General features: G+C 30.4%; 15 protein-coding genes and 1 long non-coding RNA gene across 33 annotated transcripts; 8 read left to right on the top strand and 8 right to left on the bottom strand.

The window, feature by feature from the left end:
* Window positions 1–1,078: 1,078 nt before the first annotated feature.
* On the bottom strand, window positions 1,079–4,188 carry LOC114408547. The gene is made up of 4 exons (XM_028371639.1): window positions 3,874–4,188; window positions 2,724–2,826; window positions 1,809–1,970; window positions 1,079–1,420 (listed from the first exon to the last, which is right to left on the bottom strand). Exons 1-4 carry the CDS (start codon window positions 4,137–4,139, stop codon window positions 1,250–1,252), a joined length of 702 nt encoding a protein of 233 aa, XP_028227440.1. The 5' UTR covers window positions 4,140–4,188; the 3' UTR covers window positions 1,079–1,249.
* Window positions 4,189–10,878: 6,690 nt separating this feature from the next.
* LOC114408546 (E3 ubiquitin-protein ligase ATL23-like) lies at window positions 10,879–12,246 on the top strand. The gene has a single exon (XM_028371638.1). It carries the CDS (start codon window positions 11,218–11,220, stop codon window positions 11,611–11,613), a length of 396 nt encoding a protein of 131 aa, XP_028227439.1. The 5' UTR covers window positions 10,879–11,217; the 3' UTR covers window positions 11,614–12,246.
* An 11,864-nt stretch (window positions 12,247–24,110) lies between these two features.
* Window positions 24,111–30,618, top strand: LOC114408545 (probable nucleoredoxin 2). 3 transcript variants are annotated; one of them, XM_028371636.1, is made up of 3 exons: window positions 24,111–24,464; window positions 28,437–28,937; window positions 29,673–30,618. In XM_028371636.1, exons 1-3 carry the CDS (start codon window positions 24,339–24,341, stop codon window positions 30,363–30,365), a joined length of 1,320 nt encoding a protein of 439 aa, XP_028227437.1. In that variant the 5' UTR covers window positions 24,111–24,338; the 3' UTR covers window positions 30,366–30,618. The 3 variants fall into 3 exon arrangements, with proteins under 3 accessions (XP_028227437.1, XP_028227435.1, XP_028227438.1); XM_028371634.1 differs by having other exon boundaries at window positions 29,652–30,618; XM_028371637.1 differs by having other exon boundaries at window positions 24,113–24,464; window positions 29,721–30,618.
* Window positions 30,619–32,503: 1,885 nt separating this feature from the next.
* On the top strand, window positions 32,504–41,507 carry LOC114408542 (RNA pseudouridine synthase 2, chloroplastic-like). Of its 6 annotated transcripts, XR_003665904.1 has the most exons (9): window positions 32,508–32,909; window positions 34,648–34,791; window positions 34,892–35,155; window positions 35,284–35,486; window positions 35,970–36,048; window positions 36,922–37,097; window positions 37,178–37,341; window positions 40,177–40,306; window positions 40,395–41,507. XR_003665904.1 is itself a non-coding variant. In XM_028371628.1 (8 exons), exons 1-7 carry the CDS (start codon window positions 32,556–32,558, stop codon window positions 37,308–37,310), a joined length of 1,353 nt encoding a protein of 450 aa, XP_028227429.1. In that variant the 5' UTR covers window positions 32,507–32,555; the 3' UTR covers window positions 37,311–37,333; window positions 40,177–41,507. The 6 variants fall into 6 exon arrangements, 3 of the variants coding, with proteins under 3 accessions (XP_028227430.1, XP_028227429.1, XP_028227428.1); XR_003665906.1 differs by having other exon boundaries at window positions 32,504–32,909; window positions 37,185–37,333; window positions 40,177–41,507; XR_003665905.1 differs by having other exon boundaries at window positions 32,504–32,909; window positions 37,185–37,341; window positions 40,177–41,507.
* A 910-nt stretch (window positions 41,508–42,417) lies between these two features.
* Window positions 42,418–46,896, bottom strand: LOC114408543 (probable prolyl 4-hydroxylase 3). 5 transcript variants are annotated; one of them, XM_028371633.1, is made up of 9 exons: window positions 46,534–46,896; window positions 46,360–46,444; window positions 45,576–45,673; window positions 45,356–45,453; window positions 44,161–44,290; window positions 43,869–44,056; window positions 43,416–43,483; window positions 42,850–42,866; window positions 42,418–42,754 (listed from the first exon to the last, which is right to left on the bottom strand). In XM_028371633.1, the coding sequence occupies exons 1-8, from the start codon at window positions 46,728–46,730 to the stop codon at window positions 42,861–42,863; spliced, it is 870 nt and encodes a 289-aa protein (XP_028227434.1). In that variant the 5' UTR covers window positions 46,731–46,896; the 3' UTR covers window positions 42,418–42,754; window positions 42,850–42,860. The 5 variants fall into 5 exon arrangements, 4 of the variants coding, with proteins under 4 accessions (XP_028227434.1, XP_028227433.1, XP_028227432.1 ...); XM_028371632.1 differs by having other exon boundaries at window positions 43,394–43,483; window positions 46,534–46,895; XR_003665907.1 differs by having other exon boundaries at window positions 42,418–42,866; window positions 43,394–43,483; window positions 45,360–45,453.
* A 5,526-nt stretch (window positions 46,897–52,422) lies between these two features.
* On the top strand, window positions 52,423–54,105 carry LOC114408541 (uncharacterized protein At1g76070-like). Its single transcript, XM_028371626.1, has one exon. It carries the CDS (start codon window positions 52,591–52,593, stop codon window positions 53,362–53,364), a length of 774 nt encoding a protein of 257 aa, XP_028227427.1. The 5' UTR covers window positions 52,423–52,590; the 3' UTR covers window positions 53,365–54,105.
* A 2,648-nt stretch (window positions 54,106–56,753) lies between these two features.
* LOC114408540 (24-methylenesterol C-methyltransferase 2-like) lies at window positions 56,754–58,239 on the bottom strand. The gene has a single exon (XM_028371625.1). It carries the CDS (start codon window positions 58,085–58,087, stop codon window positions 57,002–57,004), a length of 1,086 nt encoding a protein of 361 aa, XP_028227426.1. The 5' UTR covers window positions 58,088–58,239; the 3' UTR covers window positions 56,754–57,001.
* Window positions 58,240–61,914: 3,675 nt separating this feature from the next.
* Window positions 61,915–70,948, top strand: LOC114408539 (tetracycline resistance protein, class H-like). The gene is made up of 14 exons (XM_028371624.1): window positions 61,915–62,230; window positions 64,608–64,719; window positions 65,299–65,411; window positions 66,641–66,763; window positions 66,872–67,077; window positions 67,171–67,246; window positions 67,707–67,793; window positions 67,914–67,994; window positions 68,073–68,105; window positions 68,307–68,360; window positions 68,493–68,534; window positions 69,776–69,854; window positions 69,940–70,010; window positions 70,573–70,948. Exons 1-14 carry the CDS (start codon window positions 62,066–62,068, stop codon window positions 70,627–70,629), a joined length of 1,299 nt encoding a protein of 432 aa, XP_028227425.1. The 5' UTR covers window positions 61,915–62,065; the 3' UTR covers window positions 70,630–70,948.
* Window positions 70,949–73,196: 2,248 nt separating this feature from the next.
* Window positions 73,197–80,509, top strand: LOC114408538 (phospholipase D delta-like). The gene is made up of 10 exons (XM_028371622.1): window positions 73,197–74,502; window positions 75,327–75,443; window positions 76,024–76,218; window positions 76,728–77,009; window positions 77,109–77,177; window positions 77,286–77,433; window positions 78,285–78,433; window positions 78,557–78,724; window positions 79,424–79,624; window positions 79,814–80,509. The coding sequence occupies exons 1-10, from the start codon at window positions 73,582–73,584 to the stop codon at window positions 80,105–80,107; spliced, it is 2,544 nt and encodes an 847-aa protein (XP_028227423.1). The 5' UTR covers window positions 73,197–73,581; the 3' UTR covers window positions 80,108–80,509.
* A 1,682-nt stretch (window positions 80,510–82,191) lies between these two features.
* On the bottom strand, window positions 82,192–82,989 carry LOC114408537 (plastocyanin). Its single transcript, XM_028371621.1, has one exon. It carries the CDS (start codon window positions 82,902–82,904, stop codon window positions 82,407–82,409), a length of 498 nt encoding a protein of 165 aa, XP_028227422.1. The 5' UTR covers window positions 82,905–82,989; the 3' UTR covers window positions 82,192–82,406.
* A 2,497-nt stretch (window positions 82,990–85,486) lies between these two features.
* LOC114408536 (ornithine decarboxylase-like) lies at window positions 85,487–87,347 on the bottom strand. The gene has a single exon (XM_028371620.1). The coding sequence runs from the start codon at window positions 87,124–87,126 to the stop codon at window positions 85,723–85,725; it is 1,404 nt and encodes a 467-aa protein (XP_028227421.1). The 5' UTR covers window positions 87,127–87,347; the 3' UTR covers window positions 85,487–85,722.
* Window positions 87,348–94,188: 6,841 nt separating this feature from the next.
* On the bottom strand, window positions 94,189–103,692 carry LOC114408534 (serine/threonine-protein kinase STY46-like). Of its 7 annotated transcripts, XR_003665901.1 has the most exons (17): window positions 103,223–103,691; window positions 102,807–102,927; window positions 100,832–100,929; window positions 100,560–100,676; window positions 100,013–100,067; window positions 99,030–99,140; window positions 98,696–98,746; window positions 97,983–98,116; window positions 97,801–97,908; window positions 97,170–97,243; window positions 96,899–97,074; window positions 96,100–96,195; window positions 95,963–96,030; window positions 95,535–95,868; window positions 94,932–94,985; window positions 94,620–94,754; window positions 94,189–94,513 (listed from the first exon to the last, which is right to left on the bottom strand). XR_003665901.1 is itself a non-coding variant. In XM_028371618.1 (16 exons), the coding sequence occupies exons 1-15, from the start codon at window positions 103,411–103,413 to the stop codon at window positions 94,623–94,625; spliced, it is 1,599 nt and encodes a 532-aa protein (XP_028227419.1). In that variant the 5' UTR covers window positions 103,414–103,690; the 3' UTR covers window positions 94,189–94,513; window positions 94,620–94,622. The 7 variants fall into 7 exon arrangements, 3 of the variants coding, with proteins under 3 accessions (XP_028227419.1, XP_028227418.1, XP_028227420.1); XR_003665900.1 differs by having other exon boundaries at window positions 95,535–96,030; XM_028371618.1 differs by lacking the exon at window positions 95,963–96,030 and having other exon boundaries at window positions 95,535–95,615; window positions 103,223–103,690.
* A 7,459-nt stretch (window positions 103,693–111,151) lies between these two features.
* On the bottom strand, window positions 111,152–113,617 carry LOC114408533 (high mobility group B protein 9). Its single transcript, XM_028371616.1, has 7 exons — window positions 113,509–113,617; window positions 113,184–113,356; window positions 112,955–113,033; window positions 112,684–112,849; window positions 112,424–112,522; window positions 111,587–111,957; window positions 111,152–111,483 (listed from the first exon to the last, which is right to left on the bottom strand). The coding sequence occupies exons 2-7, from the start codon at window positions 113,327–113,329 to the stop codon at window positions 111,376–111,378; spliced, it is 969 nt and encodes a 322-aa protein (XP_028227417.1). The 5' UTR covers window positions 113,330–113,356; window positions 113,509–113,617; the 3' UTR covers window positions 111,152–111,375.
* Window positions 113,618–116,628: 3,011 nt separating this feature from the next.
* On the bottom strand, window positions 116,629–118,262 carry LOC114408532 (F-box protein SKIP23-like). The gene has a single exon (XM_028371615.1). The coding sequence runs from the start codon at window positions 118,167–118,169 to the stop codon at window positions 116,988–116,990; it is 1,182 nt and encodes a 393-aa protein (XP_028227416.1). The 5' UTR covers window positions 118,170–118,262; the 3' UTR covers window positions 116,629–116,987.
* A 7,956-nt stretch (window positions 118,263–126,218) lies between these two features.
* On the top strand, window positions 126,219–127,510 carry LOC114408052. The gene is made up of 2 exons (XR_003665799.1): window positions 126,219–126,857; window positions 127,076–127,510. It is a non-coding gene; the product is annotated as an uncharacterized LOC114408052 (long non-coding RNA).
* An 8,561-nt stretch (window positions 127,511–136,071) lies between these two features.
* On the top strand, window positions 136,072–142,166 carry LOC114408531 (prolyl endopeptidase-like). Its single transcript, XM_028371614.1, has 12 exons — window positions 136,072–136,326; window positions 136,456–136,675; window positions 136,774–136,974; window positions 137,200–137,270; window positions 137,626–137,788; window positions 138,690–139,283; window positions 139,469–139,849; window positions 139,939–140,014; window positions 140,088–140,151; window positions 141,210–141,345; window positions 141,596–141,709; window positions 141,797–142,166. The coding sequence occupies exons 1-12, from the start codon at window positions 136,229–136,231 to the stop codon at window positions 141,860–141,862; spliced, it is 2,184 nt and encodes a 727-aa protein (XP_028227415.1). The 5' UTR covers window positions 136,072–136,228; the 3' UTR covers window positions 141,863–142,166.
* The last annotated feature ends 2,013 nt before the right edge of the window (window positions 142,167–144,179 follow it).

The following is a 144,179-nucleotide window of genomic DNA, read 5'->3' as shown; positions in this document are numbered from 1 at the left end:
AATTAAACTTTATATTTTCATTTTTAAGGACACATTTATCAACGAATTTCATGTTGAGAACAAAAGCAAATATTTATCATAACTTTTAACATTATTCAATAAGGCGTCATGTAGTTTTGTCAAGTGTAAAATCTAAATCTAAATTTTCTTATATACTACTATTAAGACTTGTTAAATTTGAAACGTTCGAGTTTGGACGACTAAATTGTTGACGTGGGATTATAATATTACAATTTTAATTATTAATTTGATTAATAAAATATTTAATTTAATGAGAATTTAATTAAAATTTATTATTAAAAAACTTGACTTAACGATTTAACGGTCAACTCCTTCAAAATTGGCGGTTGAATAAAAAAAATTTAAAAAAACAAAAGAAAAACAAATATTTATATTTTTTATAAGGTAACCAAAGTAAAATAGGAAACTAAAATTATATTTTTTAATAACTAATAAGTATTTCCTGAAATATTGTTATTGTGAACCAAGCAAATATATCCAGAAATACACTTCTCCGAGATGATCTTAATTAATATATTCAAACAACTAAATAAAGATTTTATTTTATGAGATGAGATCAAATTATACTAGTATAACCTTAACAATTGTTACACAATTTTATAATTTAATATAAAATATGATTTTTATTAATTCAACCGTTGAATTATATTTATATATTATCAAGATCGTCTATATCAAATTTTATCAAAATTGAATAATAATAAGAAGATAATCAGATGATTCGTATTTTAGTATATCTTTAAATGTTTATATTATAATCATTTTAACTTATATGAATGAGGTACAAATGATTTGAGATTAATATGAAATTTTACACATATAATATATATAAATGAAACTTTCAATCCAACTGTTAATTTTAAAAAAATATCATTCAATTAAGAATTATAGATTGATAAAATAATTGTCAAAGTTACACGGATCTAATTTGATTCCTCCTCTTATTTTATTATGTTCCATTATATTTGATTCTATTTTAATATATCCCAATTCATTCTATCATTTTTTCAAAAATCCAAAGCCTAAGGAACGTAGCATCATCACCCCGTGGATCATATATACGAATTTCCAACCCATGCCACATATGTATATGCAAGGACTAAGGAATGTTTTATAACAGTTGATTCCATTATTGCATTCTCGACACTAGCAGCTACGAGACACTCTTTATTTGGATTCCTTCAATGATAAAGTGCTAATGCAACTGGGCTTTACATTCCCACAATTTTTACAAGAAGAAACGAAGGGACTCTTCATTCTGGATACTCTTCTTCACACCAACCAATGGATCAATGACCTTCCTCCAAGTCTTGTAGTCAGCGGTAGCTCCAGTATCAGGCAACAAGAATCCATTGACATAGAAAGAAGGCGTTCCATACACCCCTCTCGAAGCAGCGTACTGCATTTTTTAAGAACTTAAAATTAAACTAACATGAAAAATGAATTTGATTGAAAGGCCGGCTATATTTAAACTAACATAATTTGAATAATCCAGTCTTAATTCAAAGAATACATAATTTTAAAGTGGAAGGTGAACTAAACTAACATCAAATGCATTTGATTGAAAGGTGAGCTATATTTAGGCGTCTTATCAAGCCTTAAATCAAGTAATTAATAAGATATGAAAATACTAGTTTTGAATACAAAAATTGAAATCCAAATATCTTCTAATATGTGGAATTAGTCTGAACACATTCTTGATAGATTTACCGGTAGATGAATCGGATGATGATGGATGAATAGATTGTTTTGTCACTTCTACTCAAAGATAAAAGAGTTTGTCTTACCTTGAAAGAAACTCTGGTCTGATAATCAGTTTTTGTGTCATTGAAGCCATGCTTTATGGCGTTATAATAAGAGCTCCCAGCTGCTTCTGTTGCAGACTTCACTATCTCATCTACAATAGAAGCCCTAGATAAGTTCCGTGTTTGGGCCCCGTAAAATTTCTCCTGATAAAGGGTATGCACTAGATCTGGTGAGTAAGAAACTTGAATAACTTAAGTAGAAAGATTGTCTCCTAGATGCAAATGTATATATGTCTTAGGCATAATACAGAAGATACGCACAAATATTTTGTTGCTCTCCTAGATGCAAATGTATACAATTTTAAGCCAGAGAAATGTGGTTTTACAATGTTGCTCTTCGTTATAGTTATGAGTTATGCCAGGTATGTCTTATATTAATACATGTTACTGATTCAGCAACGCAACTTTCATTGTGCGAACCCACACACCGAAATCTCCCCACGAATCAGATGCAGCACTCAACCATCAAGTGATCAATATGTAAGGCTATTTTTGAAAATTGAAACAGAACAAGCAGGAAGAAAACAATTTTCCATCTCATTTCTTGGATATAATAAAAACAGGGGAGTAAATGAATGTGTCTGTGTGTGTGCCCATTAACATGATATATCTATGGCATTAATTGCGCAGTCCGTGTGTGTGCCCATAAAAGACATAAAATGTGTCAAAGCAAGAATTGGTAAACCAAGAGGCCAACACCATAGCGAAAGAGTACAACCAACAATAAGGAGTGGAAAAAAACAGTGAAAAGTTGAAACTTTACTTGAAAGGCTTGTGGAGATTTAAAGCACTATGAAAACGGAGAACTCCTTTCTCAATCAATTTAAACAAACAAATCTGGTATTCAACCGATACATACATCAAATACAAATTGATTTTGAAACTGTGAATACAAACCTGATGCTTGAAGAACCATTCCAGCAAGGGGAACGTTGCAGATGCGTTCAATGTGTTCACAATGTGCAAAGCACGGGTCGCGACGAAAGCATTGTCATGGTAACTGCAATTTCCATAGACAAAATTTATACTCCGCGTAGGTAGAATGACAATTGAAGTCAGCGCACAAACAATATTAAATGCAATCTAGCACATTATTTTTATATTTGCTGAATTTCAGGATTCAACATGATTCATAATAGGTTAAATTAGTCGGTTGTTAGCTGAAATATTTGAAAATTTTCAAATGGGTCCAATTCTTTTTTAATTGAGTTTTTTGTTAAATATTTTTTTTATCGAGTTCTTGAGTTTTTAAAATCAGTATTTTTATTTTTTTTTACAATTTCAAGTCACCAAAAACTAATATCAGAAATATAATTAAAAAAATAATCTATGAATCTATTTAAAAATTCTTAAATCGTTCAGGAACAACTAAATAATTTGACCTTTATAATAACATTAAGAGACAAGGAAGTTACTAGGCAACAATATGAGTGGCAAAAATATCCATTAATCCACGACTCATCCAGTACATTCATGTAAAATCCAATAGATACTCTCTCTGACTCAATTTATAAGACCTGAATTAGAAGACTCATCCGGTCCATTCATGTAAAATCCAATAGATCCTCCCTCCGATTCAATTTATAAGATCCGAATAAGATCGAAGTGGTGTTTAATTCTTTTTGTTAGAGTCAATTCATAATCTTTCTTATAATAGTTCTTTTCAGACTAAAATATCCTAATTAAAAGAAATTTTTTAATGACATACAAATAGCAAAGAGAATTAGAGAAAAAAGTGATAAATGATAGTTTTGAAAAAATAAAATAAATAGTTTTTAATTAAATTAATTATTTTATTTGATATTAATAATTATTGATTAAATTTTATTTATGGATAAATAAGAAAAAAGTGTTTTTAAATAATTCTTTAATAGACCATAAATGAATTAACAAACGATTTTTAATCAATTAATTATAATCTAAATAAATAAATAACTATCTAATCTAATCTGTCTGAGATAGCTGCACAGCAAAAATAATTAAAAGTCATCAAAGGGAAGAAAAGAGAAGGAAGGGGAGAGTGAGAAAATATGCAGGTATGACTAACGGTAAAGGGAGGAGATGAAGGAGGAACGAAACCCGAGAAGAATAGTGATGAAGAGCTTGTTTGAGTGGAGGCCATGAATCCCTGCTGTATGGGCACACCGGATCATAAAACGCTTCTATCAAAACAGTATCCAAATCTAAGTACCCATTTTGGTAGACGAACCCATCCAACCTTGAAGGCGGTATGTAATCAGCACCACCACTCAAAAAAATAACAAAAACCTGCAACGCAGCCAATTGCACTATTGCCACCTGCAACATTTTCATTCTCACTCACTTAGTTGCGGAAGAACCCACTCACCAGAAAAACTTTCCCTTTTATTTCATGTGCTGATTAATTATTGTTTAGTGAGATTGCGCCTTTTTTTTTTTTTTAATAAATCCAGGCAGAAAATAAATGATTTTTGTAAGATGCTCGGACTCATTTAAGACATTATTTTTTTTCTAATATATATTTTATATCTCTAATAAATTTTTTTTTAATAAAAATATTATTTTATATTAAATTTCAAATAAATTAATAATTTTATTTTTTAACTTTGATATTTTTTAATCTCCCATAAATTAAAAATTTTTATTTTAGTTTTGACTAATCATAAATGATTTTTTTATTAAAAAAATACAAAATTCATAAATTTTCAGAAATTAAAAATATTAAGATAAAAATAAATTTATTATTTTATTAAAAATTTAACATAAAATTTAAATTTATTAAAAAAATATAAAAATTAAATATTTATTAAAAACAAAAATATATTTAAATCTTATTTTTTTTTTCATATGTATACTGATTGTTCGGGTTTCTTTTTTTTTTTTAAGGAAAAGCTGTCAGATGCTCGTAAACAATATACTGAACATAGGAAATACTAATGTTTATTTGGACGACAATCACCTCAATCGGTAGACTTTTTCACGGATAAATCTTCTGATCTCCATCTTCACAGTAGAGATGAACTAGGCTCGACAAGAATTTATGCATTAAATAAATCACGTTAAACACTTTTATTAAAGCCTTTTGGTTAAAAATGTCAAATCATATACTATTCATAAAACATTTTAGACCTATTAAGTTGTCCTATTTAAAAAAATATTTATATTATTCTTATTATTAAATTCGTTATATTACATTTAGTTTTATATATTTTTAAATGTTAAAGACGTTGATATACATTAAAAAAAATAAGTTAAAGTTTAGAATTAACTTTTTCAAAAGATAAATTTATATCTTATTACAACATATATTTTTAAATAAGTTATAGTAAATATTATATTAAAATTTTAAAATATTTAATTATCATATAAGTTAAGTTTAATTTTCGTAAAGTCTAACATACATTTTTATTATCATTTACTAATATTTTAAAGAATTTTAATTAATATCATTTTTATTATCATAAAGTTAAGTTAAGAATGTTAATTAATATCATTTACTGATATTTTACTGATGACTTTTAAAAAAATGCAACTAATTGGAGAGTATTCTTAGACGGTATTATTAAATAAGGTAAAAAAAATAGTTAAAATTTGCTTATATTTATTTAATTCACCAATTTTTTTTTCTTATAATTGAATTTGAAAGAAATATATATAAATTGATACGATGAATTGGTAAGCTTTCAAACAATTAATATTGTGATTAATTTTCTTTTTTCTGAATTTAAAAAATTATGTCACTACAAAAATATTGTGTGTAAAAATTAATTTTCTAACATTAGTTATCTTTACAAAAATTATGTTACTACAAGCTCACTTTTAATTAATTTTAATTCTATAGAACAGCGTTATTTCAAAATAATTTTTTCATGCATATTTCCAAACACATACTAGGTGACTTTTATAATTTGTAGAAAGATTTGAATCATGTGTTGCAGAGCTAGTGAAAATGGTTAAGGATGTGTTTGGTTTTTTTTTTGTTGTAACCACGTCAAAACGGAGTTTTACTATTTTCCAAGATAGAAACGTAAAAAAGAAAACATGGATTGACATACAATTACGTTAAAACTAAAAAAAATCACGCACTAAAGCATCATTGTCTAATAGTTGATGAAAGTTGACAGAAAATTAGCGAGTTGAAGACAATTTTACGGCATGGAGAAAAATATGCCAAAAACTTACTGGGAACACAAACCCCGTGTTTCACGTGTGATTCAAGAAACACTATTTGAAATTAAGGAACACAAATTGCTTTATTAATTCCGAAATACAGTGTGTCAAGCATGGGCTTGATCGAAGTTGCAAGTGAGGCATTGCTATCATGAGTCATCATTGATGCAGGATGCGTCCAATAACGAAAAGGCTATGGTACAAGCATGTTATCATCATCATTATTCTTTTTAATAATTATTTTCCTTGATCGTAATATTATTTATTTTAATTTTAATAAAATATTTTATTTAAATAAAAAATAATATTACTATGACTTCAAAATTATTATTAAACATAAATTTATAATCACCTCAAAATATAGTTTTGTCTGCGTAATAAAAATTAAAAAATCATATTCTTTTATACTTTTCCATTAATTTAACAGATAATTTTATTAATTTAAAAATTTTCAAAAAATTAAAACTTTTAATTGACCTATTAGATATTTTTGTCTTGCATTTATGGTTCATTATGCCGATGACTAATTTTTATGTATTTGTAAATCTCATTTGTACTGAACCAATTCATTCAAATTATGAATTCACATCTCACTTTCGATCCTCTTCTATCGGAATATTTTTCTCTAGTTTGATAACAATAAAAAAGTGTGAATAAATAGATCTATGCAGAATTATTTCTTATCTTGTTTATAGTTTTCTTTAAAAAAAAAACATTGTTTATAGTTGCTCCTCTCATTAATTATAAACTACGTAGGTCAAGCTACCTGATTACAACTCTCTAATTTAGATTAAGAAAAAGTTATGAACAGATTTAATTTATCCATCATACTAATAGCTTGTTGGAGTATGCGAATTTAGATGTTATTAAACGAATGCAATCTCTATAATTTAATAAACAAAAGATTCAACGGTCCCAATTAATGAATTTGAGTATCCATTGTTGGCATGCTTGGGCACATGTGTGCAATTTCGTTAGATGAGAAGTACGTAGCATAAAAAGTCTTATTTGATATATTTTCTTTAGGCCACAAAGTGTGTAGCCGCCATGAAGGTGTCATATCATATATCGTTCTGGTTGCAAACAAGTACATATGTACATTTGCTGGATTTATCATACGTTTCTTGTTGACAACGGAGTACATTAGTTGGATTTTCTTTATTCTGTCACGCCTCCTCCCGATTTTTTACGACTATACACCACCTCCCTTTTCCCATTTATGCCTATGGTTTGTTACTTTGTTAGATGGAAAAGGAAAAAAAAAAGGAGAAATAGAAAATTAAGTGTGTTTAATTTGAATGAAAAAAAAAAGGAAAGAACAAAATAGAAAAATAGAATAAAATAATCAGTTTTTAACAAATGTATATTTATCTTTAAACGATCGATTGTCACAGTTGAAATAAGAAAAACAATAGATTTTTATTACTAAATAATTGATTTTTTTAGAAACAATTTAGTGTTTGTTTTTGTTTTTTTATATGATTTATTTCATATTCAATTATCAATCAGGATTTGAATTTTGGACTATTTGCTTAACAGACACAAATCCTTATTATTTGTATCAATTGTTGTTGGTTTTTAAATTTAAAATTTATTTTTATACTAATTTGATTTAGTGAAAGAATACATAACAAATTGATTTTGATTTATATAAATAAATGATTACATATAAAAATATTTACTCCGTGTATTTAGTCATTTACAAGAGTTAAAAAATTAGTTTGCTAATAATTCATTTACAAGAAAAATATAATTAAGAATGTTTTTTTAGGAAAATAAATTGAGAGAAAATAATTTAATATCTTTATAATTTATATGTATATATAGTCATAATTCATTCATTAATTTATAAATTAAAAGATTATTAATATATTTTATTTTTGTAATGTACTTCGCATTTTAAAAGACAAATTTATTCAAACAATGTTTTTGCAAAATTAAAAATAATATATAAAAATTGTATATTATGAACTTATTACTTATATAAACTACTACCTGTCAATTGACATCATTTAGATTTTAATATTTAATTATTCTACAGTGAAAAGTGTATTTAAAAAATAAACACGTTTTTAATTAACTATTGATTAAAAATTAACTATTAAATATAATAATAAGCCATGTGCATATATAATAAATTCTAAAATTAACTACAAATTTGTATTAATAATTAATTATTAATATACTATATTATCTAAATTACACTCCTCACACTTTAAGTTTGTACTCAAAAAAATAAAGTTAAAGAATCCAAGTCTTAAAACAAGACATTTTTATTTTTTTATACGGGTATCTTCCTTTAGACTTTCAAACATTCTTTGTTCAAAACACAATAGAACGTTAAATGGAAACACGACTTTGACAAGCATTCAAAATTTGATTAGTCACCTTATAAGTAATTAGCTCATTTTACCACACTCAGCCTCATTAATATTTATTTAACAATTTTATAACTTAGAAACAATTGTAAAGAGTTTACAATATTTTTAGTTTCAATTTTTTTTTAAGATTTCTGTTTTTAATCCTTGATTTTTTTTTAGTCTCGTAACTTTTTTTTATCTTTATTTATAAAAGAACTAAAAGTATATAAAAAATAATAAAGAAATAAAAATAAGGACAAAAAATTTAAAATATATTGACAAAAAAATCAAAAATTAAAAAAAAAATAGTAAACCCTACTAACAAAAATGGGAGCGCGAAGTAAAAAAAATGAGACACTTGGCTGACTCATACCGCATATCTTAAGGTTCAGTTCAGACTCATTCTCCCTAAAGTCTTGACTCAATTCAGTCAATTGTGCTGCCCTTTACCGGCCCTCTGTTTCAACAAAAGTCATTCAATTTTCAATTAAACAATGCCGCTGTTAGAGTTCCTTGTCTTCATCCGCCTTTTGCTTTAGCCCATGCATTAAGCATGTTTTTAAGGAACCGCTGCTATACATTCTCCAAATTTTATTTTTAAAAATCTTATAAAAGATATTTAAATCTAAACTCCAAAAACAAAGCATTTTTTTTTGTGTATTAAAATAAATTATTATTTTTTCACCTCAAACCCTTAGTATCGTTAGGATTATCTCTTTGGAGATATTGTTTGTTTTAGTTATTGGTTCGTTACAATTTTATTCTTAAAAATCATCTAGTGGTTAAGGGTGAAGATTATTTATAAATTCTTATTGATGTTTACTACTAAATTATATAAGATTTTTTTGCATATTAGAACATTTTTTCAACACTCATTTTTTGCTCACACAATAAGAAATCAAACCCTAAACAACAACTCAATAAATTTTAGAAAAGTGTATTTAATATTTTCTTTGTCTAATTATAATTATTGTCCTATGATATTTTACATATATCAAGAAAAATTAATAAACGAAACAGAATATTAATTTTATAAAATTAACCTTTATCATCGTTAATTTATTTTAGTTTTTGTTATTTGTAATTAATATTATAAGAAATATAAGTTAAAAAATAAGTAATATTGCATTAAAAAAATAAAATAATAATTATTTTAAGATTTTTTTTGTTTACACAAGATTATTACGACAGGGAGGGAGGATTATTAACCTTAATTGTAATCGAAAGTCGAAACAAGGAAACTGAAGGGGCCTATATGTTATCTATTGGGTTTTATTGGCGGATGGCTTGAGGCACATTAAGCCATGCTATCTCGAAATTGGGTCCGTAGCATCGATTGATTGCGGTGGCTTCCTTATCAAGAGGGACCAAACTGTTCCTTTGGTAACCCCACTTAGAAGCTTGTCTCCTCGTTCCAATTTCAGTCATAGCAAATATCAGATGCATATCCTTTGTGTTCCTTTGGTCTTCACAAATCCATCGTCGCCCACAGCTACCCACCTATGTCGCTTTCTTCTTACGTTATTTATCGCTTTATCCCGACTCATCATTGCCAAGCACCTCGAATACTGGATTTTTTTTTATACACAAGCAATAGAATTTGTTTTTACACTATCAATTCACTAGAAATTATCTAATAGTACGATATTTTTTCCATCCCAAAATAATTAATATTTAAGATTTTTTCACATAATATAAGAGAATTAATATTTATTAGAAAATAATTTTATCAAAATATTCCCACCCTTTCTTTTGAAAATATGACATTTTTCTCATTAAAACTTATATTACATATTTCTTTAAGTTTATTTTGTAACAATGAACTTTTTGTTAATTTTTAAAATATTATAATTTAAAATATCATGCCATAATTGAAAGTATTATAAATTTTTAGCTTTCAATTAATATTTATTGCATCTATTATTTTATCATTTAAAATAAAATAAAAATAATAACATATTGAATGTTCAAGAGGTAACAAAAAGTATATTAGTAAATGTTGAAGATAATATTTTATACCTATCTCATCAGTAAATATTTCACTCAACGACAGCTGTGCAGTGCGCATCCGTTTAAAAAATAAAATCTTTTTGTGATAAATGAGTCTTGGCTATCATAATAATTTGATATTATCAAAATCTAAAATCGTGATACGTGGAGATTGATGCAGTCAATCTAGGACTTCAGATCTTAGATATCGGTTTTTAGGGTATCTTTCATCCGAGGAGAATCGGCAAAACAAAAAAAAAAAATTGACGCTCAATTAAAAATATAGGCTAGGAGAACATAACAAATAAAAATATAATTATTCTAACCTTTATAGATAATTTTCATAGATAATAGATAGAAGATTATAGAGAATGTTAAAAATAAATATTTATTTATAAATAAAAGGGAGGACATAATCGTAACGATAATGTGCACCTTTATAAATAATTAATCATACACTAATAGATAAATAAATATTTAAATACATTTTAAATATTGATAGGATAGAGATGTGCCACCTCTATGTCGTGCGTCCTGTATATATATTCACATTCACTATAAAAACCCAAGAGCGTTAAGAACAGAACGAAGCCACGCATGATAATAACAATACCCTTCTTCGTTTCTTCCCTCTCCACTCGGCACTCACAATTCTCAACCCAACCACCCCCTATTAACCCTCACCGCAATCTCTGATTCGATCTTCTTCAATTTCGGGGTTTCCCATATACCACAAGGCATAGGCCTGTGTGAATTTGCGATATGCTGGGTAATTGTCGCCAAGACCCAATCTCTTGGGTACTCCTTTACCAACCCCCACCGCCGCATTAATTGTTTTTCTATTGGAATCGGACAAAGGTTCCACTGCGACTGAAACTTTCAAAGGCCAAAAAATGCTCGATTCGGTCCTTCTGGCGCTTTTCTTGCCGTGCCTTGGCATGAGCGGGGTTTTTATCGTCTACATGTGCCTTCTTTGGTACGCCACCACCCGGCACCACCAGCAACCCCCCATCGACGGGCAACCGGTGAAGCCCGTCGCTGACAAGGGTCTATCCGCTCTGGAGTTGGAGAAGCTTCCAAGAGTCACCGGCAAAGAACTCGTCTTGGGCAACGAATGCGCCGTCTGCCTCGACGAGATCGAGAGCGAGCAACCGGCTAGACTGGTCCCCGGTTGCAACCATGGTTTTCATGTCCATTGCGCTGACACCTGGCTCTCCAAGCACCCTCTTTGCCCCGTTTGCAGGACCAAGCTGGACCCTCAAATCTTCACTTCCCAAAGCCCTTGCTGAACAATGAAACATTCGTTATTCAAGGAATGAATGAGGGAGGCCAAATTCTTAATTATCTTTATTGTTTTCTTTCTTAGCGTTCTTTCTAGTTTTCTAGAACTCCCGTTACTTATTTTTAATTTATTATTATTATATTTATATTTATGTGTCGTGTATTGTGGTTAAGTGGTTGTTGTGTGTTATGGCCTAGATGAATTTAGCTTTAGTACACGAAAAATCAGAAGCCATGGTTTAATTTATATATTATGTGGTTTGGACTTTGGAGATGTAATTGTGAAGCTTATTTGAATTTTTCGCTTTGTTTCGTAAAGTATTGCTTGTTGCACGTAAAGAAGGTACGAATGGAGGAGAAGACAAAGGAGTGGGGAATTGACGCTATCACGTAAATCCCAGACACGTAGGTGAGGGATGGTTGAAGCAAGTGCGGGTCGTGAACTGAACGTTGGTTACGTTTGCTTTTTCCATGGGGAGTCACAGAGTGCGCATGGTGATTTTGATTTTGATCTTATCACCCCAAAACACTATACAGCTACACGCCAGCTTGGAATGTTTGATTTTTATAGGTTCATTAATTTGAAATTGCAGCTTTATATTAATATTAATGCAATATATCAAAATGAAAGTCTAACTAAAGAGTGGCACTGAAGCACTTAAAAAATTACATTTAAATTTTATCTATTTTTATCATCTCCCTTGACGTGGTTAAAAATTAGAGTGTGTAAGGAAAAACAACATTCCAAATTAAAGCAAGAGTATAATTATTGCGGGGTCATGGAGTACATCTGCCAAGACTTTTCCAGTTAGTAAGTTCCTTTAAGCAAAAAAAATATGTTTACAAAAGTTTCTGATTTTAGTAACGTGCAGAGTTTTAAAGAAACGTGTAACTCTGATATTTGTTTTTTTTTTCTGGATATTTATATTACAATTCTTATTTATTTTATTTTTAAAATCTCTCTCTCTCATTTTCTTCATATTTGTCACTCTCTATCCAGTTACCTCATCTTTTGTCGCTGCAAAATTAACACTAGTTTATTATTTAATGCAAAATTAAATTGATATTTTACTATTATCCTAAATTTTTAAGCTAATAAATGATTTCAAATATATTAAAATTAAAATTTATACTGATTAATAAAAAATATATGATTAATTAAGCATCAAATTTTAAGTTTTAGGAGCAATTGAGTAATTATATCTCCTTTTGTATAAAAAAAATCATATATATTTATTAAATTAAATTAACCGATAATTTATCTTCTTTATTCATTACTTTGCATTATTTGCATGGTATGCCCCGACAGAATTAATGAGTGTCTCACATTTGAATGGGTCCCTCCATAATAAGTTGCATGGGTGACTACTGGTTTGTACATGAACCTTTTGACTTTGAGGTTGGAAATGAAAGAAAGGCAATAGCTGTCATATATTAAGATTTGTAGATATCAAAACTAAGGAGCCCCGCGGAGTAGTGAAGAAGGTGTTTTGCAACTGAACTTGCACCAACAATACGCCAAAGACAATAAACTCAACGAGTAGTAATATTCCATTTCACAGTTCACACCTTTATCAACATCGTAGTCATAAATGTTTTTAAGATCTTCCAGCTTTCCAGTCAAAAATATCTTCTAATTTCCAATGGAAAATGCGCAAGTTTATTTTTTCCACTTATTTTTAAACAATAACTGTATGGGACGAATACGATCCTTTCCTTTGGCGTGTTTATTAGTAATTTCTCCGTTCCATTATAATTATCCCGTATGAAAAATAAAATTTATCAATTATCATTTTAGTTTTATAATATAATATTAATTATTTTTTCCACTTATATGACTTAAAAAACAAAAAATGAACTAATAATGATAACGTTATTTTTGTAATACTTTTATTTTCTTTTATCATGTTTATTGATTTGTATAAAACAACCTAGGACCACAGGATTTTTTTTTAATTGTAACGGAAAAGGTGAAATAGTTTGTTTTTATCATTTTTTATAAATATTTAAAATAAAGTGATATTTTCACAAATATTAATAAAAATAAAACAACGAAAATTTAAATAAAACTATCTCTCTGATTTGTATGGAATTTAGATTTTATGATGTTTATAGAAGATTTTTATTTCAATCTTTAAATTTTTTATGATAAAAAGTTTTGCCATCCAACTCAAATATGATTTTCTTTCTAAAAGGACATACATGGTAGTATTTATCGTAAATGTTTCTAAATTCTTTATGAAAAAAATACTATATATTATTACAATTGTGAACATGTATGTATGTATTAATTATTATTATTATTTCAATAAATAAAATATAATTTTTAATACTTTAACTTCATTAAAAGAAGTTAATTTTATAAAAAAAATAGTATTTTAATTACTTTTATTTTAATACTTTTTACTATTATTTATTTTCTTTCTCCAAGAAAAAGTATAAAAACCAATTAACACAACAACTCAGTGAAAAGTAGTAGTAGTTATTTAAAGTGCATTTTTATACAAAACCACATGTATCTACATGAATCAAAGATGCTTAAATAAATTATGATTATTATAGTTCATAAAATTCTTATTCTAAATATTTAATACTCAATCTCAAAATTATTAATTAAATTTAAACAACTTCACATCAATTTATCCACATCCTCGCTGCTTTATTTAAAGCGCATTTGAAAGAGCTAAATTCCATTTTGTTTAGGTTTATCTCATTATATGATTACATGTATATATAAATATTTAGGAGAACTTATAAAAATAAGTTATATTTATAAATTATTTTTAATTTATTTTAATAAGGTCATCAAGATAACTTATAAAATAACTTACAATATAAATATAAATGAAAATGATGATTTTATTTTATTTCCTCACCAATTATTTTAATAACTTATAATAAGTACTTAAAAGAAATTGAATAGTTGTCTACTTAAATGCACTGAGTCCAGTGTGATATTTTTGTCACTTTCATAAACACTTCATCTTTTTAAGCGTTCAAGTTTGAAGTGAATAGATTGCTGAAATATGTTGGTTTGGCTAATTAAAAAAAATGTTGAAAAGAGGGTTGACTTTAAAAAAAAAAATGCACATACATAATTAAAAATAAAAAACCTAATTAGTATGTTTCAAATTTCAAGAATATAAAGCTCAGCTAAAAATATCAATATTTGACATAATAATTATGATTATAAAATATATTAATCAGACTACAATTAATTATATTATTATTATTAGGAGATAATTATTCATTTCAACCTCTAAATATGTGTACATCCAAGTTAAGAAATTTGCCTGTTAGTTGAAAATCGTCTTTTTCCCCCTAAGTATTCGTGTTTCGATTTTTGCCATAAAAGTGTATTTTTAATGTGCTGTGAGATTGAAAAAAAAAAATTTGAAGAAAAAAACATTTACTGTGAAATTAGTTAACATTTCAAAAATAAAATATAAATATTTAATACATCATAATCAAATATGTACAGATTTGCATAAAGATATAATGTTAATTTAGTGGTAACCAAAAAATGAAAAGAAGGAGAGAAAAAGAGATCATAAATCTAAATTTTTTCCTTATAAAAAACTAACAATACTGATAATTAACCTTTGTTAATAAAAAAAATATAGACTTGCATTAGATAAAGCGATAAAAATATCCTACGCATTTAAGAATTATCGTAACTCATATTTTTTTTAGCTTCTCTTTAGGAACTTCTAAAAAAAAAAAGGATTTAGGAAGCATTTGAAAATATCTCGATCACATGATTTTTTAAGGTTGGTTTCTAATTTCCAATACTAAAATATGTTGCTTTCTGATATTTTATTTTCAGTCATTTTCATCACTATGTTTGGGACAAGTGGAAAGTATGAATAGGAAACAATTATCTTTTGGGGCACATATTCTTATTTAATTTTTAAAAACTACTCACAAACTAATTCATGAGAGCATGACCTCATGCAGTCGTGTATGGTTTGACAATATTCCGAAGAGTAGCGAATATAAAACGTTAACAAGTAATAAATAACTTTTTTCCGATGGGAGTTAAAAAATAAACAATTAAAAATAATTAAAGTATTTTAAACATTTGAAATTGAATTCTATTTTTTTAGTAAAGTCTCAAATTCAAATAAAAAATATGATTAAAAAAAATTCCATTAAAATAATTAGGTTTAAAGTTGATAAATACTTTAAACCAATAAAATGATTACAACAATATTAGTTTCTAAATTAAAAATATTTTTATACGAAGTATTATCAATAACTTTATTAGATATATATTTTTTTTTAAAAAAAATAAGTTTATAATTTTTTATCAATAAAATATCAACAAATATTTTTAATTAATATCCTTGTTGCGCAGTCAGCACGATCTTAAAATATTTTTTTTGATGTATCTCAATTGAGGGCAAGGTCGTCTTTTCAGAAATTCCATCAAAATGCATCCTATTATTTATTTATTTATCCTCATCGTCAATGATCGATGGTTCATGTTAAAATATATATATATTTTTCACAAATTTAATCAGTGACTCCCCACATCACAAAGTGAGGCAAATTAGTTTTCATTTTCAGCGCTGCCAAAAGATTAGTGGTTCATTACTTTATGAGGGTTAACATGATGACGTCCAGATATGCATAAAAGCTAACAGAAAATGACAAAATAAAAATATTCACTCGTTTGAAAATGTTCCTCCTTATGATTAAAAATAAATAAATGTTCTCACAAAAAACGGCAAAATGGAATTGACTTAATGTGTTAATTCACGTAATTCATTAATTTAATGTTTTAATAAATTCAATTACTCCTTCCGCTATCAAATTTAGGGGGTTTCATAAAAAAAATCAAATATAGGAATAGATATAAGGATCTGTCCGACACGTTTAACGTTTAACTCGTGAAACTCACATTTTATAAGATCAGATTACCTAATAACCTGTAGATCGATCCATGGGTACAAATTGTAATTTGAAATAAAAATTATAATAAAAAATGTATAAACTTGAAGGAAAAATTGTGAATTCATTTTTTAAGCTAAAAATTATCACACTAAAAATTATCACACTAAAATATGTAAACATTTTAAACATAAAAATTAACAACAACAATCAAAATTTTGACATAACAAATTAATAAAATTGTACATTAGACTTAGGTAAGTTAGACAGATAATCTACAAGGTTGAGGATAAGACTCAGTTAGGTCAGTAAACTTAACAAATCAAATTGAAAAACTTGATATAATTTGAGTTAAAAAAAGCTCATTATTAACCAAATTCACAGATTTGGGTTCGTATGTCCTAATCAAACATAAGAGAAAAAACTAGCTTATTCTTATGAAAAAGGCCAAGGTGGACCACTTAGGTGATCTATAATGAACCATTATTTTTAAACCATAAATTACTCACACCGGATCTGGTTCATCGCCAAATGTAGTTGGTATCTAATTTATATCTTACGCTAGTATCAATATAAGGTTGTTTAATTTTCTTGAATATTTGCATAATTGCTTCTAAGGTTTAATTTTCTTGAATATTTGCATAATTGCTTCTAAGGTTTAATTTACTTGCAATTTCGAATATATTTAAAATCTATAAATTCTTAATAATTGAGTATGACGCAGATCCTAAACTTCTCTGTGTTTCATTTTAAAATGTCAACCTTTAGAATTATGCAGTTTCTAACATCTCCCACAAAGGCAAAATACCGAGATTCAACTCCAATTTACCAACATTTCAACTAGAGAAGAAAATTTTAATTACGCCAACCCGTTTAAAATATTAAGTTCCAGAAATGGAAATTCCAGCATGTTATTGTTATACAAGGGGCAGGTTGACAAGTGACAACGATAGACTACATTGGCAAAGTGATAGATGCCTTGTTGGGCCTGTTGGCGGAGCCACTATTTTGTTTTTGGACTTGCTTAACAGCTGGAAGTATTAATCTTTATTTTTCATTACATTGTTCCATATGTTCCATCGTTTAACTGATCGAAATATATGTTCCATTATGATTTACACCTCATTTTCACTAATATACCTCTCGTTTATATATTTTTTTCAAAAAGAAATTTATGAAAGTATAAAATTTTAACACATTTTGAAAAAGAGATTCTGAAGTCAATTTTCAGAAAAAGAATGGGGCAATGAAGAGGGAGGATTCAAGGCCGTGAAAATGGTCAGCGGAGAGAATGCACTGCTTGCGAAGGGAAGGGTTTGAAAGGGCAATGTTGTCAATGATGTTAGAGATGCAAAGGTGGTCATTACAAGAACCTTGTGGGTTTGTCAAGGACTTGGAGATCGAGCGAAGCAATGCATAGAGAGGAAACCGAGGAAGCTAGCAAGTAGAAACGCTGAAAGAATCAAACTCCTTTCACAATGAAACAAAATCACGTTGTTGTTGCTGCCATTAAGCCAACTTTCACACTATCTTCTAAAAATTGTCTAATGAAACTGCTTTATGTAATGTGTTAGAAATTTAACACTTTTAGAAATTACTTTTCGGAATGTGGTAAGACTTTATCATTTTTTAAATTTTTTTTTGGATTTTTTTAAAAATACAAATAGGAGGTATATTAGTAAAACTGAGTGATATAAATAACAATGGTCTTGACATTTGTGTTGTTTATGTTCTCCGCCTCATACCTAGCCAAGTTTTCATGGCTATAAAGCGCAAAAGGAAAATGTGGAAATTATACAATATCATGTCTGTTTTTAAATATAAGATTTTTTTAAAGAAATTTATTTGTTCATTTTTTATAAGTTTCTTTTAATTTATCTTATGCATTATTCTTTTTATTCTTATTTATAAGATCCCTTTATTCCTATTTATAAGATTTCTTTATTCCTATTTATAAGATCCCAGTTAAAAATAATATTTGTTTTTTTTATAAAGATTCAATTTATAATATTTCTTGTATTAATTATTTTTAGACTATAAATATCTCTAATTATAAGAAAAAATATAAAATATTGACAAACAATTAGATTCTTAATAATGACAATAATAATTTTGAAAAAAATTATAGATTTAAAATAAATTTATTATTATCAATTAAATTCTTAATAAATTAGGTAATTAAATCTTATGAATATTAACCAACAGAATATTGAGTATTAACCATTGACAACACGTATTCATTATTATTTTTTAAACACTCTTAACTATTTTACAGTAAATCCTACAAATTAAAAATGTAAATGCATTATCTTTCTTATAACAATTGGAGAAGAAAATTAACATATATTAATTAATTAGATATAAAGTAATTGAGTCAAAAGAGAAATCATAAATCTCAATATTTTGAAGGATAATTTAAAAAAATAATTATTAAAAATCATTAACGTATATGAATTAGTTAAAAAAATCTTATATTCAGGGATGGAGATAATAATTAATAAATTTATTAATTATCATATAGATATTTTAAATTTGGTTTTGGTAATCGCAATCTTTAAGTAAAACTTAAAAGATTTAATTTTTGTACGTCCATTTCGGCCTATAGAGAGATTTTCCCATAAAAATAACACAGAAGCTACTGGTAACAGCTTTGGATAAATGTGGATCCAACGTATATGAACCCCAATTCAAACAGATATTTTTTTTTTCATTCTTTAATTTTGGACCATGTTTGTTTTATATTATGAAATATGATTACCATCACCTTATTATTATCATTAGCATGATTAATGTAATTAAGAGATATAAGATTATTTAATGACGGAGAAAAAATGAAAAAAAAAGATTAAGAATTTGAATCTTTTTGAATGACATTTATAATAAAATTAATCATCAAAATTTGTCAATAAAAAATGATTATTATCTCTAGTGTTATTATTGTTACACATAAACACTCTTAACCTATTTATAATAATAAAATATGAAACTTAAAAAAAAAATATTTTGAAGTTAAAAATTAGAAAAGGATAAAAATAAAATTTTAAAATAAAAAATTGATTTGTATATTTTCCCAATGCAGTTTTCCATTTAGGAGTGGTTGAAAGGAGAAGGCAGCAGAAGTAATATTGGAAGGCATGGAAGAGCATCCGTGGCTGACTTCAGAACAACTTCCAGAGGCCAACACGTGACACTTGTCCGGCTTCTTTTATACGTGTCATTGTCCGTACGCATTTCCCATCACTCTTCTCTTCTCTTGTTAATTTCCATTTTCCAGGCTTCACGGGTACTCCATGAGGGCATAACACACTCCATTTACAGATATACTCTCCTTATTTTTATAATTTATACTAGAGATTACTCTACACTAGTGATTTGGCTCCATCTTGTATAAGAATTAATTTAGAATATTTAATGTATTATTTTTCTTATAAAAATACTATATTAATGCCATAAGCTTTTTAGAGTCTATTTTATCTTTTATAAACAATATTTTTGAAATCTTACTTTAACTTACATACATAACTACGTCATCAGTTTTACATTATATTATGACATTTAAGAATTTTGATAAAAATATAATTAATTTATTATTATTATTTTTTAAAAAATAGATAACTTTTTAATATTTTTTTATCTTTTTAATTAATGAGTCATTTATTTTTAATGTGTGCTATTCCCATTGAGTAGTATTAATTAAGAACAGTCTTCAAATAATATTTTATATAACATTAATTTTATAAAATGACATTTATTTTGAAATAAATTATTTTATCTAAAACATCATATAATTTGAAACTGATGGAGTAATAAAAATTAAAATGATAATATATATACTAATGATAACAAAGGCTACAGAATTAATTAATATTAACATTTTAAAAAATACGTGACTAAATTTACATTATTATATTTTATACCAACTTACGTGGTTCAACTAATAACTTGGATGATTAGTGACTTGTTAATATAATATTGTTATTGAGTTATAGCATCGGGCTAGTTTTATAATATTGATCATGCGTGCTTTGAGCGGAAGAAGTCAATAGATTTATTGGGATTTTCAGTTTTTGTTAAATTATTATCAAATTAAAGAGAAATAACAGTGGCAGTGCATGGTTATTCAATGTTAATTTTTTTGGTACAATTATTGACTGTTAATCGAAATTGAATAAGTTTTTTTTAGATAGAAATTGAATAAGTTATCAATAATTGATTGTAAACATAAATTATAAAAGAAATGGGTAAAAATAATTGTTGACCCAACAATTAAATTACAACTATTCATTATTTTGAGTATCTGTGTTGGATCTTGATAAATTTTAGTATTAGTGATATTTTTTTTTATTGTTTCCCCATATTTGAAAGATACTTGCAACGTTATTTTTTACATATTCAATAAATTTCACATTATTAAATAAATAATGAATAAATTTAATTCTGAAATTTATATTTAGATCGAAGGTTCTTATCATATAAATTATAGATATAAAATTTATATTAATTCAAAATAATGTAATATTTTATTAATGTATTTCACAGTGCAATATATATTTTGAAATATATAAAACAATTATTTAATTATATTTTTATTGTTATTTATTTTTTTTATAACATTTGACATTTTTTTCAAATAGAAGAGTTGAACTTAGATATCATCAGATATAAAATAATAACTCAACAGTTAATTTAATAAAGAAAAATGTATTTTAAAGAATCGTGATCAATTCACATTATGCCTAAAAATTTAAACAAAACAATTGAATTTAATGATTATGGATTGACACAGTTTAAAAAAAATAATTTTATATAATCATTTAATTATATGATTTTTAACATAATTATAATAAAAGTCAACTCTTTATAAAATATTTTATATTGTAGTGCGTAGAAATTTTCCTCAAAACCATTTGATAACTCTTTATAAAATATAAAATGAATTGATTCAAAGGTTGATGAATCATTTGACATATTTTTTCGAATGTAACATCAAAATTCACATAAATTTAACATTTGTCGATATACTATCAAATAATATAATATATTACCTATTAAACTAAAATAAATTATTTACTTGTTAGCTTTTATAAGCTTTATCAAATTTATAAAGTTTGTTATTTAAGAGTTGAATTGATTAATTTTTTTTATCTCACACACATATATATAAAAGTAGAAAAGTTTGACACGCGAAATCATTCTTGCTCTATTTTATATATCGATGTAATCTCCATGTATGTTTCTTGTATAAAAAATAAACTAATTAAAAATCTTCATGTTCCAAAAGATCGGAGATTGGAGAATCCGTTCGCACCTGTTAGATCTTGGAACGTGAGTTTAATACTAACTTTGTAAGTTCCCACTAATGATTCAAGAGGTCTACTGCATTATTTTTTATTCGACATTCGACAGGTGTTGGACAACTAGAAAAATTCATGTCAAAATTTTAACAAAAGTTACTTAGATTTAAAAATAATTGCTGGATGAAATTAAAAAAAAAAACGTTTTACTTGCAAATGTTGACAGCGTAAATGTTTCTTTCGTCATGTTATAATTATGGTCGAAAATAATTAACACTAATTATTTTTTATTTATATCTTTTATAATATTAATAATAATAAAAATTATAAATTAATTAATGATGATATAATTTTTTTTTTACATTATAGAATATGATTGAATGAGTAAAAAAAAAATATACTGTTGCGTAATCATTTTTCTCTTTCCTTTTTGCATTGCTGGATTTATCTTTTCCAAAAACAAAAAGTTATTTTTTATCATTAGGCAGTGCCTATATTGCCGATAAAAGACTTTCAGAGCAATATTTTTTAGATTAAATTCATTTACAATAAAATTGAATGAATTTTATATAAGAAATTGAATAAATTTTTTTTGTTATAAACAAATTCTGGCGTTTGTTATTTTTTCTTTAGCAAGGACATAATATATATATATATATATTTCCACGCTTGTCCTTGAATTGACCATTTATAAATATAGATTCTTTTAAATAATTTATTTATGTTCATTTTTACTGCTATTTATTTGTTTATAATAATAATTATTATTAAAACAATATTCGCCATATATATATATACATATATGCATTAAAACAATGACATGAAGAGGCAGGTGCTACTTTCTTCTTCATTTTTTCCTTTTCAAAACATTTGTCTTTTCTTGTTTTTTTTTTCGTCATAAATAGAGGAACTGAATAAAAAAAAATAAAAGATAGCCTAAGAATAGTTACGACAAAAAAGAAGGATGAGGTCGACAATATTAACGACGGTGGAGGTCTAATGCTAGACTTAAAGTCTTCCCAGAAACTCGGAAGACCCATGTGTAGTTGCATGGGTGTCTTACTAAAGAAAAAAGACTTGTATTTTGTTAGTTCACCTCAGATTTGATAAATGTAATTTAAGTTTGACTTGATTGTATATTTTAGTTACATTTAGTTTGAATTTTGTATGAGTTTAGCATTTTAACTCTTTTTTAATATTTAACTAAACTCTCTATTATGTTTAAATGAAGTATTGTTTCATTGAATTTTTTAATGTAAAAGTCTCACATTCTTATTTTTCATTTCCATAAAATGAATAGTTTAGGATCGTCATCTAGTGTCTCGTGTTTGTACAAACTTTTCTACAGTGCGTGGAAGATTTTCAGTGTGAGGAATGGTACATTAAAATCGAGAAATAAATAATTCTCTTGTATTAATATATTTGCTTTACTATAATGTTTGAGTCTAAAAGGATTTAAGACTAGCTAGAACAATTATTAAGAATCCTACATATTTAATAATTTTAAAAGCTTTTAATTCAGTGAAAAAAAGTTTTTAATTAAAAATAGACACCAAAACTAAATTTATGTGATTTTTAAAAAAATAATTAATTAAAACCCCAAACAATTTATTTATTTTTATCTCAAAACAATATGTCCAAATTAAAATGACTAAAGCTCGTAAGATTTTGTATCACCATTTAACTAATTTCCTGTCACTATTTTCGTACACAAGTACAATTAATTAAGATATTAAACTTCAATTAAAATTAAAATGTAAAATAATTAAAATATCTTTAGATTATAGTGTAAAAGAGTAATTGTACAATATGCTCTTATATTTTTTTTTCTCTTAAAATTTCCGTTACTTTTTTAAGAAAATCTAAATATAAAAAGATTAATAAGAAAAAATATACACCTGAAAGATTGAAAATGATTGTAATGTAAAATGTAATATCTAACTTGTTTTACGCATCAGTGCACACTAATGCGCTACAGTAATACAGTATCCAGCAAGACTTGATAGAAAGAGGAGTGGTTATAGAAAAGTGAAAAGAAAAGAAAGAGGAAATTAAAGGAGCGAGCAACAGGTGTCGGAAGAAGAGTTTTGCCGTATTCGGCACCATCAATTTAATTCAAAAGTCTTTTATTATGACAACACGGAGCTTCCGTATCACCGTTGCCAGAAGATAGCAAACTAATACTAACACTCAATTCGGGGAATCACCACCATACACGTGGCCATTTTAGTTTGGCCTTGACTCACACTCTAAGTTAAAGTCAAGGCGCACATGGATGAGATCTCGCGGCAATCAATAAAGGCTGCAGCATCATTCGCTATGTGTGTGCGGTGTAGGTTGGTATTATCCTCCTGGGGCTTGGATGAATGCTACGTGTGAAGGTGTTGATGTTTGATTTGTGGATGCATAGGATGCAATAATTCTACTGCTTCTAAATGAATATAAGTGTCGGGTGTATAAGGGGCCTTCTACTCCCCTCGCGGTGCTTTCATCTCTAGATTAGTACTCACACCTTATAAAAGAGAAAGAAAAAGAAAAAGAGAGTGATGAAAGCGGAGATGAAGGATGGAGCTCCTCAAGTTGTGATGAATCATAATGGTAACCACGGCAAATTCTCACACCTACTTGCTTCCCAAGATCGTGACTATCTTCTCTCTCCAACTGGGGCTCAGGTTCTCTATCTCTCTCTCTCACAACTTTTCCCCATCTTTCTCTAGTTTTGTCAGAGTTATATAATTATTCAGAGAGTCTTCCGGGTAATAGCTGAAAATAAATAGTATGTATAAACAAAAAAAAAAAAAAGGTAAATAGTATCTACTACTGTATGTAGTATGCTTCTGCGGTTATACTTCTATCGTTTAGTTTGTCTGAGATGGTGGTCACTGGTCAGTTAACGTCCTATATATTATCTTGATCTTCGTATGATTTAATATTTATGTGCTTTGTATATTTTTGCCAGATTTGCTGATGATCCTCTAACAAAGTTGTGTACTCCGTCACAGATAATAATAAATTTTTTCTTAGTAATTTAATTTAATGATATTAATACTCAAGAGAATAATTTATACTTATATATGATATGTACATGGTAATTTGTTTAATTCTCCTTTAACTTTCTTTTATTTGAAGCTCTTTGCTGTGGCTTCTGGTGTAGTTTTGGTCGGGAGCTAGTCTTGCAAAATTTTAGAATTGTTTATTTTTATTTTTTAAAAAACTTGTTGGCTGGTGTGTTCCTGCTGCAGTAGCCGGTGGCGGGTGAGCCTATTATATATGTTCAACAGCGTTTTCTAGTAACTGCAACAAGAAAAAAGTGATTTTTAATTACTCTTACATCCGTAAAAAATTCTTCATATTCATGTATTTTAAGGCAGATGTTATATTAACCCAAGGTTGCTCTTAGTGAAGACCAAGAACTATGTCAGTTGTTTTCCCTGAGAGATTGTAATAGGTAATAAAAAGTTTATAGATATACGTTTTTATATATTAGAACTTAATTAGAAGCATTTGCAACCCCAAAATTATGAAGAGTATTGGACCACGCTGAAGGAGAGTCTATGTTCCACCTTAAAAGTTAAGTTCTAGGGTTTAAAAACCCAATTAACAGATTAATCTTATTTAAAGGAAGTAACTTCTCAATTTGAAACAGCTTTCTCTGGTTATGATATCTGTGGTTTGTTCAGCTGCAAACTTGCGTGCAGAATATGTTTATATTTTCTTTCTTTAAATATTAATCAGATGGGTAAAATTCATTTCCTTTGACCTTTATTAATTGAGAACCAATAACGGCAAGTAAGAACCCAAATAAACGGGGTAGCAAGCGAGGTAGGGTATACATAAGCTGTGAGAGAAACAAGTTTGTATTATGCTGTGCTGTCTAATGGAGCTTGTCCTCTATATGCTTTTGATTTAGTGGTATATTCCTTCACCCTTTAATTTTATGGAACCATCTCCAACAAACTAAGCTTACGATTCTCATGAGTTATAGCATCTTTACTAGCACTGACAGATTTAGGATCCGGGATGGTGGGTCAATTTATTTAGAATAAATAATCTAATAATATAAAAGAGTGAAAAAAAGTAGAAATAATGAGTTCAAACGCATAAAAATAAATAAGAAATATTAATATAAAATTTAAAACAAATACTTACAATTTTATTAAAATAAGAGATTTTATTAAAATAAGAGATACACTTAGTTATTCTCACATGAAAATAAGTCCAGCGTTTAAAAATATAAAATTTGAGAATACAAAATATAAAATTAAATATATTTAATTGTACATCCTCATATACATAATAGTCCGCCCCTGTTTACCCAGTAATCCTCTACGAAAGAGAGAGAGGGTTATATAGGAAAAAGAGAGGTGTTTATAAAAAAATGAGACTATCCCAACATATGTATAGATACAAATGTGAAGTGAAAAAAGAAGTCTGGAACCCTTCTTTAGTTTAGAGATAAAGATACTGTCAAATGGAGTATCGAAAAGAAAAGTGGGTCTAAACACTGATAATCTACTGTAACTAATAAATACCACATGTATATAACTAGTCCCAGTCAATTGGTTAAGACAGTTCTTTGATTTAAGGTTAGCTGTCTTAAAAGTTGCTCAACTAGTGAATCGTGAACCACCTCACATACCGAACATAATTGCATTTTTTTTAATGAAGAAAGGTGATTTATTTCCCAGCATCTGTTAAATGTATTTAGACACCTACATATTGTTATTAAAAGCGAAAAATGAAATTAAAGATGAATGGTGATGATATTCTTGTTGTTAGCTATGGAGTTGTTTGATTAGTTAGATCATAGATGCAAAAGCAATCAGGAGCTACACATGCCCAATATTTTGTAGTCCCTTTCAGTGTGTCATGGAGGACCAAGCATTGCAATCGAAGGACAAGTGTCACCTAAACGGTTCCCGTAGCCTAGTCCTAGCTATTACGCTTTGCGTTATACACGCGGCCCATTATCCCCTACAAAAACAAAAATAGTGGGCCATTTCGGTGGCCCGTCCTTTTCATAGTTTCGGATAGCACTGGATTCTTTTCTGTTCTTATGCACCCTTGCTTTGTCGGTGTTATTCAAGTTGTTCAGCCTCTTTTAAGTATGTCTGAATTCTGATAAGAGAGTAACGCATTTATTTGTTTATTCGTTGGTTTAACTTTTTTAGTATTGGATAAATTAAATGTGAATTTTACAGAATATAGTAGGAATATGATGTTTGCTTTAACCGAACCGAATTATGGACACCCAGTAACATCAATATTAGTAGTGTTTAGTGGAATTCACCTCTCCTAAATTCTATCAATAATAAAAGTTACGTGAAAGAATATTGTCTCAGGACTCAAGAGAAATGTGTTTTTTTAGAATGCTGTACGAATATTCACTTTTTATACACATTTAATCAATACTTATCATTTTTCTCTATCACATCATATAACCTATAAGGGTTATACTTTTTTTCTCTTTTTTCCCTCTCTCACTTGGTGTTATATAACGATGTCCATAAATTATTTTCCGTTTTATTATCAGCCAAGGAGAAATGTGGCATGTGTTGTTATCCTTGCCCTTTTGATTAAAAATGTTATATTTTGATAACAAAAATTTTCAAATACCTAACCGATATTTTTTTTATATTTTTCTTCTTATTAATTACATCATTAATCAAATTAATCACTTATTTATTTATTTTTATTTTTCTTTTAAGTTATAAGGAACTAAAAATTATTCAAGAAACATTTTTATTTGACTAACCCAGAATTTTGAACTTAGATGTTCATGTATCTTCGTGTCAATTGACACCTCAGACACATGGTCATAGCTGGAAGGCAGCCGTACGGTGTTGGGCACGGTCTTGGACTCTGGTCTGCCAGCGACACGTACGAACACCTATCCACGTGATGTCCTTTTTTTTTTATATAGATGTTTTTTTTTTCTTCCTTTTTAAGAGTTTTCGTGGAAGACTTATTATGGATATGGCCAGGTGCAGGTGTTAAACTGATGAAGTTCTTTAAATGTATATTTAGTTTTAGTCAAAAGAGGTTAGCTTTTGATTAACTTAAAAAGACTTTTAATGCTTTATATACTAACCTATTTAAATAATATGATATTATGCTATTATTCTGGTAAATTTTTATTATGGTATCTTAAAATTATATATGTATATATAATTATTTATCTATTCTCTCTCTCACACACATAACGCTATTTATTATAAATTCACACCATTATGTTGTGGCTTATCATAAAAAAATTCTCCAATACCGAATCATTCTAGTTAAAATATTACTTAATATATGTTATAAATATTTAATTTAATATATGTGTAAATACACGTTGCAGAATAATTAACGTAATAAATTGTATTTTTTTAATACTTTGAGTATGTTATGATTTTTTTATACTTTATATTATAAATTCTCTGACACTATCTTTTTTATAATATTAATGGAAGAATAATTTGCCTATAAAAAAGTAAACTTAAACAAATGTGATAAGAACAGAAACTCGTAAACTTTTGAATTCACGTTACATTAAAAATATATTGAAGTACCACATTTCCCCCCCTGAATTTTTGAAATACCACTTAATTACATTGGTAGTTGCTATTTGGTTAAGTTTAGGTTGTAAATGGTGGATGCAGGTGAAAGTTTCTGATCTTGAAGGGAAAGTAGTGGGTCTATTATTCGCTGCGAATTGGTACCCACCTTGCCGTGGATTCACCCAAGTCCTAGCTGGAATCTACGAGGAGCTAAAAAGCAGAGTCCCTCAATTTGAGATTGTGTATGTGTCCTCAGATGAGGACTTGAATGCCTTTAATAGCTTCTATGGAAGCATGCCCTGGATTGCAATTCCGTTCTCTGATTTGGAAACAAAGAAGTCTTTGACCAGAAAGTTTGACGTGGAAGCCGTTCCATGCTTAATTTTGTTGCAACCTGACGATCGTAAAGAGCACGCAACAGTTCGTGATGGGGTTGAACTTATTTACCGCTATGGAATCCAAGCTTATCCATTCAGTAAGGACAGGTTGGAGCAGCTGCAAAAGGAAGACAAAGTGAAGCGTGATAACCAGACTCTCACTAATTTACTAGCAAACCACCATAGAGACTACGTTTTGAGTCACACTCACACGGGACTCAAAAAGGTAAATGGCTTCAACACCTTTAATTGTCTCGCTTGCATGCATGCATGCTACTGTTTTCCACGTTTTGTTAATTAATTATCTAATTAATCCTTTTTAAAGATTAGAATATATATATATATATATATATATATATATATATATATATATATATATATATATATATATATATAATAGAAGTATTCATTATACACCTAAATTCATGTTATTTAAAAGTTTTCATCAAGCACAAGCACTAGACAACATTTTTTTTTCTTATGGGCATTGTATTTTGAGTGCTTATATTTAAAGATGCATAGATTACAAACACCTTATTAATATAGTGTTTTTTTTTATCACATCATATCACCTATTATATTTATATATATTTTTTCTTTTTTCTCTCTGTTTGTAGGTATAAGTTTTGGGTGTCAAATTTTTTTCCCTACGTATATTTCTGTCTTTCTCACTTAAGCTATCACATAGCAATTAGTGTTTATGTATATTTATTTTTATATTTCTTAAAGACTATACAGATATATTAAAATATATCAGAAAACTACAAATTTTAAGCATCAAATCAAATAATCTTCAAGTTATTATTATTGAGAAGTATTATTAAGACATTTTCAGTACATCTTTTCTAACTGTTTTTTTCTTCTTCTTCTTCTCTTGGTATTTCTAGAAAAAGTTGTAGAATATATCCATGAATAGAAATAGAATTTTGGGTGCACGCAGTTTTATTTGAACTGCATGCAGAGAATCATGGATCCTGTTCCGCGTGACGGGTGTTGCTCATGTACACAGGTACCTGTAGCTTCCCTAGTGGGTAAAACAATTGGACTCTACTTCTCAGCGGAATGGTGCGTCCCATGCGCCAAGTTCACTCCCAAGCTGATTTCCGTTTACGAGAAGATAAAGCACGAGCTAGCCGAAAAGGGAGAGGAGGACTTCGAAGTTGTGCTAATATCCAGCGACCGCGACCAAGCATCCTTTGACTCCTACTACAGCACCATGCCTTGGTTGGCCTTGCCTTTCGGTGACCCAGAGATCAAGAACCTCGTTAGACACTACAACGTGCAAGGAATTCCTTGGTTGGTGATTATAGGTCCTGATGGTAAAACAATAACCGTACACGGGAGGAGTTTGATAAACTTGTACCAAGAGAATGCGTACCCTTTCACCAAGGCCAAAGTGGAGGAGCTGGAGAAACAGCTGGAGGAAGAGGCCAAGGGTCTTCCAGCATTGGTGTATCACCAAGGGCATCGACATGATCTGAATTTGGTGTCTGATGGAAATGGTGGAGGGCCCTTTATCTGCTGCGTGTGTGATGAACAAGGGTCTAGCTGGGCCTACCAGTGTCTCCAATGTGGCTATGAAGTGCACCCAAAGTGCGTCAGAACTGTGGAACGCGATGACAATGTCTTGGTGGACACCACTGGTTGCTTCTAGGATTTAATTAACTAATTCAATTCCTTTGGCAATTAATTCTATGTCGTCCTAGAGGGCGATGACTTGAGTGCACAAGGGAAGGGACTGGAATGCCCTTAAATTAGTTAGATCACGTGTCTTTATGGGTGCTTTTCTACTTGTTCAGAATATGTGACTGACGGTGATAAAAAGAAAAGGAGATACTTGGGGAATCAACTATTTGATTCTCCATAGCTTTTTTTTTATAAAAAATAGTGCTGTTACTTGTTCGTTATATCAAGTGTCTTTGAATAACTAACAATAACAAAAGAATTTTTAGTACGTACTGCATTTGATATGTTTAAAGGTGAAGAAGTTGCATTGTTTGTTAATGTATATTGGTCAATATGGTCATGCATGCTGCATGTATCCTAATCATCATGGCAATTTCATTTCCGCCAAAACAAGCTGGGCACGTGCATGGTTTAATTTCTTCTATTGATCGAGGCAGAGGCTTTTGCTTTACTTGATGCAATTAAAATCGGTGAAATATTTGAATTTATCTCAAGTGATTTTTGAATAAGACTGCAAACAAACTGTGGATGCTCTTAACCGAAATTGTTTTCCAAACAATGAGCACGGAGCCATTTTGAAGAAGTCATGAAGCTTCCCAAATATATAATTTTTCTATAGAATTTGTTCGAGGCAAGTTAATTAAGTCGTTAACTTTTAACTTTTTAATTAGAGTATCTAGATTTTGTGTTAGCTCATGTTGTTGATTTCATTTCAAACTATATTAACTCACTTATCAAGAATGAAATTATACGAGTAATTTCATGAGGTTTTTTTTTTAAAAAAATATAAAAACTTTATTATTTATTATATTTAATAATTCTTTACTTTTAATTTCATCTCAAGTACATACATGAGGATAACAAAACGTACTTACACACATTCGTTCATCGCCAACTGTCACTACAGGCACTTTTGAAGTTTGATCTCAAGGTGTTAGACTTCTAAAGAACTTTAATCTAGAACATTATATTAACAAGAAAAATTCCCTGAAAAGTGTACTCTACTGTATCGATTATAAAAAATTGAATTCAGACTTATTAAAGAAATTAATTAATTTTATTAAATTATGTTAATTTTAATCAAAAATTATTTTTTTCTAAACTATCTTAAATTAGAACTTGATATGAAACATAAAAAAAATATTTAATCCTATTAAATAAAAAATTAATATTTCAAAAATAATCTCATTAAATAAGACAAACATAATTAAAATTTATTTATATTTAAGAAAAAAATAAAGATTTTTGTTATTTGTATTCGAGAGATTGAAGGGAATACCTTGTTGTTAAAATCATCAACAACGTTGAATAACTGAGATTAACAATCCATTGAACTACAAGCAATAAAAATAGCTAGAAAATTAGTAGGTCTACAGTAGTTCTAAAAACATACATTTTCTTACATAAGTTTTTTCTAAAGTTTGAGAGACCTAACTAGAGCATTCAAGTATGTGTAACTTCTCGTGTCTGTAGGTTAAGAGTTATTTTTATACTATTCTCTAATTTCAATTTATATATCCATGATTATCATTTTGATCGTATTTGTTAATATCCAAAAACAATAGAGAAGTTGTTATTATAGTTGAATATAGTATTTTTATCGATAGCTCATAGGACTTGATCGATTGGTTGTCGAGTCATGAACTATGGTAGGTGCTTGACCTAAAGACAATCAGATACATAGTATCTAGCATCGAATATTATGACATAAAAAGATTAAACATAAAATTTATTTTTTATGAGTAGTGAAATAAAATTGATTAAATGGAATATGGAATATGAAATGAATCATAATGGAATAAAATCTTCATTCCATTGTTTACATATGAGATAGTGGAAAGGAACATATTTTTTTATTCCATTGTTTCAATAATAAATGGAGCACATTAATTTTTTTTTATTCTTACATTATCCTTTTTTTTAAAATAAATAATAAACGAATTATAAGCATGATGAAAAAAATGAAAAAAAATCCTTTTTTGTGTATGAGTGAAGATTTTTTCAGTAACGCTTACTTTACTTGAGAGTGGGGCTCAATTCCTTTGCATAATCCCGTGCATCATAAGGCCCAACCCGTTAACACGTCGTCGTTTCAAACTTCCCGTCCCAATTTTTATCCCACCATTCAGCGAAAAAGTGAACGAGTAATCAAATAGAAATGCTATCGTTTCACTCATGTGGATGTTGCCGCGTTTCCGCTTCCCGAGCATTCCAATTTCAATTTCAAACCGCACCTTCTCCTTCACTCTTTCTCTCAGCTACGAGCTATAAATTTCGTTCTGCCACCGCGAGCGCCGCTTCTGGTTCCGCCGGCGACTCAGACTCCGATGGAGAGCCAAAATTGAACTTCTCGGGTGTGCGGTTGGAGGAGGCAGTCGATAGCAGAATCGGATCTGGAAAACTCAGACTCGACAACTGGATCTCTTCCCGCATCAATGGCATTAGCAGGGCACGAGTTCAATCAAGTATCAAATCAGGACTCGTTCATGTCAATGGCCGTGTCGTTGATAAGGTAAATCTCAGAGGCGCTTCATGCATTTGATTCTGAAGCTGTTTTTAATGAATATGAATGTTTCAGTCCTGGAAGATATATGCTGTTTATGTGTGATTTATTTATGAATATGAATGTGCTTTGTGTTTAGAATTTAGAAAATGTTTCCAGTATTTAGATGATGCTCACAAATTGGAGGAGTTTCCTTGCGGTAATGATATCCTAGTTGAAATTGAAACTAAATCTGTAATGATAATTTTCTTTGTTGCGATCAGAGACTTTAAGAGGCCACCATTACTTAGGACACTTACGTAGGTAGCACAATGAGTAGAGTTTAGGCCGGGTACTATACTCTAGTGTTGTTAAATAGCCGCTATAGCGGCACTATAAGTCTATCGCATAGCATAATTTCTTGAATCCGCGATTGAGACTTCATCCGCTATTGCGACCGGTATCATTGTTGTGGTTGTGGCATGCGTTCTGCAACCTCTTGTCATTTCTGGCGAGTCCCTAGCCAATTGAACCTTTGAGCTAATATTATGTCAATTTTTATGCATTTTATTTTTATTTGCATACAATTTTTTTTATACATATATAATTGATATATATCATATATTTCAACCGTTATGTGACTTCCGCTATATGCCTGCAACGCTATCCACTATATGATATGGTGGATTATTGGCTTTCCGCCATTTTCCGCAATCCACAATTGATAACACATCAGTATACTCCAATCTCGTGTTTAGAGAAAAAAAATCAGTGAATTCATATCCACACAAGTAGTAACTTTAGTGTTCATCCTTGTACCCTATGTTGACTTGTATACCAATGTTCATTTCACACTCATTACATGCCTTTTAGTTAAACAAAATATATTTTCCTTTTAATGTACCTTATTTTTGACAGACTAGTAAAATAAAAATACTATTTTAATACTAAAATTAAATGTGAATGATGTACAAAACTAATGTCATTAATTAAAAATGTTACAACATGTTGGATTAAAGAACGGTCGACTACTTCTGAAACTAGATGAAGATGAGGCCACAAAAACAGTAGACAATATAATTAGGACAATAAGACATACTGTTTTGAAATGACAAGTGCACAACCTCTAAGAACAATGGGATCTCTCATCAACTTATTTGTATTATATTTTTTAATTTTAGTTTAATATATTAAATAATAAATGTTGGTATGGGGCAAGGTGGGTATCAAAGTACTTTGAATATCCATTGCTATAAATTTTTTCAGGTAATTTCTCATTTCATACCCGGACCATTATCCATGAGTATTTTTTATGGGTGTTCTGACTCCCGAGTCTAAACCTTTTTACCATCGCTATTAAGCCATTGATCAATATCAAATATTCCGAGTCTAATGGAAGCTCCTTCAGAATCTGTAGACAAAAGGCTCTATTAAATGATTGACGTATTCCACATTACATATTCAAAAGGGAAAAATGATGTATTGATTCCAAAATAACTATCAAACATATGCCCTTGACTGTATTTTTTTACTCAGGTATTTTTTTGGTTATTTCAAAAATTGAAGTATCAACCAGAGAAATATGCTTTGGTGAATTGTGAGGATGGCAATTCTTGATTAAGTAATCATAATTTTTTCCCCCCATTTGAAATAAATTGGGTCCTTTGTTATCTCTTGGTAGCTTTTAACAGTGTTTGGTCTTCCTCTCTTAATTTGTGTTTTAGCTGCACGGATAAGTGACATCTTTTAATTGATGATGCTTGAGCAGGTTTCTTTCAATGTCAAATCTGGGGATGAGATCAAGTGCACAATCGCAGAATTGCAGAATTTGAGGGCCGTGCCACAAAATATACCTTTGGATATCGTTTATGAAGATGAGCATGTTCTAGTCATAAATAAACCTGCACACATGGTAATACCGAACCTGATTTGTAAGATTTATGAAGTTATCTATCTTTTTTAACTCCATTTTCTATTAGATTGTCAATTTCATTATTTGGTCTACTGCCTAGGTTGTGCATCCGGCACCTGGCAATACATCTGGAACGCTTGTCAATGGCATTCTTCACCATTGCAACCTTCCAAATGTTGAATTTTCTAAAGACGAAGCTCTTTCAGATACAGAAGATTCTGATGATGAGTTCAATAGTTATATCTCCCTGGCAAGTTCTTGTGAGGGGTTAAATTCTAGACTGTCTGTGGCATCAAATTCAATTCGCCCAGGGATTGTACACAGATTGGACAAAGGCACGAGTGGGTTACTTGTTGTTGCAAAGGTGTTTCTTGCATTTTCTTAAAACCTAGTCATTAGCACCCAACGTTAATAAAGAATGGAAATTCTTGTTCATATTTTGAAAGATTGACATTTGGTTTTGTACTTGCTATTTGTATGCTTTCATATCAGGATGAACATTCACACATGAAATTGTCAGAGCAATTCAAGCAACGAACCATTAAGAGGCTTTATGTCAGTCTTACTGCTGGGGTACCCACTCCAGTTGCTGGGCGTGTTGAGGTTCCAGTTGGCCGTGATACTAATAACCGGATTCGTATGACTGCTGTAACTGGACCAGTTAATTCTAAAAAGGCCCGTTATGCTGCTAGTAGGTGATTAATGGCCCTTTTACACTTATTTTATATTTACTAAGTAATACGGATTATTTTAGTTTCATCCGGTCATATTTGACTATTGTGAAATTTGGTAGATATCAATTAAAATATTTATATAAAAAACTATATAATTTTAAACATGTGTATGTACGCATAACATGAACTTCAAGTTTTTTATTATTCAATCCAAGCGATCTTGTCAATTAGATTTCTTGTGGAATTAGTTTAACTCAGGTGACTAACAATTGTCATCTAGAAGATATTTCATCCTTGGGCTTTTCCCTTGTAATCAAATGATCAAAACTAAAGGAAATAGTTGAATACCTCTCTTGGTATGATCCATTTAAGTGCTTCGTCATTATGTTAGTTTTGCTTTCTTCCATATGGCAGGATATCCATGAGATACATTTAAGGTTTCATTGCAAGTGCTACTCCAGGGGCATGTATTCATCTAAAAGTTTATTATTTACCATCTGTCAGGTACAAAGTAATTGAGATACTTGCTGGGGGGAGTTGTTCATTGGTTGAGTGGAAGTTGGAAACTGGACGCACTCATCAGGTACTTCATGACACATAACTTTGGAGAAATGTAACGATAAACAAATTCCTTGATGGCTTCAGTCCAATATGAAGGGAAAAGCTATTGTTCACATTATTTTGCATATTATATCAATTGAAGAATGTAACGATAAACAATGCATTTTTTATTTTTAAAAAAATTGTGGGTAAATTACATTTTATTTCCCTGATGATCTCATAAAATTCAACCTTAGTTTACCTAGTTCGAAACCCTATCTTCTCCCAAACATTTTTCAGTGAACCTGTAGTTAAACTGTCTGAAGATTTAGAGACACGACATGCAATCATCTAAAACACGAATCTTTAGCATGGGAATTTGTCTTTTAAACTGGAGAAAACAAAAAGGAGAGTCTGTTTTGTGAGTATATGGGATAATATATTGCTGGAAAAGGCTGAGGTAAATTGGAGAAGACAGAGAACTGGTTATGCGTGCGTTCTCAATACAGCATGAAATTATATTTATGATCTTATACTAGTTTATACTACTGTAATTGGAAATTTGGAATTAGGGTTTGTAATTTGGACTTATTAGTATGTTTCTTTTTGGATGGCCATATATCCCATTTGCATAGTTTCACATGGTCTTAGCGAAGGGTATGCAGAATTCCTTGTGAACTGGCAACTTGGGAGATCTGGGAGGTGTCACCACTGGGTCTTTCACGTTTGTTTGCAGATATTGTTTGTGTAATTTTTAGTAGAGCTTAATTTTCTTTTCTTTCTCCCTTGTACAAGAACTTAAACGTTACACCATTTTAAATGAATAATAGATATTAGATACCAATATTTTGAAGAAAAATCCCCTAGAATTTGCTTATAATTTCCCTTTAAAAACAATCCATATTTTTTTTTGTAGATTCGCGCACATGCTAAGTATTTGGGAGTTCCCCTACTGGGTGATGAGTTGTATGGAGGGACAAAAAGCATGGTCTTGTCACTGCTAAGGCCCCGAACTCCCATCAGTTTGCATAGCAAAATCGTAAAAATGGTTTCTAGGCTAGATAGGCCTTGCCTTCATGCTTGGACTCTCGGGTGAGAACTTTTTAAACCTTGTTTCTCATCTTTTTGCATAACAAACTTGATAAGGTGCGGTGTTGCCTATTGTTTTGTAGGTTTCAGCATCCCCATACAGGGGAGCAGGTGCATTTTTCATGCGAACCCCCTGCAGACTTCGCTGAGATTTTGAGCCAGCTTCGTAGAATTGGTAGTGAGACGGTTTCTTTCACAAAGCGTTCAAATTCATGACGGGGGCACTATTTTCATATTCAGTAAGCAGGTTTTGATTTTTTTTATCAAACTACTTCGCAATACCTTTTTTCATATCTATAGACTTGTTAAATAAAAGTCTATACATTTACAAAGTAGAAGTTCTTTCATCATTCTTCGCTCTTTTTTTTTAATTTGCATTTTTATTTTATCTTTCATTTTTAAAATTGTTCAAAAGTAATAAAATAAGAGAAACTAAAAGATAATAAAAATGATTTTTTATGTTAATTACAATTTTTATAAGATCAGATCTATATAATAAATTTAAAAAATGGGAAAAAATATTTTTAGAGTAGATGATAAAATAAAAGTATATAAAGAAAACTTTTTTTAGTTTGATTTGATTTTTTTAACATTATTTGAATTTTTATTTATTATCTTAAATATAATGTTAATATGTTGTGTTAAGATTCAATAAAATCGAAAAATTAAAATAAATATTTGAAAATAATTGTTTTTAGCAGTGATAACAAAGTATAGCGATAGTTCTATTCAATTTGATATTGTTAGCATGATTTAAAATTTGCATATTAAAAAATAAATTTTTGAATGATGAAATTATGACATCAATCATCTCCGTTTATTGTTTTTTGTAGACCACAAAAATATGAAAAAGGATCATTTTTGGTGCTGAAAAGCTTTAGTGAGCAACAGAAAGACACACTATTTATATTAAATCAATATAAAGGCTGAAAATAAAATAAAACGTAATGTAAGGTTCTAAAAGACAATTTTTTTGAACTAAACATTTATTTATTTTATAAAAAATTATAATTATAATTTTTATGTTAATATTTTATTTTTAATAATATATATTATGCAATTATTATATGACAAATCGTTTTAAAAATTTATTTTTGTGTAAAGTATAAACAAAATGAAAAATTTATGATCAAATTTTAGATAATATCCCTACGTATACACGAGTAATGATGCTAATTTTAAAACAATGCCAAACATAAGACATGATATTTTAGGCAGATTATTTTTCCCCTTATGAAAATTGACACCATATAGTGATTTGTGGAAAACAGAATTGTCCAACATTCTGACTTCTTATTGGCTTTGCTTTAGACTATTTCTTTTCAAATAAATTGTATACATTCCTATTTACTTTCTTAATCTTTATTTTAATTTTTAGTTAAGATTATAAATTATAAGTAAAAAAATAAAAAAAATATATTATAATTACAAAGTTTATAATGAAATATTGTTATACAGTGAAAGGATAAACAATATTGAAATATTGTTACAACTGTAATATTAATTTTCTTTTATTTTAAAAATATATTTGTTTGATAAAATAATATTTTATTATATGAGTTTAACTTGATTGGTTGAGTAGGACATAGTTGGTGTAAACTTCTTAGTTCATTCTAATGAATAAAAAAAATAATCATAATGATATTTTAGATTAAGTAAAATTATGACTTAATGAATAATCTCTTTTATAGTAGTATAAATAAATTGAAGCCTAAAAAACGTGTCATTGGGATACTTAAAAGAATAGTGAATAAATGGATTTAAAAAAGAAAAAGAAAAGTTTAGCATTAGCAATTAATTTTTCATGAAATTCAAAACTTGCCTTCTAAATGACCGTATGTTCGTTTAGCCGAAAGGAACTGTAGTTTTTCAATACTGTATGATTCCTCTATTTAGGCTTCTAAAAAAAAAGAACTTTTCCTAATTAGTTTGTATGACAGTTCTATTTTTGAGTCTTTATTCTTTGAAATATTTTTTTCTATTTTTAACGGTTATTTTTTAAAATTATGTTCGGCTTAAGATTCGTGTAAATTGAAAACAATACCATTAGAACTTGCCTGCTGCTTGATCATTTATGAGGAAATTAGTTGCCATTTATTGAATGATACTGAACCAGAAAATATTATATATATATATATATATATAAAATTAAGGTCTACATAATTTTTTTGTCTCAAAAAATGTTTTTTTATTTGTTTTTTTAAAGGCAAAACTTTTGTTCAATATCAGACAAGAATAAGGTATGTTTTGGGGTACCGGAATAAAAAAGAATATAATAATTTTTATCGATCATGATTTCTAGTATATTATAACAATGCTAAAATATATACTCTTATTCTATAAAAAAAAATATGTATTCTAATTAATTTATTCTTCGTTACTAACAATATGTATCCTTTTTTTCATAATTAATTATACATTTATACTTATTATAAGTAATCTCATCAATATAATAAACACTATTGAGGTGAAAATAAATTTATCTTAGAAGAGAAAACTTGTTATCAAGTCAAGAGTTTAGTTTTAGAGTGCCCACTTAAATTACTTAAATAGGGAATTTGTTTATCCATTACTCACTCAATTACTAATCTGTAATGTACGTGCAAAGAGATTTGTGATGTTAATTGTTAACGCTTGATCCCTTGCATGGGCATCTTATTGTTTTAGGACATTGGTATCAGCATGGCCTGGTTAGTATGCCTGAAGTTGGACATGTTATTGAAATACTGTACATCGTATACAATTAAACATTCTTGTTAACAAGACCAGGTTAAAAGAAGATATATGATAGAAATTAAACTATAATGTGTAGATGCTTTTGGGTTTAATATTAATGAAAACTACACTAAGGTACTGGGATGTTCGGTGTAATTTCAATAAGGATGATTTGAAAATTTTACCTGGATAGATTCTTGAATCATTGTGTTTTCCTTTTGTGTGACCTTGAATCTTTTAGTTAGTTCTTCCTTATTTGATTTTTTTTTTTTGTACCAATGGTGATTTAGATACTTATTACTGTAATGTGATTTTTACCTTTAACAAAAAGACCTAATGTGAATTATTTTTTCTCTATTTTTTCCAGCAAAAAAGTTTTATTTGCAGAGGTGGTTTTTATTGAATGAAGCCAATGTCTCTAAACTTAATGAAAATTCCTTTTTCTCCATCAAGGGTGTTTATAATTCAGCTTTGGAATTGGCCAAATTCAGCTAGAAGTGAGTTTAAGATGAACCGTGGTAGGAAAGACTTGCTCACTTCTATCCCCGTTGACTTTTAATTTTGTTGTTTGGTTTGACATTTCAGTTACGTGACCACGAATGAACTGAGACCAATCAAATTTCTTGTTTGTCGGCGCTAGATTCTCCTTAGTTGGCTTCTAATGTTAGATTGTGAGTAATCTTAACTACTTTCATGAATTGCCTAACATCACTTGTTTTGGGCTTGGATGGCTTAACATTTTCAGCCATTGTCAGTTATCAAGTTGAATGGTTGAACTATGTTGATTGATTTGAAATCATTAGGTTTCAATTGATTGCAATGGACTAGACTTGACATTTGTGATGCATAAAAAGTCCCTAATCATTACAGAGACCAGTACAAAAGCTGACAAGCCTCTCTTTGAGGTTTGGGAACGATCTAATAGACTGTCGTTTAACTTTATGAAACCAACATTAGTTGAAAATGTTGGTCATTCATGCCCACAACAGATTATGTTAAGCAACTCATGGGAATGTTTAAGGAGTACTCATAATTTGACATTATTGCTAAGTTGATTATGGGGAATCTAACAAGTGAGCCGACGAACAAGAAACTTGACTTGCTTAGCCCATTCAAGATCATGTAGTTGAAATATCAAATTTGACAACAAAGTTGAAGTTAATGAATATGGAAGTGAGTCTTTTCTTGTACTATTCATCTTAAATTCTTTTCTTGCTGAATTTGATCAGTTTTAGGTGAATTATAACACCCTTAAAAAAGATTGGAACTTAAAGGAAATTAAGTCAATGTTAATGCAAGAAGGAAGATTAAAAAAGTGAAAGACAACTCTATTTATCTCATGAGGAATTCAATAAGAGCAAGTTAGGTAAGGAAGCACATGGGCAAATGCTTAATGAAGGTCAACAAGGTAGAAGTCTGTAAAAGTTATTTTTCATTTTATTCTTGTATTTATTGCTCGAAAAGTCTTATTCAATGGACATCTTCAATAACGAGGCAGAAAGGTAGTTTAGAGAGAAAAGTGAAAGTTGTGAGGTCTTATATGGGTGGTTAATATTACGGAAGATTTAACGAGAATGTACATATGTATACAATATAGTATGCCTTTGTACATCACAACAAAATAATGTATCTGAAAAGTAGAATTGCACTCTATTATATATGGTTAAGTTGATGTTGAATTATAGTAATGTACCCTTTATCACTGGTGTATATTTCTTTTACAACGTTCCAAGTAATGTATATAGTAATGTACCCTTAATCACTGGTGTATATTTCTTTTACAACGTTCCAAGAAATGTAGTTCCTAATAAGGTTGCTTAACAAGGTTCCTAAGTTAGTTCTTAAAACTTTTTATGAACTATGGACAAGAAGGAAACTCAATTTAAGACAGCTTCATATTTAAGGTTGCTTGATGTAAAAGAACCCTAAGTTGTTTTTTGGTTGGCTATCCTAACAAAAGTAAAACTGTATAATTTTACATGAAAAAAAATAAAGCTTAACGTAAAAGAACCCTTAGTGCTTTTCTCATAGGGTATCGTTAAAAAGTCTAAATGTTACATTCTTAAGCATGGCCAATTCAGTAGGAGTGAGAAATCACAAAAAAATGGATATTGTGGAGATTCGTGAATCTTCTCCTAATGTTTGTCTTCAAGATGTTGTTCCTTTTGCTATATTAGAATCACACAATACTTGGAGACAATAAAATAATATTCAAAATCCCCATGATGAACATACAATTATTGAATCGACAATGAAAAGTCAAATAAACAAGGAATGAAGAAACACAAGAAACATAATACTAGAGACATTCTCTTTTCAACACTCTCTGTCATTGACTGAAATTAGTTAAAAATTATTAATTTTGGTGGATGTCACTTATCAAATCTAGTAGTATTGGGCGATTGGTTGCCAATAACAAAATAAATTTGTACAATGTCTTCAGAAAATTGGAAATTTGATTTTAATGATTGTTAATGCAAAACTATCATTATACCACACATTATAGTCATATCATCAAATGAGATTGACTATAATAGCGACATCAAGACAGAATTTTTAAACTAAGAAACAACACATGAATGAATGATAAAAATAATTACACGAACACTGGAGGGAAAAAAAACCTCTTTATAAACTAAAAATTGTTTCTTCTCCAAATGTGTTTTTCTTACTTCTGTGGATATATCACATTCTCAAAAACTTATCTATGACCAATATACCATCCTTTCACTATGCTAAACTACAAATTTATCTCCACGTATTCAACACATCAGTCCCCGGTGAGCCTCTTACCTAAAGACATATTCACTTGAAAACTCTACAAGACTAAAACTCGGATCATTAACTGTAAATACTCTTTTTTCCCTTGGCAACGCCAAATTATCTATCCATGAGAAAGAGAAACCAAATGGTTTATTCTACATGTGAAGAAAATGCTGGCGCACCTGAGCAAAGGGAAAGATCACTAGGTAGAATAAAAGGTGAACATGAATGCATTGAACTTGTGTTTCTCCAATCCAAAATGCGATGAAATACTCACCCTGTACCACGTTAATCCTGAAAATATAAAACCATCAGGTGCTCAATGATATCTGACATAAATATGTTAACCGAGGAGGTTCAATGATCCACCAATAACAGTAAGGTGCTCCAGTGTGTAGTGCGTGACATTTCATATATGATATGAGAGACGTGTACAAAACAAGGCTAAAAAATGTTTTTGGGCACACAGCTGATATATCATATATTAATTTTAAATAATTGGGAAGTACAGTTTGGAAAAAGCCGGGGCAGGGGATGGCAAATCTAACATCAGTAAACATAATTGTAGCAACAAAGACCAAATTAAATGGCCGCTTTGAAATAGTATTTTCAAACTAGAAGTTTAAAACTCATTTGATATTTGGATACAAAAAGAAATGCCATTATTAATAATAAAAAAACAAAAATGGAAAGAACTTATTATGAAGTCAAGTTTGCATGACAATGGAAATTTTAGGGATGAAATTCTCCTTGAATTTTTTCATCTGAAGTACATCTATTTTCAAAAGCACAATAGGCTCATACTTAGTCTGTAGAAATACCTATGCAGTTGATGGGTCAAACCTTGTACTCATGAAGATGCAGCCACTTTGTTGAAGACCATTTATTTCCTTTAATTACTGGGCAACCGCCTGGAAGCAAAGATAAATTTTTAAGTAACTTTACCAATCATGTTCTTCCTGGAACCAAAAGAAACTGTGAGTATAAAACAAAGTGCCAGGTGGCTTTTAATTTCCATTGGTAAGAAAAAAGTATGGAATGACATGGCAATAGTATTCTCAACATAAGGTCCATATTTCATATTTATTATAATTTCCCCAGAGCGGTTAAATAGAGCAAGCATGCAGAAGATTAAAAAGCAGCAGTAAATACATGGATCAATCTGAACCTAAATGTAGAAAGACGGCTCATAATTAAATGTGGTAAAAAAATGCATAAATGTGCACTTCACATGCTATAGGAACAAAATCTGTATCTACACAGCTAATCTGGTGACAATTTTCAACAGTTTCTAACCATGTAAACTAGATGGATCTAGAGTGGCATCAGGCCTCATGCTCCAAAATAGCAGAGCATCACCCATTTTTGGTTTCACTGAGAGACCCTTTCTTGCACATTGGGATAAATCATTCCACCAAGGCACAGAACTAAAATTTGCATTGGCAGCAGGAAATACAGTCTCACCGCCTTCTTCAACATCTGAACTGCATAAGCAGGAAAAAATGAAAGGGAACCATCAAGTTTCCATCCAAAATCCAACAAAAAACACAATGCAAGACCATAATTTGGAAAGAGAATGACAGCTTACAGGTACATAAGAACTGTAGCAATACGTTGGCCTCCATTCTTAGTGTTGAACTCATCAAGGAAGTAATCATAGTGAGGCTCATATTTTTGTCCTGCTTCATAGTGAAGGATTTGAAGTCCTTCTCCATTCTCTGAATATGTTTAAGTTAACCGTCAGTAAATATTTTGACAAATACATAGATTTTAGAGCTACTTGGGGATTGATGCATAATGTATCGATACACGTCCAGCAACATTAGGCATGGGGTTTGGGGGAGTCGTGTGTCAAAACCCCAAAAAGACCTCCTGTGTTTTGCTTCCCTCCATGGACCTCCCTTGTAATTAATCTCTAATTATAACAAAAAATAAATGTACTGATACCAGCCAGGAATTAGTTTCTCATAGTAATTCCATTAATTTAAATCATCAACTTAATTATGACATTTTAAAATACTCTGGTTCTCTCTATCCCCTATACACAGATCAATTTCCTTTTGGTACAACATTATCCTGCTTTTCCACAACAAACATCCAAGACATTAAATAAATTCTTCAAAAGAGAAAAACCTAGTTTCATTCTTTGAAATTTTATTTTTATTGGGATAATAATTTAGGGAGCTTAAAGCAGTTAAAATTGTTACAGACCTAGACGTAGAATATGAGAATTTAGAGAGAGAGATGCAAAGACAAAAGAAAGAAAGAGAAACAATGCTTTATTATTGAATATTGAATGACAACAAACAAAAGGAGAGAACTCTTCTTCAACCAAGGTTTTCCCCTTTCTACAACAAATCTCAGTTCCCAAATGCTAGCATATTTGAATACATTTCCTTCTATCACTCTTACTATTTAAGCAAAGCCCTTGCTCTTCCACTATAACAAACACCCAATTAATTCTATAACTACTTTCTAAATAACTCTATAACTTCCCAGCTTCATGAATACATATCAGAATCCTTCACCCCAATCTTAACCCCATTCTGAACAGGGAAAAGTAGCCATTAGATCCACTGGCCAACAAGCTAAAATGCTAGATAACATGTAAACTCATCTTAAGGTAAGTTTGATTTTTAGGTATGATGTAATATGCAAATTGTAGAGCTTTTATAAAAAAATATACTTCTGCTTGATGTGAAATGCAAGCAAATCATATACTTTTTGTGGGGCTATTGAACATATCAAGCTAATAAATTATAATTGATAAATAAAACTCATACCTACAGGTATGAAGGTAAAGTCAGCAATTCTTTTCTCTATATTCTGGATGATTTTGTCCCTTCCTCTCTTCAAGAACATTCCTGAACTGGTTCGAACCCTACAGACAGAGGATATCCAGAATAATGCATTGCCACTAGTCTCTGAAAACAGTGTATGGAAAAGAAAAAAAAAATCCACAATTATTGGATCCATTACAAAAACACACACAAAAAGTCAAACCTGCTTTCTGTACTCTTCCCAGTCTTGCTATCAACAACACTTGATTTTACCATATGAGGTTTGGCAAGTTCAATCAAGTACTCACATTCTTCTTTAGACTGTTGCAAATCACAAGCATAATTAAAATTAGCATACAATATAAATTTCAACAGTTTGCTACTGAAAGAATTTACAGCAGTAAAATAAGATCTCTCGCTCAAACTCTGTCTTTCAGCAAGTTCAAGTTGACCAAAAATCTGAACATCCCAGACACGAATACCAGAATTTTCTTTCACCACGAAAGATACAAAAGAACCTCGTTCATAACAAAATTCAGTCCCTGAGCCTAATCTATGCTTACAGAATTTCAATTTGAACTCCACAATTTTCCCTGATATGGATGCAGGCACACAGCATTATAGATTTACCACTCTGTTCCGAATTTGAACAATTTAATCATCCAGAAAAACACTCGAGGAACAAAATATATAATTCAGTCCCTGAGCCAAACCTATGCTTACAGAAATTTCAATTTGAACTCCACAATTTTCCTTGATACAACGCAGTATTATAGATTTACCACTCTATTCTACACTTGAACAATTTTATCATCCAGAAAACACCGAAGGAACAAAATATTCCTAATCTCAACGGTTCGACAAAAATTTCACGACCTATAAACACCGTTTTGCATCAAACAAAAGCTTACAATACTCAGACGCATAAATTCTAGCTATCTCCAATAATAATTAAAAAAAAAAAAAACAAGAAGAGGCAGATCCATAAGAAGATTACGAAAACTGACCAGAAAATTGTGATAGATGAACGCTCTTGGCTCCCAGGAGAGAATCTCGGTCCACTGCTCCGAGTTTTCCACCAAACTCTCGCCACTTCGTGAAACAACAATTAGGAAAAGATTAAATACATTTTAAACTAAATCGAAACCAAACAGAGCAGAATGAATTTATATAATAGCAACCTTTGAGAGGTCTTGCGCCTGAAGGCGCTGAGCTCCGTGGTTGGAAAATCGTCGTCGGTGGTTGGAAGATAAACAATGCCGAGAGCAAGGAGCACGACGAGGATGAGTGTGAGGAAGAAAAGCGCCCACAGAACCAGCGAGAACGTTGACCACTTCTTCCCTTGTGCGCGGGTATGCGAATGCTTTCCTTTCGCCATGTGCTTGGATTGAATTGAATCTGCTCCAAAACCCTAAGCAATGCAAATGGACGTACGATATACTCAATCGTACTTATACAAACAAGTCCTTGGAATGGTGTCGTCACGGTTTCGTTGACTCCAGTCGCTATTCTTTCTTTACTTACCAAAATATTTCCCGGGGTCCAGTGTGGTGTGAGTGTGACTGGTGTCTACTAAACACCGCATCTTCCCCGTTTTTTGTTTCGTAAATAAAATTTAAAATAAAAACTCTGCGGAAACGTTTGATTTATTTTCTCTTTAGTAACCTGTGCAATAAAAGTTTATGTTTTAAAAAGAATTTAATGGTTAAGAGTTTTATATTCACATTTAAATTATTTTAAAATTAGCAACTTAAAGATGAATTATAATTAAATAATTGTGTAAATTTTTTACACTACTATTATTTATATAACTCTTTTTCTTTTAAAATTTTAAAAGTTAAAAAAAATTAAAGGTGAAAAACAAAATTATGTTTCAGTTAAAAAAGTACAAGTATACATCATAAATTAATAAACATTAATATATTTCTATATTATAATTAAAATCTTATAATACTCCTTGATGAGGATAAATGTTTCATATCAATAAAAAAATTATATTCAGAATATAAAATGATGATAAAGTTTTCAATTGATTTATTTTCTCAATTAAATATTTTTAGTATTTTTCTCATCTTTTCTCTATATATACTTTTCATACATTATATCTATAAATAACAAAAACCTTTCTCTCACTCATCTAAAATGGTGTCTATTTTATTATTTTTATTTGTATGTTTTATCTTTTTAATCATTTATTCTTTTTTATTTATATTTTTAATTGAATTTTAATTTTTTTTTTATAATAAGTTATCAATAAAAAAAACTTCATGTTATAATTTAAATTGTTCACCTTCTTCTTATTTACATTTAACTAATTAATTAACTAAACTTTTTTAATGCATGTTTGAATTAAAGTTTTTAAATTTAAGTTTTAGTTGAAAGTTTATAAACTAAGTTTATAAAAGTAATTCAAGTCTTACTTTTATAAAATTAAATTTTTAGATAAAATTTTAATAACTAAACATACTTTTAAAGAATAACTAAAAACATACTAAATTGAGTTTACTCTCGAAAAATACATTTTAAATGGTTAACCAAACATATCCATACTCAATAAATTTACCAGCCTTCGGTTGCTGCTTTATCTTATTTACTTTTTTATTTGGGTCTATAATCGATGCTTTTGCACACATTATCCTTAGAAAAGTTTCCATTTTATATCACATAAAACTAACAATTATATAGTAAATAAAATTGAAAGAGAATAATAGATTATTTCTTTTACTAATTAATATTCTAATATATTATAAAAGTAAATTAAAGACACAAAATTTAAAGTTAAGAAATAAATTATAAAATTAAAGAATTACTATAAATTCTTAATGTAAGAATTCTAAATGCAGTAAAAAAATATTTAATACAAGAATTCTAAAAATATTCTGAAGAGGCTTGGTGGTTCTGCTGACACCATTAGCTATAATTTCATTATTGAGAGTCATTGTAGGGATGAGAATCCTGAAGAGGCTGTGAAGGTTCTCAATTTGATGGTCACGAAAGGGGTTGCTCCTAATGCGTCCACTTTCAATTTTATTTTTGGGTGCATAGCTAAGTTACATGATGTGAATGGTGCGCATTGGATGTATGCTAGAATGAAGGAGCTGAAGTGCCTGCCCAATACATTGACTTATAATATTTTGATGAGGATGTTTGCTAAGTCGAGATCTACTGATATGGTTCTGAAAATGAAGAAGGAAATGGATGAGAATCAGGTTGAACCTAATGTGAATACTTACCGAATTTTGATTTCGATGTTTTGTGAAATGAAGCACTGGAACAATGCGTACAAGTTAATGAAGGAGATGGTTGAAGAAAAATGCCTAAGACCAAATCTATCAGTTTATGAATTGGTTCTGGAGCTGCTGAGAAAGGCTGGACATTTGAAAAAGCATGAAGAGTTGGTGGATAAAATGGTTGCGAGAGGATTTGTCACTCACCCTTGGTAGATGTTAGGAAGTTTCACATCGTCTGTCTCAATTCTTGGGATGTAGCTTATATATCTGTTGAACAATTTTACTTAGTGTCAATTAATTTTAAGATGAAATCTAACATGATAAAAGTTATTTCATCCTTCACCCCAAGGAGGTGAATAAGAAAACTTCTAAGATTGCTTGTTAATTGCTACAATTGGGACAAAACAAAGGTTTTTTATTACCACACCCCCAAATAAAAGTGTGCCTTGTTACTATTACTTTTTTAAATCTAGCCTCTAATTGCTATTTATGTCCGTGTGTAGTATGGTGGTTTAGCTGATTAAGATCATGGATGGAGTTCTTTTCCGTTTGATTGACTTTGAATCTTGATAGTTGATAGCCGTGATTTATAATTTGGTTTATGGCCGAAATTTTGGGTGTTCTTGAAGGAAATGGCACAACTGTTGTTTGAAGCATTTCATTGAACCTGTAATTGATAAATGCTGTTCTTGTCGCTGGGAAGGATACTCAATTGAGTACTTATTCTCTAGTTGCAAGTTTGCCACATTTTTTAAGGTGTGATGTCAATATGGGCATTTATAATTCATAACTGAGTCTGAGGTTTCAAATTTCTTCCGTACTCATTATTTATATCCTACTACGACTGCCATTTATTTTTTATGAACTGCTAAATTTTGCTTTATAAGCCATGAACTGGTTCGGCTGAATGAAATGCTATATGCTTGATTCCACTTTCAATTAGGCATGTTCAAAAGAGATTGAGATGCTCTTGCAAGTGTGAAGTGAACCGGCCCAACAATCCTTGCGCAAATATGGTGCTGCTGGTCATGTGTCTGAGACAGAATTGGAAATGAACCTGTGTGTGAAATGAATCAGCCCCACAGGCAAGAAGATCCATGAACACTTGACATCTATCTATCTTGAGACTTGCATCAACGTGAATAGGAAAAAGATCCATGAATACTTCTCTTGGTGTCTATCCAGACAAGAAGAGATGAGAGGTGTTGATATAATTAGTAATGTGATGTAATGAAGAGAAAAATAGGGGGGAATGAAGCGTGTCAATTATTATATATTTGGATTCTTTAGGTGTTCATAAATCAGCAATCCAAAGAATTCTGCGTGTTAAATGCTTTGTGCATTGTCTGATCTTTTTTTTTTCAGATGTTATAACTTGTGCCATTCAATACAAGGGAAAATATTAGTGGTTAGTTTGTTAATTTTTATTGGTGTTATCTTTTTTTTATATGGATAAATGTTAGTCGTTGGTTTGTTAATTTTGTTGTTAGTAAGAAGAATTTGAATTTATGATATTTTTTTTTCTCATTTTTATAAGTCAATCTTATAATTTTGAATAGGATGGAAATCTTGTTTTTTTTAGCGGTTCAGTGTATGCGGCTAAAAGAATCACATTTGACGAATTGACGTCAAAAAGAATCAACAGCGCAAAACTACTATGACTTGGAAGTCCATCATGCGGCAATAAAATAACTATTTACAGAGTTTTTTTTTTCTTTGAAAAATATTAATTTGCTAAACTACTTTTCTCTGACTATATTATCATATGGAGTATTTTAAAATTTATAAATAAAGATATTCAGTATTCACACTGTTACAGCGTAAAGTTCCACGAACGGCGAGGAAAACCAGTATTCACACGTTGATTTACAACGAAATGCACGTGCTCAATTAGCTGTAGCATTTACTATGTTGCGTAAATCCAATAATCACACGAAAAAGAATGAGTTCCAGAAGATATGATTATGTTTGATAGGATGTTTTATTTAATTTTTAATTTTTTTATTAGTTAAAAAATTTGTTTAATTATTTGACAAATAATTTTTTTAATAATTTTTAGTATTTTTTAAATATTATTTGAAATGATATTTTTTAAAACATCAGATTATATATATATATATATATATATATATATATATATTATTTTCAATATATTTATTTAATTTTTAATTTTTTTTAAAATAAATCAAATTTTATTATTTTTTATTTTATCTTTTTAATTACTTTAACAATTACTATTATTTAACACTTATATTTTAATAAATTAATTTTTAATTTTTATCTTTCAAACTATTAATTAATTTCAACTTTCAATTAAATTTTCAGTTTTTAATTAATTTTTTAACTAATTTTGTTAGTAATTTTTGGAATTTGGATATGGTTGTGGTTGGAGTGCGGCTTAGTGTAGTTCAGGATACAGCTACAGTGTAGTTCAAGTGACAAGAAATTCGATTTATAAATAAAGTTTTGGATTAACGTTAGTATTTTTTTTCTTTTTTTCTTTTTAAAGTTTTGTTTCTTTAAACAAGTTCAGCAAATCAACTTGAATTAATAGAGACTCAAAATATCAAATGTTTTAAAGGAAAAGAGAGAGATGACGGAGTTGAATGAACCATGACTTTACATACAAAGTAAGAATTTAAAATTTATTTTTAAAAATTTATGTTAACTGTTCGAGTTTTTTTCTTTATAGGGAAAACTGTTCAAGTTTAAATAACACTTAAATGAGTAATTATTCTCTAACCAAATGGTTATAAAACACCTAATGATTAATGAACAAACTAACTAATGTTGATTCTAAATGACGAAAAAAGTCAAGTGACTATGAAAATATCTTTGTATTTAACTCTGATTATTACTAGTAGTATTTTATTGTTTTATTATTTATATATTTATTTCATGAGTATGAGTATTTAAAAAAGTTTCACTGGAATAATAATATTTTTTCAACATTGGTTACTTTTTCTTAAATATGAATATAGATTTTAACGCGTTTCAAATGTCGACAACTGGTAATTTAAAATCCACGTTTATGCAGTGATCTAGTTGTCTTATTTTACTAAAACGTCGTCTTCTTCTTTAATTTTAAAAACCACCTGCCGCGTTCAATGTTAGATCAAAACTTAACGAGTCAGAAATAGACAAAATCAAGGACGCAAACGACAACACAAAAAACTATTCCGGAAATAGGAACAAATTTATGAGATTTAATTGTATTGTTATCTGTTTGGATCTACACTAAGTGAAATAAACTACCAGTACGTGTTAATGAAGTAAAAAAATGATTTAGCTCAATATAATTATATTTTTCGAAATTGAGTATTTAATAGTATTTTTTTTATCCTTGAACATAACCTTAATGAAAAATTATTTTAAAACATAAGATATATAAAGCCATGTTATCTTTACAAATTTTTGATATTTATTTGAAAATAAAACAATGATATTTTGACATTTATAAATAACAATACAACATTTTGTTAAACCGTAATGGCCATTTTCTTATTTCTAAAAAAAAAAGGCATATTTCTTAGACGAAGAAAACAATACCCTACTACTTCAACTGCAAGCTGTTTCAGTGTTTCTAATTCATGACCCCCCAAAAAATCCACAAGCCGCAGCACGTTTTTAATACTACTACTTGTGGTTATCTTGTAACTTAATAATAATAGTTGTAGTTATGTAACTTACGTTTATTGGCCGTAGCAAACAGCTACTGCATTATTTTTTTGACGAGTCACATGCATACTGGTTTTCTTTGACCAAACCCTTTCTCCGTTTGCCCAATTCCCACCTTTCTTGACAAAATCAATCGTTAATAAATAAGACTAGAACAACCTTTTCTTCTCAAAGTACTAGTTCCTTCCTTTTGCTTTCTTCAACAATCCAAGGTATATAAAGAGAGTCCACCCAATTATAACACACAGAATATCAAAGTATTAAATTCCAACTCTTACAAGCTTTTACCAATCTTTCACAACTCTTGTTCAAGGCGAAACAGCTTATAGGATGAAGAGCAAAATCTTGAAGGCACTACCAAAAGCAGTTGCAGCAGTCACCGTGACATTTCAAAACCATCCATTCAGCCCAGGCAGGGATCACAAATCAAAGCCTATCGTATCTATGATTCCCCATGAAGCTAGAAGAAAAACCCACGATAGAGGCAATAACGGCATTGATGAAATTTATTCCCAAGAACCCACTTCACCAAAAATCTCCTGCATGGGACAGATCAAGCACAAGAAGAAACAAATCAAAAAATCAAAGTCAAAGAGCAAGTCCATGACAAAAGAAGCGAGGAACGTTGCTAGCAAAAAAACATCCTCAGCTTCCAGAGACATAGAGGTAAAAAAGCACGTTTCCACGTTTCACAAGATGTTATTATTCCATGGGGCAAAGCCAAAATCTGAGGGAAGGAAATCCAACGCTTCTGCGCCTGGAGATATTAACAAGGATCTTGCTCTTGCGGACGCAGCACGCGCACCGCGCGTGAGTCAGATGAGAAGGTTTTCTAGTGGACGTGACGCTCTTGCTGAATTTGATTGGAAGGTGTCGCCAGATGAAGAGGAAATTGATTACTATTCGGATGAATACAGAGTGGATAGTGATGGCGAAGAAGAGGAAGAGATTATTATCCCTTTCTCTGCACCCCTTTTGGTTGGTGGTGGAGTTGGTCATACTCGTGGGGGTGTGCTTAATTTGAAGCCACGAAAAGAAATTAACCTGTGGAAGAGAAGAACCATGGCTCCACCCAGGCCTCTTCAATTGGACAGAGCAAACTGATTATTTGTTCATTACAAAAATGAAGATTAATTTGATTTTTCGATTTTTTTTAATGGCTATGTTTTGGTTCTGAAACATTTTCTGTGCAGAACTGCTGATAGATTTAATTAGGTACAGCAAAAAAATGGTGTTGGCAACATGTTGTGATAGGCAAGTATCATATTGTGAATGAATATATAGCATCAAAATTACGATCTGTATCCTAGTCTAATCAAAAGTTAAGATACAAATGCCATTCGTCAAAATTACTTCCATGAGCTTTAAGTATAAGGGACCGACTGACTATACTTTTATTTGGATTTTTAAGAGAGGTCATTCTCTGCATTGGCCAATGAATTTTATCCATGTTACCAAGTACCAACCTTGTTTGGAAGCGAAGAAAAGATTTCATATTCTCCAATTGTTGGCTGCCCAATTCAGCTCTGATAAGACAAAACGATTAATTCCTTCGGGGCATCACTGACATGCATCATATGGGGAAGACATGTCTAGGCTTTTTAATATGAAGGATAACTTAACCCTAATCTCTTGGTCCCCTCCCCTTTTGGATGGGTTAAACTGGATACAGAATAGGGCTTACTCTTCAACGGGATCAAGGGCTGCTTCTGGTGGAATATCATTAGATTATATAAATGTTTTGTATATTCTGCTTTAGGATCTTGTTCAGTTGTGCTGTTTGAATTTAGAAGAATATTGGTGGGAACAGATTCTCCTGTGGTGGCTCAATTGCTCACCCATTTACATTTTCACAGGCACCTAAATAGTCATTTGCCCAATTTCTTTTCATTTCAAATGCATTATTTTTTCATTACAAATAGAACATTCTTTTTAATTAACAGGGCATAAAAGCCCAAAAGCGAACACTTTTGCCAAACATGGTCTACCATGCATCATGGGATTCAAGTTTTTGATGTTTCCCGACTTTCTATCTTTGATGGCATAAAAGTACTTTCTTCTGTACTTATTATATATTGAATTAAATCATTCACACATTAACAAATTTAATTAATTTAGTTAAAAATATTAGAATAGTCTTAAATTACAATTTTTAAAGATTATTCCTATAAATAAAACTAACAAATATACATAGGTTATGTTTTTTTATTATTATTATGTCTTTCGAGAACTAATGTTAATGAAGGATATTTTTGTAAGAAATAATTAATACATGAAAAATTATAAATTAAGAGTCAGCTTGTTTAAATTTATTTATTGAAATAAGTGTTTATTTTAATAAAATAAGTAATTTTATATTTTTTAAATATGTTTGTCTAAATTATTTATGTTTTAAAAAATAATTTTTTATTTATTTGTTGAAATAAACATTTGTTTTAAAGTTTTTTTTTAGTTTAAACAAACTTAATCTTATAAAAAAAAATCCAAGTTAGCTTTGAAGTTTGACCATATAATAAGGATAAGAGGAAGGAAGTATAAAACTAATTTTGAAATTAAAAAAATTAAACATAGATGATTTTACTTAAATTAATTTCTTAAAATTAAATTCAGCACCTAAAACTAAAACCCAAGTTTTAAATCTTCGAAGGCGGATTACGATATTTTCGTCCATGGATGACTCATGACTATAGTATTCATCCCCGTGCCTCAACTTTCCACAAAGAAAAAGAGGAACCTCCATTTTTCCACAGATAAAAAGATCCTTTCCGCAGAAAAAGAGGAATCTCAATTTTTTCAGAGATCAAGATCGGAGATCCTTTCCACAGAGAGAAAAAGAGGCCAACCCTACTGTGTGGTCCGTCTAAATTCAATTAGGTGAGAAATTTTGGTGATAATGTGATATACTAGTAATTAAAATGGATGATTAAAAATAAATTAAATAAAAGCAATATTAGCATCATTTTTAGCATTCTCACATGGAGTACGTGCACAGATTGGCTTTCTAAGTCTCGAGATGGAATCACACTGCTCGATTCATGTTTTGCACCTAGTTTGCCTCTGGTTCTTGCTATTTGCTAATGCCACAGGCGTTGTTCGTTTTAGATAGTTTTTGTTCTTTCCTTTCTTTTATCTTTTAGTTTTCCTACTCATAATTTTTTTTTATAACAATATTCATCTTAAATAAAGTATAAAACAAACTCATGACATAAATTGTAGTAAACATTGATGATTTTACTTCAAATTAATTTCATAAAATATATTCACCACCTAGCTAATATATGCTACTCCTTTTCAAGCTGCGGACCGAGTAGGATTGAGATGTATGCCTTGTCCATCAGTCATGACCACAGTACTTATCCCCGTGCCTCAAATTTCCAAAGGAAAAAACGAACCTCGCCGGGTCCTCATCCTCAATTTATCAAAAAAGAAAAAAAAAATCCGACTAATTCAAAATTTGATAAAATAAATAAATAAAATTCCAAAAGATTATTTCTTTATTCCAAAAATTACCTTCAAATACTATTCAAATGATATTCAAGGTATAATTTCCCATCAATATTCAAAAATTATTTTCGAGTAGTATATATATATATATATTCAAAAGTATATTTGATTAAATTTTAAAATATTTTTAAAAATAAATTCATAAAAAAAATATATTAAAATTAAAAATATCTTAAAAATAACTTCGCATTTTTCATAATAATATCATTTTCACGAGAATTATATAAAACATCATATTCCCACTTTCTCAAATAAATTTTCAAAAACTAGATCAAACATAAGAATATTACACTCTCGAATTTACATTTTTGGAAATGAAGTTAGAATCAGTAAAACAAACTCTTGTATCAATTTTCTCTCTTAATCATGATTTATTATTATTATAAAAGGGCATTAGGAGTTGTAAAAATTGCATTAGTGATGGAGAGCAGAGCAATAATAAAAATCCGTGGGTTAGGCTTGGGTGGCGTCACGGGAGCAAGATACTATACGAATGAGTAAAACTGATTTGCCAGATCTAAAGCAAGTGCGGGCCAGATATCGCAGTACGTGTGGCCGTTGGGGCTTCGCAAGTAAAAATCCACGCGCTACGTGACAAAGAGTAAAACCAAAAAAGCAACTCAGCAGCACGCATCAATGCCAGATTCAGACACTGAAAGCTCGAACATAACCACGTTACGCTACAACCAGGCTTAACTTATCGTTAGTGCCAGTGGTCTCCACCTAATCACACGCTAATATAGCCAATCTCCCTCCACTTCCCACGACAAACAAACACCACCCATTCTTCTAATTAAATAAATAAATGCATTCATTAAAATATCCTCGAACCACCGTCATGTGAATCAGAGCATTTCAGATATTCGATCCGTGAGATTCGTGAATCAATTAATTCGCCGAAAATGAAGGAGCTACTTAATACTAGTACTACGCGGTTATACTTTCTTCCTCCGTTTTAATACGCGCATGACACATCAAAGCCCTCACTCTATTTCTAAATAATATCCCATTGAAACAAAAAAAAAATACACATCCTCCACTAAATGATCAACATAGCAAAATTAAAAATAAAATTGAAAAGATCAAAATCCAAATTACACCAAGTTCATAGTAATAATAATAACTAATAACAATAAGTTAAACCCAAGATAATAATAATTATGAAAAAAAAAAAAGAGAGTACCGGAAAGAAACAAGGTGGTGGTTGTTATAGTTTTGGAATTTCCCAATGAAACGCTCAGTTATGGTCGTCCTTGTCATGGGGCTTTCTGCAGAGGATCATGTGCATCGGCGAGAAAATGCCAGAGTCACCCCCTCTGGTCAAATAGTCAGCGGTCTTGAAGAGCATCTCATGAACATCGACGGTCCCCTTGGGCGCGATTCCCAAAGCGGCGAGAACAGTGACCACAATATGGTTCCGCCAGTAGGCGATCCTACCCATCTTCAATCGGCTCCACCATGGCTGAGCCGGCGGCTTAGCCAGATCCCGCTCCTTCACAACAGCAAACCCTACCTTACGCGCCGTCTCGGCTATGTCGGTGTAGTTTCTAAGGCCAGGCAACGCGTCCCCCCTCTCAATCCCCTGAATGACCTCCACGTGTTCAGGGTCATCGCCTCGGTACTTATCCGTCGTCACCCACTCGTAGGAAACATAGAGCGCCCCCGGTTTCAGAACACGGAAGATTTCGGCGTACACTTCCTCCAGCTTCGGCGCGTGACACGTGGCCTCGATGGAGTACGCGCCGTCGAAGCTGTTGTCGGGGAAGGGCATCTTGAGAAAATTCCCGCACACGACCTCGCAGAGGGACTCCAACCCTGCCTTCTTGTTGTGCATCCTTGCGCGGTTGACCTGGTACTCGTTGATGGTGATGCCGACTACGTTGGCCCGCGAGTGGGCCGCGATGGCCCGCATGGGACCGCCCACGCCACAGCCCACATCCAGGATTCTGTTGCCGGGCTTGGCCTCGATGAGATCGACGGCCATCTCCTCGTGGAGGCGCGTGGCGTCGCGGTGGGACTTGCCGGGGATGGAGGGGGAGAAGTGGAAGGACTGGCCCCACCCCCACTCGTAGATGTCTGTGACTAGATTGTAGAAGGTGTCGACGAAGTCGGGGACTTTGTCGGCGGTCTCGATCTCCTTTGGGCGGCGGAAGAAGGACCAGTACTGTTTGTAGTTGTCTTGGACTTTCTCGGCGGAGATGGAGCCGCCGGAAAGATCGGTGGCGCGTTTGCCCTTCTGCTCGGCGGGGCCCAGAACGCACACGAACCAGTAGAGGCCGCCGGCGAGGAGGGCTCCGGTGCAGAAGAGAGAGAGGGGGTCCATTGTGACTTTGTGAGAACAAGGGAAGTGAGGAAAGAAAAAGTAATAGAGTGTTTTGTTTGTGATTGTGGATTTACTTACTTTGGGGACTGGGCTAGTGAGTGTGTGGGCTGGGTTAAGTTGTTGTTATTAATAATTAAGTGGAAAAACCATTGGTCCCGACTCCTTGTTTTATTTGATTTTTTTTATCATATTATTAGCATAAAATTATTTTCATTGAAAATAATAATTAATTTTTGTCTAAATCGTGAGAATATATAAAATAAATATTTTTCACTTAATCTTATTTATTTTATACTCAAAAAACAAATTTAAAAACTACTTTATTAGACACGCACAAGTGTTCCACTTGTGTAAACTGTTGGTAGTTGGCATTGGTTTCTATGTTATGTGTTGCGGAATGTGGATCGATGGCTCCTGCTTCCAGATCACGTGCTTCGCGCGTGAATCCTGCTTCAGTTGTTTCTATTAAACACTGCAAATAAACACACAAGACAACAAAAGCCATCACAAAATAATATCAAAATGATTTAATGTATGTTGTAAGGTCATTTGATAATGAGTTACTATTTATTAAAGTTTACTGAAAATTTTAAAATATTTTTTTAATCTTAATATTAATACAAAATATTTACATGTTAAATGATTAATTTTTACCCAAAAATCTAACGAGTCATTTTTAATAAGTCTTTTTGAGCCCAAGTTCACTAGAATCAACAAACAATTTGTTTGTTATTTGAAAATAATATTAAATATTTGTTAATATTGTATATCTTTTAGGCATTTATTTAGCATCTGTTACAACTTAAATTAATTTCAAGGCAAAATTAATAATTTGAACTATTGTTTTATTTCATTTTTCAGTTTGGTCTTTGACTTTTTTCGGGGGTGGGGGGTCCTCTTTAATTCTTCATCTTTTAATAAATTGATTATTTCTTTCTGATAAAAAAAAATGATTATTTTCGTTAGTTCCATTCAATTCTGTTAAATAACATACTAACTTGTCTTTTTAATTGACTAAAAAGAAATGCTAGCAAAACATTTTATTAGCACATCAAAATTTATCAAAAATTATAAAATTTGGTGAATTTTAGTTCTCAATTTTAATATCAGTTCCGCCCCAAGCATAGGAAATAGGAGCTTTTAAAAAAACGTATCCTGAAGAGATTTTGATTCATGAAGAACTAGTCCACGAAAAAAAAATTAACTTTGCTAAAACATATTAGTTCTTGCTATAATTAGACAATCCGATACCATTACAATGTTGAAAGAATCAACCATCCTTTGAGTCACTTTAGATTTTTATAACAACTTCACAATACAAAAAACTCGATATATATATATTCTCTTCACGTGAGTTGTATTTGTCTAGTCATTTTTATTAATTTATAAATTATTTTATTAGCTTATAAAGTTTTATTAGATGAAGCTTTACATAAAAGATTTTTAAAATAAAAAAAATAGATTAGGCTTTACAAATTGCAAGGAGTGCTTTGCATTGCAAATCTAATACCCTAATTTAGCGAAGATAGTTTATTTAAAAGGTTAAAAAAACAATCAATGTTATTATTATACATATAAAATAAAGACATAAGTATCTTTACACACATACAAATCTTTTTATTTATTACTCGAGGAGATTTTACTTTCAGATATATAAATTTAGACATTTAATTATAGCTAAAAAAACAAATAAACATTTTCATATTATTTAAAGGGTGTCTATGTTCATTTTATAGTTAAATAAAAAATAAAATTTAAATAAAAATACTCAAATTTTTTGTTTATTTAGTGCATAGTCCGGGTAAAAAAAAACTAGTATATATATAAAGTAGATATGTTTAGGCATTTTTGACATTTTAAATTTCTCACATTTTTTGTCTCCTTTTTAGTTAATTTGCATATCATTTCTTATTGTATAAAAAAATAAAATTTATAGATATGTTTGGCAATTAATGAAAATCTTAATTGAAATATTAATTTCCAAAATTAAACCTTTCCTTTATTCTTTCAAGAAGACTATTGATATTCCCCACAATAAATTTTAATACAGGCAATGCAACAGTCCCAAACTGCAGATTGCTTTCCTCTTTCTTTATATAAACGAGCATGTCTTTCTCTTCAAACAGTTTCGCGATTCATCTTTTTTTGTTATGTCTTCCTCTTCCTCTAACCCTTCCTTAATTTATTCTTCCTTCTCCTTCGACCATGTCCTAATTTTTTCTGTTTAAGTTTGTTTTTTCTTTTGTAAGTGATTTCATCACAAGCCCCGAGCATGCATATATATAGTCGATCTTCTCATAATAATCTAATAGACACATCAGAGGACTGAGAAAGAGTTTGTAAAAGCTTTCAATTTTTTAGAATTTTGGAATGTTTATTTTCTTTCCTGCTATCTATGAAAGACATCCCCATCACCACGGTTGGATTTTATTGGATTTGGATAAACCCGGTTAACACATTTTTTTATAATTTTATTTTATTTATATATTTTAAAATATTATAATTTAATTTGTTTTTTATATTTTATCTCTCCAATAAAATGTTCTTGTAGTCTATCATCAATAAAATATTGTTTGATATTAAAACTTACATATTTTTTCCCTGATATATTATCATTTTATTTTATTTCTTTTATAATTTATTGAGTTTTTGTTTGTATTTCTTATGTTGTTAAACAAAATCAAATATTTTAGGTCTATTATCATAGATCCATTATGTGTGAAACATTAAACTAAGAAAATACTAACCAATAAGATAATATTTTTTAATCATGTTACATTTTAATTTGAACAATAAAAGAGGCATGAAATAAAACAATAATTTTAGTCTATTTGCAAAAATAAAATAGAAAAATATTATACAACCATGTAATTTTTAAAAAAATTGAACCCTTTTAACTTTGAGCCTTATGTCACTGCACCTTCATACAAGATCATCGACCCTGTCTATTTGGTATAAAAGAGATAAATAAGATAGATGAAAAGAAAAAATATATATTAAAAATAAAAAAAAAAAAAAAATTAAAAGTATTTAGTCAAAAGAGAAATAAAAAGAAATAAGAATAGATATTAAGAGGATAGTAAAAATAAGTAAAAAATAGTACAAAGTAGATCCTATAATATTTTAAAAAAAAATATTTTCATCACACACAATTAAGTGATTGAGTCTCTCTCACACACATATATATAGAGGTTATTGTAATTTTTTTTAAAATTTTTTATAGCCATCGACTCTTAATAAAAACTTAACGTCTCTGGAAAAAAAAAAACTTCACGAATTGAAAGTTTAATCGCATAACTTAGACGAGCTTTATGTCTAGTTAGATACAATTAAGATACTTAATCATAAATTAAATCAACCGTGAATTTAATCAGTGATCACGAGATGATTTTGGCCCACCTGGACGATGCTTTATTTGCGTGTAGAAAAAAAGGTAAACATAAACTTGCACGCTTCAAGGCGTAAGTTGATCCTGGTTATTTGTATTATCTTTGACGCCACGCATCCCGTTCAATAGTTAGATGATTAACGAAATACTTGGAAAAAAAATATCAATAATCAATAGCTCTTCACATACGTGACTAAAAAATCTTTATTTCACCGTCATTTATTTGGTTTAGTTGAAAGCTCACCATATTGCTCCACAAGAGCAAAAGCAGTAGTGAAGTATTTCCATCCTTTTTTACTTACTGCGACTGTTTGATTGATCACATGCACAATTGTGCGCTACCACGTAAAGCAATCGCAAAAAGTACGCTACGCTTGCTCTTGTCGTGTGATTAGCTTTGAGGTCCTACTCATATATATATATATATAGGGTGCTTCTAAGTGAACCTTAATTTGTGGCACTGTGGCTAAGTAGAGAGGTAGCTTTCCCTGTAAGACTGTTACTTAAGATTACCAAGAATTCTAGCTAGCTGGTTAGTTCTTTTGTCATTTCAAAGAGAAACTGAGAGAGCCATAGCTAGGGAGAATACCATGGACAAATTGTATGGGTTGAGTCATCTCTTCATGACAGTGTTTCTTCATAACTTCTCCATGTTCATGGTGGTACCAGCCATCACCGATGTCACAATGGCTGCTCTTTGTCCCGGACAAGATGAATGCTCACTTGCCATCTACATCACTGGTTTTCAACAAGCGGTGAGTTTAACTCAACCAATATATTCCAAGTAAAAAACATGACCTTCTTCACTCATTCTGTTATTTCTATCTGATGTTTTCGTCCTTAATCAGTGATTATATATGTGTGTCTATGTTCGGTGTTTGTTAGAGTTCGCACTTCAACTAGCGATATAGTTAAATTAAAGTATACAAGTGCTTTTTCTTTTATTTGATGTTTTCATTCCTTAAAGTGATATAGTGTGTGTTTGTGTAAGTATTAGAGCGACTGGAAATTGAGTTAAGTCAGTTGTTCTTAATTAGATACTTTAATTAACCTTTTGATATATAACTACCTTTTTTAGGAGAATCTAAACTACTCTTGCTCAATAACAGCTTTTCAGTAATAAGCAACACAAAACATACGTACGGTACAAGTAAGAACTGCTATGGAACTAAATGAAACTCATTTACCTCAGTATTTAACAAAAAAAATAGTAAATGGTATACATTTTATTTTCATAGGCATCTTTCTATGTATATGTAAATTTTATTCTTTTGGCGAAATTAAGAATCTGTGGGTATTGTGTTACCTGCGCACGGTGCACATCCAGGCATTCATCCCTCATGAGTTACATGACAAATGAGATTTAAATAAATTAATTTTATTTAATATTGGATAATAAAACAGGATGAGATGTAGTCTTTTATGAATATTATAATTTTTTGTTTATAATTTGTCTTTCATGAGTTCATATCCTCTTAAATTTTGATAAAGTAGGCATATAGCGAGTTTGTGATGTTTATTTCACATTTATTTTATGTATATTGACCTAAGAAAAAGTAAGGTTATTTGGTTATTAAATTAACAAGAACAATTTTTTATTTATTTGATTCAATATTAAAAAAATGTGGATGAAAAGCTCAATATGTATTTCGTTGCATCACCTATCTAATTACACAGTTTTTTATCTCTCCTTTATGTACAACTTGTTGTAAAACTTTGATACATAAATAATATTAATTTTTGTAATAAAGCTAAGATTTAACAATTTATACAGAATTATTTAAGCCCGTCACTATTTACCAGCCTTTCTTACAAAAAAAAAATACATTAATTAAATTTACATTAAAAAAATAATTAAATTCCATTAAACATCTGATTTATTTGGATCAGATAAGATTTTAAAAGTTGTTATTTAGATTGTTTAGGATAATTTTCTAATTAAACACAAATTGAATTTGTTGATCAGTGATCACTTAATGACCCCTCGGTTGATTACCAATAAATGATGATTGTTTTATAGACAAACAACCACAAAATTGAAAACCCCATCAAGATAGCGTCCCTATCGTCTGTTTCGATAAGCCTGATCCCACTCAGAGAAAGAAATTTCCCTGTGATTTCGCGAGTCTTTATAGGCTCCCATTTTCCTTAACTTGTTGCAAGTTTACATTGGGACGCAGGACGCTGGACGCTTTTTCCTCGAGTTGTCGTGGTTTTGCTTACCTTTTCTATTATCTCGTCGTATGTGGACTAATGAGTTTTTTTATTTTTATTTTGATCAACAACACTTTTATGTCCATCTTGGGACTATTTGTCACCTTCTATGGCCCGTTTTAAGTTTTAACTTCGGACGAGTCTCCAACTGATTTTTATTGGGCCAAATGGAAAAGGTGACGGCAATTGCTTTGCGCTCCACCCAAATTGTTTGCGTATTAAACACTTTTTTTATTTTTCCAAAATTATTTATGGCAAATTTATGGTCCATAATCCATATCAACTCACTGCGGATTGATAATAATCCTTATAATGCCATGTGAATTTATCTAATAAATTTACATATATTTAATTATTATAAAATTTATCATCTAAATTTAGATGTACATTAAATATATATTAAAAAATTGCTACCCTCCATCACTCAGTCTGGTCCACACTTGAAAATAAAAATAAAATGTAATAATATAATATCTATTATTAATCACCAGAAAAAACAATCATAGAGATTTAAGTTTAGATGCGTAAATTATTATAAAAAAAATTATTCATATTTTTTATTCTTACAAATAAAGAAATTACAAGAAAAAACAATTTTGACATCTACGATGATTCATCGCCTTCGGAAAAAAAATCTACGATAATTCACCATTATGACTCACAATCACATTTTATCCAGCGTATTATATATGAATCTAATGCAATTCGTAAGCTCTCTAGATTTTTGTTAGAAATAACGGCTGGGCAAATGCTCTAAGTTTATCTCTCACTCTTTTCATTACAAATTACCCCCTTTTAGTTCTCATAACCTATTAATAATATCAATGACGACAAATTTTTTTGGAGTTAATTGCAATGACAATGTGCAGTAATTTGTATCCATGTCTGTGTGGGTAAAAAAACGTGTCATTTATGCAGATGATAGGGCTGGGCACGCTTGTGATGATGCCACTATTGGGAAATCTTTCGGATAAGTATGGGAGGAAGGCCATCCTCACACTCCCTATGATCCTCACAATCATTCCCGTAGGTACGTTTGCGTTCAATTTCTTCCATTTGTTTGATTGATTCACCCTTTTTTTTCAAAAAAAAAAATATACCTCTTTTAAATACAGCATGTAATTGTTAAAATTCAATCTATTGTTAGCAAGGAGTTTTTTTTATTATTATATTATTATTTAGTTATTATGTGTTAATACATTATAGAAAGAGTTAAATTTATAACTTCAACATATAAAAGTTATAGTTATTTTGAAATTTAATATTACAAAATTAAATAATAATAATCATAATAATAATAATAATAATACAAGATTTTTTTACATATTATACAAATGATAAAAAAATAATTGTCGATTAATTAAAATCAAATTGTTCTGCATAAACTCATGACAATCAACAGATAAGTAATTCAAGTGATATATACTTGATTCCTTTTAAATGTAGTCTTAAAGTAATTTTACTGTGTTGTGAATTTTTTTAATTAAAAATAAATTGACTTCTACAGAAAATACCAATTGTCTAGATTTAAAAAACACATGACATGATGAACTGGTGCCATTAAATTGTCAATTTTATCTTTAATAATGGACCGCTGGCTGTATCACAGGCATATTAGCTTACAGCAGGACGAAAAAATTCTTCTACGTCTACTATGTGTTTAAGATACTCATTTCAATGGTTTGCGAAGGAAGCGTTCCTTGCCTCGCCCTAGCTTACGTGGTAAGTCTTCACTATCACCCTCAGATGAAAATAACGTAAGAATAAGTGCAGTTTTTTTTTTTTTTTTTACTGCTAAAAGTAAGTGTAGTTATACTAGTTTATATATGTAACTATATTAAATTGGGTTAAATATAAGGTACCAAAAAAAATGGGTGGTTAAATATATTTATCGTTCGTTAAATAAAGTAATATTTATTTTTAATGCCTAAAAAATAAATATTTTTCTCTCATTTATGAAAATTTATTAAATGTGTTTATTGTCATTCATAAAAAATTGTCTTATTTTGATTTCCCATTTATACAAATAAAAATCATATATGATACATTTCAATTGACAAGAGAGTAAAAGAAAGTAATTTATTTTAGGACTAAAGTTAAATATTTACCCACTTGGTAGGAATACAAAAACATATCCAACTCTATTACATTTGTCTAAATGATAATTGTCGTCAAGTTTTTGGTCATTTTTCATTTTCTTTCTCAGAATGCATGATCGGTTGTGAAATTGGTTTATCTAATGGTTGTTTTTCTTTCATTATGCGAAACTCGGATTTGATGTTCTAATTCATTTGAAATGCGAGTAGGGTCCAACTCAAATATGATAAAAGATGGGTTTATCTTTATTATTATTGGACTCAAAATTTTGTTAAAGTCATTTGCTTGAATCTGAACCTAACCTAATTAAGACTCAGTAAATTAAGGATTATGTCGGGCCAATCCTATTTATTGTCAAAATATTGTGTATAGTTAAATCATAGAATAAAAAGTAAAATACTTGAATTAAGGTATATTTACAATACATATTACAAAATAAATGAGTATCATATTATATTATAAAAAAATATCTACTAAAAAGTATTATTAAAATATATTTGTTCAAAAAAATTAAACTTTTTAAAAATATAAGATGTTGGAGCAGGTCAAGACGATCAAAGCATAATTCAAACCATAAAATTTTACATTAAAAGCATCTTGTTAATATTTTTTCATAACTTCATGAGTATATATGTTTAAATAGAACTTTTTAATTGATAAAATTCAGGCAAGACTCATTAAAAATAAAGTTTTTTTTTCATTATTTAACAAGTCTCATTTTGTATTCAATGGGTTTCTGCATAAAATTTTACTAATATTAAATACTGTAATATTATGAAATAAGTAATTAATTTAAAATTCTATTAACTATATAGAGTTTGTTTATTTGCTCTGAAATGTGTTTTTGATTCCAGGCAGATAACGTTCCAGAAAGTGGACGAAGCACTGTATTTGGAATTCTTTCAGGAATTGGGTCTGCCGCATTTGTGTGTGCCACCTTATCTGCTCGATTTTTATCATCAGCCCTAACTTTTCAAGTATTTTGATTTATGCTTACTCCCTTTTCCTCTATCTAATTGCAATGCATCCAAATCTCAATCTTCTTTCCCTAAATTGCAATGCTTACACATCTTTCCTTGAATAAGGTTTCTACACTTATCGCGGTGATTGGAGCACTATACATGCAATTTTTCCTTCGAGATTCAGTCATTGATGACAAGCACCTTTATACCCCAATCATATCACAAGGAAATCCCATAATATCTAAGGTCAATGGAAACTTGGAAAGTAAGAAGCATCTTTTGAAAGCATTGCGCTCCATAAAGGACCTAACTTCTTTCCTCAATAGCAGGTGCTTCAATTTTCTTTCTTATTCTCTAATCAGACAATTATTTTTTATTTTGTTTCATAATTTTACATCTATGATGTATACTCAAATTTTCAGCTTGACCATTAATCAAGCAGCAATTGTTGCTTTCTTCAATAGCCTTGCAGATGTTGGCCTTCATGGATCATTGTTGGTATGCCTTTTTTTTTTTTTTAAATCTCTTCATATATTTTTTTTGTATCCTGTTCAAGTCCCAATTTTTATAGTTTACATATCACGTATACTATATATTGTTTTATTTTTTATTTTTAAGTTTCAATGTTGGTAAAGGCTTGTGCAGTTTCTTACATCATTACTTGAGCATACATTGATGCTTACTCATATTGTGTATTGGTTGAATTTGGTTCTTAGGTTCAAACCAAAACATCAAGTATCCAAGAACATTGTATTTATATATCTTTTATCATTATATTTCTCTTGGCTATTTGAAGTCATACTCTATTATAAGCTTTCAATATCTTTAATTAGTCGTTATTGATGTTTAATTTCTTACATTTTTTAATCTTTGTAACATGGATAATCTATGTCCCTTTGAGACTTATTATGTTATTCTCTTTGACAAGTCTTTGGTAACACATTTTTTGTGGGTGCAGTATTTTTTAAAGGCTCAATTTCACTTTGATAAGAATCAGTTTGCTGACTTGATGGTCATTTCTGGGATTGCAGGGACTGTGTCACAGGTATTAATTACAAAGTAATATTTTAATTTAAATTGATTGTCCTTTTATCCTTTTATATATCTTCAATTTCTTTTGAGTTTATATATCATGAATCTAAATATTAAACAATGATTGTCATAGCTTCTTCTTATGCCTATTTTGGCTCCTATTTTGGGCGAGACAAGACTACTCTCAGTTGGCCTATTCTTCCATTGTGTACATGTAAGCACGTGTTTTCATAAAATCATAAAACTATATCTCTTTTATGAAATTCTAAATTATTAAATTGATGGGATGCAGATGTTCCTTTACAGCATGGCATGGTCCTCCTTGGTATGCCTTTAATTTGCTACTTTATTTATAATTACAAGTTTGTTTCTATTAATTATTTTCAATATATAATATTATTATAAGGTTAAAGCTTGAGCTAGAGTGGTAGACTTTTCACACTTGTATAATCTTCTCATATCCTTTCGTTGTCTATGGTTCCCTTTTTTTTATGTTGTATAATTTTTGGTGTGTGAATGTTGACAGGTTCCTTATGCTTCCGCCATGTTCTCAATTTTATATGTTTTCTCACACCCTTGTGTGAGTTTACTTCCTTATTTTGTCTTTCTATATAATTCTTTAAACGGGTGATTGCTTTTCATTTTCACCCTTCAAATTAAGTTTTTTTTTTTCAAAACACAATATTGAATAATTTATTTTTACATTTTGCAGATACGAAGTATTGTATCTAAAGAAGCTGGTCCCCATGAGCAGGTATAACGTTAATTATACAAATAATATTTTTCATACAATGTACAAGATTATTTCACCATTTCATTGTTTTCTTCTCACTAAAAACTTCAAAAAAATTATGAGGAAACTAAATTTTATATACAAAATATTTTGATTAGGATAAAAGGACAAAAATGTTACACTTAACAATGTTTATTTAAAAGCAATATTATTTTAATTTGAACAAGATAAATATTTTATTATATTTTTCATGTTTATTAATTTTCTAATGGGTGTTAAATATATAAATTTGAAGCAATATGCAATAATTTAGTGATGCTACAAACTCTAAGATAAAAAAAAGTCACTATAGTTATCAAAGGCATATTTGTTTAATATTTATTTTTGTTATTCTGTAGTGCAAATAAATATATTCTAGAAATGCAATAATATTGCCGCGATATGAAAAAAAAAACTGACATAAATATGGAAATTTTTACAAACTGTAAAATATATGTCAATTGTTTGTTTTAATGACGTCTATAAATGTGATTAATAAACTAAAAGATGTATAATTAATAAAAGTAAATGCTGATATAAGGTAATAGCACATCAAAAGAAGTTACCAGTTATTTATATCCAAAGATATCACTTATTTGTTACTTGTGTAAGCTATAACTTATATATCTAATTGGCTATAAAAATATATGAGAGACATATTGGCATATTATAATTAAATTTGGCAAATAGGTTCTTAAAGAATAATTTGTTCTTCCAGGATGATTCCAACTTGTTGAGATTATTTTTTTTTATCTTTGTTAGTGGAATTGTATTTAATTGTAGATGACTTCTAAAAATTTGAATTTTGGTCCAGTAAAAAAAATGAATTTTGGTCTATGTAATAAGTAAAGCCTAACTTTAAATTGCAAAAATAATGATAAAAAAATATCATGTTTAAATAAGTTGGTTTCTATGAGTCAGTGTTGTATTGTGTGATGTGAAGGCATCTGGTAGAATAATGTGTAATTTTGCTACCTTTATTAATTATTGTCGTATTAAAAAATAAAATGCATGATTGTTGCTTTAATTAAAAAATGCATATGATTTCGTTTATCTTTTTGGAGTTTACTTGTGAATCATATTTGAAGAGATAAACAAGAGTATAATTTATTCAATTTATAATGAAGGCAAAATGCAACGCTTAATTTGTTTAGTTTTCTTTTATACTCTTGGTAGATAACTTCAAATTTGTTTAATTTTTCTCGTCATTTATCTTTTTTTAGGGAAAGGCTCAAGGTTGCATTTCAGGCATATGTTCAATTGCACATATTGTTTCTCCCTTGGTTTTCTCTCCATTAACAGGTAAGAGTATGCCATTATGTTCTATTAGATTTATATTTAGATTATCATTAAAATTTATTAACAAATGCGTCTTCTCAATTGCCAGCTCTATTCCTTTCTGAAAAGGCACCTTTTGATTTTCCTGGATTCAGTATAATGTGCATTGGATTTGCTTCGGTAAGAACTTAACTTGGACGAAAATGTTCTATTCCCCTCCCCCCTAATATCGAAGTCAATATTTCTTTAGTTTTCTCTTGTCTTGATGAATCTCTACTATTACTTATCAACTCCAAAATTTAATTACATATGTGGATAATAATTAGCCCAGTATGGTACAAAGTTAAACAAGGATGATTCATTCACATAATACAAAAACACATGAAAGATAATACATAATATTCATTTGGTGTTTAATTTTGTAATCTTCAAACCACGTCCAACACTGGACCTTAGATATCAATATTAATACGTAAATTGAATTATAAACCTCAAAGTTTTATAGTTATACATTACATGTGATAGTACAATTCTTGATTTAACTCATCTATGCGAGGTTATCTCGTAGATTTTTATTAATAGAATCTAGTTAGCATTTTTTTTAATTTGTTTTGTCTAAAAAGAAACTGTTCTATATATTATTATATTTGAAGTATATTTCAGCCAAATTTTACTTTATTTTCATTGACCTTTTATATTTATATTTATATGACCGTTTGTATGGTTGAATTTTGTTTTACAGATGATATCTTTTGTTCAAAGTTTGATGCTTAGAGTGGCTCCTCCCATTTTGAATTAGGCGAATATAAATTAGTTAGAGCCTTCAACGGTGCTTTTATTGTGCTTTAGCCGATCCTCATATGTACAAGCTCTACCTTTAACGTGCTTTTGATTAGGAAACAATATATTGTATAAGTTCATTCCTAGTAGACATTTGACAAACTTCTATAGTTTTTTTTTTTTACTATTGTACCAAGTTTACTTGTATATCAATTACGGGTTTTTTTTACGAGTAAAAAAACTAAAAAGCAAAGAAAAGAAAGCTAAAGCCTAGGGAACAAGGTCCAAAGGCATCAGCTTCCACAAGAGGAATAATATCTGCAGGAATAACTTCTATAGTTTTTTTCATTGTACCATGTTTACTTGTATATCAATTACGGGGTTTAAAACTTTAAATCAAATGAAACAAAGGTAAATTTTATAGTTTTATAATTATCATTATTTTTTTATGTTGTTGCAATTTGGAAATTGTGATAAAATGCGTAAGTGCAACATTGTGTTTCCAAATGCTTCCTTTTCGGCATTGTGCTTCAATAAAAGTTAAATATGATTTTCATCTCAAATATTTATTTAAATTTTACTTTTAGTTCCTAAAACAAAAAATCATTAATCTTAGTTCTTATTATTTTTCCTCTATTTATATTTTTGGTTTTTATGATCGAATATCACAACTAAATAATAGCATGACAATCATATTGAAAACTAAGGGGAGTAGCAACATTTTGATTGACCATATCATTTATTTTAATCTAAAATCAACCCGTTATAGACATGGAATATATGTGACAAAAATCGAGTCAACTTAATGTTTTCACATAATTTTCATTATTAGCATTATGTAAAGTTAAACTGGAGAATAAAAAAAAGTATAAACTTAAACTAAGGTATATTTTAAAATAAATAATATTATTAATGTAAACATAATGTTAATTATTAAAATATATATATATATATATATATATATATATATATATATATATAAAAGATACTAAATCGGGTTGAAATGACCCATAATATACTACAAATTAGATTGAAATAATCGAAGATATACATCGGATCTATTTTAAAACTCAAATTTATCCAAAACAATTTCAAATGATACCAAACAAATGAGCCAAATTAGATTATGTTCACCCTAATATATTTTTAATCATTTATTTTTCTCACAAAATTCATTTATAATCTCTCATAGGATGTCCAACACATCACTTATGCCTAAGGCTACTTACCACAATTAACATGATTTTCCAACATTCTTCCTTACATCCAGAGTTGCCCACATGCTCATGACTACCCTCATGCAGCATGACAAATGTAGGTGATCCACTAGTTGAACTAAATAAACTCTAATGCAATCTTACAATTTAGATTTGAGTCTAATGGAATCTTACAAAATTATTTAGTAAGGTGAGAATTATTCTTACTTATATACTATATTTTGGTTATATTATTAGTCGATGTGAAATCTTTAACACCTCTTATGCCTAAGGTTATTTGTCATAACTAATTTTTACAAAGAGTTAATAGGGTATTTGGGCAAAAAAAAAACTTAATTATTCATTTATTTTATTTTGTTTTTCAAAATAAAATTTCACAGAATGCAAATAATCTACATTACGTTTCCATTGATCATTTGCATGAATCTAAATTCGATATATATATATATATATATATATATATATATAATATTGTAATTGTATTTTTTTAATTTATATTTGTTTTATTTTTTGTTTTTATAACATTTTAAACAATATTTTTTTATTATGTAGGATGTCATCTAAAGTAATTTATGCACTAAAAACAAACAAACATAATTTAAAGGACAAAAAATAAAACAACATTTAATTGAAATGATTAAAAATATATTTAAATTTTTTTTGTCTTTGTTATTTTATTTTAATGTTTATAATATACTCATTTTTTCATGTCTATCCTTATCTCTATCAATCTTTTTCAAAGACACTAACTCAATGAAAAAATATTTATGGAAACTATATATATATATATATATATATATATATATATATATATATATATATATATGTATTTATTGCAAAGAGTAAAACACATGATAAGAACAAAAATATATTTTAATTAATAAAAAATGATATATTAATTTTTTAAAGAGGTAAATTTTAAAATGTTTAAAAAAAAGAAAGTGTAAATTTTAATACAAGTGAGAAACAAATACTCACATCTCTAAAAATAAATAAGAATAATTATACATTACAAGAAAAAAAAATGAGTAATAGGATTTTTTTAGAAAACATAAGAGAAAAAAATCAAAAATTCGTTCTCACTACTAAAAAAATTAACAGAATTAACCATTACTATTTACCTATAAAAAATTATTGTTTCATAACAGTTACATAATCTATCGCATTAATTTCTGATGAAGGCCAAGATACGAATATCTGTTCTAGTAGCACAACGCAAATGGGTAGGAAATGGAATGACATACCTTTTGAATCTGAGGTCATTTAATGGCAAAGCTGGCCTGTCCTAGCCAAAGGCCCCACAAAATATATCTAGAACTTGCCATAACTTTCATATTCATAATCTGTTGTTGCTCTAAATAAACACCTTTCCTTCTAATCCTGCCACTTACACGTGTTCATATATCCAAATTTAGACGCCAAAACACAACAGAACCAGTGCCCAATCCCGTTACCTTCTCTTTCCCGCTAACTAACGCCACCATAACATTATATTGTTATTTTTATTTTTATTTTTATTTATTGCACACACCGTTGCCAGAGTGTGTGCCATTCCCTTCGGTTTCGCCGCCGAACAAATCGACCAACGGAGTAATGCTGTAGCCTCCGTAACGCCGTTCCGTGGTAGCGAGCGTTCGCAGGTTCCGCTGCGCATTATTCAGCAACGTAACGCTCCCTATCACTCTCTTCCCTTCGACTATTAACTAACCTCCTTCAATCTAATCTCACCCTGCGGTGACCCCTCCGCGGTGACAATGCCTCACAATCCGCACACCGTGGTCTACCTCCACGGCACCCTCGATTTGGTAATCGAGGAGGCTCGCTTCCTTCCGAACATGGACATGCTCTCCGAGCGCGTGCGGAGGTTCTTCTCCGCTCTCAACACCTGCAGCGCCTCCATCTCCGGGAAACGGAAGCAGCAACAAGCGCGCCACCGCCACCGCAAAATCATCACCAGCGATCCTTACGTCACCGTGTGCCTCGCCGGGGCCACCGTGGCGCGCACCCGCGTGATCTCGAACTCGCAGGACCCGACGTGGAACGAGCACTTCAAGATCCCGCTCGCGCACCCGGCCTCGCAGGTCGAGTTCTACGTCAAGGACAACGACATGTTCGGCGCCGACCTGATTGGAGTCGCCACCGTCTCCGCCGAGAGGATCCTCTCCGGCGAAGCCATCAGCGACTGGTTCCCGATCATAGGCACGTTCGGGAAGCCGCCGAAGCCTGACTGCGCGGTGCGGCTGGCGATGAAATTCACGAGGTGCGAGGACAGTCCTATGTACCGGGCCGGCACCGAATCGGATCCGGACCGGTTCGTTGTTCGGGAATCGTATTTTCCGGTTCGGCGCGGAGGTTCGGTGACGCTGTATCAGGACGCGCACGTGCCTGATTCGATGTTGCCGGAGGTTGAGTTAGAGGACGGGGTTGTGTTTGAGCACGGGAAGTGCTGGGAAGATATATGCCACGCGATATTGGAAGCGCATCATTTGGTTTACATTGTGGGTTGGTCCATCTACCACAAGGTGAAGTTGGTGAGAGAGCCTACAAAACCCTTACCTAGCGGTGGTAACTTGAGTCTCGGGGAGTTGCTCAAGTACAAGTCGCAAGAAGGTTTGCGAGTTTTACTATTGGTTTGGGATGATAAGACTTCGCACAGCAAGTTTTTCATTAACACGGTATTTTTTCAGTAATCGTTTTAAAGTGAAAATGTAATTCATTGGTTGCATGGTTAGGTTCAATCGAGTTTCTGTAGGTTTTTTTAAGTATTTTACCTAGTTGTGTGGATATAATGGGAGTAACTCCGTTGAGAACCCTTTCTTTCTTTAACGTGAGAAATGATAACTATAAACATAAACGATTAGATTGTCTTTGAATGGTCAAGATTTTAATAGAAATGTTCTATGACTTTTTTAAGTGGTCACATATCCACCAACTAATAATGTAAAATTATTGTTTTTATTTTTCACAATAACCATGTGTTTCTCACATACGCAAATACAGTTTTTTCTTGTTTTTGAGCTTACTAAGTTTAAGGAGTAACTTGTTAATGTGATTTTTGTTCCTTCGTTAGAATGACTTGTCCATGAAACATACTTGTGACTTGTTAGTATGATTGCTACCTTCAAGGAGTGGCTTGATGATGTTCCTTCCGCTATTAATATCCGGTTTTGGTATTCAAATTGGACCTTATTGTGTTCCTGCTCTTCAATTTTGATTCAAGTAAACCATGACAGATTCCAATTTAAAATCACATGTTATATAGGCACATGATTTTGTGCTCATATTTCTGAGATAAAAGCTTCTATTCTAAGGTTTAACTAATCAGCATTCTGTTTTTGCTGCCTTTATTTTACTTTTAGTGAGTTTTGTGCTTACAAGTTGCTTGAACATCGACACTGACTTGGGCAGATTTACTTTGTTTGCCATTCTGCCCAGTTGAATATGGTGTTTCTTGAGTTTTTCTTTTTACATCCTTACAAGTTAGCAATTTTAATTGCAGAGTGGAGTAATGCAAACACATGATGAAGAAACTCGAAAGTTTTTCAAGCATTCTTCAGTTAGATGTTTGCTGTCACCAAGATATGCCAGCAGTAAGCTTAGCATTTTCAGGCAGCAGGCATGCTTTATGCTATGGTTTAGTAGCTTTCCCAGATTTTGTCATTTTTCTGTTAAAAAGTTCTTGATACTTAATCATGCTTGCTTTCCATCCTTTCAAAATATCACTCTAATTTTAATACATGCTTAGGAGGGATGAATCCTACCGAGAGATTTTAACATGACAAAATAATACGAACTTTTTTGTGTCTTTGTCTTAGTAGACATTAAATAGGGAAGGCCTTATCAAAATCTATAAATGTCTATGAAAAGAGAAATAGACACAAAATTTTGACATGACAAGATCATGTGAAATTGTAACATGAAGTTCTTCCCCATGCACAGGATAACTTCCTTAGCTGAACTTCACATTGATGTGTCAATGAATTAGTGGACACCCTTGTTTCTATTGCCCAAATCTGCATACCTGGCACGTGTAAACTGTTAATTTAGCAGTTGAGCCCAGAAAAAGAAAATTTAAAATTTAAAATTGTTAATTGAGATTTTGAATCCCAACAGGGATTGTTTTTCGAAAACAAGATTATTTTGTTTTCCAAAAATTGAAAAACATATTTACTATATTACTTGGCACCAAACTTCAGGTTGTTGGCACTCTCTTTACACATCATCAGAAATGTGTGATTGTGGATACTCAAGCACACGGCAATAATCGGAAGATAACTGCATTTATAGGTGGTCTAGATCTTTGTGATGGCCGGTATGATACACCCGAGCATAGAATTTTACGTGATATCGACACTGTTTATCAGGACGATTATCATAATCCCACATTTTGTGTAAGTTCATAATCTCTGAGGATACAATGCATTACTTATAAGTTGTGGCGTTCCAAAATCTACATTGATATATACATGAGCTTTCTTTTTAGCACGATATATGTCCAATTTCTGTTTCTTTCTCTAATAAGCAAAAAAACTGAGTTGTTTTGTTTCAATGAGGTTAATTATTGACCCAATGGCCAATATTCCTCCTTTTGTCTATAAGCTGATAATGACTTCTTGGTCTGAAGTATAAATATTCATACGGACATTGTTTTAGCATATTCTGATTGTTAACATTTTAAAAGTAGTGACAGAAAACTTCCATGCCTTCCTTCCACTCATTCAGCAGGTTTGGCTTGTTATAAATACAGTACCGTTATTGGCACTTCGCATATAGTATAGTATCTTCATAAACATAAATTTGTTGTCTGAGATCTTGTTTGATACTGAGATTTAGATCACCAGTGTACTCTTGGTCTCTCTTGCTAACTGAAATTTGTCTTGTCTTCCACTTTTAATAATAGGCGGGAACCAAGGGTCCAAGGCAACCATGGCATGATTTACATTGCAAAATTGAAGGCCCAGCTGCATATGATATACTCACTAATTTTGAGCAGCGCTGGAGAAAAGCCACCAGATGGTCTGAGCTGGGTCGAAAACTCAAGAGAGTATCTCACTGGAACGATGATTCTTTGATCAAGTTAGAACGCATCTCTTGGATTCTTAGTCCTTCGGAATCAACTCCAATTGATGATCCTGAACTATGGGTTTCAAAGGAAGACGATCCTGAAAATTGGCATGTTCAGGTTATTAGTTCACTGTCTTTAAAGTTTGTATTCTGTTTCCTTCTTTTTCTTTCAACAGAGAATTTGTTTACCTATAATTTGTTTACATTTTACACGCAGGTTTTTCGATCCATAGATTCTGGTTCTTTGAAGGGATTTCCTAAGGATGTAGTAGTTGCCGAGACTCAGGTAACTCATCCAACATTGGGTTGCTCTATAGTTAGATAAATGTCATCGAAGTAGAATCTTTGGATTTCCCTGTCTCGCTAATTTCTTTTTGATTGTCATTCATTGCAGAACCTTGTTTGTGCAAAAAATTTGGTCATAGACAAGAGTATTCAAACAGCATATATACATGCGATCAGATCTGCTCAACATTTTATTTATATCGAGAATCAATATTTTATTGGATCATCCTTTGCTTGGCCAGCTTACAAAGAAGCAGGTTTTGGCAGAATATTGATGCTTACTCATGTAACTTGTTGCATCTGTTTGTTGCTCGTAATTTCTGTATAAGCACCTATGACTAGTATTTAGCATGTGACACGTTTTTCTACTTTTAAGCTCAGAACACTACAAAAAATTGTTGACAATCTATGAAGCACGGACACTCCAGCCCATTGCCGTGTCCGGTATCCGACACGCGTCCGTGTCAGTGTCCGACACCGACACGACACCCGTACTACGTTCTATATTTTGGACATTACAGGTGTCCACGTGTCCGTGTCCGTGTCGTGTCCGGTGTCCGTGTCGGTGTTGGTGCTTCATAGTTGACAATGCTCACAATATAGTTCCTTTTTGCTCTCAAATAGTGTCTGTTTGGATAAACTTCTCCACAAACACTTATAAGAGCAGAAAATATGAAGAAAAAAATGAAATAAGTTTCTTCCTAAGCTAAATTTAGCTTATGTAAGTAAATTTCTAGAAACTCTCTCACAGAGTTTCATTAAAAGATGATTTTTAACTTATGTATAAATTAATTTTAATTTATGGAAAAGTTCATTTTCTGTTTTTCTTGTTATTTTCTTCTCTTAGGAGTGTTTTTGGATAAACTTATCCAAACAGGCAATCCAACAGCTGCTTAACATATATTACGAATGACAAACTTGCTCAAAGTAATTGTTAGCTATGTACTACGATTGTGTAGTCTTAATAACTACATCACTTGAAATATCATTGTTTTTCCTCAAAGCCCGCCTAGTGGGGCAAGACTTTGTTATTGACATCGACCTTTTCCATCAATTTTTTAAAACAACATTTTCTACTTATCTAAATTTCCATTCTATGTATGATCAGGTGCTGATAACCTAATTCCTGTGGAGTTGGCACTGAAGATAGTCAGTAAGATAAGATCCAAGGAGAGATTTGCAGTTTATATTGTCATCCCAATGTGGCCTGAAGGTTCCCCTTCTTCTACTTCAGTGCAAGAGATACTCTTTTGGCAGGTAATATAGTGTAAATTACGTAGCTAGCTAGTCATACAAAATTTTAACATTAGAAATAATTTATTTATTGAGCAATTTTAAGTGCTATGTTTATTACTAATTAAAAGGAATTCTCATTTTCAGGGACAAACAATGAAAATGATGTATGAAATCATTGCTCGGGAGTTAAAATCTATGCAGCTTGATAGTCATCCACAAGATTACCTCAATTTTTACTGTCTTGGGAACCGAGAGCAGTTGACAACTGAAGTTTCGAGTTCAAGTAGTTCACCTTCAGATAATGGCGAAACGGTAATCATTCAAAGTATTTTTTCTGAGTTTGGTGCATTATTAATGGAATGAATCAATAACCTGGCAAGTGACGAAGTGTTAGGACCGTAATGTCATATATTAAGATGACAGTGGCCCCGTCATGTATATCATATACTCCTTTTAATATAAATATAAATAATGCATTTCCTCTTAAACTCTCAAACATCAACTTGGGCCAATTCTTTTTTTATAAAAATACTGTTTCAATTTATTTGTTTAAAGATGAATAATAATTAATATAATTCTTGTTTCATTATCAGTATTATATTTAATAAAATAAGTCTCATCATCCTTCATATGTTTCCATGTTTTAATATGGGTTTTAGCCTCATTCTTTGAGGAGAACACTTGTGATCCTTCTCCTTAGGTCGGTTGATCTAAGGTAAAGAAACGAAAAACTACATGAAAAGGAGAAAGGAAGTGGAAAAAGTAAAGGAGCGAAGGAGAAGGATTTAAGATCGTAATTATTTCTAAAGGGCTTATGTCTCTTGGATCTTGAAGTTCAAATATTCGATCAATTTTCATTTCACATAGATCTTTCTTGCTACATTCCTCTAGACTACTGGTAGTATGAATGTGAAGTAATGACCAATTAACTCGTTGGTAGATATGTAGTTCAGGGTTAATATTCTTGTTTTGCGTTTGATAACATTAATATCTTTATGTAATGATCATCAGGTTTCAGCCTCACAAAAGTTCCGACGGTTTATGATTTATGTACATGCCAAAGGAATGATTGTGGATGATGAATATGTAATTCTTGGGTCTGCCAATATAAATCAACGATCTTTGGCTGGATCCAGAGATACTGAGATAGCAATGGGTGCATATCAACCCCATCATACATGGAGTCAAAAAAAGGGACATCCACATGGTCAGGTTTGTATCATTAAATATATAATGTAAAATTAACTATACGTAGTTATTTATTTCTTCTTTCTTGGCCTTTTTAGAGCATCTCCAGAAATAGTTTTTAAATGGGTACTTAAAGTTAAGAACCGTTCTTAGTTAGATTTCCCAGAAATTTCTCGTTCCGGATCCGGAGGACTTAAATCAAGGTATTTGCAGGTATATGGGTATAGAATGTCTTTGTGGGCAGAACACACGGGGACCATAGAAGCTTGCTTCAAGGAGCCTGAATGTTTGGAGTGTGTGAAAAGTGTGAACAAGATTGCTGAAGACAACTGGAAGAAGTACACAGCTGATGATTATAGTCCATTGCAAGGGCACCTAATGAAGTATCCTGTGTCTGTAAATGCCAATGGGAAGGTAAAGTCCTTACCTGGATTTGAGTCTTTCCCAGATGTCGGTGGCAAGGTGCTTGGCTCCCGGTCTACCCTTCCTGATGCTCTAACTACGTAATAGGCATAATAGCATACCCTCTTAATTTCTACGTGAAATAAGTACACCAAGTCTCAGAGAAGAAGAGAGGGACTGGATTGGATTGCTGGCGTGCTTGGTATATAAAGTTAAAAAGAGGCCTTGCCCCTGCATTTTTTTTCAACTATTTACACGGTATAGTATGCAACAGGCTGCGTATAGTAAATTATTAATTAGTGGACTGTATGTCACAGCCACAATGTATATTTGTATCGATTCTTTTTCTGCCAAGTGGTCGAACGCGCAATAAACCATTGTATCTTAATTCTTAAATCAGTCATCCCACCTAAAAAGCCATTGATTTCAACAGGGTGACAAAACGAGTTGATTAGTCGGCAACTTTTTTTGACTCGTTTATTTGACAAGTTGGATTGGGATTTTTAACTTGTAAATCTACTTCAACTCGTCCCATTTTCTTATGTTAAAAAATGGATTGAGAGAAAAGCGGAATCGATTAATCCAATAATTTTTTTTTTACAAAAAATTTATTATTTATTTTAATATTTTATACGTATATTTGTTTATTTTTAATTAGTGTATTTTTGCCCAAATAAACTATTATTTAAAATTTAAAGTAATATATTTAATTTTTAATAAGTATTTTTATTTAATATTTATAAAAGATAAAATTAATTAAAATATAGTTATTATTTTTTCTTAACATTTTAGTTTTCAATAGAACAACGAATCAATTCAATAAAAACAACATTGACACTTTGAATTTATATATGAAATGAGACTGGTGGCTGGATCTATTTTTTAAGAGTTTGTGGCAGGACACTGGTTTTGTCACTCCTAGATTTTAAGGATGTCGTTCATCACTGCACCAGTGCAAATTTAACATTTCAATAGGAAAAAAATGTTAAGATTAATTTTATATTATAGAGAAATATACTATTCCTATGCTAAAGTTAGAAGTCATTAAACATTTTCAATAATCTTTCTTTTACACGTTTTCTTAGCTAATATTTTTTTTTCTCTCTTTCAAACATTTCACATTATTATCTTTTTATTTTCATATTAAATTTCAATAATGCTTTTTAAATTCCATTCAAAAATAATGTTTTTAAAGTAACATCAATGATTAAAAATATTTTTATATTACAATCTAAATTATTCATTATAAATATAAAATATGGTTTATATATTAAAAATATGATAAATGATTATTTTGGTATTTGAACGTGTAAATTGGTGAGAAAATGTTGTAAAAGTTACCATATAACTATGTTGCTATTGTGAGAACAATTTGACATTAAGTTATATTTTTTAAGATAAATTTGTCATTAAGTTAAATCACATAATATAATTATTATACTTTTTATACATTTAAAGATTAAATCAAATTTTTAATTCTTTTAGGTTAAAAATTATCATTAATTTTACACATTTAGAGATCAATATGATTATTTGTTCTTAAAAATATTTATCTATTATAAATTTTATTAATAACATAATTTATATATCTATTATAAAAAAATAAAGGTTAAATTACTCATTTTGTCATTATAGTTTCATGATTCTTATTTTTTTAGTCATTATAATTTATTTTAATTCTCTTTTAGTCCCTGTAATTTTAAAAGTGATCTTGTTAATCCTTATAGTTTCATTATTCTTACTTTTTTTAGTCCTTATAGTTTTCAAATTATAGGAATTAAAAGAAAATTAAAATACAAACTATAAAGACTAAAAAAAATACTTTTAAACTACACGGACTAAAGAGAATTAAAATATAAATTATAAGAAAAAAAAAATCACTTTCAAATTATTGAGACTAAAAAGATAAGAATCATACAAATATAGGGACCAATGAATAATTTAATCAAAAATAAATATTTGTTTAACTTAACTGTACTTTTTATTCCTAATTTTTTAGTTTTTTTTTATGAATTTTAACCCAATAAATTAATTGGTAATTGGCATATTTTACCCCAACATCTTATTTTAGAAAACTTACAAATTTTCCATTCAATCGTCTAGGTTACTTCACATGCTAAAATAATTATACTTTTTTCTTTTACTAACTTTATTTCCAACTTTTTGGTTTTTTGGCCGGAGCCCTCTGCAGCAGGATAATGCATTAGCTTATTTATTAATCGATATAAGACTTCATCAAGGATCTGAAAGAAGTAAATGAATTACAGAAACGCATTATATCGTTCATTCATCCCATAGGCCATAACAAGAAAGATCAACCAAGCTCTTCTAGAAAAAACAAAAATATTAGAAGAAGGAACCATATGAGAACTTAGACGTAGGAGACGAGCCCTTGAGACAATAATTAATTAACAGTGACTTTTCCCACCATACCAGCTCCTTGGTGAGGCGAACAGAAGAAACTGTAGGTTCCCTTAGCATCCAAAGTAACGCTGTAAGTCTCACCAGGCGCATTGAGAAGGTCTTCATCGCTCATGGAGATTTTCCCTGCATCCACGCCGCTAGGAATCTCGTCCTCGTCGAACACAACGTTGTGGGGGAAACCTGCGTTGTTCTTGAACACGATCTTCTCCCCAGAGGCCACGGAGAAATTGTTGGGAACGAAAGCCAGAGACCCGTCATCACCACCCAGCAACACTTCAATGGCCATGGCGTTGCTAGCCAGCACTGCACTCGCGGCAGTGGCCACAACAGCGACTCCAACGTCTTTCAGCGAAGCCTTGATGCCCAACCTTGTGGCTTGGGGAGCTGAGACTTTAACTGCGGCACTCACTTTGCCTGCGCTTGCCTTGAGGCCAGTGAATGAGGGAATAGCAACGGCTGCAGAAGTGACGGTGGCCATGTCTATGGATGAAGAATGAGGGAATCAATCAAAATGCAGACACACAAAGAGTGTTTTTTTATAGGGTGTGGATTGGTTTTTGTGTGGCTCAAAATGTGAGGAGCAATGGGTGATGTAGATAACGCGGATCTTTGGAGGGGGTTATCTCATCTCATCACCATTGCTGCCATTGGTTGGATTGGATGTTATCCTCTGACGTGGCTTAGATATTCTAATATTCTCAACTCTTATATATTCCCTACCAATAAAATTCTACCTTGTTTATTAACTAGATTAAACAAATGATTTCTTTTTCTTTTAGTTTGAGGTACATATGCAAGCTCCTAGTATTCCAAATAAGTTAAAGCCACGGCCGAACATAATTAAGAGAGATTATTGTACCTTCCTCTATATATATATATATATATATTGAAGGAGAATGAAAACACAAGTACATTACAAATGTTTTTTGCCTCAAAGTACTCAACAATGAGAGTTTAACCTTTCATTTTTATTTTTATAAGAAACTTTTACACCCCAAGACATTGATATGAATGAAAAAAAATGATGGATGATTAATAAAAAAAAATGACAAAAGAAGGAAATTTTCACACGGACTCTTCACATGTGCTTTTGGGTTTCTTCAAATCATAATCATTTATTGATTATTAAATTGATTATAATCAACAGTTAACTAAAGAAATTATAATCATTTTTAGTTAAAATTAATTATTAAATTAATTCAAATTTCACCGTTATCAAGTCCAAGTAATTATATTGTTATTTACACGCTTCAAAATTTATTGATATACCTCTTTTTATATTTTTCTTAAAAACATTCCTTTTTTGAAAACTACTTTATCAAATGTTAAAATTTCACATTTTATAAATTATTTTCTAAATTTGTTATAATATTTTCATTCTAAATAGTAGTCTTTGAAAGTGTTAAAAATTTAAGACATTTTGAAAAGTAGTTTTCGAAAGTTAATTTTTAGAAGAAGAAGAAAAAGAGTATCAATTGCTTTTAAGTTGCTCTGCGTTAATATACTCTTTTTTTTTTTTACTTCTTTAAATGAAACCTAGTTAAAAAAAAAAAATTTGCGAGATTCTATAATAATCGTGGGAATATGAATTCCATGGCCATGAATGATATATCGTCTATAGGTGGAGTCACTCCTTAGATTGTGAACTACTCACGTTCTCTGCGACTACGACATTACTGTCATGAACTATCCTTTGTTTTGTCAATAATTCATCTATGAAAATGCCCGACAAATACACAAGCATACAAAATGCTAAAAGAGGGTTACAGTACAACATATGAACAATGAAAGAGAACTCATGCTCAACACTGGCTCCACTAACAATTACAACATGAAAATATAAACACCAAAAATATTTTTTTTTTAAAGATCCGGATGTGCTCCAATTACAAAGAACATAGGTAAAGTCTTGAAGAGAGAAAATAATGAAAATGAAGAGAGAAAATTTCAAATTTTAGTTGAAGAAAAAAAACATTTTTTGTTTTTTTTTTTGAGAAAAAAACATTTTTTTCTTAAAACTCATTTTTCCTTTCTTTTTCTTTGACTAAATAAGAGAGAAACTTAATTACAATTTTGGTCTTCTTGCTATTGTAACCGTGTGATTGTAAAATGTGAAAATTTAATCTTTTAATTGAATTTATACACTTTGTTTAAGAGAATTTTTTTTATCGGCATATAATGCAAAAAAAATTCTAAAAAATATCATTATCTAAAACAATATTACATAAAGAGAAAAAAAAAACACAAAAGTTTTATTAATATAAAGTCCAACTCCGGCACAAGTTGTGCCTGAAGAAAGAAAAAAAAACGTTTACATCATGGGCACCCCTATAGCTATAATGATTCTCACAATACGCGGATCTGAAAAACAAGACATAAATTTCCATGAGACTCTCCACCCATATCAGCCATTGCTTGTATCTGACTCACGCATAGCTATTTACTCCCTAAACAAAAGATGGTTCTGAATATGTTAAAACATTAACATAGAAAATATATCTGTGATGCTATTCCTGCATCTGCCCAATTGCCTTGATTCTCCATCTATTTGCTAAAATGACTCTTTGAAATACCCAATCGACAATCGTGCCCTTCCACCCTTTAAAGAATACCTTTATCTTTTGGACCCTGCACAATCACTTTTTTAATTTAAAATCTTTAATAAAAAAAATATATTTAATACTTTTACATAATAAGTTCATAAACACGTTATGAACACTTTCAAACTTATGTAGTTTTATCATTCTATTATAATCAACTAATTTGTCTCACATCTACACTCAAATTATAACCAGACAGTGTAATTTGATTGCCACGCTTTTCGATAGAAAATACATGCACGAAGGGATTTGTTTCTTTCTATTTGTTAGTAGTAATTTTTAAAAGAATTTTTTTAATCTATTACCTTTAAGTTTTAATTGATATTGATTATTATTTATACAATTATATCATTATAAAAAAGTGTATAAAATATCAAAATAATAAATAATATTAAGAGATTATAAATAAGTTTAATAAAAAAAAATACTTTTTTGTATCATAAACAGCAAATAATAAAAATAGTATCAACAATAAACGAAATTTTATTTCGAATATCAAAAGGTACGTAGGTGTCTCCAAATTAGAAAATATAAATGAAAAGAAAAAGATAGTAGTAATACAATCAAGAGAGAAACCACGCGGCGTCCACGAGCAGCCATTCCGCCATTATTGAGTTTCCGAAACCAAAAGAGAGACAAGTTGATAATAAAATAAGTAAGTACATTGAGCAAGGGATAGTTTGGGATTTGTATTGATTAGAACATGGTGTGTTCCGGGCTCGAACATGCAAGGAATATGGACTTGGCTGAGGAGCTAAACCCATTGAAGTTAGTCCCGGACGACGTCGTATAGGCACCCATGTTCGGGAACACAAGCCAATCGTTCACTTGCAGTTCCGGGAGCTGGTAATCCCTCAGAACCGTATCAATAGAATCGCATGTGGGTCCAAACACGGTGCTAGGGTAAGTCTTCAAATTCAAATCCCTGCAGCATGTAGGATTCTCCGGTTTCGAGGTGCACGCGAGTGGCATGCACGTGACGGTAGCGTAATCAAACACGATGTTATTAAGAGTTCCGTAAATCCCATCGTCAATCCAATACTCCCTCACGTCCCCCCTGACGCGCTTTCCAATAACTCTCGTCGCCAACGTGAAAGCCGTTTCCGCGAAATAACGACCCGGCTCGCCAATCACCACCAGCCCCTCCTCCTTCCCGAAGCTGCCTTCAATCGCGGCGTTTATTTTCAAAGCCGCGGCTTCGAACGACGGCCCAGAGGTGAAGCCGCCGCCGATGTCGAGGACGCCCATTCTGGGCAAGCCGAGCCGAGAAGCCGATTCGAAGACGTTTTTAGCGGCGGATATGGCTCCGTGGTAGGCTCGCGTGTCGGCTCCGCCGCTACCAATGTGGAAGGACACGCCGGTCACCTTGAGCCCCGCCTCGTGAGCAGCTTGGAGAAGCTCATCGACTTCCTCGGGAAGCGCGCCGTATTTGAGGCCCAAGCTGGTTCGCGCTCCGCTGTCTTGCGGGGGTTTAATGCGGAGGAGCAACTCGCACGTGGGGTGGCATTTTCGGATTTTCTCGACCTCGTCTATGGAGTCGTAGGTTGTGACGTTGACGCCTACGGAGGCGGCGTATCTGATGTGTGACTCGGATTTGCATGGGTTTGCATAGATGATTCTGTCGGGTGAGACTCCGAGGGAGAGAACGGATTCGATCTCGGCTTTGCTGGCGCAGTCGAAGCTGGAGCCGAGCGCAGCGAGCGCACCGATGAGGGAGAGGTTTGGGTTGCACTTGACGGCGTAGAAGGGCTGGACCGTGGGGAGCTTGCAGGCCCATTGGTCCATCAGGCCCATGACGACCCCCAAATCGAGGACGCTGAATGGTGTGTCGATGTCTGGTTTGTCAGCAATGATTCTTTGAATGAAATCAGTGAGGCCATTTTTTTCTGCTGACAACGCAGTCACTCGCTTGCCCTTGATGCCTGAGGCACAGAAAATGGGCTTCAGGTTCAAGGGTTCTGCGCCATTGGCTTGGAATGCTTCAGCAACTAGTGAAGGCATTTTTGCTAACTGGAGGGGATTTTTGATTTGGACGCGGTTGATGAACGTATATATACAGATACTCACCATAAGCCACCAGCCACCTACCACGTGTTGCATGATTGAATATATATGTTATTTGCATGAATGTGATACATGCATACCTTAGAAACCATGAATAAAGTATTACCGGATCTCCTTCCCGCGCGACGAATCGAGGAAGCATCTCAAAAGGATCGATATCAGATCTAATCAAATTATATTAAAAAAGGAAATTAATTGTAGCAAGGTTGACATACTTGGTAGAAAAGGAAGGACATCTTTTTGTCATGAAACCTGTTAAAGCATTTTGTCATGAAACCTGTTAAAGCATGTGAGTTTACGAGATTTATATAAAATTTGTTAAAAGTAGCAGTATTTGTTTTTTTGTTATGGAAGCCATATCAGTTTCCGTCGTTAAACCCGAATACTTTACTAAGTAGAAACGCCTTTATAGGACTACAGACTATCACCCAAACACTAAAATGTGCGTTTATTGAGATGCTGCTGTAGAGGCTGGGTTAGCTTTGGTTTAAGATGAAAACTGCTTAATATATATATATATATATATATATATATATATATATATATATATATATATATATATATATATATATATATTATGTGTGTGTGAATACTACGTAAAACTACTGTCATGTAATTTCTGTCAATATATATCTTCCGTTTTTATTTAATTTACTATTCTCAATAAATAGAATGTACCTTGGTTAACAATATTTAAAAACAAATGGAAGCACTGAAATAACTTGCAGTGGAAAACGCAAATTAAAATAACATTACATAGCACGTGGTGAATGTAAAGTATTAGGATGGTTATTGGCCAGTCATTTAATATGTGGCATTTTTAATGTATTTTAAATTAGTTTTATTAATTACGAATTTTATTTCTTATTTGGTGAAATTTATATAGATTCATTCAATGATAGAAAGTGCGTTGACTATTTTTTATATATCATAATTTACATAAAATTTACTTAATAATAAAAATATGTTAAAAATAAAGGTGCCAGAGAATATGTTAATGATATCCTTCATATTTCGTTGTTTAAATATAAATAATGTCATCTTTTATTTGTCTATTTAAAATTTATGGAATGTTACTTTTTTCTATTATTAATTGATGAAACTTCCATTTAATAATTACAAGAATATTACTTCAGTATAACTTTAAAATAAGTCACATCATTATTATATATTATCCCATCATATAATCACATGTGACTTGTTTTGTCATGATTAAGTTTAATTTTTAAAATTAAAGTCTAAGAATCTTTTTGTAAATTTGATTTTTTTTATTTTTTATTTTAATGTATTTTAAAAAGACACTTTAGTTCCTAATTAATTTATAACCTTCCTAATTTTAAACCTAACCTTTTCTGCGTGCAGGTGACAAATGTTGAATGAACTTAATTAGGAAGATACTATGGAAGGATAGGTTTAGAGTTACCAAGATTAGAAATTAATTAGGTATTAAAATATTTTTAAAAAATACATTAAATTAAAAAAATATTAAATTTGTAAAAAATTCTTAGACTTTGATTGAAAAAAAAAATTATCTAATGTACCAAAATATACATCAGTATGACTTCTTTAAAAATGGCACCAAAATAACTAATTAACGCCCTAATTATAATTCTTGTGCTGTCACATTTTAATTTAACATGCGATATCTTATCTATCCCTTTTACTTTTGTTTAATATAATTCTCTTTTCCGTTATGCATCGTGTCTATTACCCTTTTGCCTTTCTTTTTCCTTTGACCATAAATGACTTAACTAATCCCTATATAATAATCTTAAAACGAATTTGGTCCGTTTGGTAATTTCCGTAGGAAAGCAATAAGTTAGAAATAAGATAGTTGAAGATAGAGGGTGGATATAATAACTAAGTGAAAAGAAAAATAAAAAATATAAGTGTTTTATTTTTAAAAAAATAAGAAAAAATAGTATTTTAACATGTGAAACATATAGAATAACTATTTATTTATATTACTAAATTTTTTAATAAATAAATACTTTTTAATATAAAAATTGTTATAATTAATTTTCATAAGAAATAAATATTTTTAACATATAAATTATATTTTAGATTTATGATAAACAATTTATATTGTGACACAATATTGTTGTTAACTATTGATAATTTTTAAAAATAGATTGAAATACATAAAGAATTCCTAAAAATATATAAATAGCTAACTTATATAGAGAGGATAGAGGATAAAAAAAAATAGATAAATAAGTGAATGAAAGTATATGAGAAAAAGTGAAAATAACTAATGTATTTCAGATTTTTATTTACTTTTTCTTCTATATTATTTTTTCTCTGTGAAATTTGATAATTTATAATAGCATATTACAGAAAACGTGCTGATTCTGGTGAATATATAACAGTGGCACATGTGGTCAGACTATTATTTTGAAAAGATAATAATTAACAAAGATTGAGATTAGAAAAACAAAAAACTACCAGTGCCCCTTCCCCCAAACACGTGATTTTGGAGGTCTTGTGAAATTATGCGTATCATTTTATTAATTATATTTTTATTCTCTTTACTGTATTTTGTCTAATATTTTGATATTTATAAATAAAAAAACCAAAAGAAGAAGTTGAACCCCGATACAATGAGGTTTAGTGGTTTACAATAATTTCCACCTCAACCAATTAAACTATATTCTCTGTATATTAATCTTTTTTTTGCTTATTTGTAAATTTTGCCCCCAAAATGTGTGACTTTATTGCAAATTTTGCTCACATATATTTTTTTCGTGAATTTTTCCCCTAAAGTTTAAAAAGGTGGTAAATTCTAACCTTCCTTCAATTGTCTCCTAAATTCATTTATTGTTTTTTTTTCTTTCAAATTTTGCGCCAAGAGTTTCCCAACGTACGTTGTACATTTTATCCTCATATTTTCATAATGTTGCATATTTTTCCCCCATATTTTTATGGTCAACTAAAAAATTTAACAAACAAATTGAGAAATGATTACAATTTTGGGGGGAGGGGCTTGTGGATCGAAATTGCAACATTGAATAATACATAATAATTCATGCCTCCAAATGAACTATTTAGAGTGTCTTTGGATAACTTTTGAACATTTAACAACTATTTCACGTTTTTTAAAACAAGAAAACAAATTCAAGAAATAAAAAGCATTAGCGTCGCGTTCGTTTAAACAAAAATACAAACAGATCGACATTTAATCGTGGTCATCAAAGATTATGGGTGGACATTAATTTTCTTCGTCCTACACAAATTTTGAATAAAGATTACTTCTGATCAAATCATGTTTGTAGAAACCTTGTGCACGCAATATTCATACGGCAATTTAAATTAAGAGTTTTTTTTTTGTAGCCAATTTTATATACTTTTAGTGTAAATAATTTTATACTATTACCCTATTAAAATTAGTCTAAAAATATTTTTAAGTAATAGTTATAAAACAGTTTATAACTAGATGGCAATATAAAAAATTTGTATTCTTAAATAATTATTTTTAAAAGTAAACATTTTATAATTAAATTTTGTGTACTATGAATATATTTTAATTAGATTCTTAAATAATGACATTAAAAGTATAATTTAACCTATTAATTAAAACCTTTAGCTGCATGCAACTGATTTCAAATATGGGAAAATAATGTATGTTTGAGTGAGGATTTAAAAAGTTGATTTCAAATAAAATAAATTTTGATGAAATTAATTGTAAAGTGAAGTATTTTATGTTTATATGGTTTTATTATAAAAATAAATTAATAATAAATTTACATATAATTTTTTATATAACAAAAAAATAAATTTAACTCAAAATTAATTTTTCAACCTCAAATCAAATATATAAATATTTAGATAAAATTATATTGATAGTACACTTATTTACCTGCGCGACACGGAGTTATGGCTTTTTTCTCTCTCATGATAATTAGGCGGCGAACCGAACTTGTGTTAAAAAGAAATAAAAGATTCCTTTAATTATTTGGATTTTGGACTTCATTTTAGTCCGGAGAAACCGTCAAAGTAATTTTACAGCATAAAACATATTCTGGTCTAGATATTGAAATAATTATTCTCGTATAATGTTTTTCTCATTTTTTTTATAATAATAAATGATTGGCAGATAAAATATACTCTTGTACTTCATTTGGTAAGTCTAATGCGTGTTGTGATATAATTCACAAATAACCTTGTTCTTTAAAAATATTGTTAGAAATTTAATCTATAAGTATGAAAAAAAAATATGTTGGTTAAATGAATTGCCAAGAGATATCTTGGATTAAAAAGAAAACTTCGGTTTGATAAATCTTGCACCAAAATTTGTTGCCTTTAGTTTGAAAAGAAAACTGCATTAGCTGTAAAAAAAAAAAAAAAAAGGACTGCATTAAAAATACCATTAAAAAAGATTAAAAATGCCATCATACTCTTAATTATTAGAATATACTATATAAAAAAAAATGTAATCATACTCTTTAAATATTCCTTTCACAAACTAGATAAGCATAAGTATTTGAAATCAGATGGAAAAATATATTTAAATCAAAAGTACTTTTGTAAAAGAATTATACTCTTATTTTTACTTTTATTGGTTGGATTATATTAAAATAAGCATAGCATAACAGTAAATTCAATTGTGGTGACAGCGCAGTTGGTCCTTGACCATTTGACTTGAAGCATTGAAGCCTATTTGCCGCCAGTCACAAGTTTACAAATTACGCCAGATCTGTTTAATTCAATTCAATGCTATTTTGAGAGAATATTCATCAATGGACAGGTATATGCCTCCGGCTCCCGATGCTTTCTGCTAAAACAAAAAGTTTTTTTTCGACACCCAAAAAGATAAAAAAAAAAAGAGAGAAATATTTATATAATAGATCATATTTAAGGATATTGATGAGATATTTGATATTTAGGGATAAAAATAATCTAAACTTTTTAAAAATTACCACACCACATTTGTTAGTACCAATTAATTAGAATGTAATAAGTGTGCAAAGATTATTTGTATATTGTCAATTAACTATTTAATTATATGGTTTTTTTATCATGTTATTTAAAATATTTTTTAATAATTAATCTTTTTAAAAAAACTTTTTGATTAACTAACGTTTGGTGATATTTATTAATTTTTACGATTTCATCAATAATATTTTTCCTCCTAATTACATTCATTTCATCTATAAAACCTTAAAAAACTTAAGTCTCATTTTTACTTTAACCAATTACTAAATGTTTACAATTATATTGTTGATTTTAGTAATAATTGTTTAAAAAGCATATATATATATATTTTAATTAATAATATAAAATTATTTATCTCGATGGTATATTACAATTAAGTATTCAGAAAAAAATATTACAACTAAGTTTTAACCTAAATAGTTGTTTCGTCACAATTGTTTAATAGAAAACATCAATACCACTTAAAAAAAACCAACACATCTTACAACTAATAATGGAAGTGAATTGAGCTATTCATGAATTATTCAACTTATTTGTTTAATTAAATAAAATTAAATTCAATTATTTAAATGAGTCAAACATAAACTTTACAAGCTTAACATTAACAACTTGTAAATAGTTTGGGTGTGTCTATACACAAACTAAGTTTGCATGCATTTTTATGTATATATAAAAAAATTAAAATTATATAAATTATATTATAATACCACTTGTTTAGCGCGTATATTTATATTTGTAAATTATTATTTAATATTGAAATATGTTTGTAAATAATTAAATTTAAATAAGTTAAATAAATTAAACTCAAGCTTTAATTTTTTTAAATAAGTTAAGTTCATTTAAATAAATGAGTTAAATTTAACTTATCTGTTTTTTTCAAAAATTAAATCTAAATTTTTAGTATTCAGGATCATCTCAAACAAATAAAATAGTTAAGTTGACTTAAATAAATGATTTAAATTTAATTTTTTTTTTAAAAGTTAAATCTAAATTTTTAGTATTCACCATTCATCTCATTTGTACCCATATCCTTTTTCTCTCTGTTTTGCGTGATTATTCTTTTAACAACTAATATCCTTGTGAAACACGATGATCACATAATATAATAGCTGACACCGTTTAGGATTTTGACGCACTATGAAAATAATGTTAACACATGTTCTAAAACACATTACTTTATTACCTGTAATTTATTAAAAATAATAAAATTTGTGTGAGTATCATAATGATTCTTATTTGAAATATTTATATTTTTAATAAACTTTAACAACTAGTAAATGGAGCCTAGTGTGATATTATGACTTAGCACATCCTCCTCCTCTTTCTTTTTTATTTTTTCAGCCACCATGTCTGATAACGTGATACAATAACACACCGTTTGAGTATTTTATTATTATTGTTATTTTATTTAAAGTGATACATCATTCTAGTTTATACTTATATTAATAAAAAACCAATAACTAGTTATTAATTAAACAGTTCTACGTCAGAGAAAATGTTGGGAGAAAATAAAAGATTGCGTTTCAGATCGCGAATCAGTTAGCAATGAGCAAACCGACACTCACACCTATCAAAGTATAAAATAGAAAAATGAAAGAACATAAATATTAGTATGTTTTTCTTTTATGATGACATGCATGTGGAATATCGACCAACAGAATATTTCTTAATTTTATTTCTTTATAATTAATTTTTGTTAAAAATTTGAATGATAGTCTTTTAATAAAATATTTTCTTCAATCATAATTTTTTATCTACACAATTTAAACTTAAAATTTTACTTAAAATATTCAAACTTTAATTTACTCCAATCAATTAACATTTATTGATAAAAAAATACTAATTTAAATATTCTATAATATTCTCTTTTGAACATATACTTTACTATTTCCTCGGAAAAAATATACAATTTACTATTGATTAAAATCTATAAAATTTTATAGATTTCATTTATTTAATAAGATTCACTCATAATTTTGTGGTTTTTCATAAATTTAACAAATAAAAAAATGCATTAGAGATGTGTTGTTACACTTAATTGAAAAAAAAAATGGAGATTCTGCTTTGCGCAAAAAAAAAAAAGGAAATCGTTAGTCAGTGTTCTTTCATGGCCACAATATTTGCCTGGTGACTCGCTTGAATAGTTTTGTTTATTCAGAATGTTGGTTGTGAACATTCAAGCACTGCATATGCTCATAAATATTTAATATCATTTAGAATCATGATAATTTACAACTGAATTCCATTTATTTTTTGCCTAATAGCTCACCTGTGAGTATCACTGCTTGTTTTAATGAGAAATAGCTTCACATATAAGTTTATATACATCTCGCCAATGGGTAATATCAACTTCATATTCCAATCACGAACCTTTACATTAAATTGAGAAATCTCACATTTAGATGTGCACTTAGCCTCTTACCATGTTGAGGGGTACCTCGGTGAATATTCATTTTCATGCATTCCCCTAGCCTTCACATTCCCCATTAACCTGTTCAGGGATCTTTTAAGTATGGTCGAAAAGAAATAGTATTGTAGAAGCTTCAATTATTCTTTTTAATGTAACACAAAAATTGTCAAGATTCCCCTCAACATACCGTCTAGGTCACACGCAGCAGAAATTCTTGAATTTCTGAGAAGTGGGGTCTCAAAGATGAATCTTGGTGCCAGCACCAGTGAAGCAATTCCACTAACTTTGGATGAGTATGCCTTGGAATTTGAGGCCTTAAACCCTGCAACTCATATCCACAAACTTCTTCAATTTCACAAAATTTTGTGGCTTGGTAGCTTGAGCTACTATAGAGCTCTCAAGTTAGTAATATTTCTTGCACATTATCTTGTGAATTCTCTTTAATCATAACCAACATCCATCATCCAAAACAGCATATGTAATTCTAGTTAAGGAATACCTTCTGGATCACTCCAACTGCTGCTTGCAATGGGGACAAATGCTCATAAGGAAGCTGTCATTCAGTCATAAAACATAGACGAAAGATATGAATTCTGAGCAACCACAATAATACTGAACAAAACAACACAAAAATAAGTGTCTAAAGCATACTTGCTGACTTTAATTTTCCATTTCTGTTAAATACATTGTTACTCACTTTTATTCTTCCATATATCAAAGTTTGTACATTATCAATTCACCATATATGATTTAATAATGTGGTCAACATTGGCTAGAAGGTTTTGCTTAGTACTTCTTCAGTTACGGGAAATAATCCAGCTAAAAGGATTGAATCTGTATACTTTTGTTAGAAGGGTGTAGTACATGTTATTGGTCACTTTATTGAAAAGGACAAAAGTTGTGCATGTCAATTACTAAGCTCTGTTAATTCAGTCCCAACTGAAAATGATAGTGTTGCCAATAAGAAGGGGTTAATACTATTACAAAATAGAGAGAGTAAATCAGTTTTCAATTGGACACGAGAAAGAGAATGTTTAATTCTTGGTTCTATAGACGTCAAACAAGAGAAAGCCAAAGAGAGGAAAAAGTCACAATGCATTACCTTTCCTGTGAGCATTTCCCAAAGAACAATGCCAAAGCTAAAGACATCGGCTTTCTGATCATATGGTTTATGTTCAATAACCTTCCATATGCCAAGGAATCACAAGTTGATTATAATAAATACAATGAGCAACAAAAAGGCAAGACATATCAATTTTTTAGCTGTCTTACATAACCAATTAAAGCATTCATAGGAAAAAAGCCATAGTTTTGGTTTCAGCCAACAGGAGAGAAGGTAATTTGAGAGCAATAGCCTACCATTGTCTTCTTTGTTACAACATTTTTCTTTTGGATTGGAGTTTTACAAATTGGGGGACAAAATTATTATTATCCATCTGCAGAGCGCATAAGCAACCAAAAGCAGTATTGAAAATAATGTTAGCTTTAAGTATTGTTCACCAGAAAAAAAACTGTCATTCTCATTCCAACCTGTCTAGGTTCATCTTATTACATCACAAACTGCTGCCTATTGTGTCCTTAAACAGCCTCATCCATGCCTGTAAGTTATACAATTCATAAATTTAAAGTAATCAACTTTATGGAAATATTCATAAATATTCACAGACCTCCGGAGCCATCCACCGGTAAGTTCCAGTTTCTGCAGTCATGATACCAGACTGATCATGCACTCTAGCTACACCAAAATCGGAAACCTTAACTACCTGTTGGAAAAGATATTTAAAATACAAACACAAAGGCATAAATTCCTTCAAGCCATAAGATCAAGTATACCTAAACTTTCTGAAGTAATTAAATAAAGATGAAAACGCACGTAGCAGACAAAAATGTCGAAAAAAACTAGAAAAAAATTACAGTATATGAAATTTTCAAGGCTTTATCATAAGCATTACATGGTTGGTAGATCATCCATTACAAGAGAAGATATTTGAAGCATCACCTTATAGTATCCAACTCTAGACTTGTATTAGGTTTTCACCTTAAGGCTTTTTATGCTACCTCAACATGTTCATACAGTAGCTAATTTTTAGTTCTGAATTCCTGAAGTTATCAACCCAAATTGCGAAAACTCTAATTTTAAATAACTTGAAACTTATTTTGACATGTTATAATAATAAATTGAGAGGATGTTTAATCCACAACTACACTATATTGATTCCAAAACTAAGCAAATGTATTTTGATTCCTTTATCTGCCAAGGATGATTCAATTAAATTTGCACAGACTTTTAATTGATTTGCATCACCAATCACTTTATTTTCAATATGTAATCAGATGGAAGACATCTAATAATTTACCCAACTAGAATTGCAGAGCAGTTAACAATAATGTGGTATAAAAGTTGACAGCATTAACAAAGAAGTACTAGCCACTGAAGTCCAAAGTAAATATACAATGTAAACTTACCCCATTCTCATCTATCAAAAGATTAGCTGCTTTAAGGTCCCGATGTATGATATCATTCTGATGCAAATATTTCATTCCTTCGGAAACATCAATGGCTACTTTGAGTAAAGATGGAAGAGCAAGGACAGTCTTCTGTTTATGCAAAAAGTCAAACATACTTCCACCAGACATGTATTCTGAGAACAAATTATGCATTGAAAATGACAATATTTGTGTCATTACATTGACCTTGTACAATCAAGAAGCAAAAAGTAATAAGGACAAATTTCACCTGTGACAAGGTAAAGGTTTGGGGGTTTTGTACAAGCGCCAACAAATTTGACAACATTCTTGTGCTGAATTTTACTGCAAGAATTAAATTTGAAAAAGCCATGAATTGGCTACAGACTATATAACTCAATGAGATAACGTCCTATATTGCATAAATTATTGACAACAACAACCAAGTCTTTTTCCACTAGGTGGGATTGGCTACTCATTGATCCATGTTAAACAGATTCAACAAAGTGTTAAATTGACTGTCAACTACCAAACACAACCCTCACCTACTCACCTTTAATCCAAGCTTGGGGCTGTTCATTTAAAGAATTGCATTAAAGCACAAATAGGCAAGTTTCTATATTGCATAGAAAGGAAAAAAAGATTATTAATGTATCTTTTCCCTTTCTCTCTCACTCTCTACAACTTCAGCATAGAAGCATTTGGACAACAGATTTTATATGAACCATAATCATTTGAACCGACAATTTAGGAAAAGAACCTCTGAAATATTTAACTATTTTATTTATTCCAATTCAATTGTTAGACAAGTCTTTACATGTTGTTTTCATGAAAATACGGAAATTCGAAGAAGAACAGGCTCAATGGTAGGGGTGATGAATGGAAGTTGGGATAAAACGAACCTTAGGATATACACTTCCTGAGCAAACTCTCTTAGCATATTGTCATTCAAACTCTCATGTTTAAGGACTTTGATGGCTACATCTTGATTGCAGAACGTACCTTTATACCTGTTTCAACTAATCAGTAACTCAACATTTACTGATCCACATACAAATCAAGAAGAAGGAATGATAATACTAACAAATCACTGAAAGGTCCAGATGCAATTTTATTTTCATATCTTAAACACCCAGCACCAATTCTCCAGATAAAGTTCATCCTGGTTTGCTCTTGCTTTGCAGTAGGAAGACTCCCATTTTTTTTCAATTGAGGTTGCTTCCAGATTTCCACCCAAAAAAAAACAACTTATAAATAATCCTCTATTATAAAAGTGGGAGAAGGGAGATTCAGGCAACACTTTATTTGCTAAGCTAATATTAATCTAGAAAATTAAAAATTCTACTACTAACTTATATATGTATATTTCTCCATCAATTACCTTCCACTCAAACTAAAGCAAGAACTACTGAACTTTTTAATTTGTAAGTAAATGTTAAATATGATCAACTTTTGTTATTAACTAGGGAAATTGAACTATCAACATGAATATAACTGGGGAAGAAAACTGCCGCCATAAACTAGACATGGAATTTTGGGTGCAAATCATGATACTGACGGCAGGGGGCTTGGGGAAACCACTGATCTTTTTTCATTATAAGTAAAAGGATTTTTACTTGCTTATCAATATTTTTACATTTGACTGAACAAATATAGGTAAAAGAATAATGTCAGAATTTATTTTTACTTGGTTATATAACAGAGAAATGGTAGGAAAAAAATGTGTAAATAACATTATTGCAGGTAAAAGTTTATCTTCAAACATAAGCAGTAAACATGTAACCACAAGTGGCCTACCTGGAGCCTCTGAACTTTCTTAGCTAGTTCATATTTTAACTTCTCTGTTTCCTACAATCTCAGACATGGACATATGTCAAGTAACCTTGTTATGAAGAAATGAGGGACAAAAATAGAGTTCAATAGTATATTCTCCTTTCTTTTGTTACATTATAAAGTGTCAATACTCAATGGTACATCCTATCAAAGTCTGAGAGCTAGTAAGTTCTATGTTGCCAAACTTAAAAAAGGATTGCATTTGCAGTTCAATTCAAAACATGTTTTCCCCAGTTCCATGAGAAACACAATTAAATGAACTATTGTATTTCCAACACAAAAGAGTAGAGGAAAATACCTCAACCGCCCAACCACCAACAACAAAAACATCCAATGAATAGCCATCTATTGTCGAAAAAGCATGTGCTTCTTGAATGTCCAACCCAGTCTCAGATAGTAAGGATGTCAACTGTAGTTCAACACAAAAGCTTAAACTATAAAAACCTTGATTTCTGCATATATTTAATGAAGGAATAAAAATCGCATGCATTTTCTGGAATCTGGATGGTGTGAAGGAAATGAAAACTAAGACTGCATATTACATGTCTATCCCCTATTTGTCAAAAATATATACAATATGTGCACTGTAATACGTATTGTTCAAATTGCTGTGGCGGCCTCAAGAAAAGTATACTAATATCACTAGCATCCATGATACACAAACAAGACTAAACATCAAAATGACTGTTGTTAAAGATTCAAACGGAAATCCGTAAGTTCAGTCCTCACTAATTATTCAACAATAGTAATAGTTTTTTGTAGCTCTCTGGGAAAAATATTTTCTTGTTGTTGTTATCAATAGTTGTATAAAACTAAGATCAATAAAATAGAGATTCTGGGAGCCTTCACATCATAAGCATTATGCAATGGAATTCAAAGATATTATACCTGTTTATTGTAAATTTTGTTTGCATTTTACTAAACATATCCTGTAAGTGTGATTAGAAGACTCCAAGGCCTTGTGATTCACCGTTTGGCTCAAATGAGGGGAAGGAAAGAGAAGAAAAATTAAGTAACTTACTATTATATCCTTAGAGTATAGACAAATAAAATCGTTAACCCCTGAATTTGAGGGGCAGGAGGAGCCAACAACATTCAGTGAAAACTGAGAAGGAAAGCTAGTCCCCTGCCCCTCCATTCCCTTCCCCATCAAACCCCATTAGGATTGTTAAAGAAAAAACATAACGCATTGGACATATTGAAACAAGAATTTCTGAAAAAAATCAGAAAAATAGAAAACGGTAGGGCATAGGTTTGCACCACAATAACAAGATTAACTACCTGAGAGAGAAGTTTTGGCTTGTCATTTGTTGAAATTGTGATTTCATGTATGGGCCTGCCGCAAGTAGTAGGATGAAAAGTTATAATTATAAACAAAAGTTTCAAGCAATAAAAAAAAAGAACCCCTTGATCAAGAACACAAATATACAGTGAGAGGACTTCTAATGTATTTTTTTTTTCCTATAAGAATGGTAAATAATTACTGGAAGTTTACAACAACTCATCAAGGGGTGTTTAATATAAAATTAAGAAGAATAAATATTTTTTACTACTACTATTAATTTTATATGGCATGTTTAAGTAATCTCATGTATGTATGGTTTACGACCTGATTTTTTTCTCTTAATCTCATGTAAAAATGTATCACTATACAAATATCATCATGTTTATTGACATAAGGAAATAGACATAAAGAAAAAAATTTATTACAAATGAAGGAAAAGTCCTGATATTAAAAAGAAAGGTAAGTTTAACCAAATGAAAAGTAGATCAGTAGCAAAAGGAAGTAATAAAAATTAAAGTTAAAGATTATGATTGAACATTTTACCGGGCATAATGTGCATAAAAATTCAAATAGTTATCCCTGTCTCGAACTTGTAACTGGCTCTCGCCAAGAGCAAGTTCCATATTAGTTGACGAACCCAAAGCCGGTGGAGGATGGAAGCTGAGAAAGCATGAACGAAAAAAAGAAAAAAACCGTTGGAAAAGTTTATATAAGGCATAAAAGATATATAGGTGATAAGAACACTGTAAAAAACCATAATAGGTGTATAAATGAAAATAACAATTAAAGGCAGGTAAATATTCCCATAATCATGCCTCATGTTGCCTGGAATACCAGAATCTTCAGGACAAACTTTACTTTGTGAGTTTGAATGAAGGGATTTACTAGAATGACCAGCTGAAGCAGAACCAACCTGCATAAAATATATATTGCCAAGTCTAGCAAAATCAATCAGCACGTACCCGCAAAGTTTCCATTGTCTGATAAAGTGAATACATTAATGTTCTTTATATATACTAATGAAATCAGAACATGATAATTTCTTATGTGTATATATTTTTTTATTAATTTATTATTTAACCTGAGATTATTTTTGGAAAGTATTGTTATAAAAAATCGATATATTTAATGAAAATAAAATATTAATACTTGTTAATAATTAAATTAATAAATTATACAAAAAACAAATATAACTATTAAAGAAAAAATTACTATTAAACAAATATAATCCTAAATAAAGGTTTAAAAAATTACTATGTTTTTTACGTTTTTTGAAATGGATTATTTTTTGAGAGTGATAAAAAAAAAGGACAAAAGAATAAGACCTTACTAGGTGGGTATATGGGCTTGTTTGGTCTATTTTGATCTGTATTTAAATAAATTGGATCGGGCTGATCACTTATTAAGTGGATCATATTTTATTTGGTTCACATTCAGTCATTGGGATTTTCTTCTTGCATCAATCATTTGTCTTCTACACCCAGCAATGAGAGTGAAAAACCAAAAACACCCATACGTATAACCTTTACGGATTGTCAATCTGTAAGACCATTATGGATTCACAATCCTTAAGGTCATTACAGATTCACAATCCCTAAGACCATGGACCTTACGCATGCCACTTCATCATGGACCTCTCGTATGTCGCGCCCACTCCCTCCCCGACCAACGCCATCACGAGGATCTCAACAGCCTTTCATGACTCTAGTGCAACGATGCCGCCGAACGGGACACGAGGGCAAACAACGCCACGGGGTCTAGCCCCACCTCAAAGGCATTGAGGGCAAAGATGGTGACAGCAAAGTACGCGAGCAGCGTGAGGGGGAGGCGCTCTGCGGCAAGATTCCACGAAGGGCGGTGGCGAGGAGGTGGCGGTGCTACGTTGTGGCAGAGTTAGCGTAGCAGTCCATGAACTGCTGGCAGAGGTCTATGGTGGGTGTGTGGGTGGGGAATGTAAGGCCATTACGGATTCGCAATCCGTAAAGTCATTACGAATTTACAATCCGTAAAATCATTACGGATTTATAATTCGTAAGAATTATACGGATTGACAATCCGTATAATTATTTCGAATTACAAATCCGTATGTTTTGAAATATTTCAAAAATGGGTAATTTTAGAATATTTCAAAAAATATTAGGTGTAGAAGATTTTCTTTTAATGTAGGAAGAAAATCCCTCGTCATTTAGACCGCAAACAAATGGAGTAGTTAGCGGGCCCAATTTTAAAACCTAAAATGATAAAAATTATAAATATCTAATATACGATTAACAAAAAAATAACGAAGTTAAAATCCACATAACAAAATTACAATTCCATTTATATATTATCATAAACTTTTTGTAGTAATGGAAGCGTGACGTAGGTTCCTTCTCCAACAATGTTGCCTAATGCCAATGGCCATATTCAAGTGCGTAATAGTACATACAGACATACAGTATAGTAAGTGGAATCATGGAAAAATTGACCGATGAAGGCGAAGGGAAAGCAAACGTTAGAGGTCAAAACTTTATCTGCTATCAATTAATAATCTTATTACGGACATGTTTGAATAAGCTTTCTAAAAGCACTTTTAGAAAACGAAAAAAATAAAAATAAAATCCTTAAGTTAAAATTAGTTCTTCATAAGTTAATCATTAATTAATTTTTAAATGTTTTTTCATTTTTTTGGAGAAATTACATGAAAGAACTTTTATATTATTGTAGCTTATGGAAAAAATTTATCTCATTTTTTTCTTAAAAAGTGCTTATATAAAAACAGGTTACATAATTAGTTTCTAGATGAATTACCTGTACAAGACGGACTTCAACTGCAGGCCCGAATGCTGTAGTTGGGGCTCGTGCGATGTCCAGTAACCTTTTATGCATAAGAACATCTTGTGCCCTCTCCACATTCATGTCCAATGCATACCTAATATTAACATATGCGCATATAATTGACAAAATTAGCAATTGCAAGTCTCCACACAACTCCGTGAATATAGATTAACGAGTTCCAAACAGAAAGATAGAAAAAGAGTAAGCATTCTTTTACGAAAAACACAAATTAAATAAGAAGAATAGCGGTTTAAGGATTGAACTAGAAAGTAAGAACAAAAATCAACATTTTGAACCACCCCAACCAACAAGTAATTCTTTTTTTTCGTTAAGATTTCCATTTTTCTTAAGACAAGAATATACAGCGAGAACAAGAGAATTCGGCGTACCTAGAAGGAAGGCGATAGAAGTGTGCCCAAAGCTCATCCTCAAAACCAGGAACCATAGCCTCTGGGACATTCAATTCCCTAAGTCTACATAGAACCTCGTTATAAACTCCAACCTTCTGCCTCTGTTTTGGACTTAGGTTCCATCCAGAATTGAAAATTCCGCTATTGCAAGATTCTGTATGATCTCCCATATATGAGTACCACCAACTAAAAATAAGATACTAATTAACGGGACCCCTCTTATATATTTGCTTCAATAATAATCAATACAACAGTAATATGACATGAACAACCAAAGTGTGATGAAGGATATCATCAATTCAAAAGCTCTCTGCATGAGACAAAAATGGCATTCTGCTTCCCTATATCAACAAGGTCACCACTCGAAGTGAGTTTAAAATAACATTTAATTAAAATGAGGGAGCGTAATGCGCACCCCTAGCTAACCCATATCGACGTGGATTGTACAGAATAATATATATACAACGAAGGAGACTTTGCTTGTACCATCCAAGAATTAACCATTTAGATTAAGTAATGACGATAAACACAATAAAAATCCTTTTTATTATAACAATATGAATCTTTGATGGCATCACCCACCCACCAAACACTCGCGCCCCTTGTTTCTCTCGCTTCCCACAACATCACACTCAGACACAACTATAGTATTTTACTGTTATTTAATTTGACACGGTAATCATTCTTCTCTCCTTATTGAGGAGTCGGAAGATACTACTCTTAAATTAATTTATCCACTGATCATGGAGTCTGTCAATCATTTTATTTGCTGTATTTACTTTTTTGTTTTCTCTTCACGTTCTACTTTAGTCCTTAATTAATTAATTCCGTAGAGATCCATAGGATTAGTATTCGGATGTCTTTTATACGTTTTTTTCCTTATAGGTCACGTATCTTCTTTTTTTCATTTTATGGCATATTCTATATTTTTTTATAATAATAAACAAACCAATCTTTTTTTTTCTTTTTTAAATTAATAATTTAATAAAATTATGTATAATTTTCTTAAATCAATATATAAATGGCATCAATCAATATTAAATATAATAATACATTATTAATCATCTTTTTTTGTGAAATAATTTTTATTTAATTAAAATTTTCATTGCGCGAATTACTTTCTTTCGTGTACAATATAGCGACAACAAGATTTTTATTTTATGTGTCATCATGATAACGAGATTTAAACTTCCCTCACTGCTGCATCCTGTGCCAGAAGAGGGTTCTTATAATATATATATTCCAGTTTTGCCTTTTTCAAAAACAAAAACAAGATTTAAACTTAAGATATTGTACAAATTACTTTAATCGTTTATCACTAGCTCAACTCTAATGAGTTAAATTTTATGAACTACTTATTGAATAGGAACTAGCTTATCCGAGGGTTTGTTCCCGAGTACAAAATTTTTTATAGGTGCTTTCTCTTGATTCTTATATTTTTTGAAAAGCAAAACAATTTTAGAGGTGTTCCTTTCTCTCGATTCTGATTAATAAGCATCAGTTTGAATTAAAATATATTTATTTAAGAAAAAATATTTAAAATTGGATAATTCTTTAAAAAAAAACTAAGATACAAATAGAGCAATATATGTTAAGTAAAATATTGATATTTATATATTTAAGGTATTTGATTAAATTTATCATTATGCCACTATCTTAATACCTCAATTCAAGTTTCATGCGGTTTCTTTTTTCTTATTCTTTTTTCTCTTTCCAAAGTTATTATCAATTGCTAGAGGTGTGTGATTTTTATAATTTATATTTTTTATCCTATCATTTATTTGATCTCATTTATTATTTTTCGTCTCTTTCTTATTTATATATATAAAAAAATATCTGATGACAGTATATGCACCAGATTGCCATTACAAGTTACAACAGTTCATTGAGAAAAAAGTACAAACTGTGAGATAATTTTAAGAAGGCCAATATTATAAGAGTGAAAAATATACTTTAAGAAAGATTTTTCTTTTTGTGATGATACTTTAGAAGGATGGTTAGTAAACACGAAACCTTTTGAATCAAGTTTGACGCACAATACAAAAAAAAGCGTACAAATCAAAGTATGACGCACGACTGACTTACAATTTAATTTAATTTTCAATAAACTTGAGCCATGGATTCATAGGAGTACAATGATTTAAAATTAAAAATCCTTATGTAACACGCTCAAAGAGAAATGATATTCCCATGGTTAGGAGTACGATGATTTAAACTTAAAAATCCTTATGTAACACGCTCAAAGAGAAATTCCCATGGTTTTTTTGGGGTCAGCAACAAAAGAATTTATATAATTACATCAGAGGTGCTGAAACATTTACACAAAGGATTATATAATACCATGGCTATAGAATAACATAGGAAGTATGGAAAATAAACAAACCCCCTATCCGAGAAACAGCTGATAGCCGCCCACCAACAACAAACTATTGTCAGAGCATGAAAATCCACCACATGGTAGAAAACGAATCTTTACCTATACAACTAAGAAATTGCATATGAAAATATACGTACTTTGAGAATCATAATAAATCAATTACCACAACTCCTAAATATGATAGCATCTCAAGAAACAGCCAAAGAAATATCCGGATTCACTTGCCATTGTTGGAAAGAGATATCAAAATCACTTTGATATGTCTTTAACCAAGACCACATATCAAAGAGGATTTTATGTCATAAATTATCTTCAACTAGTACTTGTTCTTCAAAAATTATATTGTGCCTTTGATGCCATAAATTCCATATAATGGAACTCCAACCAACAACCCACCAAGAATTTGCTTTTCTCCCTTGTAGCCCATGTGAAATTTGACGGAAGTAATCACAAGGTATAATGTGGGATACCGTTTGGATTTTCAATAATGTATATCATCTCCACCAAATATGTTGTGCTACTTTGCAAGAAAAATAATATGTGAAATATCCTCATCACTTTGTCCACACAATTCACAAGCAAGATCATCCTCTAGAAGTTAAATTCATCTTTTATAAAGATCAATCCTTGTAGGTAATCTATCATGCAAGACTCTCCTAATCATAAAGAAAACTTTATTTGGAATTTTGATTTGCCATAACCGCTTAAAGATTTCTTTCTTATTTGGTCTCACCTTCAAGTTATAAAGGGTTAGATATGTGGATATAACCGTGAAACGGTATGACGGGTCCACAATCCAAATCTAATGATCTTCACCAAATCCTTCAATATGAGTACTGCTAACCAATCCAAAGAACTCCTCCACCAACTGTGTCTCCCATTGAAATCATTCTCTCCTCCATCTAAATTTTCAAACCTACCTATCATTTCTCCAACTACCAATTGTTTCTACACATGCATCTTTTTGTTTCGAATTAAGGAACAACCTTGCAAATTTATGTTGCAAATTCTCACTCCCACACCACATATCCTTCCAAAATCTAGTAGGTGACTCATCTCTTATCTTCCCTACACCATATCATCAAACCACCTATCATCATCTCTTTCGCACACCCTTTTTATGCCCCTCCTCCAAATAGACTCCTTTGATGTAATACCAACATCGCACAACCCTTCCCAATCTGAATAGTTAAAATCTAACACCATCTCCCAAAGTTTCCCTCTGTTGTGGAAAAGATTTCACCTCCATTTAGCTAGTCGAACAAAATTAAATACAAATACATCCTTGACTCTTAAGCCTCCATTCTCCTTAGAACAATAATTTTTTCCCACCCAACCTAAGCTATTTTCTCCCTCCCATCCTCACACCCCCATAAAAACCTCCTTTGGAAACTCACCAATTTCCTAGAAATTCCTTCTAGAATTTTAAAGGACATAAAGAAAAGTGGTAGAGAAATGAGTATTGAATTAATCAAGCATATTCTTCCGGCAAAAGAAAGGTGTTTATATTTTCAAGATGCAAGCTCCTTGACAAATTTGGCTAAGATTGGCTCCCAAGTCTCCAATTTTCTAGGATTTACGCCAATAGGGATCCCCAAATACACAAATGGGATGGTAAAGATTCTACAATTTAAGTACTTTGAAAATCTCTCTACTCACTCCCTTGGCACTCCAATACCTCCAAAATCTACTTTTGTGGAAATTTACGTTCAAGCTGGATACAAGTTCAAAGCATCTCATCATACTCTTTAGAGTCATTGCATTATCTTCAATAAATTCCCTACAAAGATTGTGTCATCCGCATATTGTAGTAAATTCACTTCCACTTCTTTCACCCCTACCTTAAAGCCTCTAGAAAGTGTTTCCTTCATCAATTTACTTAAATCCTCCCCCACAATAGTGAAAAGAAAAGAAGCTAATGGATTTCCTTGTATTAACCCTCTTTGCAAAGTGAATTCTTTTGAGGGGCTACCATTCACAAAAATTGATATCGAGCTAGAGACAAGACATCCTTGCATTCATTTAATCCATTTTTCATTAAAATCTAATCTTCTTATCATATAAAAAAGGAAAGTCCAACATACCGAATTATATGTCTTTTCGTAGTCAACTTTAAATAACAAGCAAACACTTCCTCATCTTCCTCTTTGCTTCGTCCACCACTTCATTTCCTACCAAAGTGTTATGCAAAAGATTTCTTCCCCCCATGAAAGCACTTTGTCTTCCATTAATAACACCATGAAGCACTCTTTAAAGCCTTCTAGCCAATAATTTCACACTATTTTATACATGCATCCAACCAATGAAATCACCCTATATCCCCCCCCCCCCTCGCCCCCCACCCTTGTGGCTCCTCAATTTTTGGAATAAGAGCAACAAATGATGCATTAGCTCCTCTTGGAAAATTTTCGGAAGCATGGAAATCTCCAAGAAATTCATGTATGTCCTTCTTCAAAAAGCTCCAACACTCCTTTAATAATATAAAGTTGTAACCATTTGAACCCCGACTTTTTGAATTACCACACTCCAAAATAGCCTCCTTGACCTCCTCTTCCCCAAAGCCTTCAATCAACATAGCATTATCATCTAAAGAAATTGACTCAAAATGCACTTCTTCTAAACATGGTCTCTCCCAAAAGTCTTCACTAAATCTTATTTTGTAGAATATTTGTGCTTCTTCCTTAACCACAAATGGATCTTTATTCCAAGAGCCATCCACATTAATGCCCCTTGTCATATTTTTCCTTCTTTGCCAATTCACTGCCATATGAAAGAACTTTGAATTACAATCACTTTCTTTAAGCCATTTGATTCTTGACTCTTGTTTAAGAAGGGATTCCCTAAGTATAGTGTTCCTCCAAAAGTCTTCTTGCAAGCTCATTTTTGCTTTTGTCTCCTCCAAATCATTCAACTCCTTCTCAATTCTAGCAATGTTATTGTGGATATTGCCAAAATGATCTTGGTTCTATCCTTTCTATTTTATTTTCAACCTCTTCAATTTCTCTTTGAGAATAAAAGCTCATCTACCATGCACCGTAACATTCTTCCAATTCTCCTCAACATAGCCCCTATCCTTAAACCAATAATCAAGGATCCTAAAAGGTTTAGGCCCCCAATCCAATTGATTCACTTTCAACAAGATTAGACAATGATCCGATAAATTTCTATCTAACACATATTGTGAGTTTTTAGTCTAAACCATATGAATTTTCTCCCTAACAAAGGTACATCCTCCACTTCCATGTTGTGAATAAAATTGTTGAATTCCTTCATTTCTCTTTCCCCGTGATCCACCCACTCCTCTCATCCCTTTCATATGATCTCCTCACACAATTAAAGTCCCCCATGATACGCAAATTAGACCATGAAAGGAGAATACAAATTAATAAAGGTGACTTTACCCCTCCCTCTTTCCAAATTTCTTCCAATCCAAGAAATCTTTTACCATGAAAAGTTATTCATGGTAAAAATTCTTTGGACCATATACATAGCAACCCTCATGCGGAATGTTTAGAGAACATGGATAAATTTGGTTTGGGTTTGGAGAATTTTGAGTCTAAAATAACTAAATTTTATTGGTTTAGGTTTAGTTTGGTATTCAATTTTTTTCAAGAACTCAAACCAAATTAATTCAATGTATTTCGGGTTGTTTCATATTGGATAGTCAAATTTAATAATAAGAATGCAAAATACTCAAAATAAAAAATCACAATGTTTATTCCTTTAAAAAAAGTCACAATGCTCATAAAAAATCAATACACTGCAGAGAGTTGACTTTGTTTTTTTACCATTGCGGATGATGGTGTAAGTACGGTATAAAGTCTTAAGAATTAACTTTTATGCTTGGTTTTTTTATTCCAAATCATTCTTACACATTTTTTTATATTCTATTTCCTTTATTTGTTACTAATTACTATTTTAATTAATTTAAATATATGCATTTGGAAGCTACCGGTGGGTGGCAACGAGGAGAGAATTTATGAGAAAAGGGGGAGGGGAAATATTTTATCAAAGTTAAATTTATTGTAATTTTGCTATGACAATTAATTATTTTCATTTTTAGTTGTGCTATCTAATTTGTTTTTATTTTTTTATCTAGAATGTGTCATTCATTGAATAGAATTCAAAAATTATAATTAAAAATTATTGTAGTTTATTATTTGTAACACAACGCTATGATAGAAATGCGGACATTCAATCGTGACAACGCTTTTATTTTTCCTAGTATAAAATAAAGGGAGTTAAAAAAAATGTCCCACCTCAACATCAACATAATTCCGCTCCTAATTATAAGTTTATTCAAACCAGTGACCACCTCTATGATTAGTTGCACTTGTGCTTTCACGGGTTCTTTAATATTTTCTTTAGATTAAAAGAGAAAGAAAAATGAAAACAATAAAAATAAAATTAAAAAAATACAATATTTGAAAATAAAAAAATAAAAAAGAAATACAAATTTTATTTAGTTTAATAAATAAAACAGCGGACAAAAATATGTGTGTGCCAACACTTGAAATCTAATATAATTTTTCTACAAAGTATAATTTGTTGCCTATAAAAAAACAAAGTATAATTTGTTAACACACTTTATCAGTTGCATTAGTTTGAAAGTGAAACAACGTGATTCACATATTTTATAAGATTTACATGAATCTTATTCAATAAAAAAGAATGCATAAAAAATAAAAATGAAAACAGGTCAAATTGTCTACTAAAGGCCTATGACCAAACTTAAATAAGTTCGTGCCAAGATTTCTTTAATATCGGTGTATGAGTCCAAATAGACTAGTAAATCTATCAATACAGACAGGATAAAAAGTCTCATATTATAAGATTTATAGACTACCTCACTAAACAAGTAATCCTATTAACATAAACATTATTCTTTTACGAATAATATGAATAATAAAAAGAATATCATTAGATTTCACTTATCTATATTAATAATCTCGCTTGCCTATTTGGACTAATAAGTAATAACTATCGCTCTATTTATAGACCATATTACGAAATAAACCTTACTGGTAAAATAAAAAAATAAAAAAAAGCCTATAAGTATGCAAGTCAATCTCAGTTCTTAGCTACGTAAAAAAAAAAAAAAAACCTCAGTTCTTAGTGATTAGGAATTTGACCACGCTTAAGCCTTGAAAAGCCTTACATAACTTGTTCCCACTCCTAATTAAAAATGGTTTTAAAATGCATTTTATAATGTGTTTTGTTTTTAAAATCTATTTTATAAAATGAATTCCAAAAATTATTTTTTATAAATTAATTTTTATATGATAGGAATAGAAAAGGTGGAAGTACAAGAAAAAAAAACTTACGTAAAAAATCATAAAATCTAGAGAAATTCTAATTTTATTTTTAAAACTTTTTTAAAAAATTAAAAGAGTTAAAAAAATTCTTTTATATTTTTGAAGACAAAATAAATCATAAATAAAAACAAATGTGTTGGCTATTAATTTTAAAATAAAAATTATAAGCATGTGGACCACGCTATACTCTGTCTGTCAATGATGAACCATTCAGTCTACAGAGAACAAACTTGGGAGGATAATTAATTGATTAAACGAAATGAAAGGGTCTCTGACTAACAATAGACACTAGTTTTCTCTTTTGAAAAGAAAAAAACAATAGTTCTGTAGACCACAGTCCAGTGGACCATTATCCACAACAATATGCACGTAAAAGTCAACAGATTATAAAAATTTTCTAAGCCATTCTTTCGCCTCCACAAACGGGTACCAATGAGATTCTATGGACGTCCAACTTCTGAGGTCTGCCTAAGCTTCATCTTCTCTTTGTACTCCGTCAATTCTCTCTTGTACCTTTCTTTGTCTCTTAAGCCAATGTTCTGATAAACCTGCAACATTATTAACCAAGCATGTAATTTACTTATTACCCTCAACAACCATGTAAATAATGCAAAAACCAATAAAGAAAAAAAAAAGAAAAAGAGAGAGAACCATTCTTTCTTCTGGGCTAAGACTGTTCCATGACTGGCCAATCATTTTGGTAAACTCCCTTTCTCTGTTTGGGTAGAGAGTTTTGAGAGTGTAATGCTTTTCAGCAAAGAAGAAGTTATAGCCACTCCTATTCGGCTTTGGATAATTGGGGTCCCACCTTCTTTTGTTTTTCTTCCTACGACCAGAACGGTGAGGTTTGCGGTTGATTGGTACAATGGCACTCTCATGTTTTGGAATCGATGGTGGAGGAACCAATTGCTCAGGATGGTAAAGCACCCCTCTAAGAACCTCCGAACCAAGCTTCACGGACACTAAATAACCACAGTCAAATTTTCCCTCGATGGTTCCATTTCCTGAAAGGCATGAAGTATCTACACACAACAAACAGTAGTAAATTTCAGCATTGAAAGTGTAGAGAACTTAAATAAATAAGCACACTGCACATTGAAAGTTACAACATTTTTCTAATCAAGCCATTATTCATTTCAAATTACGATTGCATAACATTATAAGATTTTTGTGTGTTGTAGCCAACCTTTACAGCATTCAACAAGCATGCATCGAAGCAGGCACTCAACGAAGCCTCACATGAAGTCGAATAAAATGTGTGGAAGACATAAATATGCAACCAATAGTCTAAAGACTAAACTCCACTACACATGAAAAATGGAGTTTTATTAATTAGCTACCGGATGAATTTATTATAGAGGGCAAAGACATCCACAGGTGAAATTGAAATTAACTAACCCATTCCACGAAGATTAATTAATAGCTAGTTTCTAATTAATAGTAACCCCAGGAAACAAAACAATGTGATGTTGTGAATTGCTTAATTACCTTCAGCACGAGATTCAGGACTATTATCCATAGGCTTAGGCGAATATTCCACAATAGCTAATTCAGGTCTCCACGAAGGGCTGTTGCCGGAAAATGCATCTGCACAATAAATAAAGTTGGATCCGCAAACACGAATTTCATTAGTCAACGAATTAACAAGAAGAAAAATTAAACCCACGAATGACCAAAATATACATAAGACACACACACACACACACACACACACAAAAAAAAAGAGAGAGAGAGTAGAAAAATAGTACCTGCTGATGGAGTGTAGATAGGACCCCGAGCTTTAAAGAAGTGAACTTGTTCATAATGATAAAGAAGACTAAAGTAGTGTTTCCTGAGTACAAAAGAAGCGCTGGTGGTGGTAGCTGCGAACTTGAAAACACTACCAACTTCCCTCCACTTCTTCTCTGCAACTACCTGCACTTTAGGAAGTACTTACAATAACATGTACCCACTAATTTATTTAAATATTTAACTGGAAACGATAGTGCTACAAACACAAGTTGTACGGACGGAGCCCACCTTCTCGTAGCCACTTCTTCTCGTAACTTCCACGTAAAGAACGTGCAAATCCAGCTCCTTCCCTCCAATCACAGGAATCCTTCACAAGTTGATGAGGACAAAACGGTCAAACATTTGTTTTAATAGCACAAACCAAAACGAAACGCTAAAGCTCCGTTAAAACCAAAGCCACATTTTCATTGACGAGGATAATAAATAAAAATAAAACAAGATATAGAAAGCTGCTTACATAAATTTGGTACCCATAACAAAGTGAAAGCGCCTTAGAGTGTCCCAGAAGAGAGTGGAGTCCTTCACGACGCCCTCGTGAGGGGCGAGTGGAGCAGGGTAGTGCTTTCCCTCCTCGCCACCGGGAGTTCTCGCCGCCGATGACATTCAGAGCGACGCGAAGGCACCGGAAAACTGAGGTTAAAGGTGAAAGTTAAGAAGGGAAGAGTTGTGTTGTGTTTAGAAAGCAAAAAAAAGCACATAGTACTAATTAATAAGTAGTAGGAAGATGGATATGTTTGATGTGACGAGAGTAAATAAGAAAGGGGGTGGGGGAACGAGAATACCGAGACAGACGAGAAATCGAGAATGAGAATCAGTAAAGAAGAAAGGTTGCCGCGTGGGGGAAAACGATTGGGTTTATTTTGTGCGGATGCCATAGGTAGTGTACAAAGTCCCATAATATTTGTTTATTATATATATGTCTGAGTGTGTTGATGATTACTTATTTTACTGGGGTTGGGTGTTTGTTTTCTCTTGTGGTGTTATTCGTAGGCTGACATAGGCACTGTTTCACCTTTGTCTGTGAGCAGCTTCCGAGCGTTGACATGCACTTGTGCTTCTGACTCCTCTGCTCTTCAAAGCTGAAACGTATCTTCCCTCCACATCAAAGAATCAAATGCATCATACACACACATCATACATTTACTCCAATTTATACTATTACCATCATATGCATTTTAAATGTTAAACAATATAAAAATGTGTTACTGTACCGCTCAGAAGTTAATGTTCTCGTACCCCAAATCAAAATATTTACTCATCAAACGTAGTTATTTATTGATATTTGATAAATTAATCATAAGAAGGCATTTAAGTTAAGTTTAATGTTCATTTATTATTAATGAAAATATTTTTATTCTACCAATCAGTTAAAAATTTTCCTAAGAATAACTTTTTTAATAATTATTATAAAACTTAACGATTTTATTATTTATTATAGAGGACATTCCTTCCGTCTATTTTGTTTAACGACCTTAAATTAATAACATATTATAAATTGAAAGTATGATTTTTATAGACCACATATATATTTTATAAAAGATAATTCTATTTAAACCAGGTAAAATTCTTATAGGTGATAAACCATTTTTTTTAACTATTTAACAAGTTGCATACTTATAATTCTTAAATTCAAAATATTTAATTAAGATAAAATAAATCTTGCACCATTATTTACAACTCAATCTTATATAACCATTAATATGTATTGAATAGCATATTATATTTAACTTAATAGATGAGCAAAACTTAATATTGTATTGTATGTATGCTTTTTTTTTAGGGGGTAATGTATGTATGCTTGTGAATTGTGAATTGTGACTTGTGAAGATAATTCTTTTATTTTTAAAATAAATATTGAGAGAATTATCTTATGTCTATTAAAAAATATTTAATTAAATTTATGCTAATTTATTTTCTTATTTTAAAATAATTAAATTAGTTTTTTATTATAAATCAAAAAGATATATATTTTTCATACTTTATTTATCCAAAATTTAACTTATAAGTAGTTTATCAGTGTATCCTTAAAAATTATAAAAAGTTATAATTAACTTTGATTGAGTTCACTTTCCTTTTTTGGCAGATTTTTTTAATCAGGTTCATTTAACGATAAGATATTAATGGCTGATTAGTTGCTAGAATTTTAAAAATCTTTGGTTTTATTGTATAATTTTCATTTAACAAATATTAAAACTTAAAGGTAACATTAATTGTGTAAAGAACAAATTAACTGAATAAGTAGTACCATTTTATTTAGCAAGCCCTGTACATGCAAAAACAAAATATTATAGCAGGAAGTGAACATTTTTTTTATGATTATGAGAATTAGAATATCCAGTATTTATCCTCCGACTCAAGCCAGTCAGTTCATGTGTTTGCTAGTGATCTTATCCATTTAACATTTAACATTGTTTCAGCCGTCCATCTGTCACCTGCAATGGGTGGTCTATCACTGCCGACCTGGCAAATGCAAGATCGATATTGTATTTTTACCAATTAAATATTTAGTTAGTTAGCACTTAGCAGGAATAATATCCGCATCGCTAGAAATTTATTCACTGGAAATTGGCGTAGAGAATTTTTTTTTTTTCTTATTCGATATCTTGTTTATTCAACTTAAGCAGAGAAAAACATTTGCGAATAATAAAATACATTAAAGAACTCTAAGTTCAAATATTTAAAACTACGTTATCGAAAAAAATATATTTAAAACTACAAGTTAAGTCAATATATTATTATCTAACTTTGTTTTTGTCGTATTAAGTAAGAATTTTTTCGTTGTAAAAAATAAAATATAAAAAATAAAAATTTGAGTCATAAATTATATATGGATGCTTAAAAAAATTAAAAATCATATAACACTTTTTTACACACGCCATTTGATTAAGGAAATTTTAAAGAATAAAAAAATCTTATTAACTTCTTTTTATACCGACGAAAGTAAAACCCAATCAAACACAATTGAAAGAAGATATGTTGGTCTATATTAAGGATGAAAATAGATAAAATTAGACTTTGACATACCTAAACTTAACCTACATCATAATTATTAAGTCTGATATTAACTTATTTATCTATTATAAGTCTTTTTTAAGTTTTAGTCTAACTCATTTAAAAATCTGGCCTGAAAACATATTTAAGTGATCTGTTTTATGAGAGCTTATAAACAAGCTTATAGACCTAACAAACCAATAAACTTATATATATAATATTATATATTATTAATTTATTATATAAATAGGTTAGGCTCTCAGATTTAATAGACTTTTTTAAAATCTCAAAGTTTAACTTTTTTAGTTAAAAAAACCTTTTTAAAAAACTTAAGCCTAACTTTTATAATAAATAGGTTTTTCGTGGGTCAAACCGTAGCCTCCTATCGGACCGCCTGACTTATTTCCAACCCAGTCTAGATAGACTAATTCTTAACACAAAGAAAAGCCCAGTTCAAATAGTAAGAAAGAGGCACGGATGCTTATCTATCCAAAATCATATAAATTGCTTTAATGACCATTAACAACAAGGGCATTTGGTCTAGTAGTATGATTCTCGCTTTGGTTGCGAGAGGTCCCGAGTTTGATGAATGCCCCAATATTTTACCTTTGTTTATTACAGTTTCCAACTTTTCATGCACCAACATTCAACAGGATCATAATTCTTTTGTACCACGTTTATGCCAAAAAAAATATTAACCAATAAGTTTGAAGTCTAAAGCACCATACATTTTCAATAGCTTAAAACTCTGATAATGATTAATTGGTTGCTAATTATCTGTTTAATACCCATCAGAATTGTAGTAGCTGTTATTAGGAGGTAGCTTTGTTTGTTTTGGAGTTTACTTCCCCTCCTTTATACCAAAAAAATCCCAATCAGAATACTTTCTTCGCCAACCATAACACAATCTCTATCGCAATTCGCAATCTAATTCCAGAACAAATTCACCAAGTAGTCAAATCCATTACAAATTCATAGTAAACAGGTTACTACATATAGCTTTTGGTACAGTGCAATCTTGCTCTTCAATCCGGATCCCTGTTGAGACTTCCCCATAAGAAGAAAATAGTCACGACTTTGAACACCAAGTGCGGGAGGTGATTCTAGTCTTTCATGTCTCGTTCTCTCTGAGCTACATTCGAAGTTCATATAGTAGCTCTATGTTTGCATAGCATAATGTACATTTATAAACACCATACAAGAAATAATAAGCCAAGCTGGTCTCCATGATCACATACATTTAAAAATATAACAAATTGAAAGAATGAAATCAACAGGGATTTGGCGAAACCCAAATTGGTAGCGGCCACCGAAGCCGAGAACAGGAATTTTGATTAAAACATGGCAACGGTTCAATGCTCTTATCCCGTAACCTAAATACGCCCAAATCATGCTTCCCACACGCATCGTCGTCATTGGACTCCGAATAATCGTCGGTGAAATAGATGCAATCCGCAGAACACCCAACAAAATCAGACGCACAGAACGAAAGCGAAGAATTCCCACCTACAAACAGCACTCGCTCGCCCAAAGTCTCAACTCTCTGCCACGTCAGCAACCCCCAATTCATCTTGAAAACCTCAAAACCCACCGTCCTATACACCAAATCCGACTCCTCCCCCGCGTGATCGGAAAAGTCCTGATCCAGAACACGTATCAGCAGCAACATGTCTCCCGCCGAAAACACCGCATAGTGGATATCCCCAGCGAATCCAAACGGCGTCGTCGTCTGAATTATCGACACCCGAGGCGGAAAACAACCCTCTCCAGCATCACACACCGCAATAGTCCCTCCCTTACTCACCGCGAAAAACAAGCCGTTGTAATTCACAACATCTTCCCAGCAATTCATCTCTTCTTCCTCTCCGTTCAGGAAAATCCAAGAATCGTAACCGTTTCTGCAGAACGCCAAGTTATTCTGACCGACGATAGCGAGCGCGGCGAAATCATCGTTTAATGTGGGACTCGCCGACAAGACAACCTTTCCGAGGAAAGAATTGCACATCTGTCGCAAGTTGAAGGCGTAGAGGCCGCCGTAAGGGTTTTGGATGAGGTACTCGCGTCCGACGTTGGCGTGATCGAAGGCGACGACGTTGGGGAAGGCGTGAAGCGGAGGGAGGGGGCGCGTGGCGCGCGTGAGGGGGTTCAGGAGGCGAATTTGGGGGGTTTCGTCGAGCATGACGAGCCAGCCGTGGGAGGAGCCGCAGATTCGGGTGCGGTGAGAGGGTTGAGGGTTGAGGAGATGGGTTTTGTTGAGGGAGAGGTCGAAGAAGGCGCGGCGAGATAGCATGAGCCATGGGAGTTGGGGAGGAAGGTGGAGAGGGATTTTGGGAACGGAGGATCGCCAGCTGCGGCAAACGGAACGGAATCTGAGGTAATCGACGTAGATGGTTAAGGTTTTCGAGATTGATTCCAGGAGTTCTGGAGGTAGTTCGCCCCACTCTACACCCATCCTTCTAACTTCTTCTTCCCCTCAAAACTCCAAATATCGTGTGGCTATCTCCCCATGGATGGTGTTGCGTCTCTTTATGATTGTTTGACCACTTTCACACTTTTGAAAAATATAAACTGATAAAAAAAAATAGATGTGTATATTGAGTTTATAATAAATAATAAGCTAAAATATATTTGTAATTCCCTTAAAATTTTGAAAGTATTAATATGTTTTTTATAAAAAAATTATTAAATTAATCTCTATGAAAATAAAATAAAAAACTTATTTTTTTATGATTCTCAATGATAATTTATTTAAACAATTTTCTTACATAATTAATAGACTTAATTATTTTTACTTTCTTTATAACTGTCACAAGTTATTTAATTCATTTATAATCAAATCATACATATAAGTGTGTTAAATATTTCACATTATTGTTTAACAGAATTACTATTGAAGATCAGTAAAAATATATTTTGTTTTTATCATATTAATATAATATTTTTAAGAAAATGAAATTAATATTTATCAAATGTTAGAGGGACCAAACATATTTTTAACAAAAAAAAAAATAGATCCTTACTAAAACTCTTAAATAATTTAATAGGTGGAAAGAAAGTTTATATAAAGCATGGTAGATGGATCACATATAGCATATCGTCTAAAACCACCTAAAAATATAACTATAATAGTAGGCCTCAAACAATCAACTAATAGGATCCATTAGAGTCTATGTATATTTCTCAAAAAAAGCCGAGCAACTGATGGGGTGAGAAGAGAAGACCTGGAAGTGAGAATAGCAAAGCCCTAAACTTCTCCGTTGTAGTCTTGTAGATACACCAACAGTCTCTGGGCCTTCATTTGGAACGAAGTGCTCGGCCGAAAGCAGCATTATTTCAATTAGAACATGGCATATCATTACCCAAAAACTTTTTAAGTAGAAAATGAAGAACGTGATGGCATCTTGTACGAGGATTTGGATGAGAGCTGCTCCACTTGGACGCCAAATGGCCCATAATCATGAATAATGGTGGATTCCTCTTCATCGAGTTCTGCAAACTAAGTGGAGTCTTGCAAGTCCCTAGCTTCCAGTGTAGGTAATATTGCTCTGTTAGGTTGGCCTCTTAAATTGTTTTGATATTCAACCACTAATCAACCAAATCTGCATATTTAGTAGCCTAATGAGAGTACTACTTTAGAACAGTTTCCATTATTAACCTTTTGTGTCGTCCTAAAAGTTAAAAAAAAAAACGATGCAGCAAAGAGCGACATAAAAGATAAGCATCCTCTCTTTCCTTTTTTGTTTGTGTCATCCTAACATTTATACCTTGGACAATGGAGAGTTAGTAATTTTGGATCATATATATATATATATATATATATATATATATATATCACATAATTGAATGATTTAGGACAATTAGTGAGAATATTAAATATTAAAGTGGTCTAATCAATATAAAAATATGATTAAGGACATATACGTCGTGAAAGGATGTGTAGATACCAATGATATTTAATGAAGGGTCAAATTATAATTATCAAATATGGGATGAGTGATGACACTTACCAATATACCGTGTTATGGCCTCTATTTGTAGAGACCATCCCAACTTGTACGGTTTCTCTTTATCCGTTGGAAGGGCTTTTTACAATTGAAAGGTCATAAAATCAATTTTTTGATCAACCTCTTGTTATAATCATTCGTTCCATTATGATTTTCGCATCTAATTTTCATCATGATTTTAAGTATGAGAATACAAAAGAGTTTTATCTATTTCTGTATAATCGTTTCTCTCTACATATATGATTAGAATTTATTATTGTATGTTAGAATCAAAATTAGACTGATTAATTGAATCCTTATTTGAAATTAAATGTCAACATGGACATCCTCACATCCCCATTATATTAGTTGGCGAAATAGAAATTTAGTCCCCACAGGTGCACCACCCCTTTCAATATAATAAAGGAAACAAAAGAAGAATAAAAGTTGACTCTATGCAGGGAGCAAAGCGCATGTACCTTTTTGAAAGGTTAAACTCAAAGTGGACAACAAAGTTGTTTCTTCTGTATCTCCTCAAGTCAATTTTAAACAATTAAATAACTTTTCTGTGTTCCTTTCTCTCTTCATTTCTCACTCTATAGTCTATATTCTTACCATAATAATTTTACGTTCGTTACAACTGTACATTGTAATTTTACGTTCTCTTAATAAAAATAGAGTTTTATTTCAGTAATTCATATTAACATTTAATGTCATTTTGTTATGCATGGATTATCAATAAACTTTAATTTTCATTAATAACCAGTATAAAAATACTTTTAATATTACACTTCCATTTTTGTCAAAAGAAGAATCTAAACTTGAACGGAGAATCATCAGTAGATGATGTCTATTACTCACCTCGAAAGACTATTAGCTGTTGGATGTAGCAAGCTAGCTACTCTTCTACTTCACCTTTTTTTTTCTTCATATCTAACATATTTTCATGTTTGATTCTTTCTCATATGGAAGACACTGGGTTTGTTCAAATGTTCAATGATAATACCATTTTTAAGTCTTTCCGGTCAAAGTACGAAAGATCTATCATCTATGTTTCCTCTGATTTTCACGATTTGTTGGATGGTGAATGTTGCATTAGGGTGCTCACCGATAAATGTGTGTTTGGAAAGTACTTGAATCCAACATCAACAGACTTTTCAATGAAAACTATAATATATTAGTAGTTACTTTGAAATTTTTGCATTAGAACTAACAATTTCTCTCTTCAACATGATTTCAATGTTAATCCAAATACACTATATGTCACACTACCGCTTTAGCCTGATAACTAATTAAGCAATATGCCCAATTAAAGCTTACACTCTGTTTGTACAAGAACGGAAACAAATATAGAAAATAGGAGAGTTATAAGTAGAGTAAAAAGAATGTGCTATAACTTATAAGAGTGAGAGAAAAAATTATGCTTATTTAAATAAGTAGAAAGGAAGGTAAAAATAATAATAATTTGGAAAAAAAGAAAATTTATAATAAATTAAAGAAATAAATTTAATTCAATGAAAAAATTTGCACATTTTAATATACTCAAGAGCCCCTCCGCCTGAAACTATATCCTCTGAGTCTCACCCACAGGCCACTCCCCCAACCAAATAAATCATTAGTTATGCAGCTAGAAATTCTTGATTTATTTTTAAAAGCGTTGTTCTCATTTCTTAAATAAATCTGTTACAGTGGTCGTATAAAATATGATAAATACTTAAAATCTATCAAGATACATTAAAGCATTATTCGTTCTCATTAGTGTAAACATTAATTATGAACATATATTATTAATAAAGCGTATTATATTAATATTATGATGTGTATTAATGATATATATATATATATATATATATATATATATATAATTTTTATACTAATAAAACTAATAATTAATATAACATCCATCATACTACTATTAATATATAGATCCATAATATCTATCTATATTAAAAGTTTAGTTAAGAAGTAAACAAATCAAGTAACCCACTCTCTAGTTGAAACTTCTAAGTTTGAAGTTAGTCATCATGTTTATGAACGTATTCTCCTGTATATTTATGCTACTATTTACAATAATATGAAATAAGTTTGTTTTCTTTTTATAAAAAAATTAGAAGTTTAAGTTTTGTTAAATAATCTACACCAACAAAGAATAAATCTAATATCAAATTGTTAGTAAGTATATATGCTCTATATAGATGGATGAAATAAATTAAGAATTTCATGATTATTGTTGTAGAGTGGACAAAGGTTTTGATGATTACAAATAACAAATTGCTATTATATATATATATATATATATATATATATATATATATATATATATATTATTTTAGTATTATATATTTTATGTGTGTATCACTTGAGGTTTAATAATATTTTATAACGTTATGTATATGAAACTTATATCATATATATTATTTTATTTTTTAGATAATTTTTTAAGATAAGTTTGATTTAAAATAGATAAAATTTTACATATTTTTATTATAATCCAAATATTATGAACCATTAAGTTGTATTTGGATAATTTTGTGATAATTTTTTCAATAATTTTGTAATTTTTTTTCAATAATTTTGTAATTTTGTAATCCAAATACAAGATAATTTTGTAATTTTTATTATGAAAATTTCTCTCTTCAACATGATTTCATAAATTATTATCAATAATTTTTTATTATAACTTTATTTAAAATATGAAAAAATATATAAAATTTAATAAAATAATATTTTAATAAAAATTACAAAATTTAAATCAAACCAAATTATTAATTTAGTTTAATTTAATTTTTTAAAAATAAAAATCAAATCAAATTATATATATTTGTTAAGTTTAATTCAGATGATTTTTTTTTTATAAAAAATCAAATCAAATCAAACCTGAACGCCCCTAATCCTCCTTGTTATTAGGAATGAAAATGAGTCGAATTCCGTCTATTTAAGGCTCTCGTTTGGCTTGACTTGTTTATTGTAAAGACCAAGCTCAATCTTTTTAAAAAGTTTTTATAAATAAAAAGGTAAAACCCAACCTACATGTAAAAGAGAGAGACTCAAGCTAGAAGGATAATGGAATCAGATTAATACTTATAAGGAAAAGAATGGTAAGACAATTTAAATATTTTTGTTGGGTTATATTAATATAAATCATCTCTAATCCATACATTTTTAATATTATACTCTCTTTTTTCATTTTCTTTTGATGTATTTTATGTTTTAACGACTTGAATTTAATATAATTTTGTTTATCAATTATTTTTGGAGTTGTACATTATTTATACGAAATTTTGTAAGTTTTTTTTTAGTTACTATTTCATTAGATTTTAAAATAATTAATTGATGAAAGATGTCTTTAAGCAAATTTTTAAATAAACTCGTACATCAAACTAAACTTTTATGTAAGCTAAACTAAATCTTTGAAAAAAAAATTATGATAAATAATAAATAACAAATTCAAATCTTATGTATTCAATTTAAGTCAAATTTAATAAAATTTGATTTCTATCCTATGATATAACTTCTAATCCTATTCCTATATATAGGAAATTGAGAATTCCCACAAAAGAAAGAAAAAAGGAAATGGCAATACTAAAACTAATAATTTTGCATTGTTCCAATGATTTAATCATAGCTCTGACAGTTATTCAGCAGGCCAACTGTTATGTACCTCACAGACTAATTAAAACGGAGATGAGACATCTTAGACCAAGAAAAAGGTCATCGTCATCGGTTGCAGTAGATGTGTATGTTCCTGGGAACAACGGAGCCTGATTTCTTCTGGCTTTCTTGTTTGAACTTCGAAAGTGTGAAAGAAAAAATTAAATTGGGTGGGTGTAGACGATAGTTGGAGGGTTGGTTAGATTTGAAGCAATAAATAAGGTGAGTAAAATGGGTTGGTCTCATAAATGCACATAGAAAATAAAGACATGGTACTAATTATTTGTGTGGGAGTTTGTTCTTGTGATTTATATTGGGGTTTGGAGGAGCTGGTGAGTTTTCCTAAGGGCGTGGCTTTGTGCTTGTGGGCGTGATGAGTGCGACGTATCGGACGACAAAAAGGAAAGATTAAATCATATCTCTTTCCTTATGTCATTCAGTATTTATTCAATGGAAAAAAAAGGAACCTTTCAAGACAAAAAGCGTGCAGTTAGCCAGTTACTACTTACTAGAATGAAACCTTAACAACGGAGTATTTTAAGTATATAGTAAACTCAGAAGTTTAAGATAATTTTTTATTTATTGAAATCTATTATTAATACACCTATACCTTATCATTATCTTTAATGTGTTTTTTAATTAGAATATTCTTAACTAATATTCTTAATAGACTACTGATTAGAGAAACTCAATAATTATTAGAGACATTGACCATTTTCTTTTATATTTTCATGACCAAAACAAAGGGAACAATTGTAAAAGTAGTAGGATCAAAAGCTTTTTCTTTTACTGGAAATTGTAAGTTCTTCGGTTGAGTTGAACAGAGGATACCTTGGATTCTTAAGTAGTGGGAGGTAGGTCCCATCCAAGAAATGAAAAGGTAAGCTTGGGGTTGGGGGCCTCCATCTTCTATAACGCTCACTCTATCTTATTATTTATTTCCAAAATATTAACTATTTAATTTTTATCAACAAATATTTGCTAATTTTATAATTTTTGGTATAAATGTTACTTAAGAGATTCAACCATATGATCTCTTCTTCTGGCATTCTTTCAATTATTAGATGAATCTTATGTTTCTTATATTTTTTTTTATTTTTATTTAATACTTTCATCATAAAATATTAAAGAGATCAGCTAAAAATTCAAGATAAATGATCTTTTTATTAATACTGTACCTTGCGGTTTCGTAGTACCACGGGCACCGCCAGTAAATAATGTTTCACCTCAAACATAAACAGGCTATAAAATTGAAAATACTCTATCTTCGCCCATGGGCTTTTTTCGGTCAAACACTTGATGTGTACGCCTAAAAACTTCTACTTCGTGAGAATAAATTCATACGTATTCATTAATTTATTGACTAACCTTTTCATTTTTTATTCATTTTTTAACTTTTAATCATCCATTTATTTTACCAAACACGCCCTCAATATATTCACAGTTGATGCAAATATTCACGTAGTTGACCTTAAGTCATAAAGTTTCAGCTTGAAGAAAATGTGTTACTATTCGTTGTAATAATAAATGTCCTTCGCTGTAAAAAAAAAAAAAGTAATGAATATCCCTTTTAATAATAAAAAATGAATATCCGTCGTAATCTTACAGCAAATATTTAACTACACTTGGCATTTTTCTTGTTACACAAAATTGATAAAATCTTTCATGATTTTTTTTTATAATCAATTGAATTTTGAGGCATTTTCATAATATTTAGTCATTTAGACATGAAACTAATATTTGATTTGAAACTTAGTCTTATTTAAAAAAATTCATCACTTTTTAAGGATGTATTATACAATAATCAAACTCAAATTTTTTCTAAAAAAAAAAATCCACATGTATTATCAATTAAAGTGCATTCATCTTAATTTAGTAATAATAAAAAAGAAGTAAAGACTATAAACATGAATACTATAAAATATAAAATGACTCGGCTAAAAATATGCTTTGCACCAGAACTAAACTAAACTCAAAGAAACGGTTAATCATCTAGTGTAAAAGGACATTTTGAACCTTCATTTTTGGTCACAAATTTCGGCAATTGAATTTGCACCTCGACCATACCTAGACCTGCTTGGCTGGTAGGTAACCATTTATCATCTAACTCAACATATTTCACTCCTGAGCCTTTAACATGAGGGGCATTCTCCCCCTTTTAGACGTGTTCTATTCTTTATGCTTTTACACTTCATTGAATCCATAATTTACTTGAGTATTTGTAGGTAATTTGCTCTGTGGTTTGTTGCACAACCATTACCAAGTAGCTGAAGAACCTCGATAATTGACATATGTAAGTCCCTCTAACTTGTTACATTCAAGTAAGATGAAATAATTATATTTTTTTAGACAGAGTTTAATTAAAAAATGAAAATTTTAAAAATATTGAACAAGTCATTGGTGAAACCTTAATCTATTTATTAATAAATAATTCCATCAATTTATCAAATTTGATTTTTTCTAAAAAAATAATTACAATCATTCATTCATTTTTACTTTATTTTCTGTTTGTTATTTTTCGTGTTTTTGTTTTCCTTTCAGCATCGTAAACCCTATGAGATAATTTTTTTAAAAAATGTACGAATTAAATTATGGTAAATGTTATCCCGTATTATTAGAGTATTGATTAAAAAAGTATTAAAATGCGAAAAATTATATTTTCATAATCTTTTATGCTCTTTTATGTTTAATATAATTTTTTTTTAGTTTCTTAATGAATATCTTAAGACAAGACACTGATTAATAAAAATTTTAAATTACGAACAAATGAATAATTTAAGGAATAAATAGGTAATATATTTTTATAAGAAATAAATGGAACAAAAATAGTACCCATAACTCGTGTCCAAGTGTCGAAGGTAGAGATTCAAGTGCGTTTAGTGGGCATCAGAATCGAGAGTGTGAAAGAGTACTAGTAGATTGTTGGAGTGAAGCTAATAAGCTGCTGGAGTGGGTTTGGTTTGGTTTCATCAGGAAGAACAACTATGATGATCCTTTCATCTTTCTAAATATCAGGAATCAACCATCCAATCTCATTGCGTATCAAATCTTTTCTATTTCCACCCCCCTCTCTCTCGCATTAATAAATTAAACAATAATCACTCCCACCATACCACGTCTTCTTTCTTCTCTCTCTTATTTATTCTCATGCTCGATCACATATTAAATACGCCACACCACATGCTTTCCCTTACTTCTTTTCCTTGTAGTGGTAGCCTAAACAAAACCCCAATCTGGCTTTGCTTCGTGCCTGGCTTGTGATGTCTTCACGTGGGTTTAACAAAGGGTTGCTTACAGAGTTTCTTGGCATTCTGTCCACCTCCACTTCCACTTTCAGTTCCATGGATCTCTCTCTCTTTTTGGCCCTATCTACGTACTCGGAGGTGGACATACTGCCAATAGAGCTGTGTTGGCTTCTCTTTGTCAAGCTTCCGTGATACTATAATCTCAATTACATACCATAATCACCTTTTTCCCATATTTCTTTTCTGGTTATTAATTATGAGGTAAACTCTCCAGCTACCTCCTTCCTTTTTATTTGTTTTGTTTTTGCTTTTTTTTTTTCTGTTTCTCTTTAATACTGGCTTTCTATTTGTCTGATAAATTCTCGTACACGATGTTGTCTCCTGTTACTTCCTTTTTATCGATTTACTATTATATTTTCTTGTAGGTAATTAGCAGCACGATACTGTGCTTTTTACCCTCATTTTTATTTATTTTGCAGGATCCCACTGTTCGCTGGCAAAAAATTTGCTATGGAATCAGATAAAGGGTAGCATGCCTCAGGTCAATTTCCGCTTGCATCTGGTGTTAGAAACCCTATAATTTCGATCCCTCCATTCTTAGTAAACCCTATGTTTCCCTTAGAATTTGGGCATTTCCTCGTTTCTTTAGTTCTACCGGTGTAGCAGATGTTTGATGTTTTTACTTTTTTTAACATTTTGAAGTTGTGCATGGTTGTTGTTCTTAGAAGTGGAATCTAGGGTTTCTACTTTCTTTAGGGTGGTACCATTTGCAACTTTGCATCGCTTTAGGAGTAAAGGGAATTTAATATTTTATATTTTTGATAGCCAAAGCTTTCATGGCTAGGATCTGCAGTTTTTTGCAGAAGTGAATATTTATTTTAGCAGGGGTGCATGGAGAAAAGATCTTTTTCTTTCTTTCTTTTGCTTCAACGATTTTAAGTTTTAAGACTATGGTCGTTTCCTTAGCTTGATTATTTTATGCCAACTGAGTTAGTAGATTTCAGCGTCTTTTAGCTAGTTTCATGCATGATCGTAATCGCTTGTGTTCTCACTGCCGATTGGCAATTGAAAATTTGGTTTTGCTTTGGTTTTAGCAATTTTGATATGCATATCCAGCAGCAGGCAGCGGAGACTATAGAGATTAGATGGTACTTTAACTACTTGCATTAATTTATGACTGACCTTTCCATATTGCCGAATACACATACACATTAACAACGCTACACGAGCCCTCTCTGAACGTTAGGGGAGGCTCATGATTGAAGACTGACATTAATATCGTATATATTCAATACCAAGAAAAAGTAGGCGCACTCTTTAGTGGTGCCTAGTGTAAATAAATACCAGTTCTAGGGAAAAGTCAGTAACAAACAATCATCCCATTAACTGGTGAAGACTTAGAAGTTAAAACCCTCATCTACTATTTTCTTCTCATTTCTGTGGCTCCGTTTTCTTTTCTTTGTTGGGACGATCGGGTTTTGGTCTCTTGTACAAGTGAACATTTTAAAGATTTTGACTTTTGTAGAAATTTATATAATGGCTTTGGACTAGCAATACTGTATTCAATGCCCTTTGTTAAAGATGAAGCGGTTCAATTCTCATTTCCCCCTGGTCTAGATTTCAGTTAGCATTACGGCTCCGTAATCGGAGAAACTGTAAAATTATTTAAATGGAAGTGATGATATATAGAAATTAGCTTTTATATGTACCAGACATCATATTTCATCAATTTTTTTTTCTTATTGCATTAATGGTGTGTTTTGAATAATGCATAAAAATCACTTCTTTTTTTTTTATAAATTCACAGTGATATCATAAAAAAATTCATCTGTTTTATCATGATAAAAACAATTCTGAAAGACTGAACACACTAAAATTTCTTTATGATATTCATTTTTCAATTTTTCTTTTCTTTCTCTCCTCTACCCCCTCCCAATCAAACCTTTTTCAGTTATTTTAATATTATACTTCTTTGGGTCTATATTATAAGAAAAAATATATACTTAACACTTTTTATGAAACCAATTAACTTCATTAATTATGTTATTTATAATTAAAAAATAAATGTATTTAAAAATTATATTTCATTGAAAGTTTATATCAAACATAATTTTTTAATCTTATTATTTTGAAGGGAATTTCATTAAATATTTATATATTTGAAACCGGAGGAATATTGATTTGTTTAAAAATAAAGTGACACGTAATGATGAATCTAATAGGTAATGTGATTGGGTTGTGTAAAAATGCACGACAGCAGAGTCACTGTTTAGACTAGTGGCGGCCCCTCAAACTTGCGGTGTAGGCTTTGAGTCGCTGCTGTGCATCTTAACAGCTAGGTGCTACTGTGCTAGGTGGTAGTAGACATGGCCTATGAGCATACTATGTGCATTTTGCAGCCATGTTTTTGTACGAGTCAAATCTTTGAATTTAACTTTGGTACCAGTGTACGACTCGCAGGAGTGCTAGGAATTAGCCTTAATAATAGGGACCATCTCATTATTACACGACTAGAGCACATACATGCCTTCTTTGACCCTGAAACTCGATACCCTCCTACTCTGAGCTTCGATACTTGTCCGTTCCGTTTGTTCATAGCAAAATACGTAAAATCCTAACTAGTTTCACTTCCCCTGATGATAATAATCCAAATTTCAAATCAAAGTGAGATAATTAGAGAACAAATTCATGTGAAGATGAAAACAAAGGAGTTTATAGAGACCCTGCTAACCTGCTTGGCTAGACTCTCGTCCCAAGCAAAGTGGACGAGGAAAGTATAAAATAATGTGCGTGTGTTTATAACCTGTGGAGAGGACATTCATTTTCCACCCTGAAGTTATTATTAGGCACAACTTTTTCGTTTAGGGTTTGGATTTTGAACTTGAAATGATGATATCTTTTCCGAGACATTTAATATCCATTTAGTTAAAGAAAAAAAAAATGGAGGGGAGAACAGAGCTTCTTTTTAAAAATGGAAGTCTTTGTTTGAATAAGCACAATTATGAATGACTATAATTTTTTTATACTACTAGTGTATTTTAAGTAAAGAGAACAAAATTTATTCACAGTTAATATATTTCATAATCCACCATGATATGTGTTAATTTTTAAAAAATTACCTTAAAAATTAATGACAATTTTTTATCGAATAAAAGTGTAAAATTATTTTATACTATTAATATATTACCATTAAACTCTTAAGTAAATATTAAATTCATTTAGGATACTTGCAAGGATTGACAGTTTATTATTATAATATTATATTTAAGAACAAACAAATAAACGAAAATTCTTTAATAAAAATAGGTATCAAGTGTTTTTAAGAAAATATTAGAGTAAATTACAATAACATTTTTGAGATTTCTTGTAAATACACATAGACTCTTTGGGTTTTTTTTACCATTAAAGTAAGTTCCCTTAAAGGGTATACAATATAATATTTTTCAAACAATTAAACTGGGTTAATATAATGTGTAAGTGTAATGAAATGTTGTTTAAATAATTTAGTGTAGGTGTAAAAAAATAAGGAATATTATGTGTAATTTTAAGAAACTTTAGGGGTGTCAATATAGTTTATGCAAAATATTAAAACAGATTTTTTAATTATTCTTTTGGTTTGTACATCACACAAAATAAATATTTATTTTTGAATAATATAAAATATAAATAAATATTTTAAAATATATAAATTTTATTACATTTAAGTTTAAAATAAATAAATTTATATTTATAAATATATAAATTATATTATAGTTGAATTTTGTAATAGACATATTTAATAAAAAAACATATTTTTAATTTAGAATAAACAACTTAAATTATAGTATATTTTCCTTGACAATGACAACAAATAGGTAGAAGAGTAGATACTTAATGGTTTTATATTGAAAAGAGAGAAGGAATTATGGGCATGTGCAGTCGAAAAAATTCAAACGGTATTTAATTATAACTCATCATGTATCATAAGTTTATTGATTTTTAAAATAATTTAAAGATAATTTATGATTAGATAACAAAATAAAAAAATTATTTTATATTGTTGGTCACATCAAACTCTATCCAATATGAGTTAAATTTTTATTCATTGTTAATGTAATATTTTATGCTATATACTAAAAGTCACAATTTAAATTAAAAGTTACACTCTAAATATAATTTTTAAAATGATTATAAAAAAAAGTTAAACTACTCATTTGATCTTTATAGTTTCATGATTAATATCTTTTAGTTCTTGTAGTTTGAAAGTGATCTTTTTAATCTTTATAATTTATATTTTAATTTTCTTTTAATCCTTATAAATAATTTTTTTTAATTCTTATAATTTGTATTTTAATTCACCTTTGATTCTTATAATTTGAAAGTGACATTTTTAGTCACTATAATTTATATTTTAATTACCTTTTGTCTTTACTACAAAAAATAAAATAAAATAAAATAATTAGTTTCAAATTAATTATATATTATCAATTATTTTTTATTATAAATTATCTTACGATAAATTAATTATGAATTACTTATTAATATTTTATTTTTGTAGTTAATTATAATTGATAACATTACTCATATTTTGATGATAAGAACTAAAAGAGAATTACAATATAAAATATAGGGACTAAAAAGATCATTTTCATAATTAAAAATTAAAATACAAAATATAAGAATTAAAAAAATCACTTTCAAAATATAAGAATTAAAAAAAAATAAAATGTAAATAATAGAAAAAAAAAACTAATTTCAAATTATAAAATCATAATGAAAGTATAAACATCCAATTAAACCTAAAAAAAAACAAAGGCTCTGTAAAAAAAAATTAATCTTACCACGTATTACCTATCCTATGACCTGTGCTGATTGACTCAGTAAATTTGGTGACTTGTGCTGATTGACTGCGAGTGAACTTAATGGTTCATTTTATTAGTGAGGAAAAATAGTTAATTCCACTTAGTTCATTAAGTGTGTGTTTGTTTCTCACGTCAAATTGTGCATCACGCTTTAAGTCTGCTGCTGGGTTAAATAATTTGGATCATTATATTTTTTAGGCCGTTGAAATTTCTATTCTGCATATTTTGGAATTATAAGCCATATACGTCAACAAAAATGGAGAATCTAGAAATAGATTCGATTTGACATTCAATGAAGTCATCATTGTAATCTTTCTCGAGTCTATAGATGTGTCGACGAATCCTCTACGTAAAAAAAAAAATCTTCCATGATATTAACTGAATAAAGAACAAGAGAATAAAATGGGGCAAATATTGAGAAGAGGATTTCCACATGTTATGGTTATTACTTATTATTAGGGTAGCAAGCACAGGGAACAAAAAACAGTCACCTAACTTTCATCCGTAGGGAGTTGTGTGTTAAGTGAGTAATATTATTATATCATTCCTTTTTCTAAATGAGCTAATATCTCTTTATTCATCTTGACAAAAAACCTGTAATAAATCAAATTATTTTGGATTTCCTGTTTACTTATAGGAGTAAAAAAAATTATCATTTTAAGATTTATCAATTATTTTTTACTATTAGAAATTTAGAATCCTTCATTGAAATATGAGACAAAAATATTTGCAACATTTTTTAAAACAAACAAGTCAATTGATGTTTAGAGTTTAGAATCAAGTTAGTCTCAAGATTCAAGAATCTTTTTATCTATCGAAAAAAAAAATTATAAAAAAAGTAATAACCTATTTCAAATTCCTTGACAATCAAGCGACAGTGATTTGAACGACCGACTTAATTTAATGTAGAGCTTTTTGTTAGCTTCACAAATTTTTTGTTAACAAATGTGATTACAAATAATTTATAGTTTGGTTAAGGAGTGTGATACGACTGTTGCTGTAAGGGAGGAAGCCCATGTTGATATCCAAGAACGCAATCAAACAATTACAAAGTCCATTCACGAAGAGGTGGATCCCAAGGTTACCCAAAAATGAAACAAGTGAAACTTCCTGCACTCCATTGCATTGGAAAAGTCCAATTCGTATTACATTACAATCGGAGGACGTTACTTCCTGGACCTCAACTATTATTTTTTACACTTTCCATTCCATTATAAAAACTCATCTTGAAATAAACTTTTCATAATGTAATAAAAACTGTCAAAAATAATAATGGGAGTGCAAGAAATTTTACCGGATTGGAGACATGTTAGAAATGGGTCAACTCGGCACATTAACTTGTCTTGATCTTTAATCCGCCAAAAGTTAGTTGATTGAATTGTCTAATTTATCTTGCCATTTTTTAGTTATTAAGCGGCTTGGCTTGATAAGTCCAATCCACTTTATCATTCCTAAATGTATTCATATTCTCTTCGACAAGATTTCATTATTTAATAAATCAATTTTACTAGATTATGATGTTCATATTTTATTGTTATTCCTTTGTTAGCTTATGTTTCTTCTATCGACCATGTGCTCGATTTTTGGTCTAATTTGTTCGACTGTCAGGTCGAGGTTTTTTTTTTAATACACATTTTTTCCTATGTATACTATTTTGTAATTTAATTCTCAATATACATTATTTGAGACTTTTTCTCTTTTTCTGTTTTTTTAATTTAAAATATTATAAAATATAAATATTATATTATATAATTTTTTAAATTGGTTTCAAAATTACTTATTTATTAAATTAAATTTTATAATTTTGTTTTTTATTTTTTTAAAGAAAATATAGACAGATAAAAAAAAATTGGATAAAATTATAGTATAATTTTTTAATTACTTTATATGTATGTATTTTTGTAGTTAAATTTATGTGCTGTTGATATTTTTTTTGTTATGATCGTTAATTAAAAAATAATAAAATTAGTTAGTAGTATTAAAATAAACTAAAAAATACAGAAAAAAAATAATTGATACATCTATCTTATACAATAGACATAAAATTTCAAAGAGTAATAACTGCTATATTAAAAATATCTTTAAAAATATTTATTTAGCAATTATTTTTTTACTTAAGTGATAAGAATTGATATTTTTATTATTTATAGCTTACAAATATGAAAAGAAAAGATTAAAATATCCAAAAGATACTGATAAATGCTAAATACTATTTTTGATAATAAAAATATCTTTAAAGATATTTAATTAGCAATTATTTTTTGCTGCCACCCTAATTAATCAATATGGAACGAGATCAATGGGTCCTGATCCAAGGAGAAAGAGGACGACAAAGGATCGTTCCGTTTCAACTCGCATTCCTAGTGAGATGGAAGAAGAAGAAAATGAACGAAAGTTTTTTTTTCTTAGGTAAGTGTAATTGTTTAAGTATTTTATTGATAATGAAATATAATGTTCTTCTATAAATAAGTAGTTAAACAAAAAGTTTTCTCATTTTTAATTAAATTTAATGACATTAACGAATTAATTATATTTAGTAATATAATTATATTAAAAATAATTATATTAGAAAATTCAGATTTTAAATAAAAATATTCACCTAAAAAATATGTTAAGTAAATTAAATAATAAAAAAAATAATCATATTTAATAATATCATTTTCTTTAAAAAAAATTATAGAATTTAATTTAATAAATAAATAATTTTAAAACCAATTAAAAAGTTATATAATATAATATTTATATTTTATAATATTTTAAATTAAAAAATATAAAAAGGAGAGAAAAAGTCACAAATAGTGTATATTGAGAATTAAATTACAAAGTAGTGTAGATTGAAAAAAAAAAACAAAAAAAAGTGTATTTATAGAAGAAGAAAAACCAAATTATGTCGATTTCATTTTTAGATTTAGAACACCACCAGTCGAAAGCAGATGGTGATCGTAAGTTTCCACTTTTCGATTTACTCTTTAATTACTCTGGATTTTTCAACTAAAACAAGTTGAACACTCCACAAATTAAGGATGATAAGAAAACACATTAACTACAAAAAAATACCTTCTTGAAGAATTTAAGTGATTTGGAGAAAATGTAAATTAAATAATGATTTCATCCTCCAACATCTTTTGTTCTTTCCCATTGTGATAAGTTTATTCCAAAGAGAGTTGAAATATTGTTGTTTCAATGAAAAAGGACTTTCGGGCGATAATGAGTGTTTTAAAAAATAATTTATCCAAAGAGTGTAGTTTGTAAACAACTTGCACCACAAGGACTATTTTTGCTACATAGGATCCACGAGGTATTATCCTAAATTGTTTTCACAATAATGCATTTGTGTGTTTTTTTTTTTTTTTTACCTTTATGGAGGAGCCACTCTTACTACTGTCAATTGTTTTGGTTGCTATATGTTTTTTACATAGGTTATATTTATAATTAAATTAATATAAAAGATTAAAATATCCAAAAGATACTAATAAGTGTTAAATATGAACTATTTTTTATAATAAAAATATATTGAAAATATCTTTAAAGATATTTAATTAACAGTTATTTTTTATTGCCACACGAATTAATGTGGTAAGAATATAAACGAGATTAGAAAATTCAGATTTTAAAAATAAATATGTTAAGTAAATTAATTATATTTAGCAATATAATGACATAAACAAATTAATGTTTTTTATTAATTTTATTTTTTATCTAATGACATAAACAAATTAATTATATTTAGCAATATAATTATATTAAAAATAAATATATTAGAAAATTCAGATTTTAAATAAAAATATTCACCTAAGACATATGTTAAGTAAATTAAATAATAAAACAAAAATAATTATATTTAATAATATTATTTTCTTTAAAAAATTAAAAATAAAATTATAAAATTTAATTTAATAAATAAGTAATTTTAAAACCAATTAAAAGAATTATATAATAAACCATCAGGTCGAGCTGTATTTAATAACACTGCTTCTTCGTCTTTTTCCATTGGATTTTAGTTTGTAAATTCTTTTTCTATCCAAAAAATAAAATTATTCTAAATCATTAGAAAATTAAATTTGAATTAAGGCATTTGATTAGAAATGCATAACATTAATAAAAAACAAAGGTGAATCATAATTTTTTTTAAATTGCTTAATTTTAATTTAAATATTTTGACCCAGAGTAATTAATTAGAATTTAGTTTGAATTTAAATTTAAAATAACATTATAAAAAATAATATTTTTTATCTAATAACAAAACATAATAACACTACCTTTCAATTAAATTTAATATCTTATACAACTGGTCATGTATTTATTGTATTAGAAAAATAATGCTTTGTCTAATGTGAATTTAGTTTATTTTCGTTTGTGTTTTTTTTTTTAATTTTGGTTTAGTAATTTTTTTTGTTCATTTAATTTTTTGTAAACAGAAATCAATTCTAGAAAAATAAACAAAATTCAATAATACATGAATAACTCATCATTGCAAATACTCAAGTCATCATTTTAAACACCACATTTAATACACTTTCATTTCTGTATCTCTTTCTATTCTTCTTATTACTATAATCTTAATTATCACAATATCTATTATTCTTCTGTTTATTTCTCTAGGCATCATTTTCCTATAACTTTGGTTGTTTGGTTTCCTTTTTTCGACATCACACATACAAACAGCGAATAGTGATTATTCCCGAATCACCCTACTGCTACCAAACCTCGGAGTATTCAACCCGGTGCCGCTTTTCCACACCACGACACGTTGACGTTTACCATTTCAGTTATCTTCGTCCTCGGAGTGGCATGGCTTCGCTTTGTGCCCTAAACTATCCTCCTGCTCGCAGAGACGATTCAGTCGTCGAAGATTACCATGGTGTCAAAATTGCCGATCCTTATCGATGGTACTCAAATGAATTTCAATTGTTTCCGCTGTTCAATTTGCAAAAATGATTGAACTCGGGTTAGAGACGAATCTCGTGGAAATGTCGTTTATATATGCTTTAACTTTTTTATTTTTTAATTTGTTTAAGGCTCGAAGATCCTGATGCGGAAGAAGTGAAAGAGTTCGTAGCGAAACAGGTTCAGCTGACGGATTCGGTTCTTCAAAAATGCGAAACGAGAGGGAAGCTTAGGGAAACGATAACGAAGCTATTTGACCATCCTCGTTACGACGCTCCGTTTAGGCGAGCCAATAAGTACTTTTACTTCCATAACACTGGCCTTCAGCCGCAAAACATTCTATATGTGCAGGTTTGATAGCTAATTAGTTAGTAATTGTGCGTTCAATGCTTTGCTTGGTTTTTGAGTTTTTCCTCTCGGATTCATTTATATGTTGATTTTATTTTCAGGAGAGTTTGGAGGGAGAGGCAGAGGCTTTGCTCGATCCCAATACCTTCAGTGAAGACGGAACCGTTTCCCTGAGCACACTTTCGGTGAGCGAAGATGCCAAGTACTTGGCTTATGCGCTTAGTTCAAGTGGTAGCGATTGGACTACTATAAAAGTAATGCGGATTGAGGACCGGAATGTTGAGCCTGATACCTTATCGTGGGTGAGTATCACATTGTACCTTTACTAGATATTAAAACTGGCATACAAAATTCCCACTGATGGTTGTAATTGTAAATGAATAAATAGTATATGCACTAAGTCTAAATAATTGTTGTTTTCCACAATAACTATCTTATAAATGATACCAACGATGGTTTCTGGTTAATAGACACTGTTATGCTGACATAGCATAAAAATTAAACTCATTGTAAATATTATGTTTCAGGTCAAGTTTTCCTCAATTAGTTGGACGCACGATGGCAAAGGTTTCTTTTATAGCCGCTATCCAGCACCCAAGTAAGTGATCTCCTGTGCGCTCATTCTTTCCCTGAAATACAGGATTTGGTTTTTCTCACTTCTGGAGGTTCTTAAGTTTTAAACTGTTACGTGTTAGTTAAAATGTGATAGAATCTGGTCTTTTGACTGTTGGTCATAAAGGAAGATAAAAAATGGGAGCTTGTTATTCTAATTTACTATTGTAAACACGGAGAGCAAATGGTCTTGAATTTGCTTGTTCTGATCAAGACGATTAAAGTTGGCCTTATTTCTAATGGGAGATCTTGTAAATAACTTTTCATGGTGATGATAGTAGGATCAGTTCAAGTTTTCTTGACTTAAAACTTGAATTAATTGCTCTGCTTTTACTCTGTAGAGATGGAGAAGTAGTAGATGCTGGTACTGAAACAAATGCTAACCTTCATCATCAGCTCTATTATCATTTTCTGGGTACAGATCAATCGGAAGATATTTTGTGCTGGAGAGATCCTGAAAATCCTAAATATACGTTTGGAGGAAGTGTAACTGATGATGGCAAGGTGCTTAATGTTTTGTCATTGTTTTAGAATTATGAGACATTATCTGTATTCTTTTTATTTGCACATAAAATAAGAAAAATTAACTAATGCATTTGTGCTTTTTACTAAATGTTACTGATGCTTACATGTTTAGTGCCCTGCCTTACATATTTTTTTTAGAAGGCATCTATTTACCTGATTTAACATTGAAGTGTCTTGCTTGGGAAACCTAGATCTCTACTGTTTTGCTTTGCCTAATTTCCATTTGGCTTAAATATGTTTTTACTCTTTGAAAATGTGACTTTTTTTTTTGTTTTAGTTCCTATAAAAATTTTATTCATTTGTAGTCCATATTCTTAAGAAAAATTATATGGTCTTAGTTCCTCATTTAGCAAGGACTTAAAGTGCATGATTTTTGTAATTTTTTAGGAATTAAAAACAAATAAATTTTTTATAGGAACTAAAACCAAAATACATGTTATTTTCAAGGACCAAAAATATATTTAAACCTTTCCAATTTAGCATTATGGTATGGTTAAGTGGCTGAGGATTATATTGAATATTACTATGATAAAATGTTTTTGCTCAATAGAAATCTGTTTTTCTTCAAGCATCTTGACTTAAAACCTGGAGCTTTACTCTGATGGTTTTAAAAATTTCTTATTTAATATCAGAAAAATATTATCTTGAAGCATCTTGACTTAAAAAATTTCTTAAAATCCTGAATCTATGTTCATACGTAGTGTTATAGAGCTAAGAGAAGATTGTAGGAAATATGATTAGTTCATAACTTTGCAAGCCAAGCATGTAGTGAGTATAATTTGATTTTTTTCATCAAGTGGTGTAACAAAACTACAATGAATTTTATGCATGATTTTAAATTTCTCATGAATCTGACTCTCAGTTTTTGTTGATTGTGCAGTACATCCTTCTCCATATTGCAGAAGGGTGTGATCCAGTTAACAAACTTTACTACTGCGACTTGTCCAAACTTCCTAATGCGCTGGAAGGCTTTCGGAATGGAAATTCTCTCCTCCCATTTGCCAAACTTATTGATAACTTTGATGCACAGTATGAAGCCATTGCCAATGATGACACCGTGTTTACATTTTTAACTAATAAAGATGCTCCAAAATATAAAATAGTCCGAGTAGATTTGAAAGAACCAACTGCTTGGGCTGATGTTCTCCAAGAGTCTGAAAAAGATGTACTGGAGTCAGCATGTGCTGTAAATGGCAACCAACTGATAGTAAGTTACTTGAGTGATGTGAAGTATCTTCTACAAGTAAGAGACTTAAAAACAGGATCCTTGCTGCATCAATTACCAATTGAGATTGGCAGTGTTTCTGAAATTTCTGCACGACGTGAAGATAGTGTGGTTTTCATTGGCTTTACAAGCTTCTTAACTCCCGGTATCATCTACCAGTGCAACCTAGGAACAGAGATTCCTGATATGAAGATATTTCGTGAAATTGTTGTCCCTGGGTTTGATCGGTCTGAATTTCATGTTAAACAGGTAAAAAAAATTAAAAAGTATTTTCTGATGCTGCTAAGATATCTAATTTTTAGGTTCACATTATTAAATAGACAGTTTTGCAATCACATTATTCTGAACAAGTAAGGGCATGCTTTCTCTTGGAATCTGTATAGTTGTTGCTCAACTTGGTTGTTCTATTCTTTGATGTAATTTCCACATTTCAGGATTTCGTGACTAGTAAAGATGGTACCAAGATCCCAATGTTCATTGTTGCCAAAAAGGATATTACTTTGGATGGTTCACACCCATGTTTGTTATATGGATATGGTGGTTTTAACATCAATATTACGCCATATTTCAGTGTCAGTCGCATTGTACTCACAAGACATTTAGGTGTTGTTTTCAGCATAGCAAATATTCGTGGTGGTGGAGAATATGGGGAGGAATGGCATAAAGCAGGCTCCCTTGCAAGAAAGCAGAATTGCTTTGATGACTTCATTTCTGCTGCTGAATACCTTGTATCTACTGGTTACACTCAACCCAAAAAGTTATGCATCGAAGGTGGAAGCAATGGTGGACTTCTTGTTGGTGCTTGTATAAATCAGGTCCAATTTATTTGTATTGGCTTCCTATTTTTTCATATATATCTTCCCTTTCAACATCTCTGTTATTAGATTCTTATTTCTCTGTACAGAGACCTGATTTATTTGGCTGTGCTCTGGCTCATGTTGGTGTTATGGACATGCTACGGTTCCACAAATTTACCATAGGTTTCTTTCGATCTGTAATGTCCAGTATGTTGTTTATATAAGTTTCCCATATTGATTTTGAATAGTTATTCAGGTCATGCTTGGACCTCTGATTATGGTTGTTCAGACAAGGAGGAAGAGTTTCATTGGCTAATCAAGTAAGGTTTATCCATAACATGATGTAATCATTTTATTTGTATTTGTGGCCTATTTTATGTGAAAAGTAACATGTGTAATAATTTTATTTGAATTTGTGGCAAAATTTCAAAATTACTGGTGTCATGATGCTGTAACTGTGTGGTGACGGTAGGGTTATGTTTGGACAATTTAAATGGACTGATGGGTTGAAAGGTGGCATTTCAAAATAGTTAAATACTAAATTGTCAGACATGGATAGATTTATCATAATTTAGGTGCATAATGAAGTGATGAACAGAGCCATAGCTAAATCCTTACACACCACCTGGCCCTACCACATTTCTTAGTTGGACTATCATACTATTCACCATCCTTGGTCCTTAATTTAAAATCCATTTTTTTGGTTCATAATTTCAAATGCATTTGATCTCTTCTCCCCTGGAATTCAAGCTAGTTATGCTTTTTACTGAAGAGATAGTGCCATTAGACCTAAATAGTACTTTTATATAGGATTGCATGGCTTCCACATGCCTTTGCTATTTGATAGATTATCATTGATCAATATAACAAGAAAGAATAAGGAACTCTAAACATTAAAAGGTAATTTGGTCATATTATATATATGGCTAAACATTTTGACTCTCATTGAGTGGCCTGTGTAGATACCTGGTATGCTGAGTATAAAACTCACTATGCTTTGATGCTGAAGCTGAAACTATCTTGATAGATATATGTATAGGGCATAAAGCTATGCATTTCGCATGAGTTTTGTAATAGTTCTGTACGGGGATTGCTATTTGCTATGTTGTGCAATTTTTACTAACACTGTAGCAGCATTAATGTTTAGAGTTTCTTCCTGTTTGTTGAATTTGAGATTTCCTGTTTTCATTTTATTCTCATATTTTAAGGCTCTCGAAGAAAAATGTAAAAAAAAAAGTAAATAATATTTCATCATGTTGTTCTTTAACCATATTTTGTAAGCCATATTGCTTAATGAACTCCTGTGATTTCCTACTGTTTGGATATGTAACTTGTGTGTGTCTTGAAAATATGATGGTTCTGTTATCGACTGTTCTAGATACTCACCATTACATAATGTCCGGAGACCGTGGGAACAGCATCATGATCAGTCATTTCAGTATCCATCAACCATGCTGTTGACAGCTGATCATGATGATCGTGTTGTGCCACTGCACACATTGAAGCTATTAGCGGTTAGTCTGCTTCTCATTAATGCATGCACAGATTGAAGACACAAGTTAACTTCAATTTTTGAATTATGTTGCAAACTACAGAATACGTGGTTATAATCTAAAATATATTTACAAATTGTGGTTGCATATTTGGGGGTATCTGACTGCCACTCTCACTTGACTACTGTATGGGCAAGAAACTCATGCCGATAGTCCTACTCCCATTTTTCTTACCTTCTTTCTCTGTTAACACATTTTCAATATCTATCAGACCATGCAATATGTCCTCTGTACGAGCTTGGAAAAAAGTCCCCAGACAAACGCTATAATTGGTCGCATTGACTGCAAGTCTGGTCATGGAGCTGGTCGTCCAACACAGAAAATGGTAACGATTTCACATCCAAGTTGTTTTGCACGTTTTTCAGTTTTGTTATATTCTGTCTCAAGTTGGATATATATATATATATGCCAGATCGATGAAGCTGCTGACCGGTACGGTTTTATGGCTAAAGTGTTGGAAGTGCATTGGATTGAATAGAATCCACTTAGTCACAGGTTAGAGAGAACAATGGATTATTTCTTTAAGACGATACCCTTGAACCATTTTATTTCTCTGTTTTTCACTTCTACCAAGAAAATACATTGAACATGAGATTGTCAGAAAAGTGGCCAGTGGGGGTTAGATTTGAAGTTACTAATGCTAACGCCCCGATGGATTTGTCAATCATTTAATTGGCATTAGGTTCACTAAAGTCTGTTAAAATATGTTGCCTAAATATTGATTCTTAAGGAATTGTTATGGTATATAAGGATATTATAGGAGTGCGGTTACTCATTGTTAAGCTTTTGTTTTGATTTTATAATAAATAATTTTAAAAAACTGTCGCAATGTTTAATGAATACTAAGCTCAAGTGGGAAAAAAGTTACGCGTTGTATCTGTCTACAATGCCATATAAAAGGTAAATCCCAAATTTCATAATCAAAACTACAAAGTAAATCCTACATAGAAAGAAAACGACAAGCATACGAGTAAACCGTACATTTTATATGCTTGAAAACTACAAGGTATAGTACCATATAAAACTAGATCCCCTATGCGTTGTTTCATTTGTTGCATTGGTATACTACATCAGTCTTGTATACTATTTTTCAATCTGAAATTAAAAACAAAGACTTGTAAAAAAAAAGTTGGTGAAATATTAATAATTTTTTATACCACTTGCAGAGGTAGGATCGGTTAAAGCTCAATTTATTCACATTCATATCTCTTGATCTCCGATAAATTGTGATCCATGGCTGAAACTGTAACTGGCTAACTGCAGAATTGCAGCTTTGGAGATGTCTTGATGAAATCACAATGCATTAGCCGCATTATCTCCTACACAGTAAATAAATGAATAAATAAATAAATTATTACAACATAAATCAGAATATAATATGATGCCAAGCGTGAGACCCTACTTTAAATACGGAATTCATACTTAATGTGTTGACAATTTTGAATGCTTGAAGGTTTGTCCTTGCTATTCTGCACCTCTTTTTCACAATTAAATTTATCGATTTTACATTCTTTTTATCTGATCACTATTTGCATTCCCAAATCAAGACCATTCAATTATCTAAAACTTCTCATACATGCTCTTAATAACAACTTTTTCAAATAAACGCAAAAAAAAAAAAGTATGATACGTAGGTATTCAACGTGTAACATACAAGTAGAGGGCTGTATGGTACGAACGTAGGCAGTACGAAAGCACGAAATTGACTTGTTATTACTTCATAAGAAATAGTTGGCGTGTTATGATTTATGATATGTAATTATTTTTTAAAAATTAATAAATTAAAATTATTAAAAAGATAAGAAAAAAAATAAGATATCAAGATTTGATTTTAGAGCAATGCTATTTGGTAAGAATTCCTTTTGTACGAATAAGTGCAATGAGAATCCATATTTATTTTTAAGGCTAAACTATGTTTTTAATCTCATAAATTTGAAAAAATTTAAAATTTATTCTTACAAATGTGTTATTTTTTTATCCAAAATAAATATGTGAATATTTACGTATATTATTTTTTCTTTACATCAATCATATATATAATTAATAGGAAAAAAGTCATATTTTATATCAGTTACATGCATAATCAACATAAAGAGTTATCATGGTAAGTTTGAATGTATCCTAATCTAGTTAGGTCCATACAAACAAATAACACATTTTAATTTTAGAAAAATAAAAGTCTAAAACATATTGAAAGTTTTACGGATGAAAAAATATTCCAGCTTCTTTGAAAATAGATACTAATTAAAGAAACTTGAAATATAAAATAAGCGTTAGTGAGAAATTACATTCGTTCAGATTTTATGTAAATATGTTCGTACTCAAGAGCATTTCCCATTTAAGTATTCACCAAAAAAAATATTTAAATTGTAACTTAGGCATACGCGAGTCTTGATTTGCTTGTTTTAGTAATGAATTTGAAGATCATGAACTAACAATATAAATTATTTTTTTCATTTTCATTGAATAAAAAATCATGTGTTTTTTCTTTTTAAGTAATTGTCTCAAAGTTTATAAATGTTGAATAATTTTGAATTTACTGTTACCTTGAAATATGAAGAAAAAAATCTGCCTAGAAAAATAATATTTAAATTGCAACTTAGGCATACACAAGTCTTGATTTGCTTGTTTTAGTAATGAGTTTAAAGACCATGAACTAACCATACAAAATAATTTTTTTTTCATTGTCATTGAATCATTATGTCTTTTTTCTTTTTAAGTAATTGACTCAAAGTTTTAAATATTGTCCGTTTAATTTTTTTATGTATTCAAATTTTAATTTTAATGAGCAAGAA

This window comes from Glycine soja, chromosome 4 (genome assembly GCF_004193775.1).
Source record: "Glycine soja cultivar W05 chromosome 4, ASM419377v2, whole genome shotgun sequence".
In the NCBI taxonomy this organism is placed as follows: domain Eukaryota; kingdom Viridiplantae; phylum Streptophyta; class Magnoliopsida; order Fabales; family Fabaceae; genus Glycine; species Glycine soja.
The sequence above is the reverse complement of the archived record's forward strand: the minus strand, read 5'-3'. Positions and strand labels throughout refer to the sequence as shown.

Coding starts and splice junctions, on each gene's coding strand:
- LOC114408547 (XM_028371639.1), bottom strand. CDS start 4,139: ATGAAAATGTTGCAGGTGGCAATAGTGCAATTGGCTGCGTTGCAGGTT. Junction 2,827..3,873: donor CTTCATCTCCTCCCTTTACC/GTTAGTCATACC, acceptor TGGAAATTGCAG/TTACCATGACAATGCTTTCG. Junction 1,971..2,723: donor AATGGTTCTTCAAGCATCAG/GTTTGTATTCAC, acceptor ACCCTTTATCAG/GAGAAATTTTACGGGGCCCA.
- LOC114408546 (XM_028371638.1), top strand. CDS start 11,218: ATGCTCGATTCGGTCCTTCTGGCGCTTTTCTTGCCGTGCCTTGGCATG.
- LOC114408545 (XM_028371634.1), top strand. CDS start 24,339: ATGAAAGCGGAGATGAAGGATGGAGCTCCTCAAGTTGTGATGAATCAT. Junction 24,465..28,436: donor TCTCTCCAACTGGGGCTCAG/GTTCTCTATCTC, acceptor TGGTGGATGCAG/GTGAAAGTTTCTGATCTTGA. Junction 28,938..29,651: donor CTCACACGGGACTCAAAAAG/GTAAATGGCTTC, acceptor GGGTGCACGCAG/TTTTATTTGAACTGCATGCA.
- LOC114408542 (XM_028371628.1), top strand. CDS start 32,556: ATGCTATCGTTTCACTCATGTGGATGTTGCCGCGTTTCCGCTTCCCGA. Junction 35,487..35,969: donor GCCCGTTATGCTGCTAGTAG/GTGATTAATGGC, acceptor ACCATCTGTCAG/GTACAAAGTAATTGAGATAC. Junction 37,098..37,177: donor CTTCATGCTTGGACTCTCGG/GTGAGAACTTTT, acceptor ATTGTTTTGTAG/GTTTCAGCATCCCCATACAG.
- LOC114408543 (XM_028371631.1), bottom strand. CDS start 46,730: ATGGCGAAAGGAAAGCATTCGCATACCCGCGCACAAGGGAAGAAGTGG. Junction 46,445..46,533: donor AGGCGCAAGACCTCTCAAAG/GTTGCTATTATA, acceptor TGTTTCACGAAG/TGGCGAGAGTTTGGTGGAAA. Junction 44,057..44,160: donor GCTACAGTTCTTATGTACCT/GTAAGCTGTCAT, acceptor CTGCTTATGCAG/TTCAGATGTTGAAGAAGGCG.
- LOC114408541 (XM_028371626.1), top strand. CDS start 52,591: ATGAAGAGCAAAATCTTGAAGGCACTACCAAAAGCAGTTGCAGCAGTC.
- LOC114408540 (XM_028371625.1), bottom strand. CDS start 58,087: ATGGACCCCCTCTCTCTCTTCTGCACCGGAGCCCTCCTCGCCGGCGGC.
- LOC114408539 (XM_028371624.1), top strand. CDS start 62,066: ATGGACAAATTGTATGGGTTGAGTCATCTCTTCATGACAGTGTTTCTT. Junction 62,231..64,607: donor TCACTGGTTTTCAACAAGCG/GTGAGTTTAACT, acceptor TCATTTATGCAG/ATGATAGGGCTGGGCACGCT. Junction 66,764..66,871: donor CATCAGCCCTAACTTTTCAA/GTATTTTGATTT, acceptor TCCTTGAATAAG/GTTTCTACACTTATCGCGGT.
- LOC114408538 (XM_028371622.1), top strand. CDS start 73,582: ATGCCTCACAATCCGCACACCGTGGTCTACCTCCACGGCACCCTCGAT. Junction 74,503..75,326: donor GCAAGTTTTTCATTAACACG/GTATTTTTTCAG, acceptor TTTTAATTGCAG/AGTGGAGTAATGCAAACACA. Junction 78,725..79,423: donor CTTCAGATAATGGCGAAACG/GTAATCATTCAA, acceptor AATGATCATCAG/GTTTCAGCCTCACAAAAGTT.
- LOC114408537 (XM_028371621.1), bottom strand. CDS start 82,904: ATGGCCACCGTCACTTCTGCAGCCGTTGCTATTCCCTCATTCACTGGC.
- LOC114408536 (XM_028371620.1), bottom strand. CDS start 87,126: ATGCAACACGTGGTAGGTGGCTGGTGGCTTATGGTGAGTATCTGTATA.
- LOC114408534 (XM_028371617.1), bottom strand. CDS start 103,413: ATGGGAGATCATACAGAATCTTGCAATAGCGGAATTTTCAATTCTGGA. Junction 98,747..99,029: donor TTGGTGGTTGGGCGGTTGAG/GTATTTTCCTCT, acceptor CTGAGATTGTAG/GAAACAGAGAAGTTAAAATA. Junction 95,616..96,099: donor ACCGGTGGATGGCTCCGGAG/GTCTGTGAATAT, acceptor GGCATATGGAAG/GTTATTGAACATAAACCATA.
- LOC114408533 (XM_028371616.1), bottom strand. CDS start 113,329: ATGTCATCGGCGGCGAGAACTCCCGGTGGCGAGGAGGGAAAGCACTAC. Junction 112,850..112,954: donor GAAGAAGTGGCTACGAGAAG/GTGGGCTCCGTC, acceptor CCTAAAGTGCAG/GTAGTTGCAGAGAAGAAGTG. Junction 112,523..112,683: donor TATCTACACTCCATCAGCAG/GTACTATTTTTC, acceptor TTTATTGTGCAG/ATGCATTTTCCGGCAACAGC.
- LOC114408532 (XM_028371615.1), bottom strand. CDS start 118,169: ATGGGTGTAGAGTGGGGCGAACTACCTCCAGAACTCCTGGAATCAATC.
- LOC114408531 (XM_028371614.1), top strand. CDS start 136,229: ATGGCTTCGCTTTGTGCCCTAAACTATCCTCCTGCTCGCAGAGACGAT. Junction 136,975..137,199: donor AGCCTGATACCTTATCGTGG/GTGAGTATCACA, acceptor ATTATGTTTCAG/GTCAAGTTTTCCTCAATTAG. Junction 137,271..137,625: donor AGCCGCTATCCAGCACCCAA/GTAAGTGATCTC, acceptor TTTACTCTGTAG/AGATGGAGAAGTAGTAGATG.